The 142,707-nt window shown below is 39.4% G+C and overlaps 10 protein-coding genes across 14 annotated transcripts; 1 reads left to right on the top strand and 9 right to left on the bottom strand.

The window, feature by feature from the left end:
- Positions 1-46,296: 46,296 nt before the first annotated feature.
- LOC113141049 (E3 ubiquitin-protein ligase rnf213-alpha-like) lies at positions 46,297-76,043 on the bottom strand. Of its 2 annotated transcripts, none has more exons than XM_026325239.1 (67): positions 75,943-76,043; positions 74,776-74,894; positions 73,546-73,697; positions 72,725-73,423; positions 72,427-72,599; positions 72,152-72,319; positions 71,430-71,635; positions 71,009-71,298; positions 70,656-70,915; positions 70,270-70,482; positions 69,966-70,158; positions 69,815-69,870; positions 69,394-69,565; positions 69,141-69,302; positions 68,925-69,023; positions 68,707-68,829; positions 68,328-68,511; positions 67,903-68,070; positions 67,603-67,755; positions 66,888-67,507; positions 66,515-66,674; positions 66,118-66,335; positions 65,721-65,858; positions 65,446-65,610; positions 63,703-64,969; positions 63,424-63,605; positions 63,183-63,338; positions 59,471-63,079; positions 59,257-59,381; positions 58,991-59,107; positions 58,787-58,911; positions 58,585-58,707; positions 58,425-58,480; positions 58,113-58,269; positions 57,886-58,024; positions 57,605-57,796; positions 57,378-57,508; positions 57,125-57,282; positions 56,819-57,025; positions 56,456-56,643; positions 56,200-56,320; positions 55,978-56,078; positions 55,693-55,875; positions 55,359-55,525; positions 55,164-55,266; positions 54,964-55,078; positions 54,652-54,859; positions 54,324-54,514; positions 54,082-54,204; positions 53,876-53,986; positions 53,338-53,580; positions 53,176-53,251; positions 53,036-53,070; positions 52,839-52,939; positions 52,578-52,734; positions 52,188-52,362; positions 51,798-51,892; positions 51,411-51,662; positions 50,960-51,092; positions 50,570-50,653; positions 50,309-50,489; positions 49,937-50,138; positions 49,769-49,846; positions 49,456-49,653; positions 48,964-49,053; positions 48,635-48,813; positions 46,297-48,266 (listed from the first exon to the last, which is right to left on the bottom strand). In XM_026325239.1, the coding sequence occupies exons 2-67, from the start codon at positions 74,873-74,875 to the stop codon at positions 48,110-48,112; spliced, it is 15,663 nt and encodes a 5,220-aa protein (XP_026181024.1). In that variant the 5' UTR covers positions 74,876-74,894; positions 75,943-76,043; the 3' UTR covers positions 46,297-48,109. The 2 variants fall into 2 exon arrangements, with proteins under 2 accessions (XP_026181024.1, XP_026181025.1); XM_026325240.1 differs by having other exon boundaries at positions 58,113-58,266.
- A 1,794-nt stretch (positions 76,044-77,837) lies between these two features.
- On the bottom strand, positions 77,838-81,307 carry LOC113141050 (neurotrimin-like). 2 transcript variants are annotated; one of them, XM_026325241.1, is made up of 9 exons: positions 81,129-81,307; positions 80,689-81,045; positions 80,338-80,595; positions 79,979-80,248; positions 79,365-79,446; positions 79,199-79,289; positions 78,746-78,873; positions 78,611-78,658; positions 77,838-78,530 (listed from the first exon to the last, which is right to left on the bottom strand). In XM_026325241.1, exons 1-9 carry the CDS (start codon positions 81,181-81,183, stop codon positions 78,491-78,493), a joined length of 1,329 nt encoding a protein of 442 aa, XP_026181026.1. In that variant the 5' UTR covers positions 81,184-81,307; the 3' UTR covers positions 77,838-78,490. The 2 variants fall into 2 exon arrangements, 1 of the variants encoding a protein (XP_026181026.1); XR_003296714.1 differs by having other exon boundaries at positions 77,838-78,658; positions 78,746-78,868.
- Positions 81,308-82,470: 1,163 nt separating this feature from the next.
- Positions 82,471-85,710, bottom strand: LOC113140604 (B-cell receptor CD22-like). The gene is made up of 4 exons (XM_026324510.1): positions 85,586-85,710; positions 85,235-85,492; positions 84,876-85,145; positions 82,471-82,475 (listed from the first exon to the last, which is right to left on the bottom strand). Exons 1-4 carry the CDS (start codon positions 85,629-85,631, stop codon positions 82,471-82,473), a joined length of 579 nt encoding a protein of 192 aa, XP_026180295.1. The 5' UTR covers positions 85,632-85,710.
- A 5,899-nt stretch (positions 85,711-91,609) lies between these two features.
- Positions 91,610-92,869, top strand: LOC113141335 (neuropeptide B-like). The gene is made up of 2 exons (XM_026325684.1): positions 91,610-91,939; positions 92,679-92,869. Exons 1-2 carry the CDS (start codon positions 91,682-91,684, stop codon positions 92,802-92,804), a joined length of 384 nt encoding a protein of 127 aa, XP_026181469.1. The 5' UTR covers positions 91,610-91,681; the 3' UTR covers positions 92,805-92,869.
- A 604-nt stretch (positions 92,870-93,473) lies between these two features.
- On the bottom strand, positions 93,474-100,124 carry LOC113140976 (guanine nucleotide-binding protein G(o) subunit alpha-like). Its single transcript, XM_026325132.1, has 10 exons — positions 100,086-100,124; positions 99,634-99,769; positions 99,459-99,550; positions 99,262-99,354; positions 98,790-98,950; positions 97,303-97,431; positions 95,772-95,901; positions 95,530-95,601; positions 94,266-94,353; positions 93,474-93,664 (listed from the first exon to the last, which is right to left on the bottom strand). Exons 1-10 carry the CDS (start codon positions 100,122-100,124, stop codon positions 93,474-93,476), a joined length of 1,131 nt encoding a protein of 376 aa, XP_026180917.1.
- Positions 100,125-100,985: 861 nt separating this feature from the next.
- On the bottom strand, positions 100,986-110,340 carry LOC113140975 (ethanolamine-phosphate cytidylyltransferase-like). Of its 2 annotated transcripts, none has more exons than XM_026325130.1 (13): positions 110,106-110,340; positions 104,867-104,955; positions 104,401-104,562; positions 104,194-104,260; positions 103,979-104,063; positions 103,862-103,903; positions 103,160-103,307; positions 102,887-102,969; positions 102,707-102,784; positions 102,559-102,624; positions 102,396-102,461; positions 102,210-102,298; positions 100,986-102,128 (listed from the first exon to the last, which is right to left on the bottom strand). In XM_026325130.1, the coding sequence occupies exons 1-13, from the start codon at positions 110,234-110,236 to the stop codon at positions 102,014-102,016; spliced, it is 1,221 nt and encodes a 406-aa protein (XP_026180915.1). In that variant the 5' UTR covers positions 110,237-110,340; the 3' UTR covers positions 100,986-102,013. The 2 variants fall into 2 exon arrangements, with proteins under 2 accessions (XP_026180915.1, XP_026180916.1); XM_026325131.1 differs by having other exon boundaries at positions 103,160-103,292.
- Positions 110,341-112,800: 2,460 nt separating this feature from the next.
- On the bottom strand, positions 112,801-127,277 carry LOC113141345 (transcription factor MafG). 2 transcript variants are annotated; one of them, XM_026325701.1, is made up of 3 exons: positions 127,135-127,277; positions 117,115-117,187; positions 112,801-117,041 (listed from the first exon to the last, which is right to left on the bottom strand). In XM_026325701.1, exons 2-3 carry the CDS (start codon positions 117,148-117,150, stop codon positions 116,589-116,591), a joined length of 489 nt encoding a protein of 162 aa, XP_026181486.1. In that variant the 5' UTR covers positions 117,151-117,187; positions 127,135-127,277; the 3' UTR covers positions 112,801-116,588. The 2 variants fall into 2 exon arrangements, with proteins under 2 accessions (XP_026181486.1, XP_026181485.1); XM_026325700.1 differs by lacking the exon at positions 127,135-127,277 and adding an exon at positions 126,382-127,123.
- Positions 127,278-128,128: 851 nt separating this feature from the next.
- On the bottom strand, positions 128,129-131,005 carry pycr1a (pyrroline-5-carboxylate reductase 1a). Its single transcript, XM_026325129.1, has 8 exons — positions 130,866-131,005; positions 130,578-130,649; positions 130,387-130,457; positions 130,050-130,229; positions 129,490-129,711; positions 129,282-129,374; positions 128,694-128,857; positions 128,129-128,408 (listed from the first exon to the last, which is right to left on the bottom strand). The coding sequence occupies exons 2-8, from the start codon at positions 130,642-130,644 to the stop codon at positions 128,240-128,242; spliced, it is 966 nt and encodes a 321-aa protein (XP_026180914.1). The 5' UTR covers positions 130,645-130,649; positions 130,866-131,005; the 3' UTR covers positions 128,129-128,239.
- A 406-nt stretch (positions 131,006-131,411) lies between these two features.
- myadml2 (myeloid associated differentiation marker like 2) lies at positions 131,412-133,827 on the bottom strand. The gene has a single exon (XM_026324155.1). It carries the CDS (start codon positions 132,915-132,917, stop codon positions 132,006-132,008), a length of 912 nt encoding a protein of 303 aa, XP_026179940.1. The 5' UTR covers positions 132,918-133,827; the 3' UTR covers positions 131,412-132,005.
- A 2,323-nt stretch (positions 133,828-136,150) lies between these two features.
- On the bottom strand, positions 136,151-142,386 carry notum1a (notum, palmitoleoyl-protein carboxylesterase a). Its single transcript, XM_026325984.1, has 11 exons — positions 141,844-142,386; positions 139,127-139,179; positions 138,922-139,017; positions 138,514-138,574; positions 138,372-138,430; positions 138,176-138,278; positions 137,897-138,088; positions 137,655-137,752; positions 137,302-137,449; positions 137,142-137,189; positions 136,151-137,047 (listed from the first exon to the last, which is right to left on the bottom strand). Exons 1-11 carry the CDS (start codon positions 142,170-142,172, stop codon positions 136,744-136,746), a joined length of 1,491 nt encoding a protein of 496 aa, XP_026181769.1. The 5' UTR covers positions 142,173-142,386; the 3' UTR covers positions 136,151-136,743.
- Positions 142,387-142,707: the final 321 nt, after the last annotated feature.

Genomic DNA, 142,707 nt, shown 5'->3' with positions numbered 1-142,707 from the left:
CATGTACAAGAAAAAAAAAAAAAAAAAAAGATGGTACATGTCAAGGGTATGATTTTTGCGTGAGCTGCTGTAGCACATCATAAGGCAGTTCTGTTGGAAAAGAGAAAAAAAAATCTCAAAGGTTGCAATATGGCTCCCCGGAGCCCTCGTAGTAGATGTTATGTGTGGCAGGTATCCAGGTGATGGACTGCAACATGCTTGACATTATGGCTCTTCAGATAGAAAGATATAGTTTTTCCAAACCCACAGACGCTCCCCACATCTCAATCCCTCCATCATGGATATTTGCATGGAGGGTCTCTGCTTGTATGTATGAGGTAAGTACTGCCATACACAATGGCTCCATTGGAGTGTGGATTATAGTTTCTTTCCCCTCAGAGGTCCTTTAGGAGTAAAGCAGATTGAGTGACAACTAGAGTGTCAATCGCCACAGTCTTCTCAGCCTTTCACCAATTTAAAATCATTGTACAGAATTGCCCATTTTAACAAATATTGTCACATTATCTAAACCCTTTCCAGAATCTTCTGGTCCTACTCATTAACAAATTTTAAAAATGATGAACACATACAGTATGTGGATATTTACCAAGGTCTATGCATACTGCAGCATGACTGAGATATAGCCCCCAGTAACAGCCTGAGGACTCCCTCATTTCCTCCCTTTGGCAAATAATTCAGTCAAGTGCTACCTCAGAAAAGGTGAAGCTCACAATGGATTTCTCAGATATTCAGCACAAAACCACAGCTTTCCTCACCCAGAGCACCACCTATAATCACTGTGTCAGACTCCGGCTCTGCAGCGACCTCAGACAAGTTGTTCTTGGACAGGTACCACTCCAGTGGTTGGAATCTCCTGTGCTAAAACTGGCAGTGTAAATGACTTTTCTCCAGACTGATATATGAAAAAAAGTGACTCCCTGACTATCAATTCTGGCAAGTTGTAATAACTATGTCGGTCATTGACATGTGCCTAATTTGTCAGCTTTCCCCTGTTCAAATGACTGTACAGCATATGACTAGCTAAGTAGATAACTATAGTTTTAAGCACATAAAAAGTGATGATGGCCTGAAATTACTGATTTTATAACTTATTTTAACTGGATGTGGAAATACAGTCATACATACAACATTTAAAGATAACTGAGCTCTGTTTTTAAGTTACCAATTGTTTTGTTTAGTTTAAATGTACCTATCCACTCACATGAATAACTGATCTCTCCTCTCTCTTTCTTACCTTTCGCATTAGGTTATTTTTCTAACCTTGATTCCTAGTAAAAGTATGCCGATAATGACATTACCATTTCTGTGGTATACTTCATGACTGCAATTGTTTGTTTGAACTTATGCTTTAGGGCAGGCATGATGAAGAGGCGAGGTGAAATATTTTATAGTGTTGTCAAAACCTGCTATAAATGAAGGTTGTAGCTATAACAGTATTAGTATTACATTTTATGATCATTTTCCCTTGCTGAAGTTGGAGTCTATCATGTCCCTTTGATATTACCTTTCATTACACTTTTTATCATTTTAAAAGGAAAAATTAAGTCAGTTCTTATCTGATTGGTATTCATTTGCTGTTTGGTACACCAAACACAGCAAGTCTAATAAATGTGTTGAATATGATTCTACTAAGGATTCTACTTTATATTAGATATTTTCATTAGCTACATTTGCTAATTTTTTTTTCAAACCAAACCATTAACCAAAATTTGAATAAAAAACACCCTGGTACCAATAACTATTGTTTATTATGGTTCTTTTCAGATTATGTCTAGTTTATAAAATCATGCATTTATATGTTGCATGACAGAGATGCAATCAAACGTGCTTATGATATGATGATTTCTCCTATATGATTATGTCAAACTTGCTCATTGAACAAGAGGCCTTACCTAAAAAAATGCTATATTCATGTGAGGCATGTGCAATATTTACATTATAATTAGCGTTGCATGCGACATGCGATGCAACCAAGGAAATCACTTTGGCCTCCTTTAATTGGAGTCTAACTGCTCTCCAGACCTCTGGCTGGTTAGGCGTAATTTGGCCACAGCAGTCTGAACAATGTCAGCTCACTGCATCCTAATCACAGCCAGATAAGAATAACACAGGGAGCCTGACACAGAGCTGCCCACATTAGAATAAATCTTTATGTTGTGTACTATATAACATGCTGAACCCACAACTGAATTACTATGGTTTGTTAATATCAACTGGATCAGCATTTGCACTTGATAAGCCAGACCTTTCTATTTAAAGTTTGGAAAGGTTTCAAAAACCCAACCTTGAACTACAACACTGAAACTTGTTTTTTTGAAGTGTTAGCTTAATTCATATGAAGAAAAGTTCATTTTAAATATTGTACAAGGTCATAAGTTGGCTACAGTTTAGTAAAACCAGACTAAAAAACACCTCTTAGTGTTTTCACAGTCTTACACCCTGCCAGTCATACAGTGCCTCTCAGTTTTCATGTCAGACATTGGTGGGACTATGAAGAGATTAGCTTAATGTCTCCTCTCCAAATGATGCGGTTCATTTAAAACATTTAAAGGAAGCATGTAACCATTGCAGGATTTTGCCTTGCCTTGAATAAACAGAAGGATATGGTTTCTGCAGTGACAGTCCTACATTATATAAATTGCAAATGTGTCATCATGCCTTCGCCTGCACCCCAAAGTGATAGTTTACCTCAGCTGATGGAAATTAATTCTGATGTGTCACTGTATCCAAAGGCCTTTCAGTTTAGATATTTTGACTTGTGATTATGGCCTATACAATCAACTTTTTTCTCTCCCAACCCTAGCACACGCTTATGTTGACTTTGTGGTTTTACTAAATTTGACTCTGGCTCCAGGTGGCTGAGTTTCCATAGCAACTTTTAGCCTTATCTGCTGCTGGTGATGCTAAACAATAAGGTCTTTCACTTTCTGAACTCTTTCTTGACTTTTCCACAATTTTTAATGAAAAGGTTATTATATCATACACACACACACATATATATATATAATATATGATATAATAACCTTTACGTGTGTGTATGTTATTTGAATACTGGTGGTTGGCCACAGAAATAATCTTTAATTTTTCTTTAATAGAGAATTTCAAATGTTCACTCAGAGTGCACAAAACTCACACTCATTACACACCAATGGAAGATGAGACATAGGAAATCTACCATAAACTTAGAATTAAGTTTGTAACAATATACTGCTTTTTTCTGTCCAGTGGGTTGATCTTCTTATTTGAGCCTGGTTGAGGACGTTTCCTCCTATGCTCTAATGATTCAGTGACATAATGTATAGCTTCTCTGATGGATGAAGCTGTGGTTTTACATCAGTGAGCTAAGCCAATTCCTAAAACACATAGGGGAGGAGAGGTGGATGTTTTCCTTGGTTTAACTCCTAGATGAGTTGATTTGTCCAGTGCAAAATGTCCTCATTACCCAAACAGGTAAGAAAAAAAAGCTATTCCAGATGATCCCGTATTAGGTCATAAAATCATTCTCCAAAGCATCATTTGTAATACAGCATTTCATACTATATACTGTATCTACCACTTTGACCTTAAATGAACTGCTGTAACTAAGTAGTTTCAGCATAGCTGAAAACCTATAGGGAGTGGCTTACAAAGATAGTGATAACATTTAATTTGTAATCTATAAATATTTTAGAAAGTAATATCAGTTAATATTAATATCACACTTCTGTCTTCACCGTTACTCATTTTGTGGTTGCTATCCAGTCAAACAATTCCCATGCAGGTATCTAAACCTGACAAAACTGAGATTACTTTCAAAGCTAAAATGTGGTATACAAAAGATTTGTGCTGTAAAGATGTTGCTAAATAGGTAAATGTCCGGTGTGTACTAAACTGCTCAAGCCCCTGGCCCTCAATATAGTAATATTTTACAGTGAGCAGGTGAGAAACTTGTCTCTGTAGACTATATTTGTGCGTGAGTGTGTGAATACAGTAAATATGTAAAAATTATTTTTAAATATAATTTTGTAAATTTAGATTTTATTATTTAATTCTTCTTGCCAAGGCAAATAAAACTGTAATTATGGTGCATACTTTACATATTATACATTTTTTTCTTAATTAAAAAGAGAATGTTGTAATTCACACTGTTAAAAATAACATTTCACTTTACTTACTGGTTTAATTTACCAAAGGCACAACCATCAAAACCTACCTACAGCCCAGCAGAGTAAAAGCAAAGCAGTCTCACTGGGTCCTTCAGCATTCACTGCACTGACAGCTATTGACATTCCCATCTCTGCTGCTACCCCTGCCATAATATTCAGTCTGTGTCAACACAGTGATGTACAAACAAATTAGGACTATGATTAATGAACACTTCTAGCAATTCCCAGACTGACCACAGTGATGGGACTCCCAGTAAAGACTGCAATCATGCCCACAGAGCGGATGTTAACTCCTTCAGCATCAACGCTGATGCTCCCTCGACTCTCCTCAAACTGGTGCTGACAACTACGCAACTCATTCTCGCTATCAGCTTTTCATAGGCCTGCCCTGCCATGGTGCCTGTCTGCTGTAAGGCCATACATGTTACTGACTGAAAATAGACATGGTCCAGGATCGATAGTGCTGATTTTTTACATCCTCTTAAAAGGATGTTATTAATATGACCTTCACCTTACAGATTATTTTTGAGTTTGTTGTTAACTGACAAGACATACTTCAACACAGAAACATGCTAAGACATAAATAATCAACATCCACACAGAAATACCCCTGAGCAGGATCCATGTATATCAACGTGTGCCTCGATTTATTTGATTTGTATCCCTGGTGGCGATGATCCTTCAGCACTTTACCTAAATGTAATTAAACTGAGTGTGTGTCAATATTAACTAAAAGGCATCTTTGTTTGCTCTATACTTCCCTGTGTCTTGGTCCTCTCCACTCATACTGTACCATACAAGCTAGTAGTAGGAGAGAACTGGCTGGCAAGGATTGTGTGCTCTGTGCTGACAGCCATATTGGAGTTGATAGACATGACATGTCAACACCCAGAGTGCCCTCAGAGAGCAATGCTGGTGGCCTTTACAAGGATGTCTTTCTGCAAATAACTTACTGGGCAAATACACATAAGCTGCCTATCGCATGGCAAGTAGGTTTTCTATTAGTGCCAGTTTAAGTAATTACTGTGCTTTAAAACTCCATTTGATATCAAATGGTCATTCATTTACTTCAATTTACCTCCAGTGATATTGTGCACCTCCATCCAGGGTTTGGAGTGGAAAGTGAATTCCTATAGTGGTCTGGACAATATTTCAGTAACACACCTGTTGCACATCAAAATGTCACTAAAGGAGAATTAGTGCTGTGAAAAATAAAACATTGACTACAACATCAAAACTCAACCTGAAAAACAAAAGGAAGCAAACAGCAAAAAAAAAAAACTTTTTTTTTTTTTTAACCATTAGTCCTGGAACGGGAAATCCAAATTATAAAACAGTGTGAAGTTTCAGGGGGTAAAGTATATTGCTTACAATACAAGATAATTACCCACATTCATCACTGTGGTTGTTAATGGAAATCTTTTCCCTCCTCAAGGCAAGCTGTAAAATTATATAAACATTTACACATAACCCAACTACTTTATTAGTATAAAACACACTATATTTGCTCAAACTGCAGCTTTTTTCCATGCATGTATTATGCAGTAATCTGACTATTTTACAGTAATAGGGTTTAAATGTAATAAAGAAACACCTAGGGCACGTTTTGCTGCATGGGAAAAGCCATAAATCACAGTGTGTCTGCAGAGTGACAAATTACTGATGTCATCAACACGGCATGCCAAAAGCAAGACCTTAGTGTTGGCTGTTGCACACTGACTTATAGCCTAACACCACCTACAGCATGCTGGCAAAACTAAACTCACATAAAATACATAGATTTTGCTATGGACAACCGATCCAACAGTTGGAAGCATTTACTGTATTACCTTTGTGTTTTAATGGACACATGATCAGCCATCTTCACAGTATGCACCAAGTTTGCAATATGGCCAAGATAGAAAAATCTCTAAAACAACACGAAACATAATACTGTACTGTTAGACACATATACTTTACTCTCACACATGCATATACCTCACAGTGAGTGCTAAGTGGAATGTGAGCATAAGTTTGTTGAAAGTGCAGAATGTCGAGCATACAAACAAAAGAAAGTAATGAACATGGATGGAAAAATGGATTTCTTCTAGAGTAGTATGTCTTAGCTCTTGTGCTGCTTTAATAAAACTGATCACAATTTTGTAACTGACCAGTATCTGACTGATCTGATTAAGAGATTTTCATTACTGAATATCTTCTGATAAGTTGCAAATTTCAGGGTATGGCCTACTCTTTTTCTGCCTGTATCTGAAAAAATAGTCTCTCTAGTGCCACAGTATGCAGATGACACATAATGCTATACAGGGCCCTAAGTGCATAATAGTAACTTGCATGTAGAGTGACGATATAAGAATATCATCTAATATCCTGTTCCTAATCGTCAGTAAAGACTTGCAAAAACACCAGTGGAAGCAGAAATGCCCCTAATTTCTTCAGCAGGCAAGGAAATATTAAAATGAGCAATCCCACCCTGGTAGATGGTTACAAATGATGAAGAACCACTGGAAAGATTTCCACTGACCACTCTACCTGTATAAGTGTGACTACTGTACTCACCCGAAATTATACAGACAAAAGTAAACATTTCTAAGCCATATTTACTTTACAGCACACCTCATTTATGATGAAAAAATGTCAGTGAATAAAGCTAAGACATTATGTAAACTGGACGCAGCAAAAGGACCACAAAGCTGAAAAGAGAGTAGTGACCATAAAATCAATATACAGATCCAAGGAGACATATTGAACATCATATATGCAATGTTGTTTAAAGATGTATTTGAGAAAGTACATGTCCATTAGCAGCTGCATGAATCAAACAGGTGTGAGACTTGCCCACTCACCCTCAATACAATGCTCAGACATGTTTTTTTGGACACATGCCATAAATCCCAAGCTTTCGTGGAGGGATGGTTGCTTTAGAATGCCTGTCCTGCTCCAATGATAATTTGAGGTTTGACGGCCTACAAAGAAGTCTCCGATTGCCACTGGCTGGTTTCTCCTATGGTCCTCCTATGTCCACCACAACACCACTCTTAGCTTGCACAAGGAAGTATTTATCCATTTTTTTTTCCCCTATAGAGGTGTTAGAAAAAAGTTTAAACAAAAAAGAAAAGCCTTCGAAGGATGTGGAAGAAGAGAGTAAATCAAATATGAAACCAAATTAAGTGTATAACACAGTGACATTATACCATCTTTTTGAAAAGTTATGTAAAACCTATTAAAGAAAACATTGCAATTCATGCATACAATTTCTTGATGAATGGATGATAATTTCCATTGGATGGGAAAATTATACTAATATCCCAACTCTTTTTTGGGCCCTGTGCCTCTTAACCTCTGCTCTCTTCCCAGTTAACACACTCTGGACAAAGTCAATTTCCCTCATCCACTTGCAGTGTTTATAAACCTCCCTCTGTAGAAAAAGGCCACTAATTTAGAGCCATGCATGTGTCACCTGGTGAACTTCATGCCCAGGACCTCGATCGGAACTGCTATGGGTCAGAGGTTACTGTCTGGACCCTAGCTTATCAAAGCTGTGTTTATTTAAAGTCTATGTGCCACAATGGACAACAACAAACAGAAGGACCACAGGCAATGGAGCAATTTGGAGGTAAATCCTGCTTAGCAAATAGATTATGCCTGTGAGTGTATAGCTTCTGAAATGTCAGTACTGTCACTCTCAATCCTAGTGACGATGGCTTGCTTTGCTCTGGATTACTGTAAAATGAATGCTGCCTGGGCACTTGTGACATTCACAGAGAACCTGCAGAAAGACTGAACTAGGGTGCATGTTTACAGATTTTTCTTGAGTAAACAATTTGTCTTGATTGGTACTTACTTGAGTACTTTCTAAACATCTGACTTCAATCCAGCATTTAAACCTGGATGGTCAATCTCTGGAAATGCATTTATGGTCAAAATTAACACTCAGGCTGAGAATCTCCAGAGCTGTCCATCCAGATTCTTAACATTTCTCATTGCACTATTTAATAGAACGTGCACTTCTTTACACTTGTTGCACCTATAATCCCACAGCACAACATTATATAAACACTTAACAATATTAAAATTAGCCAAACCATAAATACATCAAACAAACAGCTCCAGTCCCTTGGAGACTGCATGCCCTGCTTTCAGCAATTTATGGAAAGAACAAAAATAGAGTTTTGGTCACGTTTGCACAATTTAGCATGAATGAAACATGAGCCATTACACAGCCTGTGTAGACAGCAGGATTGATGAAAATATAATCTGTTCCGTCAGATACATGAGACACGACTGAAAAATGAGGTTAAAACACCTTCTGTGTCAACACGCTGTTAGGTACAGTACTAATCTTTCTGTAACAATAAAGATTATCTGTGTGCATGCCCATATAAGATAAAACTTGGTATAATACTGCATGATTACAACAACCAAAATATTAAAAAGGTAAGCATACTTAAAGCAACACCATGTTTTTGTTGTTAATGGAAATCACCAAGTAATTGATTTCAAGACAAACAGTGTGTAACTAGTGGAGCGACAATTATCAATAAACATATTTACATCATAAATATTATTATATAATATATAGGATTTAAACATATTTTAGTCAAGGTCAATGACCTTATAGTGAGGTCACAAGATCAAACTTTTGTGGCTGAAACACACACCATTGTAATGAAAAAAAAAAAGATGAGAAGGTAATCATGCTTGACCCAGCTTTGTTTTTCCACCAGTCTGGACTGTACGTAGGCACACATGGTGTTAGGGATGGCTCCCCTGGTTTATTTACTCTCATCGCAGGATCTGGGAGCTGTGTGTGGCCTCCATGCCCCTGTGTTGTAAAGACCCTGCCAGAGGAAATGTAACATTTTACAGTATTCTCCACTGGTGACAGATCCAGCACATATGGCTGATAGAACTCGAATACAATGAGAGAGATGGATTTCATACTTCAAATGTTACTCATGTCTGAGATGACTGTACGTGGGGGATAGCTTTTCTCTTAATCATGCGTTTAATGATGACGAGGCATGGTCTCAAAAACCTCTAAGAACCTCTACTTTGAAAATGACTTATAACTGGTATTCTTTGTATTGTAGATTGCAATGTTATATTCTTCCTTTACAGTACAGTAAATGGCACACAAAAGTACAGTTGTGAAACTATTGCCTGACCAGATGTTTAACTTTGTGAACAGATCCATGTGGAGCTCTTCTGCTCCTTCCCTATGAGAGGTGGAAGAAAGTCACTCTGTGCTAAACTTCACTCTCTTACAGTCGACAGTATCAGATCTCTCATCCTCTGTTGAACCGATATTAGATGATCTCTCCTTCCCGGCCTGCTGTGATTGTTTGGCAGCGGAGGCAGGTTTTTATTATGCACTGGCAGGACCTGACTCCGTCTCATTATGAAGGATGGGGAAAGAAAGTAGGGAGGGAAGAAGGGTGAAGGGGAGAGGGAGGGGGACTCGGATAAGTTCCCCTTTGTGTACACACAAGGAGGTGAAAGGCAGACTGTATGTGGCGGATAGGGGATCACTTGAGTGGCTCCACAGGTCCTGTCGCGTGGCCCTGAGGGTTTCCTTTGGTTAGCACGCTCAACCCTCCCTGTTCACAGCTTCAGCTTCTGGATACTGTATGGCCACCCATTGCACTACCTCTCTTTGACTCACATTGAGCCTCTATAGAGTTGTTAGAAAGACATATCCCACTATTGTTTAAATAATTACAAAAGTAGGCATGTTACCATAGACATTATACTACAGCTACTGAGGTTAACCAGGTTATAGAAAAGGTCATAGTAAGGTCATGATGTATGTGCTTAGTGGTAGTGTATAACTACGGTATATTTGATCAATTTGTATTCGGCTGAACTAAACAATTGGTAAGGTGATACAAAAAAAAACAAAAACATACAATATGGAAGGATACAAACTTTAGGAAAAATAATAATTAGGGACCTGCGTCTGGTTGGTGTTATGTAAATACTGCACTACAGTATTCCTGTCACTTAATATTACTTATACTTCCAGACCTTATAAGAATATCTTAGCTGAAATTAATTAAAATTCCAAAAGTCCTACAGAAACTTTCAAACAATTTACGAAGCAATGATTTGCAGGCACACAGCAGTTGTGTTATAGGCTAATCAGCCATGTAAGAGTTGGTAGTGAATCAGCTTATGAGAGTGAGTCACATTACATCTTTTGCTCTCAATTCCTAACCCAGAGAACCCCGTCTAAGTGTTTTGAAGGGCTATGTTTTATGATCCCTGCTTACTGCCTCTGACATTCACCTCTTCCTATTCAAAGGGGCATGTGTGGCCACATGTGGCATACATTACATTGCGTGGTGCAGAAACACTGGCACAGAGAATCAGTGAGGTATGGAGATTTGTCGTCTACTTTCTGATCCCATTATTCAGTCCAGGAACCTCAGCACTATGCATTTTTTGTGCTATTCTCACACCACGCAACACTTTCTATGATTGGCTGTAAATGTGAAATGAGATGTTAGACATACATACCTACTGCAAATCATTATTAACATGACTTTATCTTCAAATGTCCTGTACTGTAACAGTTCTATAAACTAATCTGACCCTACAGCAGAGCACTGAAGCAATAGAGTGGAGATAACAGGTTTTACCTTTGTCTGTGAGCTTTAGTGTATGACGCCCAGCATGATAGTGGTGCTCCATACAGGCCTTCCACCTTCACCCTGCTTTTCAGCACCTTCTGGCTCACAGAAAGGGCCTCTTTGTTCAGCCTTGTACTCGTGACGTCCACTCAAGACCACGCTTCCATTAGCAACAGCTTGTCAAATAACCAGTGATTGTGATGGAGCCTAACACTCACTGCATATGTAGTATTTACTTAAGGTGGAATAGAAAATTGTCCCTCCCATAGCGTCCAGACACAAGACTGCTTTTGTAACTCACCTTAGTCAAACTCACAGGATTTTACCAGGCTGATTGACTCTATTAGCATAATATCAAAATAAATCAATTAAAATCCTTAGTTCAGCTCTACAAGCTTCCATTTACGCAGACATTTAGTAAAGCCAGTAGACTTTGGATTCCTATTTAGGAATTTATTATGTGTTGGAGAACCCTGAAAGGTGTTTTATTGCACATGAAACATAATGTTGTATAAACATTAAGAAAAGCAAACTTAAATTTCCCAAGTACTAAAGAAGGGACACCCTGGATTTGATTGTATCTGTGGTATTTTTCCACTGGGCAGGCCTGATATTCCATGATCATGTTCAAAAATAAAGTATGCCAGTCTTCCGCTTATTTTAGTTGGATACAGTGACACAGATTCGCTTATCACAACTTTCCTTTTACTCACATTGTACTGGTACAGACTCCTACAGTATGTGAATTGAATCCAGGTTCTTGATTCAAACCCGTCTCAGACACAGACTGACCTGCTGAGCCAACTCTATGAGTATGTGGAAATAAAACAATATTCAAACATCACTATTAAAATAAACATTTGTACTTGGTCGACATAGCTGGCAAATGCTCTCCTGCACTGTCTCTACTTAACGAAATCCAATACATATGTCTCTTCGTATATTTATGGATTATAATGATGGCCATGCAACATCAAATCATCATGTCATATGACCTATGAACTCACCGGTTTGTATTTAGAATCAAAAACAATCTACTCAAGTGTTTTTCTTTTCAGTTCTAACCTTCTGCCCATACTCTGCACGTAGGTTCACTGCACTAACACCTCCAATAAAGGCTGGAGAAAGATGTTGGCCTTTTAGTTTCGGTGTTTACTGGACACAACTGCAAAACTATAACAGCGTGGGACTTAAAATTCAAACAGAAATCAGAAAAAGATTATACATCACACAATAATTCTACCAACAGCACTGTAAAACTGAATTAGCACAATAACAAAGAAATTGAATTCACAAAAGTCTAAACTAGCTGTCAAATTAGTTACATTGTCTATCATGGCAGGAAGAAACAGAGTATTAAATCAACATTAAGTCCCACAGGACAAACACCATAATATTTAATCTAGTAGCTATACACATGGTTTATAAGGGTCAAAGTAAAAACAGTCACTTAGAAAGTTGTATAGGTAACACATCAGACAGCAGTAATAGCTAATTGGACTGGCAGTGAAAACTGAAAAGTTAAGCAGATTTCAAATCAAACATCTATAATAAGTATGTACAAATAATTGTCTACCATGCTACACTGATGTGTTTTAAGTTGTAATTATTTATTTGAATTTTTTACTGTTTTTTTCTGTGCTCACAAAGTAAGTTTTGTTTAACTTTGTTGAAATTACAAAGATTTAAATTTTCTTAGCAACTGTCTGACAGTGGATTTGTCTTACAAAAAGCAAACCTCAGGAAACAGATACACTTTTACCAAATGAGTGACTGCACTGAGTTAGAGATGCTGGTTCAGCAACTAGCCCAGGTGAGACATCTTGTCTGGCTCACTATAGATCAGTAGCAGCAGCTTACTTTAATTGTACAGGAAACATTTCAAGATTTGTTGCTAGCTTTGACAAAGTAATAATTACAGAGCAAAAGTCATGGCATGATTCATTGTACATAATGAGAAAAAAATAATTTGATTTGCAACTGCTGGCAAAGTGTTAGCACTACTGTGGCTTGATCTAGAGTAAGAAGAAGGAAGTCCAATAATAACTGTTAGACACAATGCTCTGCTCATGAATTTCAATCAGCTGCTGACTCCTAACAACCTGGAGAGAAGGAGAAAAACGAGGCTGATCTGTGGACCGTCAGAGTGACTCAGGATGGCATCTTTCCTGCTGTCCCATTTCTTACGCCTTACTCAACCCTGCTACTTTTTACTTTTACTGCCTTTTTGTTTGCTCAAACAACTTAACTTTCATTGAATTTTGAGGGAAAACAAACAAGGCGAAAGAGCCCTATAAAAGGAGCATATTCTTAACATTTCTTTTAATAGAAAAGAAAAAAAAAACTCAATGGTCATTTTTGTGTATTTTTCTCTAAAACGGGAAACCCTGCCCATCTCAGTTTTTACTGGAACTCTGTTCAGTTGGTTCATTGCAAACGTTGACTCATTTGACAATATTACGCTCTTTCTTTCTGAAGGTCTGATGATGTCGACTCTACACGTTTCTGACAAGCATTTCTCTATGTACTGTAACCACACTGACTTGTCTTTTAATTATCTTTACTTCATCACCCATAATTAAATGTAGTAAAAGCAAGCACCAACAGTAATCCTCTGTCTTATTTCTACTTAAAGCTATCCTGGAAACACTTATTGAATAACTTAGGTATACATCTGTAAATATCTGTAAAGTGATGGTACTAGCAGAAGCTCGATGTATCGATATACTGTAGTTCTGTCTACTATGGCACTAAACTAAACCACGTGATATAGCCACCCACTTATTTAAACTTATTCTATGAATATCTACTCTGTTAAGAAATGCCGTACAAATTTAGGCATAGTTTTGGTGAAATGTAGATGGTGGTTAAGCATAAACTGCCTTATTCAAACCTGAGCAGTCACCACAAAGAATATTTTGGTTCATTTTCAAGACCTTTCAAACTGTTAAAGAAAAGGAGTGTGTTTGTTTATTGGTGGTAACTGGCTTAGTAACCAACTGTCAGATGATGAAATTAAATCTGGTTTTACGTGTTTCTTTTTTTTTTTTTTAAAGTCTGACCACTGTGGCGTGTCCAGCATACCTGGCTATAAATCTTGCAGGTAGAGAGATGCCATGCATGTATTAATCTTTCAGGTCTACCACACACACCTTTCCACAGACCTACACCAAAAAAACAAGGAGTGTGGTTAGTTTTTCCAGTCTGGCCAAATTAAAGGAGAGGAATATGAAACATGTGTCCTGTGCTTACAAAAGGGCTGTTGCAGCCATACGCACCAACTAACAACTAACAACCATTTCATTGTTTACAGAGGACCGTTTATTATAACAGAAAACATAGTCTACTTGAGTACAGAATAAATATTCAGCTGGAATAGAATAATAGTGACAAATTGTTGCATACTACAGACAATCTAATAATGTGACTTTTAATGGATAATAAAAAACAAATATAGCATATTTTTATACACGCACTGCACTCACCTGTCTGAAATGGGATGTTTCCTTCCCAGAAATGTAAGTAAAGAAATTTAGTAGTCGAGTCCAATGTCTGTTCAAGAAAAACAAAAAGAGAAAGTAGATTTTTTATAAAAAATACAAATCAGTCAGAGTAATAGGGCAGGTGGTGAGTAAAGTGGGAGCAGACAGGAAAACAGAAGGAAGTGGACCTAAATAAAAGTCCAAACAAAACAGGAAGTTTCCAGGAATCATGACAAATGGATATCTGCAACTTTGTATTGATGAATTTTCATGGGAGGGTTAAGCACTGTTGTGTCTTCAAGTCTGAATACTACTTAAAATTTTATGTGAATACACTTAAGATTACAATGTGCTATCAAGTACTAGCTAACCATAAAGTGCCAGTTATTGATGCCTTATAGGAGTGAGAATCTATAGGAATCCAATTCAATTCCATTTCGAGCATTATGTTTCGTTACATTTACAACCTGTGAAGCTGAAAATAAAAGTTTTTAGAAAGGCCAAGACAGCATAAGACTCCAAAGGGCTAATCCCCAACCCGCCAGTATTCGAGCCTGAAAGTGTATTTCCTGAAAGTATTTCCAAGGATCGCCGGACTAATTTGAAATTTTAGAACAGACACTTATTTCTAACGAGTTAAATACCAACACGGTACTTCTTACCTTTGCTGATGTGTAGCTAGCTAGCATTACAGATCCACACATGTACCGGAACGCCAAGTGCTGTAACGTTAACGTGTAACTATATCAGTTGTTTTCGTAAAAGTTCAGTGAACAAGCCCAAGTTTTTAGTCCGAAAGACTCATTGCCCTTAAGAAAAGGTCATAAACCATCGTCCTTCACTTCATTTTCATTCCGTTTGTATCCGGTTGTTTTCGCCGTTTGTTTACCACAAATAGACAAACAGACAGTAGACTTACATTTGCTACTTTCCTTCTGATTCAATTTTATAAAATCCTAAATCTCTCTAAACTGTAATGTTAGCTTTTAATGGAGCAGTCACCGCTCGTAGTTTTTGTTTGTCCGCCATTTTCTCACGTAGCTCACGAGTGTAAACGTTTTCGTGGCGCATGCGCTTCAAGCACGCATGTGCGTAGGCCGTTTGTAGTCTGACAGTGCTAAAACGTGTCGGACCGCTGGACTTTATTCAACCAAATATTAATTCGATTATTAACTATGTTTATAAAGAGCCGTTTTAAAGTGAACGACGATGCACGGAAAAAAGTGACTATCCCCCCTAATAAGAACTAACCTTTATATTTCATCAAGCTCGTCTCAACTCTGCTTTACCTGGGATACCTTGATATGCACCTATGGACAGTCTCTGATAGTTTAAGTGCATTAAGATTCAGTGACCACTCTGTGCATAATATTTTTGAGCTTAAAATCATTTTAGGAGAGCTGAAGGAGTAAGAGTTTAAAAATGTTCTGTTATTCACAATTCAGAAGACGAAAATCCAGTAAACTTGAGTTCTGATTATGTAAAAACCCAAATGCTTATTTGAAATTTGAATCGTGTTTCCTTAGTAACTCCCCTGGAAAGCAGTTCGAGTAATATTTGAGCCCTGCTGTGAAGTGAACAGTATCCCATGCTCATGATGAATGAGGCTCCTAGCAGGTCAGTGGCAGGGAAGACAGCTCAAATGTTATCACACAGCGCCTAAGCACCACACATCTGAGGGCCGACTCACCTGGGAGGGCCCAGCATATTAGGCCCTTCATCAATCACAGCTAGGTCAGTTTCCACACGCAGGCCTCGGCATTAGTGGACTGCTCCCAAAATATAAGTGGCAACTTCATGTTCTGACCAGGATCTTTTAGGGGTAATCTGGAGTTCAAAATACTGTGGAGCATGTATACACAAAATCTATTTAAAAAAAAACAGACTACAGAAATCTTTGTATTCTGTGCAAAAATAGGGCAACTTTTATCTTCTTTTATAAAATGAAAAAAGTCAGTAACAGGAAATTAACAGCTTCTGGTTATGAGCATATGGAGACAATTGTTATTCAGAGCATTTCTCATAATTCAAAGTAGAGAAATGTGAATTTTATAAAAGACACATTAAACCTTTACGAAGTAACTTGTCTGTGCCATAATTAGTCTTTGGGGACTGCCAGTGACTTTTCATAGAGTCATATTATACTTGCCATTGCCAGACATTTTCAAAGCTCAAGCAATCAATGCAGAGTTAATGAACCCAGTCCTGGGGCTCCTGTAGGCCACTGGAGGCACACGCTGAGAGGCCCCAGTACCTGAGAGATCCATTTAAGGGTGAGATATTCAAAACGGAAAAGCCTATTGGTAGCCAGGCCACAGTTTATAGAGGTCAGAACAATTGGGAAAAAAGCACACCCAATCTTTCAGGGCTCTACATGTGCAGTAACACTGTCAACACACAAGGGAGTGCAGGACCCCTGAGGGTTGGTCATGGGGCAGGGTCTACGCCAGGGCCTCTCACCTTCTCTCATAAATCCTTACAATCTGAACTCCCACTGACTGTTGTGGGAAGGTCAGGTGTTTGGTGCTTTCTCTGGAGAGGCCAGAAGTGTCTGGTGCATGCCCATTACTGAGCAAAGAACTCCTCAAACTCTTGACCTCTTAACTGCATGCTGTCAGTTTCATTTGATACTATGACACTGTTCCAAAATGGCAGTATTAGCGTACACACTTAGGTCCAAAATTATGACTGAATGTCTTCAAACTTCAAATGTTTTGTGGTCCTGTTGACATGCAGTTCTGGAGGCTGTCCTTTGTGTACCATGCCCATCACATGGTGCTTGTTTGCTTGGCATTGTGTTCTGACCCTTATTATTAAACTGTGTTGCTGGCTGAAACACAGTAAAAAACTATTAATGTGTTCACTGTTCGAGAGTAAACGTAAAATGTGATCCCTTAACCTATTGCAAAAGCTGCTACAGCAAGGGTTTATCTTATGGCTTGAATTTCCCAAGGTGAAAACAGAAACAAAGAATGCACTGTATAATTATTATTATGCAGCTACCAACACACTGCGGTACATTGTGATACACTGCTATTTACTGTGAATAAGATGTGCTGTGGTATCTGGCCTTTGGTTTTTCTAAGAGCTAGAGCATGCCTGTCCACTGTCTGCTGGGCTGGCTCTAACGCTGTGGGAGAATAGGAGGGTAAGAGCTATTTGGCTTGGCCCACATGGAATATGTGTACTGCACAAGGACTAGCTGGTTAGGTGGATCCGAGCACTGGTAGCTGGCATGCACATGCATTCATTATGAGTATGCACTTGTGCCCATGTCCACACACTGGCTACACCACACACAGACACTCACACCACCTCTGATGGATTCATTCCCAGAATATTTTGGATGCAAACCAGCTGCATGTACTGCATAGACTGTATGCAGTTTGGCAGTTTGGTTTGGCATTGGCAATAGTCTGGAAACATGTTATGTGACTTCTGGAAAAAGTGGTTCCCACCAGCCTTGTGTCTACATGCCAGACTGAGACATGGGTGGTAATATGCATTCAGTTTGTGTCTATTGCAAGCTCTAAACAAGGTAGGGAATTTTAGTAAACAGTAGCTGAATATGTAAATTCAAAATGTTGGCATAGTATCAGAATATGTTTATTTGCTATGCATTATATATTCCCTGATTCCTTTATGGCTCTGCATTTCCTATGAACTATGAACAGAAAATATTTGTATTAAATGAGAAAACGTTTACCTGAATGAACATAGATTATAACTATTACTGAAAAACACAGTATTAATGGGCCTATGGTGTGACCCAGCAAGGTGGCAGTTCACCTGAGCTGATAAACAGGTCCACAGGAACACCAGGTCTGTTGCCTTTAGAGGGGTTTAAAGTATCAAACCTTCAGGGCTCACAGTGACACTGACAGTTTTATAGAGGCAGGACACTGGCAGGACCAAAACAGTAAAAGCACTATGACAACAAACACCTTTAGAAATAATGATTCCATCGGCAAGTACGTTAAGTTTGTGTGGGTTAGTGTATGGGTATGCACGGGAGACACATCTCCATGCCTACATGCTTGTCTTCATGCAAATGAAAAGCCACTTGACTTAAAGAAAGCAACGTCTCTGTTCCCTCAGTGTCGAGTGAGCAAATAATTATAGGAGGTGGTGTTCTCTGGAGTCTGTTCATAACTCTAGGTAGGGACAGTGTCAGTGGCAGAGAATGTCATGCTTGTTTCATAAATACAAATCCACCTTGCCTTTCTGAAGTGAGCTAATAGCAGGGAAAACCCATAAGTGGTTCCATAGAGCAAATAGAGCCGAAACCAAAACAATCTACATCTAAACCAGTCAACACAAACAAAGATCCATGTACACACAATCATACAAGGAAATATAAACGTGCTGTGAAAAAATGCCTGATGTCAGAGTCACCAGCACATTTGTGCTGACACCTCGTGAGTGACACACTGCTGTTTGCAGGCAGGGCTGCTGTGCTAGAACGCTATGGTACCACATCCACAGAGGACAAAGACAGCCTTCATGTGCTGTTCACTCAGCCCTGGAGACTACTTCTGGTTTTGTGTGTCTGGAAATGAGAATGTGAGGTGGCAGGGAGACGCCGTCAACCCAAAATCAAGCACAGGAGTTATTTACACACTTGACATTTACTGGAGTTCATGTTGTCTTTCTTTCCACCGCTCCTCTAACATACTATGTATGTATACATTTCCTTAGTTCAGGATGAGATAATTGCAAAGGAGCAAAGGTACAGTGTGATTTCTCCTGCTAGCAAATATATATTTCCCTAGGAGGATGTGGTTTCAGTTTTCAGTAAATTCTGTGACAAAGACAAGGCCATCCCCAAGGTAACTCTCAATTTCAACAAGTAACGTTTTCAGTTTCTGCAGTACAAATGCCCTCACCATCTTGAACAGCCCTGAGGAGGAAATATTAGTGCCTTAATTAAACATAATTTAGCCTGGAGGCTCAGCCTGGAGGCCTTTTGAAAACAGATGTTGTCTTGTCATGTTAGCAATACCACACATGATGCTGGGATCTATTTCATTCTGTTTTCACTATGAAAGGATTTCACCTTCTTTGTGAGCAGTCTCTCACTTCAGTTTGTGTTGAAATGGAGCCACATTCCACACACACTGTCTTCTTAATTTGCCAGCCTGATTTGACGCCTGGTCTTGAGATGACAATATTAATTAAGAGCTTTAATTAAAATTATGCAAACAAAAGATCATATTTATATTTTCTCTGCAAATGTAACCGTATTGTACCAGATGAAGGCAAAGTGGTGGTGTAGGGTGAATGTATTTTAATAACATGACACCTCTCAGCCTTAGCTCAAAGTAAGAAACCCTCCACAAGATGAGACACATTCTACCGCATAGGTTTGTGTGTCTTAGAATCAGTCAGCCCTCAGCCATTGTTAAAGCGTGACCAGGCCACCAGAGTAGGAGGGGAATATACAAACATCCAAACCTATGACATGACTGACAAGTAGGATTCTCCTGCACACAGTGTGGCAACTTGTGGAGGGAAAATATGTCATATTTATTTTCATATGTTTATTTTTTATTTTCTAGTTGTCTAAATAAATTGACATGAATTTACATTAATTTAAATATTGGTCACTATGACTGACTATAGTTGTAGACTATATAGTTTTATTTAAAGATAGTGGTCAGATGAATCCATTTATCATCACATTTATAATGTGTGCCATTTTTAATCACATTGATAACTGAAATCTCCCAGATGTCTTTGTTCAATAGTCCCCAATATTAGGTCTCAATACTGTATATTGCATCTTTAGCTTTAATGACAGCTTGCAGTCTTTTGTGATAATTGTGGATCAGGTCCTGTATTTTCTAAAGTGGTCCATTCCTTTAGGCAGAAAGCCTCCAGATCCAATAAATCCTTGGGCTGCATGCTTGAGATCTCCCCAAAATGGCTCAATGATATTGAGGTCAGGAGACTGTGATGGCCACGCCAGAGCCTTAACTTTAGTCTGCTGCTGCCACTTAAGGGTCAACTTGGCTTTGTTTCGGATCATTGCCATGTTGGAAATTCCAAGTGTGTCCAATGTGGAGAGTTCGGGCTGATGAATGCCAATTGTTGTCAGATATTTCTGATAACATGCTGTATTCATATTGCCATTGAATTCAACCAGAAACCTTTATTCCAACAGTAGCTTATGGATTGGCACCAGCCCTTACTCCTAAAGTAGTTAATTACTCAATATGTAAGGGTAAAATCAGATTAGGTCTGTTAATGTTTTTGAAGAAAATCCGAAATGATAGTAAGGTAAATAATTAGAAGATGCTGTTTTTGCTACACTTTGAGGTTGAGAATTACAATTTTACTAAAGAGGTTGCCTTTTGGAGTCTCTCTGCAGGTTTATCTCTGACGTGATTCCACAAGAGTAGGTCAGGACCTATCAAAGCTTTTCCGCTTTTCTTTTTCTTTTCTTTTGATCCCAGTCTGGCTGAGACATCTCTGTTTCTCTCTCCAGAAGTGATAGAGGAAGGAGAGGGTGGAAACTGCATGCCTGATTGCAGCAGAGACAGGCTCCATGGTGTTGAAATGCAGTGAGCTAGTGCAGGACTGTGGAAACACCAGGTGTAGCTAAGTAAAGAGAAGTTGCAGGCTTCTGGCTGTCCGCCCACACACACACTACAAGCTGCACCAGTGTCGTAGGAACAGTTTAGAGTGATAAGACATCCAATATCCCCACAGCCTGACTGTTATCATATCAGTATAAGCAGCTCCAGGGGACAGTTCAGATTGTTGCATTCATTCTGTTTTAGTGAATTCAGTGAGCTCAGACATTTAAAGTATGAATTTTAGCAGTACAGTATATGTTGACTGTCTGGTGTGCATTGGCATGGCCATGTAAAGTGTGTATGTTCAAACCCAGTCTATTGCTGACATGTAAGTCCTGAATGGACACACTAAGCTTCAGCCTGACTTCTTTTCTGTCTATCATCCTCACTGTTTCATCAGGGCCAGTGCTGCACAGTTCATGTTATGCTTAATTAGTATATGACTACAAAATCATAACATAAGCAGTGTTGGGTTCCTGCTGCCCAAAATGCTCGTTTCTAAAACAAACTGTTGGTGGGAAAGTGGGGTTTTTGGACAGCGGTGAATGTAATGGCTGTGATGGTGGTGGTAAGTATGGTGGGCGGTGTTTGGCAGTGGTGCAGCCCTGTGGGTTTGGAGGTCCCCTATGTTTATGTTTTAGTCAGACACTGTCTTGGACCCCAGGCCAGGCCCCTAGAGGACCTTTCCTGGCTTCTGCTCTTGCTCCTGTCTACTGCTGGATCTGTGCTCTGCGTATTTTCACACAACCTACTGTAAATGAGAGAGGAAGCTGTGCCATCCTGGCACTTCACACACTTGCAGCCTACCACATTTACTTCACAAAGCCTACATCATGCTTGCCATATATATGCAGTGGTTTGCAAATCAGTGTTGCTTGTCTGAATAAAGTCACAGCTCATGTGAAAAGCTGACAAGACAAACTGCAAGCAAGAAAAAAGCAGAATATATTCTTCAGTTTTCTAACTATTATCAATAAAATACTAATGAATTATTGGCAACAATGAACCTATCAAAGGTATCTAGCTGGTTGGTACTTTCACACTCAAAAGACATCACAATTTTTATATCACTGTAGGAGCCTCATTCACGGTGCTGAGTCTGGCCTTTTTCTGACAGATATAAACACACATATAAGACCGCTCCTCACAGTCAGGGGTTCATTTTCATGGAAGGTCCACAGTTGACTAAAACCACGAAGCTGTCATAATGCACACAGAGTGTAAAAGCCAGTCAAATGGACCCTAGAAGGCACCTAGGGCACGATTGTCTTTCAGCTGAAGCTTAGAAATCTACTGCAGTAATCAGGCTGACTGTAGGCCAAACCTGTCATGGTTAGATGGATTAGACCCAAGTGCACAATACAAGACAGTTTTTAGATGTTTATAAATGCTGAGTAGCATTAATAAACATTTAATTGCCACAGCAAAGCAGCGCAACAAATGCTGACTGTGGAAATTTAAAAAGACTGTTGCCATTCTTGAAATTCAAAGTGGTATCAGATCTGGGGTAAACAAGCATGGAAATGGGAGAAGCTGTGCACCCTGACAGACCGTCAACTACTCACAATAAGCTTAGTACAATCTCACTTTCACCTATGAAAACACATATTTGAGTTTGCATTGTCCTGAAGTTTTGTTGTCTTATTGTGTTCAAACTGATGGTTATCGTTGTTATGTAATATCTGTTTTATCTTATCACACAGTATCTCCAATAATAGGTATTAAGTTTGCAGTTATAGGAAATAGGCACACATTGCTATTTGCAGTATGAAATCCACAGTCTGAAAAGATTCTGGCATGTTGTGTGAATATGAAATACAAAGCAAACTTTGGACTTGGACTTAAAATGTTGCGCCTTGATACTGCATGAATCAAACGCCTACAGCCACCTCAGTGATCACGTAATAAATCAATTCTGTCTAATCCTTGGCATATCATGTCATATTTTAAATGCTTTCGTGGCAAATGATAGCAACATATTTAGTCTGAACATGACTTCTAACAATAAGCCTGTTTCTCTGTGAGGTTGTTCCTTGACCTACAGTGCAGACACACTCTATCATGCCAGATGTCTTGGAGTTAGCCCACACAGCCTCCACTGGGGCTCAGGGGAGAGGCCAGAGATGGTCCTGTTATGGCCAAATGGAAAAGCTAGTGAGGCTCTAAATCCCTTCTTGGTTTCATGAACATCTTTCTAGTTAGCGTGTGAGCAGAGCGATGATGTTCTTTGATACAAAAAAAAATACATCCTGCATACCAGCTGATATTTTTCAGAATAGTTGGTTGGCTTGCCAAGGTCTATTACAGAAAATAACTTATTAGTGACCTTTGTCACTTTTGTTCATGAAAAAAAAACACTTGTCTTGCATTAGTCCTTTGTGAATCCAAGGTAATTTCTCCCTCCAATTAAGCTTTAGAATGTGGCTATTGCAACACAACATCTGGAGCTTAATCAGCTGGGAAATGTACTGTATGATTGCATGTGTGTTTTACTGCGTGTGTGTGAGTGTGTTTGTGTGCACACTCTTGAGGCCTGTGAGCATGTGTCCACTGGAGGAAGCAGGGCCTCCAGGAATTTGATACACCATCTCACTCAGGAAGAGAGCCAGAGTCACACACCAGATAACACCCCAGCAGAGTCCGGCGCTGGATGTTTGGTTAAATCCACATGCATTATTCATGCCATCTCACTGTAAAAGGACACAAAAACCTCCCATCATCATCACTCCACTTGACAGATCCGCTTCTATAGTACAGGGGTCCCTCAAGGAGACCTGAGCTCAATATTGAAGGGGAAATCTGTGGTGACACTAATGAGGCTGTAGAAAAATGCTCGGAGATCCAGTCAAATTCTCCTTACTCATAATATTCTGATGGGGTTTTATTTAGATGATTTCATCTGTCAAACAATCAATTCAAGTCATTTTCAGGGAACATACTGTATTTGAAATATACTGTATATTGTCAAGAAAAGATCATCTGCTGTATCCTTTTTATTGCGTGCTGGATCTTATCATAAGGCCCAGTGAGACAGATCTCACTGTCTTCCCTCCCATCTGGCTTTTTTCTCCATTTTACATCTGCTCACTTCCCCATGGGGTCACTTGATAAATTCTTTGCTTGTGTCTTGGCTTGTTTTAGTAAACACATCTCTCTTTGTGTCAACTCACCCTCATGAGATTTTATCTGCTTTGGTGTTTTATGATACACAAAAGTTGCCACTGGTCTTCTCTTATGTGGGTTTCAGTGAGAGTCCAGTTCAGCTGTAGTGGGAGATGTGTCTCCTGCAGCAAAAACAGAAAGAAACTGAATATTGACCAAAACAGGTATTCCCTGACAGGGAATCCAGAGCAGTGAAGGAACATTTTATTATGTATTTTGATACAGTGGAGGAACATTTTCAACCTACAGCCTCAAATATTAACTAAAACTAACTTTGCAATTCTGACTGCAAGTGTGATCCCTCAACATACTGAAATAAACTGTCAAAAAAGTATTCCATTCCTACATCTAAATTAACCATTGGGCCTATGAGTATTTACAATATAAATTATCTGTGATTGAATTTGCCCACCCAATACACTGCACAATTTTAAAATACGACTCAGAAATGATCACTAGAGCTACTGTAAAATAAGCCAAATCAGGTGTGTTTCAGTATCAAAAAATGATGGATGAGCTGCAAATCCTTTGAATATTCAGATTTTATATGGTAGCTGTGAAGCCATGTCTTGGTGTGAGGTTGCTTCTATTTTAGTAGCAGTTGGGGAGGCTAAGGGGCTGCAGCAGACAGTGTGGCGCTGCAAATCCTGAGCAATGTTAGCCCAACTGTGCTGGCTGAAGGCTTTCACACCTGAATGTGAGAGGGCCTGGGGACGTCAGAGTCCTGTAAGCCAGTAGACCCCCTACAGCGTCTGTCCCAGCCTCAGCTGTGCCTGCCTGCAGAAAGCCTGTCAAAACAGGGATTTCTTTCGGAGAAGGAGTTTTAAGTGAGTCGTAGCTCTGACAGTGATGAATGGCCTTGTCTATTGAATATGAAATTACAACCACAAAAATTACAAACCAAGATAACTTTATTTCTACAATAGCGCTGACGATAAATACAAATTCTATCAATAAGTGATCTGTACTCTAAGAATATTTGCCTGGTGATTCTGTAGGGAATAAAAAAACAACAGTGTGGTTTTATGGTGTATAAAAGCATGCTTAGTTTAAGTTGCTTCGTGTGTTATTAGCCCTCTCTATGATAACAAAAGCATACCTGTCACATAGAACCAAGTCATGCTACAGTCATGTAACACAATCTGCTAAGCTTATGGGCTGTGAACAGCAGCTTTATTGATTTTCGGGAGGCAATTGATATAGTCACATTTAGCTCAGCTCGTCCATATCTCTTTTCACGGATTTTAGCCATGTGCTCTATATTAAACAAAATGCTGGTGTGGGGTAAGGTGTGGTTTGCAGGTGGTGGGGTCATGTTGTAGTTTGTGACACATACAGATCTTGTCAGGATCAGGAGGACCATGTTGGGTTGACGACAAGGCAGAGGTGGTCAGGAAAACTTGATCCTTTTCCGTAGGGAGAACCAGTGTACCGTGGCTTCTTGTTTAGTGGGACAAAGCCGCGGTGTACTTCAAGACACTGTATCACCTCTACCTTCCCACGTCAAGCCACATCACCTCCCACTCTACCCCGTCCATCCCCACCTCCACTCAAGCTTTGATTTCCAGCCAAAGAAAACAGCAAACTGCTGGCAGCTTCGGTCCCTGTTCCCATGGCGACAGCGCACAAGGACACAGCACTGGCCTTGATAATTTGGATCTTTAGGGACAGACAAAGAGGCCAATTCATAGCCTGCCGAGTGATTTGGATGCAGGCAGAGCGTTATGCTGGACGCTAGGTCTGAATACACAAGAAAAAGGCAGTGTGCAAGACTTATCGCATCCAATCAACCAACTGATATTAACACATCCTGTCACTTGGAGGAGACTTGCAGAACAAAGAGGGCACTTGTCAGAGTTGGATGGGACTATTAATAGGGGTGTAATAGGGAAGGATACAACTTGAGCAAGTGTAATTAACTCTGTGTACTGTTAAGAGAGAGTCATGCTGTGTCTGGTCTAAAAATGCAGTAGGTGTGTCATAGAGGGTGAGCACTTATGTAGTTGGTGAACATGAAATTGTAACCAAATAATCTCCACTCAGAGGTCCACTTCTTTTTTTTTAAGCTTTCATTTGCTTTTCTGTTGTTGTGGATGTATATTATTTTACCCTGCAGTATTACATGAAGTGTTTTGTCTTTAGCATGGTCAAAAGATTGATTTACTACATCTAAAGTAATGAAATAATTGATAGAGTGTCAAGACTTACCTGTCAGCGTCACACCATATATACAAAATACTCCTTATTTTGTTCTTACCTTATTCTTACTGATAGATGCTGTGATGCTTTGGCATTAATGTTCAACAGATTGACAAAATCACAGATTTTACTATCTAAGAGATTTTTCTTAAATAATATTCAATGTTAGGCCTTTTTATGCTGCTTTAGTCATAACAGGGCAATTAACTAAATTACAGCAAGATTAAAAAAAAAAGCAAAAATAATAGCTTTGTAAATGAAACTTTAACTGTATTTCATTTATAGTACAATGTTGGTAATGTGAAACTATCTCAAACATCTGCAAATCCCAATGAAATATCTCTCACAACTAAACGTCTATCCCCAAATTCTTTAATAACTGTTAGGGGAAGTCCAAAGTTAGTCTGAGTCTGGTAAAGTTCTCAAAAGTAATTTATTTCTTAGTGTCATTTTTAAAAAAGTTAGGCAGTCTATAGAATCCTGTATGGATGAAATGCTCCTGTGACATCAACCTTCTTTTGCAATTAAGCTCACACAAGTCAAAGTGCTTTCTATTAATGCCTGGGGAGAAAGCACTGAGCTATGTGATCTTTACCTCGGACAGTTTGTGCCAAATACAACCTGAATAAATCAAAGCCATATTTTAGCGTTGCCTCACTAAGATGTAAATCTGGAGCTCAGAAAGGCTCTGCAGCCCCGCCCTGGGACTGGAGGTAGTGTGTTATTGTTGATTAAAATGGATTAAGGCTGAGATTACACTCTGTCTCCTCCAAAAGTCTGCTCTAAACTGCAACAGCGCCAGCAGTTCAGGTCACTCTGAAAAGAAATAGATTCACTGAGAGTAGTTCTTTCAAACATGCACCCCAGTCTGTCTGACTGAGTGGGGTTCAGTGACATGGTGGCTTTTTCTTTTCTGTTGGCCCTGAGGACGAAGAGGGGTTGACTGAGAGAGGAGCAGAAGGGCCGGTGTGCAGAGAGACTCTGGACTGTGACTGTGCTGACCAGTCTGCACAGGCTTGGAAGCCTGCTAACATGCTCAGATTGACAATGCTTAGATGCTGTTATGTAGCAGGTAGTGTTTACAAATGTCTGTCTGAAAGAAATGGACTGATCCCTAAAATCACACTGACAGCATGGCTAAAACATTTTATGATCTTTGTTCAGGTTGCACAGTGAAGATCCATTAAATGCTACAGTGATGAGTAAATGTGAACGAGTTGTTAGCACAGTACTAATCCCATGCTTAAACTTATGCTTTAGCCTTTAGACATAGTCAGCTTATTGTTTAGTGCTGGTATGTGTAGTGCGGTCAAGTGCCAACAGTCTCACGGTAAGAGAGAGATTTAAGGTTTCGTAAACTGAGCTAAAATGCGGATATAACTCCTTTTGCTATTAGCAATTGAAAATAAGTTTTCTCTGAGCTCTAAAGAATAATCACATACAATTATGGTAAAGATACAGAACAGGCTTAGTGCTGTTACATGCTCCAATTAAACAGTTAAAGAAATTATTATTGACTGCAGCTATTATACACATCTGAAGATGCCATGAAAAACCCATTTTTGCAGTTCACAGTAGAAATGCTACAGTGATAAACAAAATGTGTATAGCCTTATTATCGTACATTGCCAAACATGATGTTTTCTTTTACATAACTTTCCCTTTTTTTCTTTCTTTTTTTTTTTTTTTTTTTTTTTTTTTACATAGCTGTTCTGTGTATCTGGTAGATACTCTGCAATTGATGTGATTAGCCCTGGCTTAGCTAGAAAAATCTTGAGGGGAAGGCTGAAAGTGTATAACAACCAGAGTGGTTTTGTTGTCATAAGGCAGTATTTATTTCTGTTTTTAATTAAGGAAAATGATTCCCATCTGTTAAAAGGTTATTGTTGTGCTTGTTATAAAAGGTTTCAACAGAACAGTTGATTAATTGAGCATGTTTTCAGTGCTGCACTTGAGCTGGAGCTGACCAACCAATTATCATAATCCAAGGCTGTTTATTTTTTCTCTACTGCCAGTCATGACGCCTCGGCTGAGCTGGTGGTTTAACGGCGCAAGTCCTAGTGACAGGAGATGCTCAGTAGCCAGCGAGACGGAGGGAGGAGGCAGGACAAGGTCTGTTCAGTCTGTCAGTCATCTAAAACTCTGTAATGAGTGAAAGTTGATCTGTCTGGGTTGGCTGAGCTAGCTGTACATTACTGACAGGGATGAAAACACGGACACATTCGGATTACCTTATTTCTAGGCTGATTTTACTGTATCAGCAATTATTATGATTTGTGTTTCTTATGTTCAGGTTTATTTTGTGCTCCATCCAGAGGTCACACAATGAGCATCGTAGTTAGACAAGTGCTATTATAACAAGTGCTGTTATAAATGGCTGCGGCAATGATGCATATATTTTATCCTTATTGTAATGAGGAAAAAAAAAATTAGACTTGCATTGACCCTTAGATATAGCTATTGGTTAAAATAGTAACATATAACTTTCACTGGCCTAAAAGCAAAAAGCCAGGTTTCAACAAAATTTAACATGTTGTAAGTGAACATGTTTAGTCGACACATTTATTTCCAAATAAAGTGACCTTAGTCACTTCTTTTAGTGACCAGGGTTGTTGCAGCAGGTCGAAAGATGTCTAGTATAAATCATATATTAAGCACAATTGTTTTATTTTCCAACAAAATGAAGCAGTGTATTTACTGTGCGTCCTCTATTTTAAATGTTGGCAGGAGAGAGTAAATGTCAGCTTTAATAAGAGGTTATCGGAAAGGAAAAAGTAATTAAACTCCCTCCTCACAGAATGAGCCCTTTTACAGTACATGCTGGCGGATATTTCTCCCTTTTCCTCTGTCTAGACATGCAGGGCAGGAGCGCAGTTTACATCTGGGACAAAAAGAGTCATACAGATCTCTGGAGAAATGTGAAGCCCAATTCAACATTTTAAACTTCTCTCACCAGGGTTTTATAAGAAACTGGAGGAGTGGGGACCACCAGGTTTGCTATCTAGTCAATATGGGTGAACAAAGTGGTTGAAAAGGCCTTAACTTGATTTTTGTAAATGGTAACTGCAACAAAGTGCTACAATATGCAGCACTGGAGCTCCAACACTCCAGACCCACCCTGGTAGCCATTTCTGGCTACTGTGTAAGTAGTCAATATGAGTTCAACAGTGGCCAATGAGGAAATTAAATTTCCTTTCCTGCTCTGCATGTTTGATAATGGTCTTTTCCAGAAACCTGCTCCCCCCTGACCTTTGGTTCCACCTGTTTTAGTCATGGTCTGCCTCATGTCACTCACCTCATAACATTGACAACACCACTCAACTGGGCGTTAATTGCCACATTCAGTACTCAGTGTCCTGGCTAATAATCCTGGATTGCTGGCAACATGCATATACCCTTAGCTTTAAACCAGTGGTATAAGTAGTATCTCTGTGCTAAAGTTAACGACAGCAGATGTGATCTTTTTCCCAGCATACACCTATTTACTAAACACCTCTTTTCTACTGAAAAAAAAAACAGATTGCCTGGTTAGTTCAGCAGAATCAATTACCAATGCTTGTAAAGTTTTTCTCAAGAGAAAAACACAATAGATTATTTGTTTCCTTTTGCTTGGGATCAATTTGGTGGGAAACTGTAGTAGAGTATGAATGCAACCACTGTGCCAATAACATAAAAGGATGTAAAGACTCATTGTTACTGCAGCTCATAGAAACTTATGGAAAAAACAATGTCACATCAAGTTGAATACACAAATGGTCAGATTGGGTCATTTTAACAATTGCATGAAAGACATCCATATTGCATTTGGTAAGATAATCATCACAATATTTACTGAACTTCATATCCAACCTGTTCTCTTGTAGACTGGAAGGTTGACGTGTTGTGTAAATCGAAGGTTCACTCAGCCATGGAGGAGGCACTAGGCTGTGACCCCTTATACTCTTTTCCAGCAGAGGAATGTAGGCTCCTAAAAGCATCATTAATTGTCAAATCACAGTGCGACTCTAAACATCAGTGGACTGCATGGACATCTGAAGAGAATCTAGACACATAGATGAAAAAATTGCAGGCAGTTCATGTTAAAGTCAAACACATTTGTTTTCAGGTCCACATCAAGATCCACATCATAGATTCACCTCAAAACCTTTTGTTTCTTTAGGAGATATTCAGTTACTTTAAATAGTTGTAACTGGCACATCAGCCGTTTGGTTTTTACAATTTACAATAAAGACAAGCACTTTCTGAGATATAATGTTGCAAGTTCAAATATCTGTTAAAGTGCCACTTTCAGCAGCTCATAAATTTCCGACACTGTACCCTCTCTGCCAAGATACGCTCACTGTTTTTCTGCAGTATCAGACTGTGAAAGTGGAGTAAAAACATCCTTGAGCGTGCTGTGCCAGAGCAGTCGTAGCGGCTGTTTTCTGTGGAGGAAATTAAAGTGAAATACATCTCCCTGCCTAGCTCTTGCACTTCACACATCCATAAAGCACTTTTCTATGATTGTCATCTTTACAGCCTACACATCATTTAGGAGGATTTTTCATGTTACTGAATAAAATGTAAGCTTAAATCTTAGAGATCTGCCTAGCAACACCAATCGAGTGAAAAAGCAATATTGGAAGTAAAAGAACAGGGCTTGGTGTGTGTTCAGCAATCAGGAATCCACATTTTTTGCCAGAAAAAAGAGAGTTCAGGACTTAAGTTTACTATTTAAAGTGTAATTGTTGTGCAACTGAACCACTGTGTATAAACTAACCAGGGCTAAAATGGTTCTATCATCTGCTTCTAAATTTACATATTACTACACAAGAATCAGTGCAAATAAGAAATTTGTAGTGTTTCAGTCTGAAGCTCAGGTTGGTCGGGACTAGCATGCACTTACACTGAAAGGACCTTTTCATCCATGACAGAATGAATCAGATGCATAATTTGGAGAAAGCTGCTGACAGAAAATCAGTTACAAAAATATTTGGACTTCCATACACTCCCCCAAACACATCACGTTAAAAATACATAAGGTCCTGCACATGCGCGTGAGAGGCAGGGGTGAGGGGGCACGGCCACCATCTATTCTCACTCCATCCGCTCAACGTGGTCTGTAAATATCCCATCATTCCCAGGTGGTGGAGACACGAGTCAATGCCAGGAAACTGCCAGCATGAGGGGCACATGTCTTACACTATAACACCGCTGACCTTTATCCTTTATCTTAAATTTCTTAATGATCAGAACTTACTGTTTGGTATATTAACTATAATTTTATGAGAACAAGTTTCATGATATGCACTAGTGGTATATACTCTGTAACTATACATCATACACACTGAAAGAATCAAATTTAATATCAAAAGTATCAAATGTTAAAATGCTGACTAAAATGAAATCTTTGTATTTAACAATAAGATCCTCAGAATATATGTCCTTCATTTAAGTAGAGTTTCACATATGCTGAGGGAAATACAATAACAGAATTGAGGCCTGAGAATTGTACATTTAGAGGAAAAGTCAGTTTTTTAGTGATGCAGTGGGATTGTATACAGTAAGGCTGCCATGGCCCATAAATGTAAATCAGTATGGCTTTTCTGAGAAAAAAATATATGGTCTGGGTATAGCACAGACCTCTGAGGATTAGTCTTACTCTAGCAGCATCATTCAATAAAATGCAACAAGTCAGTTCTGTTGCTGCTGGTGGTTCACTGATAGGAAGGCTTGATGTCAATTAAGACATTTGGCTTTAAATCATTTTTTCTGTTATTTGGGTGCCTACAGTAAAGAACTTTTAAAGTGCTTTCTTACAGAAGCTCACTAAGACTCACCCCTGAAGCAATGTGTTACAGTCACAGTGTTTTAAAGACTCAGAGGAAAACAAAAGTGTTCACAGTGGTCCTGGGACTGAAATAAATGAACCAGAAACTCTATGTGAATATATGTATGTGTTTGTGTTGTGCATGTGCACATGCACAGTGGCCATGTACTTTTGCCCTCACATATTTATTATATATATATATATATATATATATAATTTCTTCATTGTCACCTTCAAATAACTATTACTAACTATTACTAATTACTATATGTGTCAATTACACAACAGCACCCATATCCTGGCTGAGATCATTCTGTTCTGAATTTAAAGACCTAATGGCCTGAGTTGAAATCACTGAAGTATTTGGAATCTAAGATCTGATAGTTGCAGTAGTTATAGGTGACACAGTCACTGGCGAGGTTTGAGCTCTTGAGTTAAAGAGAATAACGTTTAAAAGTACAACTCTGAATCTCTAACCACTGTAAACTTGTGCAAATGGACTGCGAACATTCAAGATAGACATCATGGAGATACTGAACACATTTTCTGACCTGTGGATAAAATAGCCAGTTCAGCTATTAACAAAACAGGATATATTTATGTGCTATTAGGGCCATTTATTTTCAAAGAGATGGAAACAACAAGCTGATTAGGTTGACATCACACCACCCTCATTTCAGTCTACAGCGAGAGCCTGTTTGCATGTTGGGCCAAACAGAGAGGAAAATATTCTTGTTTTAGATTGGATAATAACATTGCAAATCTGATAAATTAAATCTTACTCATAGCCTATTAGATCTGGTGAATTTAACACTGAATAATGGTCATTTACTTTTGACCAGCAGAGTGGGGTGCATTCAGAGGTTGTACTAAATAATTCAAGGATGAGTAAAAAAATATTTTCCATTACATAGACAGTATATTGCAGACCTGTTGCTATTTAAATAAGAAGAGTACATATGTTAATGTAATTTGAAGCACTTTGAACAAAAAAACAATTTTAGAGCTGAAATTTTATATTGTACTACTTTTTGTCGCAACATGTTAGAAATTCCATGCAAAACAAAACAAACAGAACGGTGTGTGAGTAAAATGTGTCTGTTTCTCTGTGCATATGTGTGTATTTTTATGTGTGTTACTGTGTTCATAAGAATTCCTGAGGGATAATCCCATAATTAGAGCAGATAGCAGAGGAAGTTTATTCAGGTGGGCTTTCTTTTTTAACAGGCCTGTCTATCTACTCTACTGTATATTCTGAGAGACAGCCAAGCACAAAAGGAATGAAATGATAGACTGTTAAGGTGATTTCCACTGAAACAAGACTCTAATATTATTCATTAGAATGATATCAAACTGACTGAAATCTGTCTGTTTAAAAATAAAAGTTGTGTTTTTGCACCAAAATCAGTTGCTGATCTGAAAACTGCTTCTGAAATCTGTTGTTTTCATTTCATTAGAGACACAATCCATTGTCACTCAGATTTGTACATGTATGATATACAAACTTAAATATGCCAAAAACATCTCTGTAACACTAAGATTGCTCTAAGTACATACAGTATATTTAACAGCTCATTTCCTTTACTGGTAAGGAACCATTGCTTTGCTAACTTTATCAGATTTATGCATTGCACACAAGAATTATACTCAAAAATAAATGAATAAAAAAGCATCTGGCCTCTGCTAAATCTACAACTAAATCACAGCAGCTCTTTCGTGCACCCAGAACAAACTCTCTCTGGGTCAAAGACAGGAAGCAGATGGCCTTTTTTCACTCTGCATGTGGGATCATATACTCTCCATAAGGCCGTTAACACCTACGATACAGTAGCCATGCTGCTGCGTTGTGCATTAAACTACAGTTTCATGTCTTCAATTCAGTCATCGTTGTTGTCTTTGTTGCTGAACACAAACAAAGTCACACTGAGGCTGCGTGAAGTCATTAGTTGTAAATTGTCAAGAACAGTGTGAAAACCCAGTTGAAACCATGTGGTTTTAAACTGCCTCCTCCTCGCCATGTTTTTGGAATCACTTCCAGCTGCTGCACAGCCACTAATGGCACCTTGGGCCCACATTGCTGTTTTAACAGTGGCCAGGTCTCAGCCCCCTCCTGCCTACTAGAAGCTAAGGAGGTTTTCAACTACTGTTGAACAAATGATTTTAGCCCATATTACGAGCAATAAAAAAGACAACCCGCTGAGTGTCCTGAATGTTGTGTTCATGCACAGGAGCAGATCCTACAATATGTTACAAGTAGTTTAAATTATTTCTTCAAACTGTTTCACCTTTACAGGTTTAAGAAAATCCATTGAATGCCTTTGATAATACTTTTAAATCTAGTGTAACTATGTAATACCTATATTTACGGCTACAATATGAGCTCTGTCTTATTGTGTTGAATAATAAAGAGCACCAGACATTGGAGAAGTGACTGAGCAGCTAAAGGTCAACCATACTTTGGTAAAACCTCTCTCAGTCTGTCAGAGGTGACCGGGCTTTCCCTGATAACCACTGCCCTCACACTACTGTCAGTGCAGAAACAGCCAGAGTTTGCACCACAGTGTGGGAGTGACCAGTGAAGACACTCGTACGTGCTGTACTCACAAGTGTAAAAAACATACAATGCACAGTGTACTATAATCCACCATTAAACTTTATCCAAAAGGGATTGAGATTAAACACAGATTTATGGTTTATTCTTTTAAGACTGAAATTTGTGTTGTGTCAGATTGCATTATATTAAGATGTGTTTGTTTTTAAATTTTACCTAAACAGTTGTGTGAAATAAGAGAAAAAGCTACAGCTGGAAACATGGTATATTCAATAAGGTCATTTTGTCTTTATTAAGAAAGGTATGATGGGCTCTGGTGGACACTTAAAATTTAAATATGTAAATCCATCCATCTAACGATCCATCCATTATCTTTACCTGCTTATTTCGATGTAGGATCACTGGGATCTGCTGGAGCTTTAAATATGTAAATGATGTTTGCATTTTAATCACTCCATCATATGTGCTGCCAGAGGTGGGCTTATGGAGCACCAACCAGGAGAGTTTCATGGACCAGCTTTTATGTCCTAGGGGTTTAGCCAAAGTCATATCTACTCTGAACTCAGCTGCAATTTTTAAAACTGTTCTCTCAGTTTGACAACTTCAATTTTACAGTAGGAAGTGAATTTTTTGTATGTGCATGCATTGTGTGCAAATAGGAATCCTCCCCTGGATCTGAAATAGAAACAACTGTCAGTGGATGGCTGAATCCCTCAGGTGAGCCTGAATGTGAAACATTACTCCACCTCGTCATTCAGTTGGAGCTGATAATTGTTCATTTAAAGGTTGATGGAGCATTTTGTTGTTTGCCAACAAATTTGGCAGATGATAAACTTAACGATTATTTTCTCCACTTTAATAGCTTTTTGTAATTATGCTGATTTTCTTATTGGTTAACTGTCCCATCAGGCACAAAAAGCTGAAGAAATTCATTCAAGTGAGACAAAACAAAAGAAAGCAAAAACAAACTGAACATTTTAATCTTCCTAAATGTAGAATTTGTGGGAGATCATTCATCTGGCAAGCATGAGGCTACACAAATGCATCTGTGCCTATATGTATATATTCATATGTGCATGTGTTAATGACTGCTTATGAACCGTGGTGGCTGGTCAGAGGGCCAATTAGTGCTTGTACCTCTTTTCCCCATCTATAGAAAAAGGGTAGGGACACATCTGGTGTCAATATATCTTTAAAACTTATTGTAATTCTCCTTTTCCTGGGCAGAACATGCAAAGACAGAGGCCCATTTAAAAACTTGTCAACTAGATCCAGTTTACCAGTTTGAATGGAGCCAGACTGCCATCACTGGGCCAGCGAGGGTAGTGCAGGAGAGATATTTCAACTGTGTGAAAAGGTGCTTCACAGATAATTCAGTTCAGTTAGTTTATACTGTATTTCTTCAGTTGATTTAAAGGTAGTATAAAAGTGAGTGTTGGGCTTCTTTAGTTTTTAGATAAATGTAAGTGCAATTTGTGATGTTATTGTTTAAATCCCAATTTCCTACAGTAGGCCTATATCCTTTTCTCCATCTGGTACATTCATGTAACAAAAGAGTACCATAAAAAAGGTTATATTCCCCCCAGTGATCATATTGGATATGCCCTTTGATTCTCCTACTTGCAGTGATTGTTTTTTTTTTTTTCTATAAAAAAGCTAAGAGAAATAACAATGGCTAAATTAGTAGCTAGGGTTTTCACCACAGGAAATTTTGCTGTCAGTAAAAGCCTTTAGGTTTTCAAGGTCCATGGAAAATTAAGACTAAAACAACAGATAAATTGAGCTTTTCTATGTAAGAAAACTGTTTTATTCAATAGTTAGAAAATGGGTAATGGTGTAGGGAATGGTTTGGAGTGTAGAGTCTTTGGGGAGCTTAGAGGGTAAATCTCTCCACTGTGCAATTTACTGATCAGGCTTGTGGTGGGCCAGTATGTTGTGAAACTAGACAAATGCCTTCTTCTGTCAAACATACTTATTTTAAGGATCCAAAACTATATAATTTATGGTTCTTAACTTGACTGCCTTAGATGTGACAGCGCATAATGTATGAATTTTAACAGTCCTGGCAAAAACCAAATGTGCCATTTATAGTATCAAAGAGAAAACCAGATACTGACGTCAAAGATGCAAAACTTGGCCGATGCCAATGGTGTAACGCCAAGGCAGAAATGGAAGTGGTTTACACTAGAAAAGACAAAAAAGTAGACCTCAGTTATTTCATAACACTGCCTGTTACCACTTCCTGACAAGCCCTATAGGGCAGAGCACAGGGAGGAGTTCCCAAGAGGACAGATTACCTCATAATTCTGTGACAGCAGGCATGACATCATCCCCTGGCATCCCCAGTCTTCCTCAGGATGAGATGATTAGCTGACGTCTCTGGGTTCATACAGGCATCTAGAATCAAACTGGATAACACTGGATAAGCCACGTGCTGTGTCACTATACGTTACCAATGTACAACTATATACTGTACTTTCCATATGGTAATTATGACCATATGTACACTAGCATCAGATCCAGTGACCCAAATCCGTTATCTGACAGCATTATAGTGTTATTTAATAGTGTACTTGGCAAAAATATATTGTAACCTTCACTTTAGTGATCATAGGTAAAATAATGCTCTGTCATTGGATAATATATCATTCATTCAGTATGTATAGGTTGTCTTAAGTTTATCTAACCTTGTTTCTCAAATATTGCTTTATTTTTATTTTTTCAGAGCACTCTGCTCTATATAGCCTGACACAGCACTGCATTGGATGTTAGACTAACAAGCTAAGGGCCACAAACCGCAATCTGCGCAGAAAAGAGCTCAAGTTGCTGTTTCTCTGAGCTCAGCCAGTGCTCTAGATAATATGGCCAGTCACTCCAAAACCACACATTTTAGCCATATTACAAAAATCCACTGAAAACTCAGAGCTTTTCATGGCTGACACAGAGGAAATGTGCTTACATGGCCAGGAACAGAGCTGCTGTCACAACTTACTGACTTTCAGAGGAGGCACTTACCAGGGACATACAGGGTGACACAAGAGTTTGAGACCAATGCTTTAACTTCGTGTCACCTCTGGACCTTCATACCTTTTATACACTCACCTTGAGCAGCAGAATTGAGTTCACATATTACTTCATTATATTGGAGCACAGTGACCCCAAGGAGCTGCGGCGCTGACAGACAGAGGGAGGGATTCAGGGCTTCCTCCCTCAGAGAATAATAATCCCACCACCCGACCATTCGAATACACATGAATACAAACACACACTCCCTGCAGCTGCTGAACATGTGCACTTCCATGCAGCTCAGCTACAGACTTGAAGATGGTGACACATTCACACCTGTTAGCACCAGCAGCAATGGCCAACTCTGACTGATGACTTCCCTCTGGCCATCATCACCTCTCAAACGCAAGAGCACTGTCCAAGCAAACAGTCCATCAGCGGCACATCGGAAGCTTCTGCATTAGTACAACATTTGTATCAACAACCTTTCCACATATCTGCTGATTACTGGGCAAAGAGAAAACAAGAGGAAATGTTTTTTTTGTTTGTTAAAACAAAACTTGCTTACTGAAATACGAGCTTCAGCTTGAAAATAACTATGTGCATGTAGGACACAAAGTATTGCTGTGCTGTTTGTCTGCTTCTTGTGTGTAAGTTAGAATAGTTTTAGGGTAAATGCAGTAAAATTATTGTTATCTGGTTTGTGCAATAAAAGGAGCTTAAGGGGGCTCTGCCCCTGGTAAATGGTAACTGGTAAATGGTCGTATACTTGTATAGCACTTTTCCACACTCAAATGTACTCAAAGTACTTTAACACTATTTGTCCATTCACCCATTCGCTCACACATTCATATACCGGTGGAAGAGCCACTGGGGGCAAAACTTGGGGTTCAGTGTCTTGCCCAAGGACACTTTGGCCTGTGGACCCGGGAAGCCCAGGATCGAACCACCAGTCCTCTGGTTCATGGTCGATCTGCTCTACCTCCTCCCACAGACTCCCATGGCACAGTAATAGCAAAAACAAATTACTTACTTAAAATAAAAAAAATTAACCAAAGTATGTCCTTTGTTTGTTTTTAAAAGGGCTGCTGAAAATTTAACAGAGCTGTGAGGTTAATTTGTGTTTGCAGGAATGAGTTTTGTCAGTGATAAGAAACAGGACACACATTTTCTGTTGTCATAGATCATGGTTATAAGGATTTCCGAGAGGAGCCAGAGGTATGGATGGGTATAATTCTCTGATAATTCCCCTGAACTCAGAGGAGCTTTTAGATGTTAAATGGTCTCAAATGTGAAGATCGTGTTGAAATATTAAGATCTCATGGTTCTTCATTCAAATTACATGTTTGTAAAGTAGAAAAACAGAATATAGTTTTTCAGCACAGGCCATAGTGGACATAAATCCACTAAAGGATGAGAAAAAAGACCCAAGATGAATGCCACTACCCCATCCCTGTTTGTGTGATTAATTGGCAGCTCTTACTCTGCAGTGAGGGAGACAGTATGTTAAAAACCTCTCTGGCATGAACTCTGATCCCTCATTGTCTGCCTATTTGCACTAAAGACCTACAGATGGATAAGTCCAGAGGGGGGATGAAGGCCGTGTGGTAAAATCATCACAGGGTGATGTAAAGCAGGTGTACACTGAGGCTTCACTGCAAGTTCAAAAGAAAATGAAATACTTATTTGATTTCTGTTTCGCTATTTTCCCCCCAAGCAGCCTCTTTCTCTTCCATCCTGCCTGTTACCAGATTTATTAATGTTATTCTTTAGATCGTCTGCATAATGTACAGTATGTCAGAGATTTTCACGGTTGACCAGATTTTGGTCTGGTGTCAAGATCTGACATAGCATGCCTGACTTAGAGAGCTGCAGAGTCCTTAGTTTGACCCAGAGGACTGTAAAGGCTCTACTTATGTGCACGCACAGAGTTTAACACACTGTTCCACACATTCCACATGTTCCTTTGTTGTTGTGACAGTCTGTTTTGATACATTTGGAGAACATCCAACATGATGTCTATTTGTTGTTGTTGTTGTGCATTTGTTTGTTTGTGAATGGGCTTGAATTATTCACCTATCACCATCCAAGACCAGTGTGAATTTGCTCATTCTGCTCAAAATGGCCACACATTGTCTACCACGAGCTGAGCCGACCTTGTTTATCTCACAGTCACTACCGGCTAAGAGACAGCTCGGTGCTATCTGTGTGGGCGGGAGGCCATCCCAGGTTATCGCCTGTTCCTCCTCCGGCACTGCTCATCCTTTTAGCCAGTTTGCACTGAGCTGCTGCCAGGGATCATGTCTGATAAAAAACATTCAATTAGTCAGACACAAAACACAATATGACCTTAAACCTTGACTGCTAAACACTCAATAGGCTGTATTAACTAAAATTGTGAGTGTAGAACTTATGTCTTTTGTTTCATTTGAAAAACCACAATACTATAAACAGTATCACAGTATGCAGCTTTACACTATTATCTTCTCAAACTTTATGTATCTGCTGTTTCTATGAGCTCATCACTCAGCTAAAACTGAGGTCAAGAGTCTAGCATGATCATTCCTCCCCTCCGTGGTTAGAGTGCAATCTGACATCTCAGGGCTGTTCTCATGCTTTATCATGAATGCCTCCGAATGTCTCCAAATTTTCCCTTAACCATAAATTTACACCACAAAGAGTAGCAACACCATTTGATCTATTCACTTCTTCCATCATCATGATTTTAAAAGTTGCATAAAGAAAAAACACATTTACCCACATGTAATTGTGTCTATTGGTAAATGAGCCCAGTTCTTTGTGGCCAGTAATTCAGCCATTAGTCCTTTTTTTTTTGGCTAACAGCCCACACCACCGGCTGTGCTATCCACCAAGCCAACAGTCTGATGGCTGTGGAATACTGATGCTCAGCTGTGAGATCCTGTGATCCTGAACCACTTGGCTCTTTAAAACTTCAAAGCTCTTACTGTGTCAGAGCTTTTGTTTTTTCTTTTTTTTTAAATAATGGAAAACCAAGTGAAGTAAACTGGATGGAGTGAGTTAAGAAAGTGAACTCATTTGCAAACTCTGTTGTTTTAGAGAGAGTCAAAAGTTTGTACTGAAGCGACTAGGAACTGAGCAGTCAGAGGCTTGAAAAGGTGTAAAATTGACATTGAGCACTTCACACAGCACAATGCCTTATCAAATTCTACTTTCTCAACAAACTAAGCTGTTTAACATTAACTGTCCATTCTAACATGTGATTTTGTGTTATACAGACTACAACCTGAGCCTCAGACATTTACACTTCTCTCTCTAACAGTTGAATGTAATCAGACAGTGGAAAGGGGGAGAACACTTACTTTAGATACCGAACATTCAAACAACATTCATTTTAGTCAGTAGGCTCATTAATAATATTGAAGTACATATGACTTTCCTGTTGTCATCAGCTAAATATCATGTAATTCAAGATACCTTGTAATTAGTCTGTATTGTTTGTGCAAGTTTTATGTATACAGTTTGGAAATCCATCCTATGAAGCATTACAAGATAGAGTAAACAGGCGATTTTTCAAAGCCAACAGCACTGCTGCAGCATATTTATAAATGGTCTGATTCAGACATTTCATACATTGCATTATAAACTGGAGTTTTTTAAAACTCCAAACTTTCTTGAACCGCAATCGTGATTTGCCTGGAAATATTGCTGCTGTTGACAAAAGAAAAATATACATGTTTCATTTTAGAAATCAGAGACAGAACATGAGCGGGCTGCCAGTGAGCAGCAGTAATAACCAAATGACTGCCCCTGGCAGGAAATGACACACATGTCGTTCCTGGGCATCTCAGGGTAGCGCTGACTTGCCTAAAATAAACCCTGCCAGTAACAACAGTATTACACACAGATCTCTCTATGTGTGTGCAGGTTAAAAAAGCACGGGCTGGCAGCTGTTCCTTCCCCTCATTATTTCCATCTACTTCCCCTGCTAAAAAATCCTCAATCCTCTGATGCCATCTCTAATAGCCAAGACAACCAACAAATCCCAGGCTGATCCTCCGTAAGAGCTCCGGCTTATACAGGATGCAGACTGACCAGAAATGAGACCGATCATCTCGAGACATATGGAGTGCCACAGCTTGAGGCAATAACGTTCAGAGGTAATGGGATGCTTATGCTCTCCAACTGGCCAGGTCAAATATTGCTCTTTATATACAACAGTAGAAAAAATGCAGAAGGGGTTTGTCATACAGATGAACCCACAAATCATATTCAGATGCAATACAGCTTTCTCAATCTTGTGACTTTTCACTAAATTTTTTGTTTTTAACACAAAAGTACATTTTCACAAAAAAGCGATTTAGTTCTGACCCTTTGAATCCTACAAACAACAAAACAATATAGATTTTCCTGCAGGCTTCTGCTGCAACACTTTAACTTCCCCACCCTTCAGCTGTGGCTTCCCGGTTTACGGCATTTTGTTCAACTGAAGTCATCCATACACTTATCTTTAACATTGCTTCCCTTCTGGGGGGATGAGGCTGCAGCTCACATGAAGCTGGACTGATTTATTTGAACTGTGACCACCCCTCACTTGTGACACTTAATGTGTATTCTAGCTGGTTTTACATTTCACTATAGCAGTACATGCATTCATCACAAGGACAAATATACAGCCAAGTGTTTCTCTGTTGCATTGGAGCTCTTAATGGCTAGATTGCTTATTTTGCCCCGCTGCTGAAAAGATCATGAATTCTCTGGGGTTCTTGTTGGGAACAATCTCAGCAAGGCCTGGTCGGGGACTCAAGGCCACTCTGCTTTGTCTGCTGCCACTGTACTCCACTCAAGAATCCATATCTGTGGAATTATAATTGAGGATAAATATTATCAAGTGCAATTGGAGAGGGTGTTGTGTATTTGTGCTGGGGCCAGGAAGAGAGGTGCTGGGAAACCAAACACCAGCTTGGGTCCTGACCACACGAGAGATTAGTTGGAGGCAGAGGAACCATCTCCCTCTATGTGCTGCCACAGGAAATACACAGGTGAAAGGTCAAGATAGAAAGTGACGTCATGGCCATGATTTAGACCGCATATCGTGACTTTACAACTAACACAACTCTACAGAATGAACAAGCCAGTGCTCATAACACTCACTGAGGCTGGGAATTACTTTCGCTCAGGACACCCCTGTTCCACAACGGCTTGGCATTATGATATTCAAACTTTTTTTCTAGTCTCTCATCACCAGGTGGAGAAAAACAAGCTATAATCCAAGTTCCCTAATCTTGTACAGGATAACTGTCAGCACCTCTATACACAGTGGAAGGCTTCCCCTGCTTGTTACAACACTGGCACCAGAAGCAATCATGCTAATCCTTTGGTATCCATGGTAAACAAGCCCTCTTGCACAGCCATTATCTATTCACAGCCAAAGGCCGTCAGATAACAAAGCACATCAGGGAGAAGCGAATGAATGAAGGGAGATGCATGAAAAAGAAAGAGAGAGGAGTGTCAGAGAAGCAAATGCGGGATAAGACAAGAAGACAAAGAGAAGAGAGAGAACAGCATTTAATTGTATTATATAACACTTTTTACTGTGTTCCAGGCAGAAACACTTTTCTCTCTTTCAAGGCATAGAGTTCTGTTGTAAAAGCCCCCAGCATTTCTCAGCCTTGACGTAAACCGATCCTTTGTTTGTTTGATTTATGCAACAAGATCCAAACCCCTCCAAGAATGAAAAGTCTAAACTGACAAGTTTCTGGAAAGCTTACATAGGAGCAATTTAGTGACATGTATGATGTATAAAGTTGAATTATGAAAATGGCAAGCACTTTAGTCTTTTTAAAGATCGGCCGTCCATCACCAGGCAGAAACAGCAAGACTCATGTTTTTCAGGGACAAGCGTAAATAGAATATCATCAACTATTTTCAAAACAATTATGAAATACACATAAGGACTTTCAACCTCAACAATAGCCACCATATTTTAATATTGCACAGTTAATAGTCCTTGACACATAATAATCATCCAAGATTTTCAGGGAAAGGATTTTGCAGAGCTAGTCACCCTTTGCTACAAACTACCATAACGTGGTCATGCTGGTATTCATAGCTGTATTTAGCTGTGCTCTTAAGTGTGTTATGTTGCACTCACATATATAATCACACAATGATAATGTCAGGGTGTACAGGCCGCAGCCTTAGTGCACATCACTGCAGTAGGGTGAGCTGCTCGGGGCCAGAACATTTTAAGCAGGTGTTAAAACAGAGAGCTCATGGCCACGTGCCACACTGCAGTGTCCTCCACTTGCTTGTGTTTTATAGAATACGGACAAGGTGAGAAATGTGGACAAATGGATAGAGGAGCATTTCTGGACTTTTCTCAGTGCCTTTAACTTCATGCAGCACCAACCTCACACATAACCTTGCCTTTTGCCTCTTATTATTATTTAGGAAATGGTAGACATATTTCTGGGCTACTCAAACACCCTCTCCTCTTACTATAACAACCTGATTCAATATGTGATGTTATTGTTATGGAACACAAAGGCTGAGCTGTCTGCCTATAGGAGAGTTTGGTATTGAAATTCAAGCTGTAGTAATGAACGGGGTAAATTTAACATTTCTCTGCTCACTGTAAGCTTGCAGCAGGCTCCACCTGGACTGAGGACAAAGTATTTTGCAAAAACAGCCATTTCCCACTGAGGATAGTGCTATTTTTGAAAGATTTTAAAATATTTTATATGTATTTCACAACAAGTATAGCTAGCAAAGGCAAGTTCAGAATGAGAAACAAAAGCTCATTAATCAGAGAATATGATCCTTTTTACTGCACTTTTCTGTTTTGTACAGTTTGAAAGTATTTAGGATGCAAGGAACTCTATGTTACGGTAAATGATCTCTGCAATGGGCTACTGCTGTTTATTGTCTGCCCTCTGTTTGCATGCAAGCCTCAAAATGGTTTTGCCAGGAAACCTGTCTATGTTCGTGGCAAAATGTAAACTCACTCTGAAATCTTGAAATGCTGTGCCTTTCATAATCCCATGTGGTATGTTCCCACTTAACTGGTAATTGTATTTTTTCTTCACATATTTAATAGAACAACATGGCAGCAGTGCTCTTAATTTTTTCCTTGTGCTTGGAAGACAACCCAAGTGTTGAGTGCAAGTAAAAGTGTGCACAATTAGCTAATATAATTCACAGATGTGCTCAGCGAGGGTTTATACTCTCTCTCTCTCTCTCTCCTTCTTTCTCATCTCGACACACACCGCAGGCTGGGTGACCTTCAAGTTTGGACATGGTCTCTGCTCTCACCCCAGCTTGACCTACTGGCACATACATTTCAGATGACGTAGTAATTAAAATACACTAATTTGATAATAATGCAATAACAGCAGCACCCCGAAGGGCTAATTTAAAGAAAACATTTTCCCAGACTGCCAGTAAAGTATATGTAATGCCCCATAGAAAATACAGTAGCCAGTTGGTGTGCTTTCTGAGGTCTCAGGGGTATTACAGGGTACTGATTTCATACCACAATCACTAGCCTAAATCTTAGCTCCCCTTTGGCTGAGAGTGCCTGACTGGCGACGGCGCCTGTGCATGATATTGGATCCCGAAGGTGTAAACTTGATGAATATCTGAGGCTGTTTTGCAAAGGGTTAAGTTCGAAGCTCCTACACAGATCAAGGCACGGTGACGATTCAAAACTGAACTTTGTATTATTTTAACTGGATTGTAAAGTTCATAGGGCATCTCTGAAGTGTTAGTAGATACACAGGCGTAACTCAAGACAAGTATAAAGGGAAAAACTGATTGCTGACCTGGATTTAACATTCCTAGTTTTTGAAATATTATTTTGTGACATTGTTTATCTTTCTTTAACAGTTCACAGAGGACAGCAACAGCAACAATGTGAAGCACGAGTGTGGGATTACATGCAATAAGTTTGCTGGCCACATTCAAACCAAGCATCTCTTCAACCACGGGGCCACCAGGAAAGCTGATTTTGCTTTAAATATGGCTCATAATAAAACTAAATACATTTAAATAGGGGAGGATACATTTAATACACATATGTTACAACCGGTTTTGAGTCTAATTGCTCACTGAACCAAAGTTTTCCAAAAAACGAACACCAACTGATGCCCTGCCTACCAGGTCATTAATGAGCAATTAGCATTATTCATTTAGAGACTACATGGCCCATAAATGCCAGTCATCCTTCTTACATAATAGGTTTTAGACTGAGCCTAGATTTTACTTCCTCTGAGAGGGTTTGACACATTCTTATATATCGTTCAACAATGCATTGAAAGTCCTGAAAAGACATAGTCATGTTAAATCCTCCAAAACACTGTAAGCGCAAACTAGAGAAGGCCATTTGCTGTAAATCATTAACCACCTGTGATAATCCTAACATGCAAACCCAATTGTCCATCAGATGTGAATATAATTAGATGTGAAAAGAATTTGGTCTCCGGCATAGTAGCTTTGAAGCCCACAGAAGTGGAAGTGAAAGCGATTGAACTTGCTCACTGAGGCTTCTTCTTCACAATTTGCACAAATCATGCTCATGAGACATTAGCAGTTGTGTTTTTGAACCCTATGTACTGTATGCCCACATTTGATTTGTTAACAAGCAGCAAATTCAAATCTAGCAAACCCAGCCAGGCCTGATGCAATCTACTTTAGTTTTAAGTTAACTTGACATTAAATACATCTATTATCACATCTATCTATTATTACATCAAATATATCTTACTTATACATCAGAATTTATTGATTATGTTTCTTGCTTTATATATGGATCATTACACCACAGAGAAAGGGAAAATATATAGTACTTGAATGAAAAAGGTAAAACCTGCATTCTATGACTGCTCATGGATATCATGTATACTGACCACAGACTCCCAGAGGGTGGTCATTGGCATGGTTTACTTTTACAGGCACACACTTCCATTTGTCATTGTTATGCTAAACACTGCTTTGGTATAGAGGAAATTAAATTAAGGAGCTGTCCAGCAGGAGTCTAGTCTTTATCATTTCCATCAGCCTGATCAGAAACACATTGAGCCCCCCACCAACAAAGGGTCAGAAAGTCATGTAACCTTAGGCAGGCAGCTATTTCCTGGGCACTCCATCATGGTAATCCTCTGTTGGCTTTTGGAAATGATGTAACATATAAATAGTAAGTAATTTACTCATTGACGTACAGTAGGAATGTTGAGAATCTTTGCTACTGTCTATACAGTGCATCATGGAAATGATAAACACAACTTAATTTAGATCTACCAAAAAAAATTTAAATGCAAAATGTCATCTGAAGTGAGTTATTCATGTATCACGGAACATTTCTGCAGATGCTGTTACTTTTTTTTTTTTTTGTTTTGTTTTTTTTTTTTTAAACGTCCGTGCTGTGGGCACCAAAAACAAACAGTGGAAACAGAAAGATCAGAAATGGATATCTCAAAGTACATGTTCTTTTAAATTTGGGTGTTACCATTTAAGCCAATGAAGAAATCACACAAGACACTAAAATGACACATGACCCAGTGGGATCTGCAAATGTCCTGGAAAGGATGAATCTACTGTAAATGCATGACATCCATATTTCACTGCATGTTGCCAAACCACTGCTGGACAAAATATTCTACTGTCACACCCTGATATCACAAGAGGATTTTGGACCAATCAGGGAATAATTTATAGTTGGAGAAAAAAAGTTTGTCTACAGTGGCAGCTGGAAACATTTACAACACATTACAATGTAACTACAGTAATGTGCCATACCACATTGAGCAATAATTAGACAAATCATGGTAATATTACATAGTGCACTGACACCAGCATGAGGTGACTATGATGCCACATGTTATTAAATGTAGGTATCCCAGTAATATTACATAAACCACACAAGAAGACAAAGACATTTTTGCTTTTTTATCTATTACTTATTATTTCGTAAATATGCAGAATATCAATGAGTCTATGAAAATTCAATGCCAAACGGGAATGTAAAGTAAGTTTGTCTTAAGACAGTGAACTTCCAAAAGTAAAAAATAGGCAAGTGCAACATTTATATATGAAAGAGCAAAATGACACAAATCTGAGTGAAAACAAAATGAAAAGATACATTGTTCTTGATAAAGTGATTTAGGTGATTTACTAATTAAGTGATTAAGTCTTCTTTGTTATCCAACGTTTTGTTCCTGAGAAGACTTTTGCCTCTATGTGGCAAATTCACATTATAAGTAAATTTCAAGGAAAACATCAACTCTGTACTTGTGGATGCTTAAATTGGAAAACAATAGAAAATGTGAAAAAAATCATTTAAAAAACCCTGTCAAAGTGCAGGTCCTACTACAGGTGAGGTGTAAATGTGAACTACGTGTTTATCGTGTTTATTGCATGGCACTACACAGCTTAAAGTGCTCTCAAAAATGTCTGTATATACTGTCAATTTGTCATGATTGTAATCTTCACTGAAGGGATTTAACAAAAACAAATAACAAAAAAGCAGAAGGAAAAAAAAAACAAAAAAAAACTACCCTTTCCATCTCTTCTTCATTGTCTCTGACCATGTTCCTGTTTGAAGGCGACAATGAACTTCCAGGCTTCGACGTAATGGGCCAGGCAGAGCTCATCTGGGAAGTGGTCCTCCACTTCAGGGGGAATGTCTAGTTCTTTGCGCTCCATGTAAGACACCAGTGTGATTTTCAAGCTTTCAGAGGCAAATTAAACAAGTTAAATCAGTGATCTGACTTTGCTGATGCTAATCATGATACTTATATAAAAACATACAGAGAACATACATATTATCTTAAAATGTGAATTACCCTCTGGGGATTTAATTTAATATGTAATCTTATGCTCCTTTATGTAATTAGAATTTTTTTAATTACTTCTATCACCTACTGTATATGAACTAGCACTCCAGCCATATGACTAGATAAGATGATAAATACAGCACTGAAGCTGATGATTAGAAGTAAATATGCTTTACAAATAATTTCCCTACTTGTACTGTATCTGTAAATGTGTGCAAGGACTAGCAAATAATCAAAATAATGTAATGAAGTTTTTTTTTACCCCCAGTCAGGTCTGTAGGTATCAGGGTCATTGTGATTCTTAAGGACGAGCACAAGGAACTCGTGCATTTCCAGCAGGAAAGTGTCAGCGCTGTTCTTAGAGAAGAAACCAGTCAACAGCCTGTGCTCGTCCTCACCCAGAGCCTGTTTGTATTTCTCTGAGACTCCCACAAATGGATCCTGAAGATACAGCAATGGTTAATACATTATCTAAACTGGTCAATTTCCAATTAAAGACACAGATTGTTGTTATTTCCACTATTACTAGCACTACTATTAATGAAGATAATAAAGGCATAATTAATACTATTAAAAAATTCTAATTTTTACCCTTTTGAGTCGCAGCATATTTTCAGATTTGAGTGAAGCCAGCAGCTGCCACAGTGCCACACAGTGCTTTAGGCAGCACATGCTCAGGGCCTGTAGGCAAAACAGGACAAATGTTAAGCTTTACCAATTAAGGATGGATTTATTTATACAGCATTTTGCAAAAACGTGGTTCAAAACAGGATGTACAACACAAAGACCTAGAAATAAGCAGTAAACTACACATGTTAAAATGCAACGAAACAAATTTGCCAATAATTAAAGAAAGACCTTTCTAAATGGATGCGTTTTAAAAATTAGAAAGATGTCAAAGTCGTCAGGCATCAGAGCTGAGGGGCCCTGACTGCAAAAGTTTTGAGCTGGGACTTAGCTAAAAACTGTACAGCTCAACCAGAATGATCCTGCACACTGGCTTAAAGGAGAGCAATTAGTGGCTCTGTGGAAGTGACAGAATGTGCAAAAGGATAAAATATCCAATGATTCAGACAGACTGACCTTGAGGATGTGCGGAGCGATTTGGTTTCCCATCTGCAGCACCTCCTCCACGTAGGAGGACAGCTGCATGTGAGGCTCTCCCCCAGCCGTGGCAAGGAAACTAAGGGCCACTTCTAGACTGGACAAGGCCTCACACACCTCACTGTATGACTGTAGCTCACCAGCCACAGCAAACAGGGTGAGAGTCTGAAGGGGCTCCTGTTGGCACACAAAGTTGAAGGGCACTCATGCAAGGATATCTATGGCAACGTGTTTGTTATATGATATATGAATAACAGTTCCAGTGGGATATCTACTGTAAATTACAACTTACTTGCTGGACTTTTGCTTTTACATCCTTTAGGATAATCTCATAATTGCGGTCATGTCTGTTCACTAGTGTTGGAATGCCCTGTAGTAAAAGAAGCGACAGGGAAATGAACAATTTTGCACTAATTTTTAACAAAGTCACTGTGCTCTGCTTCTGCTCTTTTTTGCTCACATTGAGAGTGATGAGAGGTTTGCCCAGCAAGAAGCGTGAGACAATCTGCTGCTGAATCTTGGGCAAATCACACTCATGAAGGGTCTCCTGGCCTCTCTCGATGCTGTACTGGGTGTTGGAAAGGACCAGAGGCATCAGGTCCCTCTCGAGTTCATATCGAATCACATGCAGGTCAGTCAAATCTGCAGGACTCACTTTGTAGCTGGGAGAGGAATAAACAGATCAGTTAGCTAAAGGACAGTGTGTGCCTTTGTAATTAGAACATCATGGCTCTATCCTTTTAACAATCTTTCATTCAACCCAGTACACACACTGAACCTGCTTTGGGAGAAAATTTTCAGACTAAGAAAAATGTGACATGAGTGCCCCCACCTGGTCTCCTCTCCACTGTGTTTATCCACACAATAGACCAGATCATTATGCAGGGCAATGAGGTAGCTCACAAGGGCAGTAGAGCACAGGCCTGGGCCTTGTCGGCGTGGTAACAGCAGCTTGAAGTCACTGTTGAGGTCTAGGTCCTTCTCGCAGAACTGAGCTGGGATCTTAATTTCACCTGAGAAATATTTAATGTACGTCAGAGCACACTGTTGGACAGGGCAGTGTTCATGTTGCATGTACTGTTTTTGGATTTACCATTGGTTGCCAGAGACCCTCTGAGCCGATTCCAGGTTGTCAGGAAGATGTTGATGTATTTCTCATACCAGGCTTTCAATGAAACTGCACACAAAGAAAGCATAGATTTCATTCAAAACATACAGCAGTTCAAGTCAGTGCCTCTCACCAGTGGACGAGGGTTTTCTCTTTTAAAAATAAGAAGACTGAATCATTGTCTCATTCTAGGTTAAACTAGGTCACTGCTTGGCAGGTAGGCCTTTAAACTAGATGTTGCCAGCTATTCTACTATGCAATTTCTGAGAAAAGTAATTAGGAGTTGCACAGAACTTGCATATGTATCTTGAGTGTAAATGAGTCAAATAATTGAGAAAGCTGAGAACCCCTGATGTGGACAGTTAGGTTCAGTACCTGCTTTCTGACTGTGCAGGAATTCAGCAATAGAGCAACAGGTCAGCTCAGGGACATTCTGAAATTTCTTGACCAGGTCCCTCTGGAGCGTGAGGATGTCAGGTAGGTGCTTCACCAGTCGCAGCTCTGCCTCCTGAAAGGAAAAAAAATAGAAGTGGTGTAACTGCTTTGTATGCACTTCATGATCTGGTAAAGTAAAAGCCAGTCAGTCTCGTGTATCAATTTCTGTAAATATGTGTTTTATAGTGATTCCAGGTGGAAATTTATATCCTAATGGTTAGTTATTAAATACAAAGTCACATTAATCTGGGCATTACAAATTTCCTGTATATAGAGTTTCAAAGATATTTTTTCATATTAGTCTTTGTATAAATCAAAACTAGTCACTTATTATGTTTCATTTTAAATCTGCCTAAAGTAGCATGCTCATGCTTGGTCACTGTTTTCTTACCTTATGCAGAAATCTCCAGAGTACAGGCAGAGTGTCTTTGCCATCATTCAGCTCCACAGCATGGGTGAGGCTCAACAGAGACACTTTCTCTCTGCAGCTCCACACGGCAGAGCTATGGATCCGTGAATTTTGGGGAAGTGAGCCCAAGAAGTAATGAGGATTGCCAAACACAAGCTTCGTGATTGGATTGGCAGCGATGCGGGAGTCAGCCCGGATGAATTCGTTCACTTCCTTAAGCTGTCTCTCTAGGTGCTGTGAAGGAGAAGATGGCAGGACAAAACAATATGCTATTTAGAGATGTCCAACAGGCATAACTGGTTCCTGAAATCAGACTAGGTGCTTCATTTGTTACCATTTAGAACAAATATATACCAAAACTATTTCTACCTTCAGCTGAGGTGTGATGATTGCATTGCTCATTTCTTGCTCCCATCCATTCCTAGTCTCTTTGGTGGAAAGCAGATTGTCATAAGGAACAGGCCCTGCAAGAACAGACCAGCAGTGTTAATCAGTGGAAGGTAATCCAGTAAAACTTGTGCTTTGCATATCATGCAAATGACGATCTTGTCTCATGAATTCTTTTAACTTGAATTACATATAATTATACAATAGGATTTAACACTTTCATAAAATACCCAAGTACAAATTGCAAAATGATGGCATTCAAACAATTTAATGTTTTTGTTATTATGTTTATGTCAAATTCACACAGCACATTAGTTTTCTAATAGTTTCTTTGGTATTGCCACTTTTAGCTTGTTCTAAGATATTTCTTACATTTTTGCTGCTGATGGGGCTGCAGGAGGCTGCTGATGAGGAGATGAACAGCACTGACTGTGTCGTCCGTCCCCTTGCCCAGAGATTTGATAAGATGTTTTAAGTCCTTTCGCAGGTGACCAAACAGAAACTTTCCTGCGTCCTGGACCGGAGGCACAATGATGGCAGAGATGTTCTACAAACACAAACAATGTTAGATGACTGACTAGACCCATCCCTCTTTAACACAAACAGGATATCAGCAGTACTATATCACTACAATGATGAGGTTTGCATTGAGGAAACGAGACAGCAATCTTTTTTGCCTTCTAATATTTCATGTTTTTCCAGTATTTTGCAGGGGAGAAATGATCTCCATTAGAACTGTATTCATTATTTTGTCCAGACTACCTGTGGCTGATTACAGGCACCAAACAGCATGGCCATATGAGTGAGCATCCGAACCACAATGAAGGGAACTGGGGAGATGCTCTTGGTGTCCAGCATGTCTGGATTGTCCCTGCGACTAGGGTCACCAAGGATGTGGCCTCTCTGAGTACGGTCGCCCCTGTCAGAGGTCAATGCAAAAACACAATTCATAAAATATGCAATGATGACCTGTTCGCTGTATTATATTTTAATTCCAGAATTGTGAACTTATAAACAACATACTGCAACTGAACAACATGAAATCCCTGCACAGGCAAGTGGTTGTTTCCTCCAATCAAAACACCACAATCCAAACAATGACTTGTTTCCATGGGCTGGCCACACTAGACAAAAGGGATCATGAAGAAAGAAACAATTAAGACAAGAATACTGCAAAAAAAGGTTTAAAAATGGTTTAAGTCAGGCTGAGCATAACGTACCTCTCCAATGGTGCAGGGGTGACCGTTTGGACAATCTATTGCAAGAACAAACAAAAATAATAAAATTGTTTGTTATAGCTATATACATTCTACAACTGACATAATTCATATATGACAGTAAACTTTTGTTTATTACTTACAATACCACTGCAATTGTCCCATAGCTTGTTGAGCCACTGCTAACATGTCCTCTGGCATGGTAGGCAAGAAGGCTGCCTGTATCAACAGACAAAGACATTCGTTTCATGTCAATAAAGAAAGGGCCAGTTCCCATTAGTGAAAGAAGCTGACATTACACATACCTGCATGTTGAGAGGCGCCAATGCCAGTTGTTGCAGGGGAGCCAAGATCCCCTGGTTCCCACAGATCAAGACAGCAGCCAGATGAATAGTTAATTCCACCAACACACAGTGGGCGCCAGAAGCCCCAGGATAAACAGCCAACGGTCCAAGTCGGTTGTTCACCAGAGCTTCGGCAAAGGCCTTAACTTCTGGGCTGCCAAGGAATTTGGAGGCCTGAATGTAGGTTGCAAGGGCTTCCAATTGCTGTTGGTACATATATACACACACTAATTTAATTCATTTCCTGGTGACACCAGTTCATAAAATCACACTACAGTTCTTTGATTAATTTTTGGTGTATAAAACCTAAAGATGACTAATGACTGATTCTCAGGAAAACATGACACTTTTGCTTTTGTTCACACTCAAAAACAAACCAGTCTGCTTTGAAAAAAAGGTAGAAACAGTTTCTTTGAGTTCCTCACACACAAGTTCAAGTGAGTCTACACAAATAAGAAATTATGTAAGAAACGATCATTAGATCTTTATGAAGATCTACCTCAGGCTTGGGATGGAAGCTATTGTTTGCTTCTCTGTAGAGAGTGGTGACTTCTCTGTACAGCGCCAACAGGAGGTAAACTGTTGTCCACTGTGGTAAGCTTTTGCACCCCTATAAAGACAAGGCAAAAGAGCAAGAAAACCATTAACCAGGCACAAAAGCAGAGTCTTGATCTGATGGTGATAAAAATAAAATGATAACACTACCTCACAAGTTGCATCCAGTCCATCCACATTGCCTTCCATAACCCCCTTTGCAACAGCATTTCTGATGTTCTTGTAGTCTTCGCCACACACGAGGTACTGGTCTATTCGGGGGGCTTCTTCACTCTGGGTAAAATTAAAGTTGAACCACAATATTTACAGTAATTACTACTAGCATTTCGTTTAAAAATGACTTTCCTTCATTTGGAACCTAGCACAGAAAAGAATACTGTGGAGAAGTGAACCTTTTGCAGAGCTTCTTCAGGGAAGAGCCAGTGCATCTGATCAACTTTAAGGAGTTTTTGGACAAACTCCATCCCATGTTGGCTGCAGATTTTACGAATGACATACACACGATACCAGTCATTTTCACTGAGCCTACACAAGTTCACCACACTGGTCAGGAAGGTTCCACTTTGACCACCTTCCTGGGACTCTGGTATAAGATTGAAAATAAAAAGACATTTTGGGCAAAGTGAACACATGCTGAAAGACAAATGAAATACAAATGTGCTAAAACATGATTGAGTGTATGCTAGAAAATATTAATATATTTTTATCCCAGTTACACACCCTTGGTTCTCAGTTTTTCCACAATGAGGCTAGCAGCCATATCCAGGTCCATACGCACTCTGGCCACCTGCTGCAGGTACTCGACGGTGATTGTTTCAGCGGGCTGACCTTGTGACTGCAGGTAGTCAGTCAGGAATGTACTTTCATCTTGCAGAAACCCCTGCTGGTCTGCAAAGGACCTGAACTGCAACCGCTCAAACATAGAATCCTAAAGCAAAATAATAGGTAAAAAGTGAAATCATCCACAGATTACAAGCTGTATCACAACGTAACACACTGCCATCCAAGTATAAGTTTTTAATTCATGTGTACCTCCAGGCAATTGATGTACAAGCAGTAGAGTTCAGTTTTGTCTCCATCTTCCAAGATGTTGTTCTGCTCCACCGCAATCAGGTAACGCTGCAGGTAACCTTTAACTTCATCAAAGCTTCAAAAGAGGCACAAAAAGTGAGAAACACTGCTAAAAACATGCAGCATACATAAACATGCAATGTTTAACTGCAACCACTCACCTGTATTTCAACAGAAGTTTGAGCAGCACAGACCGAACCACTGGATTTTTATCCACAGAGTCATCAAATGGTGATAGCACCTTTGTCAGAATTGGTCGTTTATCTAGAAAATAAATAAGATACTGAGAGCTTAGAAACTATGTGAGCAGAGACATGGTTGTGTGTATACGTGTAAAGTTAAGTATAGTGACATACTTCTCAGAATGGAAACAGCGCTGACTTCCACCATGAGAAACGACAGCAAATGAAGAATGACAGCTGAACAGGGAGGGGAGTTGTCCTTGAAGCACACTGTAGACACAAGGTCTATGAAGAAAGCATTGCACTGCTTCCTAAACTGAATGTGTTGGTTGACAAGAATCCTACACAAATCAAGAGACACAGTGTTAATATTTATTACAGATTCCCACAGCAGGGTATTGCCTAGATCCTACTGAGGAAGTAGTAACATGGTGACCAAAGCATATTTTTGTCCTTTATGAGGCACAAGCCAAATGAAAATGATCTTTTTCCACATGCAGTCACTAACCTTATGGCATCTGAAGGAACTATGGGGAAGTCATCAGTAACTGTCTCCATGCAGAGTGGACAGTACATTTGACCAGGCACCAGCCACTGTTTGATACAAGCCACACAGAAAATGTGTTCACATGGTAGGCAGAGTGGACCCTGGGGGTCTCCCATACACACCGGGCACAGTATAACACCAAACCTGGATAAAAGATGAACAGCAGGTAAAAACTCAGGATGGAAGCAGATTTAAAACACTTGAATAAATGTTGAATGAAGGTAAAATGTTGACTTGAGCTTCTACCTGAAGATTCGTTCAACGGCTCCATCTTTGCAGTTTTTGAGCAAACCAATTACTGCCTCAAACGACTGTTGAGTTTTGAGATCTGAATTCTTTTCCAGTATCTTGGTAGGAGAGCAGAGGTTACACATTATATTGTGTGTGAAGGAATTATTGTGAGTGGAGCATTACGATAATTCATTCAGTGCATCTTGTGAAAAATAATACAAATCAATCCACACCAACCTGATTAAGTCGCTTTGTTTGCTCCAAAACGAGAGGTGTCAGTTTCATCTCCACCTCCTCAATGCTCAACAACATGTGCTCCACAAACAGAGAGAGAGAAAATATCCGATTCCATCCAGCTCTAAAAACAAAAAAATATCCAACCAACACGACACAGTTAGTAGCATCTAAAATATTACTGAAAAAAAAAAAATCAGGCTCAGCATATAAAAGCTGCTGAAGCTCTGGAGAAAATCTGGGAAAAAGCCTTACTTACTGAACTCTACCAACAATTGCCTTGCTCCTCTCTCCATATCGTCTTACATTCTCCTCTGAGCAGATCAACTCAATGGGAACCTGGAGTTTTTTGACCTGCCTGAGCCAGGCTTGTCTTTGGGCAACTGTGTCCAAAAGTGTAGGCTCCAGGTACTCCACACATGCAAGAGCAGCATACACATCAAGTATCTTGAAAAGAGAGAGATATGATCACTAAACAGGCCGCACAGGGCAATATAAATAATATTAAATATTAAAAACACAATTTAATCTTACAGTCAGTATCATACATGCACAATTAAAAGAAAGAGGTTAAACTAGAAAAATAATATTTGAACTACTAAAGAAGTTTTTAGAGGCTCACCAGCTCAACCCCCTCTCTGTCTTGAAGTTTTGTCAAAAGGTACTGGGTCACCTGGGGCTCAATGCAGATCATCCTGGAGAGGTTCTGCAACCGATTCTTGAACTCATGATAAGCAGCATGGACCCATGGGAGAGTTGCCACTATTTCTTGTTCATTGAGCTGCAACTGCAGTTCATTGACACAACAATTCAAGGCACCACACAGGAGCTACAAAAAAAAATTACATGTATTAGTATAGACATGCCTACCACAATACCTGGGTGTGGCTTTAAAATTAAAATGGTTTCAAGTATTACAAAAAACAACCTGCAGATCTTCCTGACAAGTAACGTTCATTGTCATTGAGATGAAGTCCTGAACGTAGCGGTGAAAAAACTCTGTCTGCATCTCTAGGTCAACTTTCTCAATGTATCGACCCAGTGGTGTCTTCCAAAACAAATTGGCAAACTCTTGCGGAGTGTGGCCTAAGACAAATACACACTTACTATAAAAAACAACAATCCACAATATAGTGATATGTCACCTCACTATTTAATAATACCCAATACCAGACCATTACCTTCACGTTGATGCACATGAAGCCAGAGGTCCTCCAGGTAGTCCTTGATCCTCCAACTAAAGGGCAGGCTGCAGCTCATGTTCCTGTCTTCAACAATGTAGCTCAGCACAAGTATGGTACTTGTCTCAGAGCTGTGAAAACAGACAATAACTAAAGGTGTAAATATGTACAGTAATTAGTAGGTTAAATCTTCGGTATTCTTTATGCAAAATGTCACCACCACATACCTGCGGTCCATTGTAGGGTGGTGGATTTCCAGAAGCTTATCATTGCCAAAGATATCTAACCACAACGTCTTAATAGATTCACCACAGTTACTATCTAGTAGGATGTCCATGTTCTGGTCACGGTCAATGACTGAAATCAGTTGTGCAAAGAGGGGGACGACCACAGACTGAATACGCTTCCATAAGGCATGCCTGTCATGGCCCAAAAAAAGTTGAAACTGCTGTAATAATATATACAGAAGGCAAACAGAAATGTTGTATTCTGCAGCTAAATCACTCACCTAAATGTGCCTCCTTCCTGCAAGGCATCAATGTTTGAGGCCTCTTTAATGACCCAGTTGCTTTTGATGGAGAAGTTGTAGTCTTCAAGAATCAACAGCAATGAGTGAAGATGCGTCTTCAAAATTTGGAGAAATTTACCTAACAAGCATTAGATAACAAGGTGAGCATTGCTTAAAAAAAAAAAAAAAAAAAAAAAACGTACTAAAGGAAAAGATAGTGTTTGTACTTTTTATTTCATCATTGTCACTGAGGAGTGTCAGCAGGATCTCAACTCTCTGAGTACTGCGAAATCCACTTTCCACCCGGTCCCTCAGCATGCCCACTGCACTCTGCACACAGCTACGCAGCAGAGTTGTAGTATCTACAACGTTATCCCAGCCCTGCTGCAGCAGGACACATTGGTCAAAAACTAATGTTACAGGACACCAAGAGTATCACAACATTCCACTATTGTCAGTCAGCAGGATGGAAAGAGAGAAGAAAAGTTAATGCTTTTCATTTCCCAAAAACACTTAGAACATATATCGTCTGTACTCACACTTTCCTCCAGCTCTACTTCCTCTGCCCCAGTATACATGTCATCCACCTCCATGGCTGTATAAATAAATTTAGCAATTTAAAGCCATAAAAGATTTGAAGGTAAAGAATTTATTTTATAAAAGTTAATCAACATTTGCTATTAATTCTTCATCACTTACATTCAGGTGGATTCATCTTTGGTTCAAACATCTGACTGATTGTCATGTTCTGCAAGGCTTTGATGTCTGAAACTATGTCTTTTGACTGTCTGAGGTCATCTATGTGAACAGATCTCCAGGGGCCTGTAAACAATCATAGGTGTCCGATTATCCCTTTACTCTTCAAACAGTGTGAAAAAAAAGTTAGCAAAGTTAGCTTTACCTCCACGAAAGCCAACATAGGAAGTCCCTCCCTCCATTCTTGGCAGTCTGGTGATGAAGTAGACAAACACCCTGCTTCCCGTGTTCTCGTGAGTTATCTTGTTGATTTCATTTATGGATGAATACCTAAAAATGAATAGCAAAACTAAATATGGCTATACCACAGAGTAATGCATTCCCAATAGAGAGGAAATCTTGGACCTACTTTGCAGATGCAATGAGATTGGCGCTGTGAGAAGCCTCATCAAAATCACACTGAATGATGAGAATCTTGTTGCTGGGTCCGGTGTTTCGGCTTCTGTTTTCAGATGTGAGGAAGTTTCTACGGGAAAGCATGATTTGGACTTTAGGTCTGAGATCATAACTTAAGAATAAAAGCTATATATTCCTGCTAATGATTCATAAATGATTTTGTTTTAGACTGTTTGCCTTTGTTTCTTTGTTTAAAGAAAATTTAAATCAACAACATACCTGATCTTCTTCAGGAAGGACTGCTCTGTGTCAAACTGCTGGAGTGAGAGAAGTTCAACGCTCTGCAACATTTGCTCCAGTGGTTCCAGGTCAGATGCTGTCAAAAGTCTGGAGAATGTTGTCACCTATAGTTTAAAAAGATAATTAATAAGACCTTGAAGGACTATTTAATACTTAGTACTATATCTTAAAGTGGGTTTGATATGAAAATCACCTCTGTGAAGGAGGAGCAACGGGCCTCCTGATTTGTGTGAGCAAGTACGTAGTCAGCAAAACATCTGTTATTCTGTTCTTCAAAGTAGATCTTGGACAAATATTCACTCTCCATTTTGGGGAGGCCCGTGCAGTCCAACCGCACGATTGAGTCTGGAGTAGCACATTTGAGCAGTACGAGTTTAGCTTCATCAAGTACTCTCCTCTCGGGATCTGAGATTTCCAAACTGCCATTCTGCTTCTCTATTACTTGAAGAACCACAGAAGCACACGTGTCTGAGTGATAGCCGATGAAGACGTCTGCTGGTTGGTACTTGTATGTCTGAGCTACTCCTGTGTGTTGACTGCTGACAGACACAAAAAGTCCCACCCATGTCTCCAATTCATTCACCAACCTCTTCTGCTCAGTTTTGAGGACAGTGTGGATGTCCAGGTAATGTTTTTCCAGTCTGTTGATGAGAGGTATTGGGAACTGTTTGTACACCACCTCTCTTTCCTCAATGACAATTAGCCGGAAATCTTTGTGCACCCTGCATTTCACACGATGGGTTCCCAGACCAAGGTCAACATATTTCTGCCCTCCCAGGCAGACATAGTATTGGTTGAGTGCATCGTACAGACTTTCATACAGGTTCTGCAAGTTGAGGAGGACAACTGTTTGACCAGTCTCCATGCAGATTTTCACTCTATTGATGTTTCGGCAGATTTGGGTATACTCTTGGTCTTTGGGAAAGCTGGAGCCAAAGATTATTTCTGGCTGACCACTTTCTGAAAAGAAGGTTTGCTGCAGGATCTGTAGTGCAGCATAGTTTTTTGTTAGTACCAGCAGGTACCGACATTCTTCTTCCTGTCCAACTGCCTGAATGTTTTCTCTCACAAACTCAACAGCACTAATGTTCTCCAAGTCAGGTTTAATTGATAGTTGTTTGGCAAAGATAGTAACTGCATCTACATCATCTTTGCCACTGAAATTTCTCAACACTGCCTTCACAATTTCTTCTGCTGTAGGCCTCCGTTGATTGGCCTTGGCAACTGCAAAAACCATTTTAATCAAGCTGTAATAGTCACGCAAGCCAAAAAAACCCTTGCCTTTTGTGTGGCAAATTTTCAAATATGCTGTTGCAAAGGGTTGGAAAAAATCCTGGACCTTCCCCAAAATCATTGTATCAGATGAGCATATGCCTTTAGCACTGTCAGTGAGTTCCTTCTTATCAGGATCACCACGTGACACAAAAATGCCTCGGTTCATTTTTGCAGGATCTAAAGCCCAGTTGGAGATGCCAATGAATCCAACCTTTTTGTGTGGTAGCGGCTCATCATCAATGCATCCTTCTTCTAGCAGAGGATGAAGCGTTTTCAGTGGCATCTTCGGTGAGTCCTCAGCCAGCCCAATCTCGTCAAGAACTACAACTGATATGTACTCATCCAGGTTCTTTCCTTCTTGGAAGCGTCCACATTGCTTGAATGTGTTGATGATACCTTCTGGTGTTGAGTGAGGGCTACACTGGAAAGACACCAAATGGATCTGTTTCAGCCTTTTGTAGAGGTCAGAATGAGCAGCTTGGCCCTGCATTGCATCTGCCACCAGAGTTTTAGACAGAGATTTTGAACTTCCAGGTTTCCCAACTAAGAAGAGAGGGATTCTTAACTCAATACAGAGAACCATCATGAAGACATTCTCTTTGAGGGCACTGTTTCTTGCAATAGTATCTCCCATTGGCACTCCACTCAAAAGTAAATCCTGCATGAGTGAGATTTCCTGCATTAGCTTTACTGGGCTGTATGGTAGTGGCAGGCATTTGCTGATTTTCTGTCTGTATTTATCCTTATTTTCTAGACAGGCATGGTAACACACTCCTACAGCCATGACTAGAGACCAGAGGACAGGGTCTCTGAGCTCAGACTGCCTCTGATGCCTTTCATTTTTATCAGCATTTTGTTTACTCTCAAATTCTTCCAGCTCTACAAAAAATATGACATGGTTATTATAGAACCAAACAAGAGCCTGCATGCAGCGTTCCACATCTCTCAGGCTGACAAAGCTGCATTCATCCTTTCTTGTCCGCATGTACTTTTGTGAAGCTGAAAGGACATCAGTGATATACTTGATGTAACTTTGATCGATTTCTTTGCTTTCAACCACTCGTTGAACAATCTGCTGGATATATATTTTCTCTGTGTGATCATTTAACTGTCCAAAGTCCCAGACCAGAGGGATCATGCTTGGTGGCAATGCTTGAACTCTATACACTAACTGGCGGAGAGGGATGGACCCAAGCTTTTCATCTGTCTCTTCAGCTCGAACTCTGTAACCAAGGCCAGCAGATTCCAGCCTCTGAATCATATTATCTGTGTGCTTCCTGTAAGGGTTGCATGCTGCAATAATCTGCAATCCACAGTTCATTGTCAAACTTTCTCCTTTGACGGTCTTGTCACAGAGGACCTCCTTAATACTACTGATGGCCTCAGTAGTGTTGGCTTCATCAAAGAAAAGAACAGAGTCAAATCCATAGTCTTGCTTGTTGATAGAAGCAATTTCTTCTGCTTCTCTGACTTTGTTGTAAATCATTTCTGAAGTTGTCCCTCCATGCACCTTGACCAGTTTCATGTTTTCAGTGGCCACTCCGCTCCTTCGTAACTCACAAAGGAATTTGATGAGCCTAGTCTTACCACACCCTGTCTCACCCATGATAATGACAGGGATCCCACACCTGAACCGCATGTGGATTGCTAGCATCTTCAGTATGTTGTCAGTTGTAAGTTCATATGTTTCATCAGGGTCAAGAGGCCATTGGATTCCAAGAACATTACAGATTCTCTCTATTTTCTCTCCTCTTTTAAGGTCATCAAAGTTGATGTTAAAAGGGACTCTCTGTAGCTGTAAGCCTTGATACAATGCCTTTGTCATGGCGTTCTTTTTTATTACTCTTCCAGAGGTGGGTTCAATGGCATCGACAAAGTTCTGTTCATTGGGCTGAAGATGGAAACCAATGAAGGTCATTGATACATGGTCATCATTAAAGAAAATGTATGGATGTGGTTCTGTTTCCCATCTCTTTCTAATCAAAAAAGGAGCCAGGTCTTCATCTCGGACACCAGTCAGGTCAATCTGCTGCCTGCCAGGACTCTGGTCAGAGATGCTGAGTGATGGGGTGGCAAAATCCTTCGCCATCAGAATCATGAAGTCCACCACAAAAGTTTTGAATCCAGCTAGAGTGTCTCCAGTAAAAGTAGCATCGCAAAAAACAGATGTCTCACAGTCTTGCAGCTGAAGATTAAGGAACCATGCAAAATTTCTCAGTTCTGCCCAGGATGGGTCCATAATACCACAGTACATCAGAAGCATCTGAAGACATTCCACATGTGACCCTTCAACACCCTGATATGTGAACACATCAAGATCAACACGGTTATGAAACCGTGTGAGATACTGGTATGGTCGCTGAAACGCTGAACTCCGGAATTCTTCATCATCCATCAGTGGGTCATCGGGACTCAGGACCGCAGTAGGATCTTCTTGCTTGCTCATCTCTAGCATTAGCACCTCTTTGGGTGGTCGGCACAAAATATTTGGGAAGACATCTGTGAATGTGCTGTGCACCGTATGAGCCTATGCAAAAAACAGAGATGAAAACACACCTTAAAAGTCAGCAATGGTTTAAAACCAGATTGCCACTGATAAGTGCTAGTGCCAAAGTTGCAAAAACACGTACCTGTCGTGATGCATTTCTGGTTGACTTGGCAGTTGGCTCTAGAATCTCTATGACATAGAGTTGCTTGTCGCTGCATTTCCACATCTTTCCCTCAGAGTCCATCAAATAGCGCAGAATCAACAATTTGAAAAGAAACTCATGAAGGCCTTTCTGCACCTGTTCAAACACAAACGCTATAACCCATTAGAACTATGCCTACACTGTCAAGTCAAAGAGAGTGTAACATCAGACCCATTCTTACAGATGATGTGATGTCAAAGTGGAACATCATGAGTTCTTTCCTCTGTGGGGTGTCCAGCAAAGACTGAAGGATTACGTTCTCATCAACATTAGGTTCAATCAAGCGAATGCATTTCAACATGGATGGCTTTTTGGTTGAGCGCTTCAGTTTTTCATACAGCCTCTTGATGTAGAGAGATTTACCTGCAATAAAACAAAATACAATGGTATCAACAGTCTTAGAAGTTACATATCCAACATCTGTGAAATATTAATTTGAGCTTGGTAATTATTTACACACCAACACCAGCCCTTTTGGATGAGACAACTCCAACACACAGACGGTCTTTGAATGCAGCAGCAGCACTGCACTGCTCTGCTGGGACAGCATAATGTTTCTGAAGGTAACTCTGTATCCTATACAATTTCTCCTGGGGAACCACATGCAATCTGTACTGGCTGAAGGATGATGGAAGGTAAGCATGTTCTCTTTCTGAGCTGCAGATGATAATAAGTCTATAGTCTTTCCTGCTCTGAATTTTCAATCGCTGAAAAAAGTTCTCAGCTTTAGAGCTGACATCATAAGTGAGCAGATCTCCATACAAAAGAGAATATATCTTCTGTCCCCTGTAGCCTGTGCTGAGACAACGTCTGAGGAAAAGTTCCACCTGTTCATATGGTGTTGAGGAGTTGCACAAGAGGACTTCATCATATGTGGGAAGAGCCTGGTTTTCACTGGTCATGTAAATAGAGATGCAAGATGTCAAGACCTCATCGTATGGGCAAACAATGAGGTTAGGATTTCCAGTGACTAGACCTTTAGGGAGCTGCCTCTTTATGAAATACTGACTGTTATCATCAGTAATGGCTTCTTCACTCTCATCTTCTTTGTTGGCCAGTATTTCCAACAGTCTTCCAAGACTTTTAATATCAAGAATATGTGGGAGAAAATTCTTGGGATCTTTCATAAATGCATTCCATATCAGATCAAATTTTTGCAAACCATTTGCTTGTTCCACAAGACATGGCAGGGGATCCAACTCACTGGTGATGTCCCCCAGCTCATTTCCTGGCACCACAACAAAAGTCTGAAACTCAATGTCCTCATTTTTTTCTTGAGGATTGGTGAGGATTTCATACTGGAGTTCATGCCACACTTGCCTCAAGTCTGAGGATGTGCAGTTTGGCTTGATGAATGACAGCATCATGAGAACTTGGTCCTCCACATTGGTCACATTTTCCAGAGTCAACTTGCTGCACAGGTAGACGATCTGTTCTGCTGTGTAGTAGTTCAAATAGTAATACTGAAATCTCTGTTTGTCTACAAAATCCATCCAAAAGTCCAGGCATTTTTCGATTTTCTTGCAAAGCTCAGGAAGTTGCTCCTCTATGTTGCCCTCTACAATGACAGCACTTAGAACACTGCCCAGGTTGAAGTCCATCACAATACTTGGATCTTTGCTGCTTAAACAGCAGTTGATTTGTGCTTCCCAGTGTCTGAAGAGAGGATTCCCAGCAATGTGGAGGGCAATAAATGCCTCAGCTAGTCTTTGGACACTGGCAAAAACCTGAAAAGTAAATCCAGACATACAGTCAAGTACAACTAGATTTTTTATATATATATATATATATATATATATATATATATATATATATATATATATATATATATATATATATATATATATATATATATATATATATATATATATATACACACATATGCACATTTTTAAATACACTCATTATTGATGGTCATGTCAAAAGGTATTTATTAGGCCTGTCCATTTTCAATTGAATAAAAATGCTCTCTTAATAATGAAACAATTTTTCCATTATTTTAGTATTTCATTTTTTCATTATTAACATTAATATTGACATAGAAAACTATTAAAAATAAAATATTGCTTATAACTTTTCATAATTATTATCAGTAGTACAGTAAAAGTACTAGTAGATGCATTGGTGGAAGTAGTAATAGTTGTAGTAGTAGTAGCAGCACTTCAGCTACGCAAAATCACTCATTTTACTTTATTCAAAATACCTCTGCAAAGTGATCAACTTCATTCTGTCCTTGATCCCCTTTGCCTGACATGAGCATGAGTTTGTTCTGCAGCTCCCGCAGCTCCTCTAGAGAGTAGGAGCGCATCTGCTGACCCTCATCATGCTCCTCTGGAATCTGTAGCTTCAGGGCGCCGTTAAGACTTAACTGGATTAAAAAAGAAACACACCCTCATATATAACTTTGTAGCAACTTGGTTCTCAGAGGCAACCACTATGATGCAGGAATGTAGGGATGGGAATATCTTTGTTATTTACCGTTTTCACATTCTGTGCACTGATCAGGTAGATACCCTTGTTGTTGATGGCTGATGCTAATGAGAGAGATGACAGCTCCACTGACCCATGACTGTCCTTCACAGTCTTCAGCCATTCCAAATGACGTGCACTGTCCCGCTACAAGACAAGACATCGTTCTTAACTGTGTGCATCAGTATTCATTTAATAAATGTTGTGATAAAAGTATAAAACCCAAGACCTCTAAGTTATTTAGTGTCTGTCAAGTGTCTGTGGTGTCATAGTGGCACCAATAATAAGTTGCTCTCATTGGTAGTTAATGATTCAGGGTCACCTTCCTAAAGTGGGGAGGCTAAAGTGTGAACATTTAATGTCAATTTCATTTTTCAGTAGCAATAAGAGCAGGCCATCCTCTTACCAGTTTTTTTGGTAGATTGCCATCATTCTCCAAAGCTCTCCAGAGCTTCTCCAGCACTTCTTTGAAGGTAGGAAAACTGGAGTCTGGTTTGAGTTCATAAAGCAATGATGAGTAGCCGAGGACAGCGTCATGGAAGCAAGCGACACGATCCACGTCCATATCATTCTCTCCCGCAGAGATGGAAGCCAGGTCAACAAACACCTTCAACTCATTGATGTCTAAAAAAATAATTTAAACATATGTAAGTAGCTGGGATAAGCTCGAGCAGATCCCCGTGACCCTGTTTAAGGAATAATTGGGTATAGATAATGGATGGATGGATATTTATGTAAGTAATTTGCCTGAATAAGCATTAAAACTAATTTGTGTGACTAAAAGAGACAATAACTATTCTCACCTTCAAGTGCATCTTTCACCCACTTTACAAAGTGGCCTCTAAGGGCCAGCTCATGTAGGCACAGTCTACGGGGCTCAGTGATGTCCACCAGAACCTTCTTTGCCTGCATCAAGTCATTGTCAATCCGATTAAGCTGCTCTTTCTGAAAGTGTGCATGACTCTGAAAGGAAAACAAAGTCAAAGGTCAACATTACCCAAATATTTCTGAATAACTATCAGACCATCACCTCATCACTAGAAGACAGGTTTATGTACTGTTAATAATTTTCTGTACACGGATATAGTACCATAATACCTATGTAGCAGTAAGATTCTTCCTGTGTGGTAAAGTGTGGGTGTAAAATAAAAAAGTTGACTATTCATAGCAACTTACAACTTCTGTGAGTGTCTCCAGAACCCTGAAGTCCCCCTGAAGACAAAGTGTCTCTTTGACCATCATGATAATTTGAGCTGAAGCCACAGCGAGATGAAGTTCATGATACTGCTCGATCTGTTGAACCCGACTGTGGATCCACTGCTTGTCGGTTGATCTGTCAACTCTGCACATGATGTCTAGTTCCTGTACAAGCCCGTCATATCTGCCCTTGTAATGTCTGAAGAGTTGGTTGACATCCTCAAGTATTATACTGCCATTCTTCAGAGAACTGTAGAGGTCTCTGTAATTTTTAAAGCAAGGTTGAAAAACTTCATCATGTATCATTTGTGGTGTTGCATTAAGGTCCACTACTTCATGTTGATTGGGATCATCCTCTTCCCTTTCTTCATCAGCCAGGAGTTTGGCATGTTTCTCCCAGCACCCTTGAAATAAATAACTGTCTCTGAAGGTGTACAGGACCTCTGCCATGTGTTTGGTTTCTTCATCCAGACAGAAGTAGGTGACAACACCAGCAATGGGCGAAGGTAGCTGATCTAACTGATGAACCTCCATGAAACAGCTCAGGGGCATGATCTCAATGTTGACCTGTTGTCTGTCTTTCATATCAGCAACATCCACTATCATGGAAATTGAATAAGTGTTAAATGTTAAATTTAATGCAACTGAAGGATCGAACCAAACTGACCAAATTCCCTTGATACAACCACCATACCTGTCATATATTCCTCAAGTTTATGGCTCATTGTTAAGAAGACATCCACAAGCTCCTTCTCATGGTGCACAGCTTTGACTTCATCCTGTCTGCACTGTAACAGCCTCTTCATTTTGGCATTGTCTTTGTATTGTTTATTCTCAGAGAGGCAATCTGTTAATATCAAATCACACACATACAAATAATGTCAGGTCAATAGATATTGTGAAGGTGATATGTGCACAGTCTGAGGTGGTTTGTTAGACTTTGAATACATTTTTAAAGAAAGCTTTGATGCTGAACACAGCAGGCTGATATTACCGATCTTCAGCAGTTCTATGAAGTGGTCTCTCCACTCCAAAATGATTTTGAGCAGGCTGATCTTAATGTCTCCATGGACTAGCTGATTGACGACAGCTGTGAAGGATGATATGGCTATAGCAATTCTATCCTTTGCATCTTGTGTAAGCTTCTCAATCAGTTCTGCACCTGCAGTGACAGAAATGACCCATCAGTCAGATTTAATTAAAACAACATCAGTGATTACAATGCTTGACTTCTGCCTAAAACTCATAAACTGAGGCCAAGTTCCTAATGGTGAAGGTTGTTTACTCTAATAAATTATAGACTACGAGAGCATGTCACTCTCTTTCCTGCTACAGTCTTCTACTGGCTTATCATACAGTTTAGTTTTGTGTTAGGGGTGTGTGCATGTTTTCCTGATCAGTATTGCTCTGAGAAGATACCATGCAGTTGAAAAATTTCTTTAGCAGCCGTCCAAGAGAGGAGGTGTTGAAGGACAACTTCGTCAACTTCCTGATAAATTCCTCGGGTGTCCTTTGGCCAGGATTTCTGAATAATGGCTGAGATCAGTTTCCCAAACTTCCAGTTTATCTCCATTCTCTCAAACAGTTTGCCCTCAGACTTGGACTGAGTATGAGGAAAATAATGACCATTATTTTGCAAACATGCAGCTCATGACATTCATTTTATTTCTATTAAAGAAGATTGTATTGTGTGTTTTCAGAAGGTTAACCTTGTAGTTTACTCACTTTTGTCAATGCCTTAAACTTTTGGACAGCATTGTACTTTGTAATTATAAAAGAGAATGAGAAGTCTTCATACCTGACACAAAGGGGTAACAGCCTCCAGAGCACACTTCTCAATAATTGTAGCAACATGTGGATGAGAGTTGCTGAGCTCCTCTATCTTTGAGCAGTAGAATTCAATTTGATCCAGAGCTGACTCCTAAAACCACAGACACATAATAATAAAAATAAAAAATAATATATATTACTTAACAGTTTAACCACAAACCAAAAACACCAACATGTAGCACACACCTTTTTGTATTTGCCCTCAAAATCCATCATAAATGTCTGTCTCCACTGTTTTGTGCAATCTTCATCTTTAAAGTGGATGGAAATTATGTTGTTCCACACCTGTAGAACAACAACCAGCAGAAGAACCCTTTTACAGTACTTGTATTCAGTAGAAATGATGGGTTATGAGTATATTTCTGTATCATTCGTTGTATTTACAAAAATAAAACTTCTCACTTCAATCTCTGTTGTGGCCTCAGCTCGAAAGTACAGGGATGACACACCTCTGCTGAGCAAACCCTGTCTGAAGGACTGACAGATCCATTGCCTCATAGTGCGCATCGCATGAGAGATCACATCTTTTTCATATTGCTGCATTTTGTCCCCTTCCCGAGTCTCCTAAATGAGCATTATTAGCAGAGTACCTGAGGTTAACAAAACTTAATTCTGCCAGACATGATTGTTGAAATGATTCCTGTCACATTCATACCTGTTGTTTTTCACAGTGAAAAATCTCTGAGATTGAGGCAACCAGATTCATGCAAGCTACAGGAATACCAATGCTCTGGTTAGAATATGTTGGTTTGACTCCTTGGCAGATCTTCTGTAACAGTTTCAGTGCTGTTGCCAGACACTCTCTCTTATAATCCTCAGAAAAATATCTATGATAAACAAAAAGATCAGAAGATGCATATGCATGTTACACATGTAGAAAATCCCTTTCATGGCCATGCAGAAAACAAGTTATAAAAGAAAGAAAAGAACAAAATACCTGACTTTAAATGTGAGCTGTTTATAACACCAATAGTTAATTAAAAATTGAACAACTATTAGAAATGATCTAATTTTCTCTACAATAAGACTCTGTGATTCAAATGAAAATTAGCTACATTTAACAGACCAGACCAGACCTGTATTTTTTCTCAATGAGATTCCCTTGGATATGTGAGAGAATGTCAGACACTGTCTGTAAAACAGAAAACCAAGAACATGAATTCACTTACTGCAACATATCACAACTTTAAAATGTATTATTTTTCTACACATTTCCTTTCCCCTCACCTGGAAGTTACTGTAAGAAATATCCTGAGGAGCCTTATTAATGAAAACATGAAGGATGTCCAAAAGCTCAGGTTCAATGCTGTTGAGAAAGTCTGTCAGATCATCGAATGGCATCAGGTATAAGCAGGAACGCACTAAAACTGCATCCACCGACATCAAGTGACTGTGGCGTTTCATCATATTCACAATTGCCCTAAAACAATAAAGTACAAAAAACACTTTAAATACAATGCCTATCTATTTCTAAATAAATTAGAAGAGGTTTGTGAAGGCTATGCTTTGCCAAATGTAGGGAGACCCTCACCTTTTTTCCTGACTGTTCATATGAAATGAGGTATGCCTTTCAAAGCACTGCAGACCTGCCCAGGATGGGCCGTACTTCAAGTTTCCTGAAGCTGGTAATTGAAAGGGCTTTGTGGTGCCTTTGAGGAGGTGGAGGAGTGGTAGCACCAGAATCCATGTGGGCATGTATGCTTTTTTCACGATGTTTATCAAAAATTCCAACATTTCTGGCAAACTACAACAAAAACAACTGGATTGAGATTCTAAATGGGAATTTAATTATCCGAACAGACAACAATATGTTACTACATTAGATCAAATCATAACATTTCATCATCCAATCATGTCATTTTAAGGTGTTGATAATGTATATAGAATTTCAGGTTTAAATTAAAAATAGGCACCTACTTTTTGAGAATGGCAACATCCTGAGAAAAATCTGTCCAGTACTGAAGGAACTCATCTCTGCCTTGTTTGGGTAAACACAGTGCAATGCAGAGTTGGTGGAGCTCAGCATTATCCACTTTGAATTGATACTGTCTCCATACATAGAGCATTATTACAGCAGCTCTAATGGGGTCTTGAATGTAGTGACTCTGCCTCTCTCCCTCCTTCAGTAACTGAGGAATCACATTTGTCAGCATAAACCCTTTCAGCATCTTCTTCACCTAGAAAATCCAACCAGAGACACAGAGTCAGTAAGTTGAGTTGGCCATATCTGGGTGCATATAGACTTTGCACACAAAATATAATGAACTTACATCATCTTCCCCATAGTCTAAGGAGTACCATTTCTTTTCTTTCTCTTCATACACAAAGGGGTCCTTATAAACCTGAAAGAACTGATTCAGTTGATACAGAAAACTTCTCAGATTGGTATCAGTCCAGGTCCTGAGAAGATCAAATATGGTCTCCAACATGATGTTCCCTGCAATTCCTCTGCCTTCAATCAGACTCTTCTTTTGTTTAGGCCAAATTGTTTCTGTAATGCGGTCCAGCACTTTCTTTGATGGCTCAGCACAGATGATGTCATCATATTGATGCCAGTCTCCTTTTACAAAAACGATACAAGAGAAATTTAACTATGCACAATGCAAATACATCAGAGTAATCAACTGCCAACAACATACAAGTAAATATTAAATGTTACTGAGGTTACAAAGAGTTGAAGGTTACATTTACCGTCATTACTGAGGAGGTGAGGTTTTACAAACAAACATCTGTTGGTAATGTTTTTTCCAGAATCCAGTTTATATATGTACTCAAACTCATCGTTTCCCTTTTTATTCCTATAGACAACATATTTGTATGGTATTGACACAGATACAGCTTCACTTTTCAATGTATCCAGGCGGCCTTCAACCAGGAACCCGTGTTCTCCAAGATCTCTGTGAAAAAAGGAAAAGAAATGTAAGTGTTTGTGGATTAAACCGCTTTGGGGATTAATAAAGTTTATCCTATCTTATCTTATGTCTGTGATGCCCAAAGTGAGGGGTGTGGAGCAATTGCAGCAAGTACTGATAGTACTGCTTTAGGGAACATTTTTAGCTCCTACTTCAAAGTAGGCACTTTTCAGAGCAACAGGAACCATGAGTGACTCATCAAACACTAAACCAACTATTTTGATATGGAAAAAAAAAAAAAAAAATCACAAATGGACTCATGTAAAGTCCAGACTGCCTATATATTCTAACCATATAGATGACAATATTTATTTATCTTATCAAGAGAAACCCAGTTTGTAAAAGTTTGCTCTATGAAAAGGGGAAACAGGTTAACCTTGAGTTAACAAGTCAGAACCAGGATTATTATTTGTTTTTTTTGTTTTGGTTTTTGATATAATTTGTTGATATGTACACAGAGTAAGCCCCCACATAACCCTCAGTGACTTCAACAATAAGTACCTGGTTACTGACAGCTCAGCTGCATTATCTTTCCAAGTGCCAATGCGGGACCCAGCCCTGACAAAGATACGATCCTGATTTGCATCAAATTTGAAATCTTTTGACAGAACTGCATGAAAATAGATTGTAATTCTGTCACGTGCAGCAATGTTCTGGCTCCTGGTCACCCTAAAAAACAAGAACAAATAGAAATAAAGAAATAGAAATGTAACACAGTAACACAAGAACATACTGACAATGGTGATCTAAATCAAAAGTATAAAACCCTTCACCACCTTTTGGGTGGCGGGCCAGCTGGGATGCTGGGGTCTGTGTCATCCTTTTTGTTGCCTTTTTTTTCCATGTCACTGTTTGAGGTTTGTGCTGGAGTTGAGTCTTGCTTGCTCCCAGACTGCTGAATCGTCTTGTCCTCTACTTCTGGATCCACACTGGAGCCTGTGCTGTCAGCCTGTATAGTATTAAATATATAAATTAAATATATGCCTAGAACTCATGAGATTACATGTCTACAGTATGAAGTAAATGTGGGACTCTCAATACCAATTTATTTTCTTAAATTTTAGTCATCATTACCTTTGATGGTGGCCTGCCAAAAACCATCTGCGGCTTTTGTTCAGCTGCCTCATTCGGCTTTGGTTTCTGCTCCTGGTGACTCTTCCTTTTCTGTTTGGTTTGTCCTGCTTGTTTCACATTTGGGTCCACATTGGCATTCTGGTCCACTGTAGGCTGTTCAGCAGTGTCCTTCTTCTTGGAGTTTTTTATGTTAGTCTTTTGATCTCTGAGGTTATTGGCCTTCATTCCTTCACCTGACTGAGAAGACGTAATCTGACTGTCCTCTGTGACGTGACGTTGAGACGGAGTGTCAGCTGTTGCTGTTTTGATTGTTTGATCCTGGACTGATTTCAGGTCACTGCTAACTCTTTCATTAACATTACTTGGAGCTTCATGAGATGTGTTTGCTGTACCCTTCTCTATTGTGGCAGCAGTCTTTTCACTCTGACTGACTTCTGTGTTTGCAGATGGTGTCGCAGTGTTGGGAGCAGCTAAGGAATTAGGCTGGCTCTCCAGTGAAGAGAAACCACCCTGGAGTGATTCTGGTGTTTCATCCATTGCATTGTCTGAGCTTTCACTGTCAGAAAAGTCTCCTCCACCCTGCGTCCTCTTGTCCCGGTTGTCTCCCAGAGAGACATGTGACTGGTCGGAGTGGCTTTGGTCTTGGTCCAATGACATGGTGCCATCTTTTTTCTTCTTGTTCCTCTTCCTCTTTTTTTTCTAGGAAGACAGCAAACACTGCTAAGGTGAAACCATGCCACCGTCCTCAGTCAAAACATATAGTTGAAAGATTTTTAGTAAAAGTCACCCAATTGGAAATAAAAGATGACAGTTACACTCACCTTTTTCTTTGGCTGGATAGTCTCATCATTTGCTCGTTTGGAGTGTTTACTGGACTCATTGCTATCCACACGCTGGACATTTTTCTGTGACTCTGATTTCTCAGTCACACCTGCCGGCTCTGCTAACAAGGATTTGGGCTGACTTCCTTCATCTGCGTTAAAGATGTGTGTTAAAAATATTAGACTGACTCCAACCCTATGTGTGAAAACCACTGTGACTATTAGAATAAATGATAAGTACAAACTGCTATATGTTCTGGGTGTCATCAATATTAGTGAATTGTCATACAGTAACATGCATATCAGCTAAATCACATCCCGGTTTGTTTAATAACAATCTGTCCAACTGTCTACAACAGTCTGGACAGATATGCTGACATCTTGTGGCAAAATAATACTACTAACTAACCTAACAACCACTTGATTATTTTTCATTTGAAGTACAGAATAAATGCTTTGGACACTTTACACGCCTTTTTACTTTACCCACAATTTTAGATTTTTCATTTGAGAGTGGCAGTTTATGTCTGGACTGTTTGAGCTCAAAACTAAACTTGTTTTAGTTCATAGAATAATCTCACACATACAACCAGCACATGTATAGTGTATTGTAATCCAAATTACACTCCATTACACAAGACCATATTATTCCTGTATTAGCCTCTCTACACTGACTCCCAGTCCAATTTAGAATTGGTTTTAAGATTTTACTGTTTGTTTTAAGTCATTAACCAGGTTGGTGCCTTCTTACCTCTCTGATCTTTTAACTGTACACACTCCTAGATCACTGAGATCTGCTGACCAACTGCTCCTGGTCGTTCTAGGGTCCAGATTAAAGCACTGAAACTATGGAACAGCCTGCCCCTCCACATCAGGATCTCACATACAACTGACACTTTTAAAACTCTTTTGAAAACCCACTTTTCTCCTTTGGTGTTTAAACCAGACTGAGAGTTGACATTTTGGGGTTTGACTTGGTTTGAGTTTAGATTCTTTAGTTTATTTTCAGTTGTCACAGCTGTTTTATTTATATATTTTTATTTATCCAGTTCTGTACAGCACTTGGTCAACAACTGTTGTTTTGAAATGTGCTTACAAATAAAATTGACTCTACTTGACTTTACTCCAGATGCTGGTAACAAACATGACATGACATACTTAGGATTTTATACATAATTAACCAAATTATGTAAATAAGCAAAGTTTACAAGTAAATTATAATCTACTCACCCTGCGTTTTTGCAGGTTGGACATACAGCCCATGGCCACACTCACTGCAGAACTTGGCTGTTTTCTCCAAAATATCATGACCACATCTTGGACACTTCATCTTCAGTCTTCAGTGATCTCTGCAAAGCAAGAAAGAATTGGAATTGGAAAACATGTCCCACCTTATAGCGATTTTTCTTTCACTTTCAATTTTGCCAGTTCAGGCCTCATGAGAGCTGCGAAACTAAACAGATGTGTGTCTCTTCTCTTTCATCTGGACTTTGAACAGAACAACCCAACCCAACAACACTAATCTCTTCGTTAATTGACCGACGGGGGCATAACAGTTTACACCTTCAGTCCCGCTAACATCCCATATTATAAAACTAACTTCAGCCAAACATCAGCAAAAACAGGAGGTCTCACTGTGTGCGAGATTGAGCCCGTTTCCTCGAATGAACTACAATACACTGACATTTTCAAAACATTAAGATCAAAACTAGCTGGACAAAGACTAATAATTTATAAAAGTTTATTAAGCTTGCCTCTTCGTAAAATAATAATTACTTCCTTGTCTCGACAGACTATACTCAAAAGTCAAATGATAGTCAAATAGTCTGGAGTCGCTAACTACTGTCGTTATTGTGAGAATGAAATTGGAGTGTCGAGTGATTCCTCTTTTAAAGAGAATATCTTTGGCGTCAGGCTCCAGCCAATCACGTATTTAGTTCAAACAAACATGTTAAGTCATTTCCTGGTTCATTCCAGCCTGAAGCCTCTTTGACACAGTGCAAATGTGGAGTAAATAAAGAAACACAGTTCATAAAACAGTCTCCTCAGTCACAGATAACAGCTGCCTCCCGCACCTTTGATACAATTTGCCAACATTTACCTTGTTTACCAACTGCTGAGCTGCGGAGCTAACATTAGCCGTGTAGGAGGCTTTGCTGCAAAAATAACCAGTGACAGTAAAATGCGCGGGTGGGAGTGTAGGTGTCAGCCGGACCGCATCCCATTTAGACCACATCTGAGCCAGACTTACTCAAGACCCGGGGTCAGCGAGGTCTGATAGCTACAGCAGCACCGGCTAATGGGATTAGTTTATTCCTGCTGTGTCGTAACGTCAGTTCTGACGTTATCCTGTTTTGTTTTGCACAGAGCAGTAAACAAACATTGGAGTGATCCTACCTGAGCTGGCTGCGCAGAGAGCGACTCCCCTGTTTTACCAAGAGAGAACATCCACAACTTATCTCCTCTGCAGCTGCTCCCGGATGAACCGGTTGTCGTGCAGCTCTTTCATTTCCTCATGACTTAGAAAGTTTCGTTTTGTTGGAAATGGGCGTCGACTCATTAAATTGATTTTCTGTATGATTCATGTCAGCATTTTTCTGAGCTGGGGGATGTTTAATTAAAATATCACTATGTAATCAGTCTTTTCTACACTTTTAACCCAATAAACAGCAGCAATGTGTTGTGGCACAATCCAGGAGGAAGCTTTGATTTCTTATGATAAATGGCAACACTGAAAGACTCCACTGGACAGTGTTTGGTCCATGTGATGAATTTGATTGGCTACAGACATTTTATTTTTATTTGGAATATTTTTATTTTTCCCCCATGACCCTGTTTAGGAATTTTCCACCCATGCTCTCTAGATTTGCCTATATCTCATAATACTTTCTGTTTCAGAATTTCGTGTTCCCTGTTTGCTGAAGCTGTTTCTTCTCTCTCTCTCTCAGTAATGTAATGTTTGTCATCAATAACTTAAGGACCTGTTGCTCTGTAGATTTGTTAATTGGCTGACAGCAGGCAATAACAGTTGTTATACAACTCTGGAAATTCCCCTATAATTTCTCCATAACTAAGCATTTCCCTGAATCAATAAAATGGGAAACAGTCCACGAAGTAGCAGCCCTGGAAAAGTTCCTGTGTCCCCCCAGCATAGCAAAGGTTTTGTCCTATTGCATGATGCTGTCTTCAGGTAATTCATCACTAATGAGAAAAATAAACAATGAAAAATGTTTAGATACTACGGACCGTTCTGTTCCCTTCAGGGACCCACACCAACCTGCAAATTCTAAGTGAAGGGCAACACACTCAACCTGTAGAGGTTTATTGTTATATTCAGTGTCCTGTGATGCCTATGGGATGACCTTTTATCTCGTTATGAGCTGCACCTCTCTGCAGCTCTCACATGAAACCCACTTATCCATTACTGAAAGTTGTGTTTTCCATGTGTTACAGCAGTGGTGCCTGAACACTACATTTCCTCAGGTTGCTATGTTCTTAACTAGTCAGGAGAGGGCAGAATAACCTCAAATTTGGATCGATTTGGTAGCTGTGCAATGGTATGCAGCAAACCAAAGGACTTTAATGAAAAACGATGTGCTTGAAAAAAAAAATATATAAAAATGTTATCTTGCTAAAACACCCAAGATTGGTGTCTCAGCAGGTCCAGTTTCACATTGGCTTCTCAGTTTCATCAGGTACATCACCATGGTAACTTGGACTGCACTCCCTGGTCAGGGGTGTTTTATGTTCAGACTGTCAGACCCAAAGGTACAGAAACCTGTCTTCACCACACAACCTGCATAAAAACACAAAATTAAAGAGTCCCATGGCTCTAAGAGCAATAAATAAATAAATAATACTAAAATAATGAAAATAAAACTAGACATATAGACACTGTTAAAACAATGGGCTCTTTACTGAGTGTTCAGAGACTCACAGAACAACAGTGTTTTCTATGGTTGTTTATTGTCTCAGATAAAGTACCAGGAAGCAACTGGGCTGAAGAAAAGTACTTCTCTTAAAAACCAGGCAGCTCACACAGTTATTAATGATGACTGTTTGCATGTACAGGCGATTTATTTGACCCACACTGATCACTGGTAGACACAGTAAAATGAAACTCTTGTAGCTTTCAGTGTTACATCAATAAAAAAACACTGAACAGTAACAAGAGCCATGAGTTAAATTCTTTCATATTCGCTCTAAGTGCAGTTTTCCCACTGAAAGACCCCAAGAAGCAATGATCCACTTTTTACTGTTTTACTTTTATTCAATAATTAGCATGTCACATAATCATTTTGTCAACTTTTACAGCCTATTAAACCAGTTTTAATTGTCTGCAGCCTAGGCTGGCTATATTACTCTTAGGTACTAATGGCTGCAGAAAGCAAATTAACTTTCCCAGTGCCAAATTACACAAAACTAGACAATTTGCAAAGCAATGAGCACCAAAGAGAAACGTAACACCCTGTGGGTCCATGCACATTAAGACGATCGACACAGAGGCAAGTATTCTAAGATATTGTTTGATCATTTTCACACTGACTTGGTTGCTTTCAACTCCAATCTACTGTAAAGATGTCAAAAGCAGTACCATGAATGGGAATCATATGTCATTATGGTCTAAGCATAACATCTATTCCCTTCTACTGACTCAGGCGTGAGGGGAAAATAAATGAATTCTCATAGTGCACATGAAATGCTGCATATGAAAACATTTATCCACTGAGCACAATGTTTGGGTCAAATGTGTCAAATACCTCTCCTTTGTCTTTTTTTATTCACTTGCAGCCTAGTGCAACTTAATAATGCCTGTTTTTGTTCTTGTTGAACAAAATGATCAACAAGAATTTGTGTTAATACAAGAAAATGTGTTGTTTGTGTTCTTGTCGATAATTTTTTTCCACTTCCTGATGCTGCAAAACAACACATGCTTGTTGTCAAATTAGGGGCGTTCACTACATAAAGGGTTTAAGTTTTGGTCCCTGAAATAAAAGGAAAAGAAAATGTTTTAACTTGTCATGACAGTTTTTTGTGAAACATGTAGGTGTTTTGCAAGTTCTACCGGCACACTGTGCTGTAAATCACATCCTGGTCACCTATCTGCTTCAGCCTGCAGACGACACAAGCAATGAATATATGTGTTTCTAAAGCAACATAAATTATTTGAAAAATATGGAAATTTGTAAAAACATCTCACATGTTTGGCTTTGTTTTAGAGTTGAAGTCAATAGTTGTGTAGATTAGCTCTGCTGTTGCTTCCTCACGCAAGTTTTCCTCTTGTGATTGTCTGTTCTCAAACCTGGCCCAGTTAACATAGATACTGTCCTAGGCATAATCAAACAGAACACAGGACGTGAGTAATGTAGAAAAATCATTCTTCTTTTATATTAAATTCTGTTTTTATCTTTCAGTTCTGAGCTACTGTGTGATTACCTTTTACACACACCCACACAACAAAAACAACCTCTTGTTCTGTTGTTTGATCCCCAACATGGTGTCAGAGAATTAGGTTGTGGGTTTGACTTGTTTCTACATAACATCCATGCAGACAATACCAGTGCAACTACTCGCTTAACATGTAACATAATGTGTACACTATTAATATCACACGGCTTTAAATCATGGGTAGTGAGAATAATGATAGTGTCACCTGTACGTGATCTGCTGTCTCTGGTGTGAGCTCTGGTGTGAGCTCTGGTGTGGGCTCTGGTGTGGGCTCTGGTGCTCTTGTCCCGTGGAATCTTAAACGCATATAAACACCCACATTATCCCATGATGACTGTACTGTATATAAAATATAATAGTGATTACCCTACCTTCTGATAGAAAAAACAGTGACCACAATCAGAAGCACAGCAATGGGAGCAATGATAAGTCCAGATCTGATAGATGGATATGCTGTGACACAAAAGTGTGTTAGCTTTGTGAGAACACCAGATTCAGGTACTTTTGTATTGACTCCTACGTCATGACATAAATGGTAAATGTAAATAATGTGCATTAGCGTCTGTTAGATATACCTGTGCAATCTTACACAGTGATACTGACACTACTCTTCTAACATTAAGCTTACTTTTATAATGTACCAGTATTTGCTGACACTCTCAAAGATGCAATTTAAATTGTTTATTTTAGTGCTGAGGTCATATTTGGTTTTAAACTGAACTATATTATATTTCAGCATAGTCCAGCACAACATCACCACTAAATATGTCTTCAGTTAATACATATAATTCAATGCGTACATTTGACACAACAATAGAAAGAAAAGTTACGGCAGGGCTGTTGTGTTAAAATGTGATGGACTGAACAGGTGAAACTAACAAAGTGACCACTGAGCAGAAACTATAAAAGAGACATCAAACATCTGTTGATCAGAATTTAACCAGCGAAAGACACTAAACAACTAGTAACATTTTAATAAACTTACCTTTAATCTTTAAAGTGACAAGAGAGGACTTTTGACTTCCATGTTTATTAGAGGCCATGCAGAAGTACTGGCCACCGTCATGATGAAGAATCTTCCTAAAGTGAAGTTCAGCTTCCTTTCCAATATTGATAATATTGTGATCATTCATTTTAAACCAAGTATAAGTCTCTACTGGAGGGTTTGCTTTGCTGGTGCAGATCAGGGTGATGTTGCTGCCTGCATCTACCTCTGCTGATGGTCTGACAGACACTGATGTGTTCTTAGGGCCATCTGAAAGGAGACACCACAGATTTAAGTTGCATTATTGAAATAATACACTTATCATTTATTTCTAAATTCTTCCTGTGTCCAGTACTCACATTCCACATCAATATTTCTGACTCCTGAAGTGGTTCCATTGTGAGTTTTTAAAGAACAAGTGTAGTTTCCAGAGTCTGTGTGGGACATGTTGTTTAAATAAAGCACAGGTCCATCATTTACTGGTTCTTCATTTTTAAACCAGAGGAAAGCAGATGAAAGGCCGTCACCATCACATCTGTTTATGCAGGTTAGATTCACAGAGTCTCCTTCTTTCATCGTATTGTTTCCATTAAGTTTTGTCAGCCGAACCTTCAGAGCTAGAAAAGCAAAGTGCTAGATGAGTTTCAAACTTGGCAGATTCAAGTGCAGAGAAGATGAACAACTTTTTCTATGAAAAAGAGAAAACTCACCAGCAACCGTTAATACTGGGCCAACATTACCGGTAAATGCATCCATCTTGTTTTTATCCCTATATGTAAATCTGAAGGCATATTTTCCCTCATCATCATGCTCCACTTGGTGTATTTTAAATGAACAATTGTGAATATTATCCCCAATGTATTGAAACCTGGATGAGGAAGTGTTTGACTCACTGTCAAAAATGAAAGGACCCGTATAAATACTGGACCTTTCATGACCCCACTTGACACTTTGTACTTTCGCTGTTTCAGGACAGAAAAATGAACAATGAATAACAACAGATGAGCCTTTCACTGCACAGATGTGCTGCTGAGGATATTCCACTTGTTCTTTACTGAAGAGGACACCTGAAAAATAAATCAATGTGTGCTGTTTTCAATCATTTTAGTGTTTAATGTGTAATTTAATAATACTGAATTCTTGTACTTACTGGACAGAAGCAGCAGCATCAGTGTCCACGTTACGTTTCTATGTTCCGTGCACATGCTGAAACTCTTTCAGTTGCAGTGAAGAAATTATGAATCCTAAAGTTTTTGCAAAATCCACTACAGGGTACATCTGAACTCACAGGGTACATCTGAACTCACAATGCAGTTACAGAGTTTTTTGTTCTCCTTCCTCTACTAAGCATAGCTTTCAGTAAAGTGAAGTTTTAGATCGTCTAGAAATGAGGTCAGACACACCACAGACTAAGCACATAGACATAGAATAGGAAACCAGACCCTCGGCAGAGGAAATATGCCATGCACTAATCATGTCTTATGGGCAAACAGGAACTATGACATTGTGATTTATTTTTATACTGTTGGAAAATATTGATCAAGTGTTGCTCAGCTATGTGGAGTAATGACTGTAGTCAATTGTAGTTATGTTTTCATGTTTTATTAATTTCATACTTGGCAAGTTGATGCTTATAGTTGTACATGCACAACCAAACACACTCAGACTCATATTTCTATCTTTGTGAGGACACTCAATGACATACTGTATGCCCTAGACCCTTACTTTAACTTTAACCATCACAACTAAATGCCTAACCTCAACACTTACCCTAACCTAAATCTAACTCTAACCTAACCCTAAAACCAAGTGTTAACCCTCAAACAGGATGTGGAAAAACTGAGGACTGGCCAAATGTCCTAACTTTGCCAATAAAGTCCACATTCGGACAGACCTATGCTCAAAATGGTTCTCACAAAGGTAGAAATTCCAGTACACACACAGATGCAAATCTTTTTCTGTTTAATTAAAGCCTGAGATATGTCTGATGAGTTAACATTAATTATAGTTGCCTGTCTTTACCCCACTGAAATGCTGAGGAAAGCAGGGACAAGAAAGGGCATCATGAAAATGTGTCAATAGAGTCTCACACTCAGCTGTTCCTTTGTAGCAAATCAAGCATGAAAAACAATAAAATGACAAGCTTTAGGCTGAAGACACTTTATGAATTCTCCACAAACACCAAAGTCATAAAAATGAAATTTTTGTTTTCACAACATTTAATCCCTGATAGCCATGTTGTATTTTTTCCACTTCCTGATGATGCTCAGTATATGAAGGTTTCAAGTTAGGTCCCTGGAAAAAAGGAAAAGAAAATATTTTCACTTGTCATGACAGTTCTTATTTGTGAAACGTGTAGGTGCTAAAGTTTTATCGGTACACTGTGCTGTAAGATGCCTTGAGATGATTGCATTGTGATTTAGCGCCATATAAATAAACTGAATTGATTTGATTTGAATTGAATTAGATCACATCTTGGCCACCTATCTGATTCAGCCTGCAGATGACACAGGTGATGAACATATGTGTTTCTAACACAACATAAATGATTTTTTGTGATTGTCTGTTCTCAAACCTGGCCCAGTCAACATAGATAATATCCTAGGTATAATCATAAAGAACACATGACATGAGTAATATAGAAAAAATATTATTTTGTATTAAATTCTGTTTTTATCTTTCAGTTCTGAGCTACTGTGTGATTACCTTTTACACACACCCACACAACAAAAACAACCTCTTGTTCTTTTGTTTGATCCCCAACATGGTGTCAGAGAATTAGGTTGTGGGTTTGACTTGTTTCTACATAACATCCATGCAGACAATACCAGTGCAACTACTCGCTTAACATGTAACATAATGTGTACACTATTAATATCACACAGCTTTAACCCTCCTGTTGTATACGCCCCTTGTCCTCCCAGTCTAAATTGACCCACCCTCACTAAAGAGTTATAATAAAGCAATTTCATTTCATGTTAAATTCCAAATCTATTTTGAATGAAGAAACAACCTGTCATTCATCAGAAACTGTGTGAATATCAGGGTTTTCCCTTTTTACAGTGCAGAAACACTGCATTCATTCAGTGGACACAACTTGTATTTATTACAATACAGCCGTCATATATGTGTTTTCTTTACCAAAGAAGATTTTGATCATTATTATTATTTCTTAAGGTACTGAAAATGTGGGAAGCAATATTTTTTATCAAGAAATAGTAACTGTATAGGCCAAAAAAGTATCACAAATGTGCAGTAGCAGCTTTGAATGCAATTTTCTGAAGGCACTTCCAAAAATAGTCAATTGCGAACAACATAAATGAGCAAGGCAATCTGAGAGAGCAACCACGACCACTACAGTAGAACAAGCGAACACATCCCTTATCAAACACAATCTCAATACCTCACAGGGACAAGTGAACACATATAGGGCAGTAAGCAATTGTGTTTGCATGGACTTTGCGGATATATTTCTCACATTTGCAGCACACAGTACGTGTTTTACTGTCCTTTGGTGGGCAGAACTGACATCTCTTCCTCTTACTTGCCCCAGCTGGGGGTGCAACCCATTCAAGCACAGGGAGAACATGCAAACTCCACACCTGGAATCATCATTATGACATTTTGTGCTACCATCCTGCCCTGGTTGTTATGTAGTGATGAGGACCATGTCATCACGCCATTTTTGACAAAAAGTTATTTGTTTAGCTTGACATAATAGATGAAGGATTCTTCATCTGAAGATGATGCATCATGCTCTGGGTTGTATTCTTCACCATCTTCTTCTACAGATGCCTCCTTATCTTCCAAATGAAATGCACTTTGCTATAGAGATCTGAAAAAAAATCAGCTCTCTAGTCTGTTCACAGTTGAAACGTGCACTCATGGATCCAGCACAGAGAGAACTCAGGGTACTGTCACCTGTGTGTTTGTTTTGTTGTCTCTAACTGGCTCTGTGACAGTGACTTCAACTGCTGGATCAAAAATGACCCGAAGACAATCTTTGTATCCAAGTGATGTACAGCTTCCATGGAAATATGAATAAAGGCAATATTTCCCTTTTTCTAATGTTGGGGTCACTTTAGGAAAGTCAAAATTTCACGGTAAAAAAACAACATTTAAGGGGTTTTCTCTGCTGTTAAACAACAGGAGGGTTAAGTCGTGTAGTGAGAATAATGATAGTGTCACCTGTCTGGTCCTGCCTCTGGTGCTCTTATCATGCTGAATCTTAAATACAAAAAAAAAACACCCACATTACCAAATAATAATTTTACTATACATAGAATATAGGAGTGAGAATCATACCTCAAGACTGCAGCAACAGTGACCACAAGCAGAAGCTCAACGATGGGAGCAATGATACGTAAATATCTGAAAAATGTTGCTGGATATGGTGTGACACAAAAGCAGAGCAGTGTGTTAGCTTTATGAGAGCACCAGAATCAGGTACTTTTGTATTGTCTCAGATTTAAATCCAATCAGGGAGAACACAGAACACAGAGAACACATAAATGCTAAATGTTAATCATTTGCAATGGAATCTACTTTATCAGGTACCTGTGTACAATCTGATACTACTCTTCTAGCATTAAGCTTACTTTTATAATGTACCAGTATTCTCTGACACTCTTAAAGATGCAATTTTAGCATAGTCCAGCACAACATCACTACTAATATGTCTTCAGTTAATAGATATAATTCAATGTGTACATTTGAAACTGTGACAACAAAAATTAAACATTTTCAAATCTTGTCATAGAAGAAGTTACAGCAGGGCTGTTGTGTTAAATTGTGATGGGTTATTTATCAAACTTATCAAAGACTTATCAAACATTTGTTGATCAGAATTTAACCAGCGAAAGACACTAAACAACTAGTAACATTTTAATAAACTTACCTTTAATCTTTAAAGTGACAAGAGAGGACTTTTGACTTCCATGTTTATTAGAGGCCATGCAGAAGTACTGGCCACCGTCATGATGAAGAATCTTCCTAAAGTGAAGTTCAGCTTCCTTTCCAATATTGATAATATTGTGACCATTCATTTTAAACCAAGTATAAGTCTCTACTGGAGGGTTTGCTTTGCTGGTGCAGATCAGGGTGATGTTGCTGCCTGCATCTACCTCTGCTGATGGTCTGACAGACACTGATGTGTTCTTAGGGCCATCTGAAAGGAGACACCACAGATTTAAGTTGCATTATTGAAATAATACACTTATCATTTATTTCTAAATTCTTCCTGTGTCCAGTACTCACATTCCACATCAATATTTCTGACTCCTGAAGTGGTTCCATTGTGAGTTTTTAAAGAACAAGTGTAGTTTCCAGAGTCTGTGTGGGACATGTTGTTTAAATAAAGCACAGGTCCATCATTTACTGGTTCTTCATTTTTAAACCAGAGGAAAGCAGATGAAAGGCCGTCACCATCACATCTGTTTATGCAGGTTAGATTCACAGAGTCTCCTTCTTTCATCGTATTGTTTCCATTAAGTTTTGTCAGCCGAACCTTCAGAGCTAGAAAAGCAAAGTGCTAGATGAGTTTCAAACTTGGCAGATTCAAGTGCAGAGAAGATGAACAACTTTTTCTATGAAAAAGAGAAAACTCACCAGCAACCGTTAATACTGGGCCAACATTACCGGTAAATGCATCCATCTTGTTTTTATTCCTATATGTAAATCTGAAGGCATATTTTCCCTCATCATCATGCTCCACTTGGTGTATTTTAAATGAACAATTGTGAATATTATCCCCAATGTATTGAAACCTGGATGAGGAAGTGTTTGATTCACTGTCAAAAATGAAAGGACCCGTATAAATACTGGACCTTTCATGACCCCACTTGACACTTTGTACTTTCGCTGTTTCAGGACAGAAAAATGAACAATGAATAACAACAGATGAGCCTTTCACTGCACAGATGTGCTGCTGAGGATATTCCACTTGTTCTTTACTGAAGAGGACACCTGAAAAATAAATCAATGTGTGCTGTTTTCAATCATTTTAGTGTTTAATGTGTAATTTAATAATACTGAATTCTTGTACTTACTGGACAGAAGCAGCAGCATCAGTGTCCACGTTACGTTTCTATGTTCTGTGCACATGCTGAAACTCTTTCAGTTGCAGTGAAGAAATTATGAATCCTAAAGTTTTTACAAAATCCACTACAGGGTACATCTGAACTCACAACGCGTTTTCTCCTTCCTCTACTAAGCGCAGCTTTTCATAAAGTTCGTCGAGAAATATGTTGATACACTAAGAACATAGACAAGTAATAGGAAACCAGACCCTCAGCACAGGAAATATATCATGCACTAATTATATCTTATGGGCAAGCAGGAACTATGAGATTGCTCACACACAGAGTTATATTTCCGTCTCTGTGAGGACAGTGATTGACATATTGTAGTCCCTCGACCCTTACTCTAATCTTAACCATCAGAGTTAAGTGACTAACGTTAACCCTTACCCTAACCTAAATTTAATTGTAACCTTACTAAACTTCTCTAAACTTAATCAAACACGAGTCAGAAAAACTGAGGACTGGCCAAATGTCCTAACTTTGCCAAAAAGGTCCTCATTTGGATGGGCCTATGCTCAAAATGGTCCTCACAAAGGTATAGGGATACCAACCCTTTTTTCTCTTTACTTACAACTGGAGGAATGTCTGATGAGTTAACGTTGATTTTAGTTGCCAGTCTTTAACACACTGTAATGCTGAGGAAAGCAGGGACAAGAAAATGTGCCTGTAGAGTCCCAGACTCACCTTTGTAACAAATCAAGCATGAAAACCATAAAATGATATGCTCCACACTGAGACACTTTATGAATTCTCCAAGCATACACAATCACCAGAATTATAAAATTGTTATGAAATGACACATATCAAAACATTTATCTCGATGGGCATATTATGTGTTTTCCATTAGATTCTTTCATACAAGGCCAGGCACCTTTAGAGATAACCAACATAACACAATGTGACAGATTAAGCTAATGCAATACTTCATTTCACATGTTCCAAAAGTCAGTTTTATACCTCTTCACGTCTTTATTTTGCCGAAAGCGTCTCTTGATTTTTTCCTCCAGTCAGCAACCCTTCAATGAGATTCTGTGGAAGTCTCTATTGAATTAAAAGTATTAGTGTTAAGAGACATATGGATTCAAATATATTGTTTTAATATTATTCTCATTTTCCTATCACCTGGTGTTTCTTTCCTGACGTGCATGTACAAAACATATCACAGACAAAAAGAGACAAAAATATTTTGTCTCTACATATTTTACTGCAACACTACGTGTGTGTGTGTGGTTAAGTTAAAGGGTTCAATATATAAAGCATTCAATGGCTGTTGTCTGGCAAAGAAAAAGAAAACAATTTCTTTATATTCTTTATATTTTTTTTTTATATTTTTTCTTAATATTTTCTTCATCAAAAAAAAATACTGATGAATGACTCTCTTTATCGGCACATATATCACATCTTCATCATAATGAGCCTCCATCTGCTGCTCCCTGCAGGTGATACAGTCCATCAATTCATGTGTATTCAATACATCATAAAGTATTGTTTAAAAGTAAATACCAATTGTCAAAATATCTCACATGTTTGGTTCTCTTTTGTTTTTGAAGTAAACATTTGTATAGAAGACTTCGGTGGTTACTCCTTCACACCGATTATCCTCCTGTGATTGGTTATCATCAAAGACAACATAGTCTGTATTCTGGACACACAGACATCATAAAGAAAAGATTAGCTTGTGTAGAATGGTGATTTCTTTTTGATTAAATTCTACTTTTTCATTTTCATTGTGAGCTCCTACATGACCTTTTACCTGCACCTACACAACAGCCTGTATGTTCTCTTATCTGATGCCCATCATGGTAATTTTCATTTAGCAGAGACTTAGGATGTGGGTTCGACTTGCATTTCACCTGCTTCACTTTTCAGTTGCAAACAACCTCAGTGCAACATGAAAACCTTGTAATAGAAACTAGAGCATAGTGTATATAATGCACACAACAGAAATACACAACAATAAAACCTGGAAGCATTCTTTAGCTTGGTAACAACAATAGTCCCGCCTGTGTGTCCTCCTCACAGCCTGCTTTTGGGGTCAACATCTCATGTTTTTGAGTCTGCAACACATAGACAGAACTATCACAACATAGTTGCTATTTGATAGAGAGCAATGTGATATACACTAAGTGATAATAGATAGCAAGGACTGGTAGTCTGTCTTTGATAACAGAAATTGTGTAGTGTCAGTGGGTGGTGTCTCCTACTTACAGTACTGTACATCATTCAAAATTCATGCATTCATGGGCTGTGTACAGATGCATATTCTACGCCTGTACATAAACAATATACTTCCCAACTGTTCAATTACAAAAAAGAAGTCTATTTCACAATATGTGAACGCTTTACCATCTGTGTTATTTTCTGTATTTATGTTGCATTTAAGTGCTCATGCAACCAGATTGCTCCTATTTATCCTGAATGGGCCTGACCTTTTTCTTTGTATATAATATGTATGTAAGGAAAACTTCAGCCTCTATCAATGGAGCATAAATTATAGGTTTTATTGACAGATGCAGTTCCTATAAATTCAGCTTACTATCTGACGACAATCGGTCACAATCGGAAGCACAGCTATAGCAGAAACATTAGCCACAGTAGCAAGAACATCGTGGTAAATGTCACCCAATATGCTGTAAAACAACAGCAGTGTGTTAGCTCTGTGGTGTGCTGCTGCATTTCACTACACCGCACACAAATGAGCAGTTATTTCAGACATTCAGATCGTATGAATCATTTGGATCTAACCCAAATAATAATGAAGAAACATCAACTTCAACTGCAACAAAAGGGTTAAACTTGCATGATACTTGTAAAGAAGGCAAACCTAATATTCATTGTTCAAGCAGTTACTGGTAATACCAACCATGTTAACATACTCACATTTAAATTTTAAAGTCACAAAAGGAGGAGTTTTGACTTCCATGTTTGTTGGTGACATTGCATAAATACTTGCCACTATCTCCAGGAAGGAAAACAGACCAATGCCCGACATCCACAATATCATCAGCATCTGTTTGAAACCAATAGTTTGCGTGGCTACTGCAGATCAGGGTGATGTTGCTGCCAGCATCTACCTCTGTCAATGGTTAGACAGACACTGATGTCATCTTAGGCCCATCTGAAGGAAAATGACTGAAAAGGGGTTAGTAGTGGGTTCCTTTTTTTTAAATTTGTTTCTTTGACATTGAAGTGTAATAACAGGAAAATGTTAAACTGCACAAAACTGAGTAGGGTAGTGACAAGGCCTTTCTTTACTCTTCATCCTTTATTTATTACTATTAGTATTATCCATCCATTCATTACCTGCAGTTACTTATTCCTATTTAGGGTCACAGGGATCTGCTGGAGCCTATCCCAGCTCTCTTTGTACACCCTGCAAGGTCACCAGTTCATCAGAGGGCCACACAAAGACAAGTCACTCCCACTCACTCCTATGGGCAATTTAGAATCACCAATCAACCTGACATACATGTTCTTGGACTGTGGGAGGAAACTGGAGTACCCAGAGAAAAAATGTAATCCCCCATCTTCCTTCTGTAATGTTTCCTCCCATCCAATATTGTCCCTAACCATCACTGGTTAGGTTTCCAGATGTTGCTTGTTGTCCTGTGTCCAGTACTCACATTCCACATCAATATTTATGACTCCTGAATTGGTTCCATCCATCCATCCATCCATCTTCTATACCCGCTTTTCCTGGTTCAGGGTCACGGGGATCTGCTGGAGCCTATGAATTGGTTCCTTTGTGTGTTTTTAAAGAACAAATGTAGTGTCCAGAGTCTGTGAAGAACATGTTGCTTAAATAAAGCACAGGTCTGTACAAAATTGGTTGGTTCTTTACTGGTTCTTCATTTTTAAACCACAAGAAAGCAAACGTCACCATCACAGCTGTTTATGTAGGTTAGATTCACAGAGTCTCCTTCTTTTATTGTATTGTTTCCATTAAGTTTTGGCACCAGAACCTTCAGATCTAGAAACGAAAAGTGTTGGTTGAGTTTCAAACTTTGATGGTTGCAACTTATAGTTGATTTAAATAAAGTACCCCACTCCCCACGTACTCACATTACTCAAGACCCCACATTATTCTCCCCACCCACAGGTTGTCAGGTTGGTAAAATGAACAAATAATGACAACACACAAGCCTTTGACTGTGCAGATATATTTCTGCTGGTATTCCACTTTCCACACATTGCAGACAACACCTGAAAGAGACAGATTTATTCATATCCTGTAAGATTTTATCACCTTAATGCAACATTAAATGAGATGTGTGTGTTATACTTACCAGCCAGAAACAGGAGGATCAGTGACCATGAAGGGTTTTTCTGTTTAACACTTTCCAGGTCATATCAAATGAAATCATAACAGTTGTAATCAATTCTCAAATATTTGAGAGAAGCTCTGTAGGTCATGCTGTTTTAAAAAAAAAATACTGGTGTCTTTTCTTTCTCACCTTCTCAGTCTACATACACATTCTTTCCTGTAATGAAGGTCTTGGGTCACCCCTAACACTGAAGTTCTTGGCCTGTGAAATCAGGTCACGTATACCACACATTCATGGCAGCGCCTCAGCTCTTTCTATTTGAATATGGGATGTATGAAACCAGCCCCTGTGCTGAGAAAACCTATGCAGCCCGGTGCATATGCCTGCCAGTCTGACGTTGCTTTGTTGTGGTCAAAGCACAGTCATAGCTCAGTTGTCACCATCATTTCATGATGAGACAATGGTGTTACTATTACTGGTGAAAGTGTTTGGGCATTTTGTATGTTTATACCTAATTCTTTGCATTTCACTTTTTATACATATATAATTACAGCATTTCAATACAAATATCAAAAAATAGACTAAGACAGGGCCCTTGTCTAAGCACTCTAAGGTCACCTTGCTGGTGATGTTCCTCGATAATACTGCTTGTTCATCTTTTCGAGGTCTCCATGCATAAAGTGTGTTGTTCCCTATAAGACACACAAAACTTTTAATCATGCACGCACATAAATGAGACTTTTCCTCGTACCTTTACATGATCCCTCAAAGAACGAGCTCAGTTTGAAATCATTTTGCAAAGAAAAAATGCACTGCCTTGCAAACAACAAATTAATTAACCCAACAATGACCCTGTTCAAGGTTTTTCATCAGCTCTGTGTCTGACTAGTCTGCAGTTTTAATTCAAAGTGGATTAAAGTCGTGCAAAACACTTTTTAAATGTTTTAAGTGGGAGATTGTGTTTGTGGTCAGGTCATAGGAGCTTTCATAAGTTTTTTTAAAATTCAGCACAGTTACAATACAGGAACTGAGGTGTGTTTTTTTTTTACCCTTTAGTAAAAATAAAAGGAGCAAACATTGCCTTATTCTGCCTTGAATGATTTCAGAACAATAAATCAAACTTTTGCTGGACTTGTTCATGTTTTCACTATAATATGTAATGGCTGAATCAAAAGTGGAAGATTCACTCCAAATAAATCTTTCCGGAGGCGTTCACTGAGGAAGCCTGATGGTGTGTTGACGAAATTGTGAGCATGGTCACGGGGTCTCTGTTAACTACACTCAAACAGGAGCATAAAAGCGGTGACCAGGAGGAAGATCAGATAAGAGTTGCGCACCACCAAGCCCCACTGTTGACCATGGAAATGCGCGCTAAACTCATGTTCCCCATCGTGTTTCTCTGCTTACTGGTCGCTTGCAGTCCGACGGAGGCATGGTACAAGCAGATGACCGGTCCAAGCTACTACTCGGTGGGCAGAGCGTCCGGTTTGCTGTCGGGTATCCGGAGGTCACCGTACGTGAAGAGAGGCGAACTGGACCCGTCAGATAACGAAGAATCTGTGACCAACAGCCTGTTGTCTGATTTAAATGCAAACAATTACATCCTGAAGACGATGGTCAGTGGTTATCGATTTTATTATCAACATAATGGGTTGGATGGGTTTACCATTAGGCATTACGCACAGCGCATGTGAGCTCAGCACACTTTTTATATTAAAAAAAAAAAAATACTTATCTGAAAGTCATGTTAATATTACTGTGTGAGTGAATTGACATTTTTAAAGCTTAAGACATCGCATATTCTCAGGAGACATCTGGACACATCTGTCACTGCAAGCACCTTTTAAATATGTAACATAATTCGTTTTTTTAAACTGCAGTGTAGAAGACAATCCGTTTCTTTGCTAAAGTTTGCTACTCAAATCTACTTAAAAGTTTTGCATTTAAACAGAAAATATGCAACATAATGGCTACAGTGCTTACAGACATGTAAGAGAAGCAAAGGTCAAACTAATTTGTATATTGTTTTGGACAACCTGGTCATAATAATCTTGTCTTGCTTTACAAAGAGGCAAAATTTGCAAAGTTACTATGGAGTACAACTGTCAGATTTAGTTTAAAAAAAAAAAAAAAAAGCAGAACTTTCTGCTGAAATATGCCAGAGCAGAATAAAGTAACTTATTACTTCAGTACTTTCTCCAGCAGAGAAAGAACTATTGGTCCATAAACTCACTATTGGCAGCTATAATCATCTGCAGGATCATCACATTCTCTGATTCAAGTGGTACAAAATCTAAAGGTTAAGTTCTTTAAGCATCCTCTAACAGCATTATGTGTCTCTTTCTCTCCAAACAGCCTGTGTGTATCAAAGACATTACACCAAACCTACAGACCTGTGAACTCATCCAGGAAATCAAGGGTTCTTTCAAGTGCAAAGCAGACATCTTCCTCACTCTGGACTCGTCAGACTGTGAGGGATGAAGTCTTCTCAAAAAAGACGACATTTAAAAACTGTACATTATTTTAATTGCACATTGTTGCACTAGATGGACAGTATACATCATATGGTATTACTTGTCATTTATCATTTCAACTATTTATTTTATGAAAGCCTGTCTTGTAACTATGCTGTAGAATGTATCAATGTACATATTTGATCTGCAGTTTCATTAATAAATCATTATTGCAATCCCCCTTGCTGAAATTGCTGAATCCCAATAAGTGTGGTTTCTTAATATTGACACTGAAGAGAACCATGTTGGCATTCATCATTACTTTGTCATGATGAAAACTGCATTGACAGGAATTGCAATTCAATTAAGAAACATGTTTAAAATATAGCCAGAAAAAACTAAAACTAAGTACTGGTGTATTTTTTCAAAAGTTATGGTTAACATGCAGTAGCTCATGACTCATTGAAATATGTCAAGATATATAATCTTGAGGAAAAGAAATTTTCAAAGGGAAATAAATTAACTACACTAAAATAATCAGGGACATTTATCAATAAATATTTTATTTAAAATGTTTAAAAACCAGGGGGACAACTGCAGCTTAAAGAATCATCTTAACTCCTTTAGCTCAAATTATTTTAAATGGTAAAACATCTTCACAGAAAAATTTCTGTGAAACTAAACCATCAGGAAACTTTTACAACAGCTGGACAGCTGCTACATTCTGCTTGACAATCAGATCTATAACCATTTGGAAGACCACCTGTACATTGGTAGTGTCTGTTGCTGTTGTGAAGTGGTGGTACACAGTCTTGTCAGGATTGTTGTTACATGCTGAGAACATGGCAGTAATGTGGCGGGCTGCAGCATCCACATCCACATCTGCTCCTGGATGGGGACAAAGTGTGAAGAAGGCACATCTAGAGACATGTGACTAACTTCAGTGAAGAGTAACAGTCCAAACTGCAGTCAGACTAATTCATGAAGCACTGATCAAACAATGGACTGGCTTCAGGTATGAAACTGTACTTAAGTCTTCCTCCCCAAACCCAAAATACACACACACTGAAACTTAGCTGCTAGGTTGTTGTGAATAATTGAAATGTGCATGAAGTTGACCTGGTCAGGATGAATAATGCAAGCATAAACAGTAGACTATGAAAATACTGTGGGAACTTCAGTAAGGCTAGAAGAAATTCTGTTCACCCAAAGGACAGGGAGGACGCTGTGAAAATTAAGATAAAAACAAATCCTTGAAGATTCTAAATCAATGCAGTCAAGCTCAGTGTTAACTCGTGAGAATTATTCAGAGGTAGTCAACATATACTCGAAGGATAGTCAATACTGATATCAATACTATTTAAAAAAAAAAAACAACCAAAATACCTTGGTGGGTTACTGGGATCATGAGAATTAAGGTCTGAAAACTGAAACTGTGTAGGAAAAGTAAATATGTACATACATAGAACATATCTCTCCCTCAGCCTACCTTTATAACTAGAAAGGTAAAATCTCAAGTGTCGTCCAGAGCATAGGATCTTCGCCCGGAAAAGGTCAGTTTTGTTCATGAAGAGAATCTGTAGCACCGAAATGTCACCAGAATAGTGACGAGGGGAGAAAAAAGTCAAGTATTGTTCAAGTTGGTGCCTTTCAGTGCCATTTCTCACAACATTAAGTCCAAATCTGCAAACAATAACACAGCTTTGTATCAAGTACATTATCTACACAAGGTCCAACATTATTTTCACCCACATTTGCCCTGAAACAATTACCATGTAATGATGCTGACAGACATTTCAATAAAATTATTCATTTATGGTGCAAAGCAAGGTTTGACCCTAAAATGTTATTTCCATACCAGTTTACAGTAATTTAAATATGAAGCCAGCTCTCTGTTTACAAGGAGCAACAGAGTACAGTAAATATTCTGCTCTGGTTAAGTGCATATCTCCACAACCAGGAACACAATGAACAGCATCTATATCATAACTGCATGGCTCCTTCCATAAAAACAGATTACTGGCACTAAATTTCTGAAAGTATTGAAAACAGAATTCTGAAGTTTCACAATGGCTTCCTATGTCAAAATAAAAGTACTTCCACCAATATATTTTTTGCAGTCTGTCACCTAGTACTGTTTCAGGAAATAGAAACCAGGGGGGAAAAAAAAAGGCTGCTGACCTTTGTAGTTATTGAGTGGCTTCTCTCATTACACTGTTTGAGAGCAACATGTACCAATACTTATGTGGCCTCTTGTGGTCATTGGATCAATTGAAGTTCAGATCCTGATTCACATGATAGGTGGAATGCTAAGGCATCTCCCATCAATAGGTAATATCTGCCATTTCACACTGCCACTACAAAATATAATATAAAAAACAAAACAAAACTGGCTATCCAGCATTTAAAGCATACCAGAAGAAGGATAACACTCACCTCTAAACATCATAGCGTTAATTGATGACAGATACAAAATTTTAGTGACAGACAACAGGCGAGTGATTCATGTCCATAATAGTTTCACAATATTAAGAAAAATCTAATCACTGCATGTTAAACAGTGCCCACCCGTCACCCAGCTGTGCCCTGTGAGTAATTACCAGAAAACCACTCAGCAATACAGCCATCCCCAAACATTTAAACTAGCTTCATATTACATTCCACTCACACAGGTAGGGGCTTCAAAAACACTAAAAGGTGATACATTATCATATTCATTACATTATCTTTTAAAAGAAGTGCTGGTAACTTACCAGTGAGGTGCGCTTAAAGATTGTATTACTGCAGATTGATGTAAAAAGTTCAAGACTTTCCTGTAACCGATTCTGAGACATCACAGAGAAAATTGGGGGGGGGGGGGGGGGGGCAAAGCTGAGATGACATTTGCACCAAATATAACAAAGCTGCCTAATCTGAAGAATAAGAAAATGAATATAACATCACACTTGATTTACCAAATCTGATTATAATCAGTGTTTTTATTTCATTAGCATACCACTGAAGGATCGTCCATTAGTGTCGTATCATAGCTGCTGAGGGCCACAACAAACAACACGGCCTGAATACAGTCAAAGCAGCGGAGCCACTTCCTCCTCTCACTCCGCTGCCCACCAACATCATACAACCTGTTAACATGCAAAACAAAACATTTTGTTTATACCATCAATGAGATACTGACAAAGTACAGACAATAAGCACAAGAGAAAAATATTTGGTTTATCGAGATGATTCATCTCATGTTCCATACTTTAAATTACTGTACACAAGCGTAAAACTCGAGAGATTGAGCAGACATATTTTATATAAAGAACATGAATAATAGATAAAAGTATTCCATGAGAACTAAGTCGAAAATTCATTCATTCAATTTTCAAAACTAAATTTAATACCACCACTAGGTAAATGATACTTTCTCCCTGAAAAATATAAATATACACATTAACTCTTACTCTTTCAAGTATTGGTGCAATCCATTTCAAATTACAATGTGGCACTAAGTGACGCTGGGGGTCTGGGTGACACAGGAAATGAGTTCCCATTTGGACCAGAGAGCCTCCAGGTGCATGATTGTCACATCAGAGGCAATGAAGCATTTATCTCCCAGGTCAAGAGTTGGTTTTAACAAGATGGGGGGCAATAAGCACTAACCATGGTATTTGAGAGCTGCAGTTTGTGTGCTGCAGAAATAAACAAGTAGGATTGTGTTTTTTGCTCACCCACTATGTATCATAGTGTAAGAACAGGATCAGATTCATAAACTTTGCCAGACTTGAGGGAATAATGTATCTGCCTGTTTCTGCAATAATGATGAAGACCTGTTTTTGAATTTGTTATAGTGACATACTATTAAAAGGGAGCATCACAAACGAAATGGTGGTCACACTGAAGGTTATAAGGCAAAGGGAGGTGGGTTTCCGATGTTTCATTGCTTTGCTTCCTCTAGAATTTATTTCTGGAACACCCAGGCAGGGTAGTGAAACGCTCAATATTTAATGTCTGAGTCACTCCCACCCAGCTGACACTCTTAGCTCTAAAGACTTAACTTTACTCACGGACTAAGAGTGCTCCCTTTAATAGTATATGCTGACCAGGAATAGCAACACACAAGCAGCATACAAGTGTTCGACCCATTCAATCCATGTCTGCCAGTGACCCCTGATGAGCTAAAGGACAGCTGAAATGTACTGGATAAACACTGTTTAAGTAGGCTGTTCATGAAGAAACCAGCAATGTTTTATGTATAGATTTATTGATTTTCCACTGCTCTATGCAGAGTGCAGGGAGGAAAAAAAAAGAGCCCACAGTGACACCAGAGATCTAATGAGACATATAATGATTTGTGAGACAAAGAGCTGCCTTTGGGGGTTACAGCTAACTAAATGTTCCAGTGGAAAAACAAACATGGAACTTACAAAATTAAAAAAAAAAAAAAAAAAGACTTATTAAGCCTTAATCTTATCAGCACACCACATCGTTTGCCAGAGTAAGTTATAGTTATCAGTGCACAACATTATACCACGTCTTACCGAAACATCACTCCATCAACTTGGAACTGAGTCTCAATGATTCCACAGGTCCTCACTCTCACTCTCAGAACATCCGTCTCTGTGGGAACGTAGTTGGGAGCAATGATTCGACTCATGTTTTCAAAGAAACTGGAGAGGAAATGGAAAAAGAACAAAAAAAATAAAAGCACTCCAAAACTAAATTAATGTGTCATTAGCAATTGGTTCTTACCAACCTCAGGATAAGACAGATATACAGTATATGGAAGCCATGGCATGTTTTAACGCAGTTAAACCCAGCATCTCTGGAGGGAGAAATCAATGTGGGGGTCTAGCAGAGTGAGAAGACTGAAGACAGCTAGTTGAGTTTCCTATCATCCTCCAGTTCCCAACCTGTCTGAGGTCTGAAAATGAAGCTGTCACATCTTCAGCTTTCTCATTCTGACAGCTGAAGTAAGCCGACCTGATCCCTGCTGCTTCCGACATATTCAAAAACACAAAGATCTTACTTTCACCCTCATCTTGACAGGCCTGTACATGAATGCCAAGAGTGGACCAACACAAAATATATGAAGTGTTGGGGTTTAAGTTCCATAATTTAGATTTGTTATCAAATCACGATTTCTTTCTATCAAACTGACTTTTCTGGAACATTACACTGGCTTCATTCAACAAGTTGTCCACAGATATAAACATTCACCAGAGACCAAAATACAAGAGACGTCACTAGCAGCAATGCTAAGTGTAACCTGTGTTAGGTGGCAGCTGTTTACAAAATAATGCTTCATGCCTGGCATGACGTTGCGAGCCAAAAGAAAAATGCCATTTAACAAAATATAGTCCACTTATTTAAGAGTCTGCTCTTCCACTGATGATGCAAAACACTCAAATAACAATTTAAGCAGACTAGTGAATCTGGATTTCATAACACACTACAGTCTGTATTTTATTAATAAAAGGCCACTGCATGGATGAAGGACAGCAACTAGAAAAACATCTGCCCACATAAATATAAAAATGTCCCAATCGTGAATGTGAGGGTAACACACTGGCTATATTCCAGTTGCATAATTTATGGACATAATTTGCAAGGATGTATTGTGGATAATAGATATACAATTATTATTCTACATATTCAACTAAATCTCTATAATACGTTTCCCCAACCTACAGTTTCACATACATGATGCAGTTTGACTTGCTCATTAAACAAGAAAAACAGACTCTTTAATCATGTTTCTTTCATCTGCTCCACCCTAATTCCCATCCTCCTGGATATCTATAAACAGTGCTTTTTAATTTGGTCCCAATTAAGCCTCCCATTCCACAAATGTCACAGGAATCATTTCCTGAAGATGAGTTATTCTAAGCACTTGCTTTACTCTTGCTAGGTATTGACAAGATGTGACGACATGCTTCTTACTGAGCAATTTCCCATGACATTTCCACGGTCAGTCGTAATTGGACATCATCGTGCAGTGTGGCTCACTTAGGGTCGTTCTACTCACTAGAGTGCAGAGTCATTCAGCTCGAACTCATAACCTCTGGCTGCGGCTGCTCGCACCCCTTGGTCAGCCCAAAGTGAACAGAAAGCATGTGCCACGAAAGGAAGCAGTTCGTGGTCGTCCCCCAGACAATGGCTGCAGGAGAGGATTGAACGGGCATGAATCTAAACAAGACAAAATATAACAGCATATGCAACATATTTGGATTTAAGCAAGGTCAAGTGTGATTTACTAAAAAATAAAAACTACACTCTGCACATTGTACTGCCAGACAATACAAATGGGTCATTTCATCATATCTTGCAGCAACAGAACTTTAAATGACCACCAAGCTGCATCAGCCTTCTCTACAGATAAACACTGACATCTAGTGTGTGGAAGAGGGACTACAATGAAAAGTGGACTAACTCACAGAAAAGCAGATTTAATGAAAATATATATAAAATGATGTTTTCACAAAAACTCATCTCCTCACTTTGTTGTTCTTGTTAGCCAGGTTTATCCTGAGCATCCCCATTCCTCGAAGAACAAACTTCATAGAGTTCAGAAGGTTGTCGAGCACTGCAGGCTGTGGAGAAGACTTTAAATCAATTGGCTTTTGTTGATGTCAAAAGTTGTTTGGGGGTAGAAGACAAAGAGCAATGCTCTACTTGTTTCCCAACTGTCCAATACCTTGAAACTAATGAGCTCCTGTTTGGAGAAGCCATGACTGTGAATGATCTTTATCTGTTTGATCAGGGTACTCTTTCCACTCTCTGCAGTTCCTGATGCACAAACCAGAGAAAAACCTTTACTTACAAGTGTCTATAACCTATTGGCATATGATAATCAAATGTCTTAAACTTACCAAGCATGAGGATTTTCACCACATTCATCTCAGTCCTGGCATGTTCACTAAGGTCTTGTTCTATTTTAGAGCTCTGGAGTTTAGCCTTTTTACCCTCTTCTGTAATATCCTGGTGAGGGCACATTCCCATGCACATCTAAGGGAGATATCACAGTTTTCACGAGTTACATTTAGCTTCATTACTAAGATGTGTTGAAAGAAGGTTTTAAAACAACAAGGTAACTAGAATATCAAACAAAAAAGCAAGTTTTTCTTAGTACAAAGTAATTTGTTGTGAAGGTAATCATTTGACTTTGTGCTGTGACTTTAACAGATGTTCTGGTGATGGAGAAAGACCACGACAGCAAAGGTTTGCACAGTGGAAGCAGAACTAACGTGACGTCCAAATGAACGTTGAGTCATTTTTTCTTTTTTGCCAATTTATAAAACGAATGAAACAGTTTCAATAATACCTGCAGTGGGACAGGCAGTGCTCTAAGACAACAAAACATCATTGCTTTTGTTCAGGTCCGTGGTTTGACTTCAGACCCTAAAAAGAAGCCAAAGTGCTGGTTGTGTCGCTGTTCGCGAGAGACTCAGAGTTAATTAGGTTAATCGGGTTAATTAGGCGCACGTGTGCATGAGCCGGTTACAAACAATGCTGCGTTCAGGTCTGCGTGTTCAGGCCCGGAAAAACAAAACACAGCAGGTATTCTTTCAAAATAAACTTATAGGTTAACGTAAAAAAAAACGTGATTAGACAAACCCGTTCCACCATTGCCTGGCAGACACAATATATGATTTATTTTACTTTTCAATGGATTCTCCAAACGTTTTCAAAAGCACAACATGTGGCTTCCACCTGGTAAAATGGTTTGTATGCACTGTCTGACATTAGGTCACAATGCATAGCCCATTAACCTTTGGTTTACAGCAGGTTTGTGAAAAGCTTACAGAACGACTGCTGCTAAAATAATCTAACTTTAATGCATTGACATTTAATGAACTCTTTGTGAGTCATATGTTGCAAAAATGAAGATCATCTTTTTCTGAGCAAAGGTCATCCCCGTGTCTAAAACATCACCTTACCTTTCGTGACATAATCAGTGTGCTGCCTGCTTATTTACCTAAGTATTAGATAGTAGGAAATAAATAAGACATGACAATCCTGCCACAACAGCACATTTTATGTTTTAATGAAAACAAGACAAACAGCTTTTCAGACTAAAATGTTATTATTATCAGCAACATACTGTAGTCCCATCAGTTTCAACAGTATTTATAGATTATAGCCTATACTGACTTGACATCTAGACATATCATTATGGTTTTTAAACAGTATGAAACCATCTATAACAATCTATAATGGAGAGGAGGTGAGTAAAATATACATCTACCAAAAATATATTATTTAATCCTGTATGATAACAAGAAAGAGGTTAAATTGTTCAAGGCTGAAAAATGACAGTAAGAGGTCCACTTCATGATCAAGTCAACAACACAAAGCATCTGTCATGGTTCTCTGCTTATACTATGAAAACTAAAGAATAAAAGCAGTATTTTACATTCTGCAGTGTTCTCTATGTTAGGAGAAAGGAGTGTTGGTTAAAAAAGGCAATTGCACTCAAAAGGTGAGTCATGCAGGTCTCGATAGTGTGCATTTTTTAGTCAAAAACCTGCTCTACCGATAAAAACAGAACAGTTATGATCATTTCTGAATAGTCAGTGCAGTTTGGAGCAGGATCTGGTATATACATGAGGTCCCAAAAGAGTTTATCAAAAATTTTCTTCCTTCTAAGCAACTCAAGTCAAAACCAGGCAACAGGAAATCTCCCCTAATGCCCTGTTTTCCTCAGCATCCTCCAGAGAGCCTGTAATCACATTATAATACATACAAACATACAGTATATACAAAGATATTTGTGTGGCTGAGCCCATTACTGGGCAAAAAGCAGCGACAGCCCCACAGAATTGACAAATCAAATCACTTCCTTGCTATAGATCAATGCCTGACCAACATTTCAGGTCCCAGTGGAAGTAAAAATATCCAAAGAACTGAAAGAGACAGTTGAAGACATGGTGAAATATTCCTTTTTCCAACTTATTTTCAATTGTTCTGTCTGTAATTCAGTAGTTAGATATCTATGTTTGACTTGATGACTGGCATAAACATTTAGTTGCATATCTAGAATATATTAATAGACAGAGGATCTCTCCCCCCTCACACACATACACATATTGTATACCTGATGCAGACTATGCTGCTTGGCTGCTGGAAAGACTGCCAGGATTGTGTGTGGAGGGTGTCAAAAAATGCTTGGTTTACTGTACATGAGTTTAGATTAATTGAGCTTGTCAGTGTTAGGTTGCCACTAGTTAATTGTGCCTTTTTAAGGCCTTCCTACAACACAGCCTGAGCTCTTTCTTTAGTCTTTTCCTCCTCATGTCGTTTCATGGCCTGGATCACAGCAATCTCTTTGGCCTCTTTCTTCTGGTTCCTCGCTTCAAATAGCAACCTAAATCGCACAAAAGAAATCAGGAAGGTAATGTGGCAAGCCCTAACTTTGAAAATACTGTGTGACTACTAGTTATAGTACCTGTTTTTGATTATCCTCTGCACAATGGCATCTGTTGTGAGGCTGTTCCCACTGTCAACAGTACGCAGGATTCCTTTCCTCCTAGGCTCCTGGGTATCAAGATAAAAACTGTCTAAAACTCCAAATTATTTCTCAAAGGTGTTTTTCAAAAATGTCTGTACAATGTGATAGTGCTTATGGGCTTACAGCATAAGGGTCAGATCCATCCTTGTCAGGGTATATTTCTGTCTTTCCATGACAAACAAGATCCACCTATGGATGCAAAGCTGTGTTAAAGTTTTATTCATTTTAGATTGGGTAGAACTTAAAAGCATAAGTGGTGAGCGTGAAATGGATTGAACACACTTACCTTAAAATGGTCCAGCAAATCTTTTGTGACTGCAAAGGGTGCACCAATCACCACTTCTGAGACATACTGTTAAAAAGCATGCACAAATTAATCATACATAAAGAAGATATACAGGTACATGAGTACTTGACCAAGAAGAAGAACCCACTCGACAAGCCAGGACGCTGAGTGTTCTCTCATGGACATTCATGATGGGGTAGTTTTTCCCTTTATAGCGATTCACCTCCTGAAAAACATGAACAAAGCAGGAATATGTAAATTTAAAGAAAGGCAGCTCTTGAGTGCGGGGGGCTGTAAAGAGTCTTACATAGAGCAGAAAGAGACTAACCTGATCAAAGTGCAACCCCACGATAATGTATGGCTTATCTGCAAGCTTATGCACTGCTTCCAGGAAGTCCACATGGCCAATGTCTGACAGAAGACCAGTCAGGGGTAAAAGCTATTATTTAATAGCAACAGTTCACAGAATTATTATTTATTTTGCCATTAAGAGGTAATGTTGCTTTTATAAACAAAAGTTTAGGAAATTAACAGCAGGGTCATTTTTTAAAGAATTAAGTGTGACGTATAGAAAAATTCAAACTGGACTTCAAAAAGATACGGAAGAGGTCAAAGGCTCCTGCCACATAGATGATAGTGTCTCCGGGTTGAGGCTCCTGGCCTGAAGCAAACTGGATGATCTTCTGTGAAGTCTGTAGGAACTGAGACACCCCCGTCCAGGGACTGTGGCCCTTCTGACCATGCGACCCCCATAACCAAGAAACAGGCACAATGAGTACAAACGTGACTCTGCAGCAATAGCAACATTTCAGCATAGATACCAGATCACCGCTGCAGCGTGTTGAGCTAATGAGAGCAGAATGCTGTATCATCGCCACCCAGTGGTGTAAGAGGTAGTGTCACCTTTGGTCATTGGCTCAAAGCTGTCCCACAAATCCCCAGTTCATTATTCGACTACGGCCAAATTCACAGCACTAATCTTCCAGTCTTAGACTCTCAAATGTAACAGCACCCACAGCTGCTCTCACATTAATTAAACCACAGCATGTTGACTCTGAGCTACTTTCCCCATCCAGGAACAGAAGTTCCATTCACTGTTTACTGGCAAAGCCTAGTATAAGGTTGGTCCACAGAAAAGGCCTTTTTAAAAGAATGGCTGACATTTGGCACATATTAAAACTTTGATGACTTGAATGACAAAACTATAAAGAAAAGGGAAACTAAAGAGCAAGAGTGTGGGTTTAAACAGTCAACAGAGTTTAGACAAAAGCTCAAATAAACTGAAATTATGTGTGGTACCTACCTTTCCAAAGTTGTCTGTGTGCTGCTGATAATCCGAACTATCCTGAAGAGAAGGGAGGGTTGGATTAGGGCTGTACTCTGAACTGAAGTCAGTGAGAAAGAATAAGGTTGTACTCACAATGTTGCTGTGATGTGCTTTGGTCATCAGCAACATCCTGCCAACCAGATCTGTGGTTGAAACTCCCTGGGTTCTCTTACACTCCCTGTAACAACATAAGACACTTATGTGCGTTTTAACTTGTGTTATAAATGTGTTATAACTTAAGTAACAGACACGCAATCCACTCCCACCTATTATTATTACCTTCTGCTTTTTTCAAAAGGAAAGCTCACCTGTACCGTCCCGACTTCTTCACCTCCTCATATGTATCCTTTCCATCCACTGTTAGAGTTATGTCATCTGAAACAACAGCATGCTGTTATATGCACCAATTACATTTCCCAAATGAGTGATCTAGTATTATACTTGGATCTGATGTAAATGTATTTATGAATAATAATCCACAAATAATCAGAATGTACATCAGTGATGGACTGTACCTCCATGCACACAGAAGTCACAGTTGTACTTGTCAAGAGTCTCGAGGGTGGTGACATAAGGAGCTCCTTCCACGACCTCATCCACCCATTTTATGGCACGGACCATCTTATATCTTTCTTCCTGAGTGAAGACTGGTGGACCCTTGTGCTTTGCGATTTCACCTTGAACATAAAAAAATTACAAAGAAATCAAATAATACCACTGATGCACATGGATAATTTAGACTGAGGTTAACAGAGCAAGGAAAAAGTCCATGTGCATGATGTCAAGTTTTGTAGTGACTGAATACAGCATCACTTTGATTGTTGTGCTATCTTATAGAAAATAAAAAGATGCTACAGGCACTGTGAGCTAGAGATCAAACAATTTCTGATAAGGTAGCAAAGAGAGAGCATATCCATTGGAGGTGGAGGTGTGGGAGAGACTATTTTTATGCAATAATGTTCACTGCTCGTGGATGCTTACTGTCTGTGTGAACTCCAACGATGAGGTAATCTCCCATTGCCTTGGCCTGTCGCAGCTGGTTGGAGTGGCCATAATGCACCATATCATAGCTGGGAAGAAAAAATATACATATGAACAAATATGATTATTTCCAAAAGCTATATTTTTAGGGACTGTTCTGTAAACTATCTGGAAAACTAACAAAGAGTAAGTACTGAGTGATAGGATTTGATATTGTTTCAGCAGAATTATGTTTTAGTGGTCTTGAATGTACCAACAAGGCAGATATTTGCAAAAACTGAATATCTTTGATGAAAAAAAGCAATGGCTACATGGAATGGAGATTACTTTTTAGCTAATACTAACACATGCATGTAGTATGATCATTTAATATTTACCTGTTTATCCCACCCTCCCATTTACAACCCACCAATGTAATCACACACACATGAGCTACTACATCTACTACTATCTAACCAAAGTCTAATCAGTCAATAGTGCACTGAGTTCTCTCTCCCTCCACTCATGCTATGAGATCATCCTTAAACAAGCAGATTAGCACAGATAAGGGACTGAGATTGTAACATGGTAATCTATCATAGCAGTATAGACCAGATGGGCATTAGCATTTCATCACAATTACTATTGCCAACAGCTGACATCATTCTGGTCTTTTTTTTTTAAAGAAAGGTAACATTGTGCTCTGACTGATGAAAGTCTCTACAGGTATCAGGTTTAGGCTGGTTTAGGACCTCTTCCCAAAATAATGCCATATATTCATTGAGTGGTTATAGCTAGGTCAATAATTACCTTGGCGACATAACGATGATGACATTGACCGCTAAATGCTGGATGAAAAAAATACATTATTCCTCATGGTTATAAATTAACATTCACAGGAATAAGCTGCACAAACAGCATTTAACAATAGCGTCCTCAAAAATTGGTAAGAAAACAGAAGTGCACTGCTAAGACTACAGTATGTACAGGGCCACACCAGAAACAAAATGCCATGCTGCTTTCAGCCCCAGGCTATGCTAATGAAAGACAGCATCCATGCCTAACTGTGGTGTCACTATACACAGCCCAAGTGAAAACAGCTTGAACTGCACTTGAGGACACTGAAATAAGAGTAAACCAACTGTTACTACAAAGTAAGACTTCTCTGTGTGATTCACATATACTAACTATACTTCATCAAAATGCAAAAAGGTGAATCACTGAGCAAAACGTTTACTGTCAAAGAGGCTCATCGAAACCAAGAGTTTTCTTTTCTATGCATCCTGTGCTGTCAGTCTGTTGAAATGGGATCCACGTGCGCAGGCTCTAAGGGAATAGTGCAGGGCTACAAGAATGTAGTGAGAAGGAGCATCTGGAGATGAGTGAAAATAAGAGAAAGCTGTGAGACCTAAATAGAGTTACATAAGATCAGGAGGCTACTTTTGGGGGGGATTATACTAGAAAGATGACCAAACATGTGACTATTCCTGTTGTATTTTTTAGCAGGGATGGATCATGACAGTATCACCGTTTGATGATAAAATATTAATTCAAGTAGCCTGTTAGCAGACACCTAAATAGCACCCAGGCTTCTCGAGAACCCAGAGAGATATTTGTGGACAGTGACAGTGTATAATGGAAAATGTTTGAAATAAAAGGAAACAGTGATGGCATCAGGGAGCACAAAAAATGTAATCTTTCATTTTTTCACAAGGATTCAAGAGTTATCTAAATTTAAAAAAAACCTGCAGACAGAAAATTATTAAGTGTTTTCTGGAATCCTCATTCAGGCTCGTATAAGCCTTCAATGAATGAACCATTTGAACAACATTGCATCACTGAGGCTTTAAATAACATGTTTATAGTCTTGTATGCACACGCCACCTCAGCAGACACAGAGTGGAAGTGGACTTTAATCGCTTCCCTGATGATTCTTCTAATTGTTAACCCCAGGATGACAAATAGGAACAGAAGGGCCCTTTGTGCAGTAAAGAAGGGGTGGGGTCAATGATGTCTCAACACATGAGGTGATTACGCTCTTTCCTTGGACTGGTCCATTCTGCTGACAATGCTGGATGTCAGTAAGAGTGTGGCAGGGTCCAGCAGGACTTCGGGAAACAATGTGCTTAGTGATGGGCATCACTGCACAAGCTACAGTGGTTGTAGCAGGTGTGGGCTGGAGGGGTTAGAGGGGTTAATGGCATGAGCTCTGTTGACATTGTTTCTCTTTGAGTGCTCACCCCACCGACTAATATTCTGGCATCCCAAGTATTCTACAACATGCCATCAAACCATGGATAGGCAGCCACACCTAAATGACAGGAATTCTACTAAAGAAAGCCACCATAATCCTGGCCTTCATACACAGAAATTCAAAATATTTATTTTGCCACTGCACAATGACCAGACGCTGGCTTGGTGTTTCTCCCATTGGAGGCAGCCAGTTAGTTCTAGGGTTATTCAATAAATAACTGTTGATTATAATTAATGTCATATATAATATAATGAGGACATATTCATATAACTAGCATTATTAAAACAACCATTCAAGACCCAAAATTTTTAATTAGTAAAATCAATGCAGCTCCACTCAGGTCACCAACATTTCTGATATCTACTGCAAAGTTCCAAGTCAATTCAAAAGGGGCGGAAAGAACTTGTGTTCCCCACTGTCAAAATTACCTCTGATAAGCCAAACACCTCACAGCCAAAAGGTTTGACCTTTGGTACTCTGTTACCATGCCAGCCTGATTAAATCACTTTGTAGATACAAGATGTTGCAGAGTAAAACAAAGTCATGTAGAGCATTTTTATTAAATTATGTTGAAAGTGCAGGCTTGAAATGTTATTCTTGTTTTTGTTTGATGTGAGTACCAAGTAAAAATAATAATATATATATAATGTATAATGTATAATGATAATGATAATAAATCATGTGGAGTATATATAGCCTGATGTATACTTTTAAATTTACAACCTGTTTAAACTTTCAACCTATAAAATGTTTTATTAGCCATGTTAGTGTCAAACAAACCTAATTTTTCTAATATGCTTTTTATGTTTTGTGTGTTGTTTGGGTGCAGTATGTTGGTATCAAAGTGAAAATAGTATTGTCAGGTAATATTAGTTATGTGCTGAATAAAAAAGATACCAAACCATACTAAATCCACTGCACCTTATTTATCCTTTAGTTTTTTATCTTCTTGTCTTACTTTTTATTCTTATGGTCGTATTCTTATACCCTTTTTCTTTATACTTTTTTAAGATTGTCAATTCCTCTTTATAATACGGACATTCGTATGATTGTATATGTGACCAGTACAATCAGAATTTAAATTTGAAACACTAGCAATGGTAAACTTTTTTGTAAAGCTGTATTTAAAGATAAAATAAGGTCATGCTAATGAAAACAGATGTTTATCAACAGATGTTTTTCTGGAGAGGCCAGTTGTTGTTGCCTTTTTCAAATGCCATGTATCAGACCATGAACGCCACAAACAAAATCCCGCTGGCATCAATTATTTCAGGTGGTCTAAGCACCAGAAATGACGAAACCACTCCACAGTAAGGCATCAGCATGGGTATATTTATATGTTTGTGTTAATGAATAAAATTTGAGTCATTTATTTGAACATTTTTTCATGTAAACCTGAGATTTAAATTCTAAGCAATCTGATGGTTCATAGAACAACTTCCTATTTCAGGTTTATTGAAAAAATCTGAACTCACCGCTGGACCAGCCAATTAAACCTATTCAGTGTGTCCGGCATCATTAGGCTCACCTGTCACATGAAGAGTGGCTTACAATTAAGTGTTCGTTCACAAGGACAGTGTTTCTCCAATGGGGCATTGGGTAAATGTATTTGTGACATGGTACAGTGGGTTGTGAAAATTAAGGCTCTTACATGACACGACGAGCAAACAAAACTTTCATTTCTCAGATTATTCCCATGATGAACTGCTTGTCTGTTTGTTTGCTGCACTGATGGATATTATTAATTTAGTTTTTAATATGATAGTAGACATTAGGCTGCAGGGTCAGTGCTGATAAAGCTTTTTTGGCCTTGGCAGTGCATGTTTGTCATTGTCCCATTTGATGTGAACCCAAGTGGAGGCTTGTGGCCTTGCCCTTCACAGCTGTGTGTTCACATTAATCCATCACCTGGATTTCATTAAAGGCAGTGCCTGGCTCTGCATGAGCACCTTGCTTCGACAACGCTAATTCATTTATTTGGCTTATTCGATTACATCGCATTGAAAGAAGACACCTTGTTTGTTGAGGTGCCATTATGGCATCATAAAAGTGAATCCCCCCCACACACACACACACTCCCAAAATAAAAAGCAAGGTCACATTTTGCTGGTGCACATTTTTTCTTTTAAGAAAAATTGTATTTGTAGTTGTTTTTTCATGTAATGTCATTAAAATGGTGCATTTTTCACTTTCATTAGTTAAAAAATAATTATCAAGCGATATTGACCAAATGGTTTAGATGATGATTTACTGTAAGACCTGGTGGCTGCATCTGGTAATTGTTGGCAAAAAATATTCAATGTTATACACATTAATTAATCTCTTTACAATATCAATTAGGTTTAGTGAATGTGTAAGCTTTTGTACCAAGTAGCCTTTAAATACCGCGAATATAAAAAGGAATCTCTGAGAAAATTCTCTTTCCTGTAACTAAAGTAAAATCCTGCAAAACTGCAATCAGTCATTACATTAAAACACTTTTCACAGACACTTTTGCCCAAAACACACACACACTGTAATAATCTCAATCATCAGTGAGAGTGTGAGCATCACTACACTACACTGCCTTTGGTATATTAAACCTAGGGCTGGTCATGGCTCTATAGGATCTACATGATGAATGGCTGCAACAAAACTATATAAATAAATATGTCCTGGTGCTGTTATGAAATACTGTGTCTACTGTAAAGGAAAACTGAAACTTGTACCCTCAGTAATATTGTACAGTAAAATGAAGGTGATGCCAATTGCAGTATGTTGGGCCATTACATCTCTCATGGTAAAATACTGAAGCCGTAATATCTAATGTAAAGTTTTGTGTAGTAGTGATGTCTCTGGAGAAATGACAGCCAGTCCCTGTGAGAGCCTGCAACCTGCAGCAGGCCTGCCCCGGCAATAGGTGACAAGCAGACCCATTCATTCAAACATGCTCGATGGAAACGATACATGCAGTGTTGTAGCATCTTCATCACACATACTGTATCAGTCATCCAGTAAGTTACTCACCAGCCGTCGCACCACACCCGGATTCTTCGCCTCCTCTTCTCGGGACTGCAAGCTGCGGCGCCGGGGGTCGTCCCTGCGTCTTTCCCGGCTGCTGTATTCACTTGGCGGTGGTGATGTCCGTTCTTGATCATTTCGTAGCTGGTGCTTATTCTCTAGAGGTAAAAGCTATAGCTAAATGTGATAGTGAACGGTCCGTATTAGTTTCGTGCCCCCTTTCAGTGCAGGACAGTCGATTTATGTGTCAGCAGCAGCAGCAGCAGCAGCAGCGGTACGATGCGTCAACCCCTCCTCTGCCGGCGACGCAAGACGCCCGGTGCGTCAAGTCTCCCGAAGAAAGCAGAGAAGCCGCGGAGGAAAACAGGTCGTCACGAAACCGCCTGCAACACATCTTTGTGTTCGCTGGCTTTATTTTGCACAACCCGGACGTGAAGCTCTGCGTTCACTGAGGCAGACTTGACAGACGGTGAATCGTACGATGAAGTGCCGGTGCGCACAGCCGACATGCTGTTACATAACAGCGGCGTTTTCCACCGTCATGTGACAATATCTGGATTCCCATAGAAATACCAATCAGCTGTGGACAAAAAATAAAATAACATCATATTTAATTTACTGTATTTTACCATAATAAACAATTATTTATAAATTCATCCACTGGGTTGTTCAAAATGCAACAGGAACAACAACAACAACAATTATTATTATTATTATTATTGTCAGTAGTTGCACAGTTTAAAAAATGACAAGTAAAAATAGGTATCACTTGGATAAATAGTCTATATTCCTGTGTAGAGCACATTCTTTCTAAAATTTGTTGAACACAGGACCTACAAACAAACTGTGGGGTCTAAAAAATATATTATAATAATAAAAACAGTGATTATTTGTTGTTTTTACTGATTGTTGTTATTATTGCCCTATGGAGATAAAAAACATTGTTTTTCTTAGTGGGGATGTCAAAGGGATATATTGATTTTTCTGTAGCTATATCACAACCAGAAAAAACAGCTGTGCAATAAAAATGTGTCTTAGTAAATATGGTGCAGTTCTTTTACACTGACACGTTTATCAGGACAAAATTTATACTTGCAGGCAAGTACAAACGCAAAAGGTTAGTTATGAACTTTGCTATAGAGCTTTTCCATTATATTGTTAAAATGATCCTAACAAACTGGTAGGTTAGGTCATGTCTGTATAATAGAGTGAGAATCTAATAATGTGTGACTTCCTGCCAGTCATTAATAAGACAGCAGGACTACAGGACATGTCTGTTTACCTCTTGATGGATATGGGCTTTAGAAGACAGTTCAGGGTGAAATTATTTTTATTTCTCTTTCTTAAAGCTATGCATTGCACGGGAATCCTTCCTTTATGAGAATGTGGCGTCATCTTGTGGAAAAACCCTGTTAAATCACAGTTTAGTGTCTGTATGCTAGAGCGCCAGCAGAGGGAAACCCAGGCCCACATATTGTTTAGCAGGTGCAAGGTGGTCTACCCTTCTGACAAGCAGTAATACTGATTGAACTGCTGTCTAGTTTCTCTGGTAGCCTGGAATTTTTTGGTGAGGGCAGGAATGCACATTGTATTTTTCTCACTGATGTGGTCCCAGTGACTATCTGAAACATGAGCTGGATGTGAAAATAAAAATTGAATTGGCTCACTCTTATTCAGCATCACAAAGGTTTTAAGCGATTCAAGTAATTGCTGATGTGAAGAAGAAGAAATGGGCTACACTTCTCGGCCAGTGTAGTATCTTTGATAAACAGACGTGCCCTCTGCCATGGTGACATTTGCAGAGTGGAGCCCCATGCCAAGTTTTGGCAGGGCAGACGTGGTAAATGAGCAGCTTTGCTGATGGGGATGGCAACATTAATTGTATAGCGTGTGGTTGTGGTCTGAGAACTGGGGCAGGCGCCTGCTGCAGAAGTGGGTGAAGATGAAGAATGCTGTCCTAGATTACCCACCAGCTCACCTTAACCCAACCCACCAAATTAATCAACTCTTCAGAGGCCAACTGGTTGTCTGGGGCAGGCATCCAAGGAGGGAGAGGAACCTGTTTTAAGGCACAGGTCACACAGACCTGTAGGAGCCTCCTCCTCCACTTAAGAAAAGGGAAGAAGAATGCCACGCACCATTGGTGCTAAGACACTGGGGTTTAACTTGCCCTACAGGAGAGTGCAGTTAGATGTAAGCTTGTCTTCAGCCATCTGTCTTGTTGTCTTTGCACGTTGTCTCTTGAGATGTGTTTTGAGTGTGCTGGGGTTGAAATGCTGCTGAGGAGGGTGATGTTTGATGAGGTGCACTGAGACAAGGGGGTTTAGGAGCCCCATAGGGAGCAGAGATGACTAGCTCACTACTTTTTCTAATCTAGGACAAGCACACCTAGACATCCTTCATGACTCTAATGTTTTACTCGTGTTGGGCCAAAAATATGTCCACTGAGGTTAGCCAAAGTGGGTCGCCCATCGGCTTTTTTTGGATCACAGAAAAAGAAATCGTGCCATCTAAATGATCGCTGTCTTCTAAAACCCACCATGGACGGCAAAAAGCCTTCCCCGCCAGTTTATTTTTACAAGTATCAAACTGGGTCAATGACGCCACAGAATATGACAAAACCCAATTTCAAATCCTTTTAAAGCCTCAAAAGACAGGAATAGTACTTAAAATTGTTTTTCAAAACATTTTATTGGTCTTATAGAAAATAAAGTAAGCTGTATCAACAAACATACAATATATACATCAATAACTTAGACACTTCAGAGAATCACGTTTAAATCCACAGTTACTGTATATATGAATACACAGTACTTATCTACAGATTGCAAAAAGTACAATAATTTAATTTATAAATAGTTACAATTAACTATTGTCTGTTTTCATACAAAGTACTGCAATATTTTATTACAACCCATACAGAAAAATAACAAAACAGATTATTAACTTCATATTACTTCCTCTAGTCAGATTTTTATACCTTTGAAACACAGACCCACTCCATGGAGTAAGAGCAAAAAACCTGCACAGTCAACTGTTTACAAAGCATACCTTCATGGAAAAAAAGCCAATATCTTGACAGCTATTAAATCCAACTGCCACACAAGTGCTGTTGTTTATCCTCTCTAACACATTGCTTGTAAAAACAAAATAAAAACAAACAAGGGAGGAAAAAAAAGCCATAGCCAATTAAATATTAAATCAGCAAAACAAATTACAGTGTTTAGATCAATTTCAAATACACACTTAACATATAATGATGACAGAAATGCTGTGGATGATGCTACAGCAAACAACAAGCCTTAATGACTGGTGTAGCAGCAGAGAAACCTCAATCTTACAAACACACACGTACATACAAGGAAAAAAAAAAATGATATTGCATGTGGCCCTTGTGAGAGAATCTATTGCAGAACCCATTTGACACAGTGCACAGAATCTAAGATAGTTTATATTAAATCCAATTCATTTTAGTCAGATACTTAAGCCCAATGAATGGATCTATAAATCAGCTAAGTTAAGACAGACATAATTAGGGAGGCTTGAGTGCAACTGTCCCATGATTCCTTTAATGTTTTGCACATTATTAATTTTTGACATGTTATAAACAAGGGCCAACTGCTCTTCCATTTAGAGATGCAAAATCAGAGGGCAAAACAAAACACATTTTACAAAAAACAAAAAACTACAAAACAGCAAGAATTATTAAATAACAGACCATAGTCACTTCGACAATATTGATTACTCTTATATGTACTCTTTCACACCTTTCCACTGAGTTGCATATTAAGGGTCACTTTTTCACAATGGTCATTATTACCTACTGTAGCTACACACTATACACCTGTATGTGTGAGAGAGTCATCACCTCTGGTGGAGATTGAGAGATTGGTCGATGGTGCCACTCGACCACCTTAAAGACACTTGACACGAAAAAGATTCACTCCACAAGACTGCCACAGCAATAAGGACGCCAACATCAATACTGGGCTATGTCAAGAGCCAGATATATATTTTCCCACAGTTACCAGTCAATGTAGATAGCTAAGCATGTTGACAAAATGAGGATAGGATATTTGTGCACAGACAGTATAACCGGCATCCAGGTCTCTGGCATGGAGTTTTGCTGAGGCGTCGACACTGCGAGACGTTCTGACCAGCAGGACAGTGAGATCTGGATGAAGTGCATTCTGTTAATGTCATTACACAACTACTTTCACCTTGAGGTGTAAAACTGTTTCACTGTTAAATTCCTTTTTAGAGGACCAAGCAAGTGATGCGACACTTGGCACAGAAAGTGCGCTGCTGGCAGCTGCTGTTGATTGTAATTCTACGTGGTCGTGCTGTGCCTCTTTCTGAGTGTGGATTGAAGCCCTTTATGACAAGCTTATTTTGAAAAGCAAAAATAAAATAAAAGAAAAAAGGAATAGAGCTGCCATCCCTCCCCCCTGCTTCTCATGTACAATGGTTTGTTCATTTTTAGAGTGACCTGTTTTGTCCTGAGCAAAACAAGCAGGAGCTTAGTGCATACATACCCTCAGCCAGACCCTACAGTTTTTAATGGGACAATCTGAAGACTGGTGGGTAAATGTACATGTGATACACATGTTTACCCTTTAAATTTACTGATGCTATCATATTTTAGTCTTGACAAACTGTAAAGGTTTGCCAACAATAGCTTGAAAAGTAAAAATCATATCAACAGGTAAAGTGTTACAAATTGCTCTGTTCACTTCTCATTTAGTCTGTAAAAAAAAAAAAAATAGTAATAATAAAAATTTGAGGGGTTACTCTTTTTATTCCTGCTATCTAATTCAGACCAATCAAGTGGCAGACATAATTATGATAATGAAATCTTCCCAATCGCTTTCTTTCAGGTTAGAGGGTGCATTTAGAAGGTCACAGGGTGCAACCATTAGTCAGGTTCAATAATGACAGTGTCACTTTAAGCTTCAGGTAAAAGTCTTTGAATTAATGTCCACTAATGCCATTTCACCCAATTCTGTCTTACATGGCTCAGTGTAGTAAACTCTTAATGACAGTATGGTTTGTAACTAACACCAAAGAAGCAGAGGAAATCACAGATGCCAATACGCACAAAGACAACTGACCTTGTTTACACCACCTAGTTTAGCTCTACAGATTTGTTTTAAATAGCACAGCGTTGACATCTATACAGTGAACGACACTGCCAACTTGTCACTTACACGTCACATCACGCGCTACCCCACAGTACGCGCCTAGTCACTAGAAAAAAGCTATCAGACTTCAATAGTAAGCCACTTTCGGTACAATTGCAAAAAAGATGTCACAGGATTTTTTTTTTTTGTCCTTTTCTTTTTCTGTATTTCTACAAACAATGGAAGGTAATCTACCTAGTAAGAAAAACCAAGAACTCAACATTAGACAAAGTTTTCTACACCTTAACAATTCAAACAGTAAAGCTTATGTAAAGATTTTCTTTTGGAAATATCTGACGGCCCTGTCAACAAGTAATTACAAAAAATGCAATATATATCTATTAAACAAAACAACTTGAACATATTTTCTCTATGAGCAAAAATTATGTTTCAAAATGTTCGTGGATTTCACTGTCCCCACAAAATACGAGGATATTACTGTAATAACATTCACGTCTTCAGATATTGTTGAAGAATCTTGTCATATTGGAATGGCACTCAGCTCTGGAACAAGAATCATTACCGCACTGCTAAAGAACTGCTGATCATTTTTAACATTTCCGCTTAACCATAAATATGCAAGACCTCTTTGTATTTTCAGTGCATACATATATTATTGCATCTACAAGTCATATTGATAATGACAAGTCCATTAAAGCCTGTCACAGATGCATAAACAGAAATCAATGCTAGATTTAAGCATTAGTTCATGCTTATATTCTTGACAGACAACCAACCAAATCACAAGTTGGACTAATTGACTAGTTTTGGGATAGTCAGGATGTTTTGAAGACATCTGTAGCATCCGCACCGAGAGTTTGTAACCATTTGACATTTATCCTAATTTAAGTCAGTGCATAATAACAAGCTATGAGATTGCAAATTCCAATTCGCAGGACAAAAAGTCTTTAGAGCACAGTCTTAAGGAATCAGACATCACATTTTGTACCTTATCAAAAATCAACAAGATATTAACAGTCTGAATTTGACGCCACTTTGAACTTTACAACATAATGCTGCCATCTTGAACATTTGAAATCACTTTTCAGTTTTTAAATCTAGTGTTTCAGTGTTGCCAATACGTTGTTATTGTTGAATAAAAACCTGGCATTCTTAATTATACAATTCCACTGTGTCACCCTAAACCAAACACCTGTTAACAAGCACAGCCTGCTGAATCATACTTTACAAGAAGTATATCGGTAGTGTTAGTGAGAAGGAGTATAACTGAGAACTTACACAGATAATTCTGTACCATGTTACAATGCACTGACTAGTCTTGAACATCTTCCTTCTGCCTTTTCTGCTACTACGACCTAGCCTCTGTTTTGGATTTGACGATGGTGATGACGCTGGTGGCAGCTACTTTACCAGGGATGAGGGGCCCTATGACAGAGGCCATAGGTCCCCTGGCTGAGGTGACAGGGTTGCGGGCCACAGTCCTGGCAAAGCTCTGGAGGGCCTCATACTTTGAACGGAGAGCATCCAGCTCCACCTTCATGCTGGCATTCTCTGTGGCCAACTTGTCCACTTCCTGCTGCAGCTGAGCCTTTTGCTTCTCCAGCTCCTCTTTCTGGGTGACACGCTTCACCCGGCAGCTGGCAGCGTAGCCTCGGTTCTTTAGAGTACGTCGCCGTTGCTTTAGCTGCAGGATTTCTTCCTTTGACAGCCCCCGTAGGTGCTGGTTTAGCTCCCGCACTGACATCGTCACCAGCTCGTCATCTGTCAGGCTGGTGCCATTTTCCCCTGGCTCCCGCTTCACCTGCAAAAGGGGATTAGTTAGTGTTGTTACAATAAGAGACAAAATTATTCCCATTTACACAAACTTTATTTACCTTCAAGGCCTTGTTTCCCTTGTTTGTGGTAGTCATGCCACGAGAGCCGCGTCCACCTGTACTGCTGGTTGGTCTGTGGGTAAGAAAAGTTATGTTCAGCAGAAAACAATACCACCACAAAAAAAAAAAAAAAAAAAAAAAAAAAAAAAAATCTGTCAAATACACAAGAATGTATTTTCTAACAAAAGAGGACTATTAATAAGTCCCTGAATATAAAAAAGGCACAAAGTGGGTCAAGGACCTCAGTCTTCCTTGTAAGTGTTGCCATGTCTGTGCAGTGAGCAGTACCTGGACTATTAGCGCACCTGCCTCTATTAGCAAATTATTGACAGGCATTTCGCTCTCAAACATAGGTCAAGTTGAATATGACAATTCAATGGGAAGTACTTTCGAGATCTCTTAAAGCCTGCACTGCATTCAAACAGCAGCATGGCAAATCACGGGGAAGATGGCATTTAGTTGGCTGGCAGCAATTCACAACAATTTATTTGAAATTAACACTCAAAAGAAGTCACAACCATTAAGCACATCCTCTCCAAGCAGAAGCAGAGGAGGACACGCATGGACTGAAAAAGACCTGAGTCTTTCTGCTGGACACACAGCCTGAGCTGAAATATATTCACACAGGGATACAGGGCACACTTTCATCTACTGTACGAGCTTTCCAGTCTAGACAGTCACACCTGTCTAGATTTGGCCTGTGTGCCACTGTAATCCCATAAATCAATGAAAAAGGGATATGCTGTAACCTCTGCAGAGCCTCAGCTATGATCCAGAAAAACAGGGCTGCACTGCAGTTTATTCTGTCACATCACTATAGAGGGAACACCAAGAGAAGCTGTGCAGGCAAGAAATCTAACCTACTGGTGTTAAGATTGTCACAGAGTTGGGTGCCTTCCACTGTGTGAGCTCTGTCACAGGATAAGTACGCACACACATATAAATACATACACATGCACACTGTTGTGGTCCTGGGTGCTTTACACTACACACAGTAAATGCTGTGTCAGCGACACAGGCACCCTCCACCGTCAGCCCAGCGGCACATTGCCTAGGTAAGCTGATTTACACAGCCCAACAGTGCATGTTTGTACTGAGCACATAAACAAATGCATGTGGATCTTACAACTTTTTAAGCATCAAAACAGAAAACAGAAGAATGTGTGCATGTGTTAATAGTCTAGGCATCCACTAAGCTATGATGTGTGCAGGGAAGCTCAGTAAAGGACAGAAAGAAAACAGATGAGTCGTAGCTCTGAAGTGCACGAAGATGGCCAGGATATTTCCATGGCAACAAAAGGGTGCTACAGGTGGACTGGTCACCTGAGCCAAACAGGGAGAGACAGACGCTTGTTAAAAATGACCTGAATACCACACTATCACACAGGCTGGGGATATAACATGAGGTCAGACTGTGACTTGCATTCTTGATGCTTTCACTTCAAAAAGGCCTCTGGATCCTCATAAAACAGCAATGTTTCTCTGTGATGCAGACGCCCATATAACAAAGCCTTTCATATTCTGCAGAGGACTTTTTAAATGTGATACTTTCATCCCCGTTGGGCTGGCTATGAATAGCTGACTGATAGTAACACCTACCTTCCACCGGCCTTTCTGGTGACTCATTTCCAGTAAGCATTTGGACCACAGATGCAAAACATAATGGGATAATGGTCTGCCTGATGATGCACAGATAATGGACAAATAGACGGGAAAGTACTCCACTAATAGCTATTGGGAAGAGAGTAGAAAAAAGGCTGCATCTTCCAAATTTCATATTAAGCCTATCATTTTCCCCTCATCAGCCTAGACCCAACAGTGCTCAAAAAAAATCAGCTGGAATCTTAAAAATGCAGAGGGATGGCATATTGTCCAGGTAGAGAAGGAATATTCTGCCACACAGCTGTGTAGGGTAAAACAGTAGGCATGGCTTGGCACACTGAAAGCTCACCATATGACACTGTGGAAGGACTGCGCTGAGGCTGCAGCCCTCCAGCATAGGCTGCTGCCAACAGACGGCTACCAATGACAGGGCATGGCAGCACAACACAGACAAGGTCCAATGCACAGCTGCTCCCTTCCACTCCCAAGCATGTCATACCTCACAGAGACAAAGAGGCATGCTCACAAGAGGCACAGAAAGGAAAAACACACCTATAATTTTCCCAAAAAAGTGACAGTGAAATTTCAGACTTGCTGCACTGATTTGATCGCAACTGAATGCCCTTGAATTTGACAAGTTCACCCTCTTAACAGACACAATCGAGGACAGTAGACATCAGTGTCTGGCTTGCACACATGTATTACCTACTAAGAATGATTTCAGGGCTTCTGGGTATACCCAGCAAAAGGAGCAGGAGGTGAAAGCTGCAGCTTGGAGCACAGGGACAGCGGAGGTTGGGAGCAGGAGCAGGGACACAGGCATCTTTTGTAGGTGCTTGCTGAATTTTTATGAATTGCCTGAAAGAACGCTGACAAATCAGAGCTGATTGCTTGTGGAGGAGAGACATCACACCCACAGGAAATAGAAAATGCTGAGTGTGGCCACCCAGAGAAAGGGAAGGAGGGGATGGTGAGAGAGACAGACAGAGAAGGTGTGAGAGGGAATGAGAGGATATGAAGAGAGAGAGAGAACAGCCTTGTTCAAAATGCATGCTCGACACATTTAGAGGAGCTTGAGAAGAGCAGGTTAAGAGTAAAAATTACCAATCTCAGCAAGGACCAAAACCAAGGTGCCAATTAGGAAGTTAAACTAACATGACGAGAACAAGCCAGTCAACCTTCAAAAGCTGTCTGTGTTTATCTAAATCTATAGAGGGCAGCTTGCAAAGGTGGGGTCGGCTTAGCTTGAGACTCAAGGGGGGTGAAAAAAAACTCTGGTGGGATAAATGCTGATTTGACATGATAGGTCCAGCCTTGAGCCTGTGTCATGCCTTAATGATCTCATCCCCTCACAGGATTTCTCCAGGGGGGGTTGCCAAGGATGGACACCATTAGCCAAGGGACCCTTTGTTGAGTAGGAACCGAGGCTACAACAACCATGCACTGCATCCCCCTGATGAATATTTATCACTGTCATTCACTGACACAAGGTGGGGGGTGGGAGACAGGGGCAGGGGTAGGAGGGTGAATAAAGATGCTCAGGAGATGATTCTTCAAGGATACATCCAAGGTTCTTCCATCAATGGCTGTCTCAAAATGGCGGCAAGCTGGCAAGGGTGATGAGGGGGGTGGATTTCTGGTGCTAAAGGTGGCACGCATGGTGGTTCAGGGCTGCAGGGAGAGCCAGCTCCACTTGACAGCAGTGTAACAAGATTATCAGGGCCATAAGAGCAAACAAAAAAACCCAGCAACCTACCTCAGAATTCAGATTACGACAGTGCTTGCTCTCTGAATACTAAACATGGCTGGGGAGGACTAATGGGGTGTGGGCCTTACTAAGACATGACAACGGATTGCATATCACATTAACTAATCACATGAGCATGTATCCACAGAGAGACGGATTAACAAAACCACACAAGCTCCTATAAATTTAACTTGTCATGATCGATTCTTGAAAAGAAGCGTCCGAGCACTTGACACTGGCAGCTTGCTAATGAAGTGAATAAAACTAGACAGTGGAGGTGCATGCTGATGAAAGACTGTTTTCAGCACAGGCAGCATCCAACAGTGGAAATTCAGTTTTGTAAATCTAACAGCTGAATACCATCTCACAACAAACAATAATTTCACTTCCAAAGAAAAAAGAAAAAATGTGGCTCACTTTGTTTATATGCCTGCTTTAAATTTCTTTCTTCTGCTATGACCTCATAAAGAAGGTCTGTACAGCCCCAATAAGAAACACAGGAGCTTTACCTTAGACAATAAAATAGCTTAGCACCTCTTTCAACTCACTGTCTTTGAGAAACCTGCACATCTTAGGCAATTAACACAACACAAAAGGAGAGAGCTGTATGTGAAGGCAGTATGATCACCTATTCAGTTTCCCCAATCAATAATTTATGAGAGCTGAAGCCTCTCTGTCCATTATCATAGACATTGCACAGGAAATAGAATAGTGATAGCCACAAATATACAGAAAAGCACATGATGAAGTAAGTATAAAAAAAAAAAATATGAGAAATGCCAGCAGTTTCTCATTATATTCTTCGGCTCATTAATTTAAACCCTGTGCTTATTTGTTGTGCTGTCCATGTGCTCTTTCAGATTTGAGAAGCTTAATGCAGTCAGCCAACATTTTCACCCTGTATGCCATAAATAGCCGTTCTAAACACTTCGTGCCTGATCAGAGCCACTACTTTTACTCCCTCCCTTCTAATTCGGAGTTTAAAAGATCGCCTAGATATTCAGATCTAATCATTCCTCCCTTCAGCTGGGTGAAGTCAATTATCAAGCAAGCTTCATGTGTCGAGCACCATTTAACTGCAAATTAAAAATCAGACTACCCTGATAGTTCTGGAAGAGTTAGTGTAAGATTGGTGTAAACTTGTGTATGGAGACAACAGTGTGAGAATTTGTCTGTGTGAGAGAAAGGTATGATGGGAAGAGGAATCTATTAACTACTAAGTATTCAGAGCGTGAAATAAGAATGACAAAAAGAGGGAGAGGAGAAATCATTCAGCAGCAAATGTGACACGCTTGTAGTAGAGGGGAAATACTAAGCCAATACTTTGGACCAGAGGTTTACAGCAATATTAAAACAGCATGTGACCAAAATCCTTTCACACCATGTTGGAAGGACTGACCTTAAATACAGTATAAAAGTGTAGTCAAGCTAGATGAACAAATGCTAAATTAGGTGCGTGATAATCAACATAAGCAGAAATCAATCTAGAAAATAATGCTTCAAATTATATTTGGGTTTGATGTTTTATCTAAGGATATAATGACTTACTGCAGAAGTGCCCTTTTCCACATAGTGGAAATAAGAATTTGAAAAAGTGACTGAAGAGCTGAATTGCTACTTGCTGTATAATACAACCAGAGGGGAAAAAAATGCATGGGTGCGTGAGATTAATCTCTCATGTTATTTGTAAACACCTAAACCAAGGCCAGTAACTTTGGTGACCTATATGTTTGGAAATTTAAAAAGCACTGCATTTTAACTAGGACCAGGATAAACATTATACACTATAAAACACATGCCTTAAAAAGTCAACCTAAATTTTACCATTGACCTTTTATATACCAGTATTTACATTGTAGGAATTATTCAGATGCCTCCATTTAAAGAAGGTATTTTTAAAAATCTCCCAGTTGTAAAACAATATTGGATACTAATCTAAAGAAATAAAGATTTTTAGTTCTAAGATGGTGACAAACAGTAGCTGATGAAATATTTTGATATATATGACTGAACACTGATAATTTGTCACAATGTAAAAATAGAAACTAAAATGACGCCCTATGACAGACATTGGCTCAGAAAGTTAGCATGTTATGCTGTGCAGAAAGGCATGTGGCACATTTATGTCTGAAATTTGCATCAACTTCACGTGGTTTAAAGTGAAAACATGAATCACTGCCTTCAGGGGATTCTGTATTTTCTGAAGTCACTGATAATGTGAGGTTTATTTAAAGGGACTTGAGTTAGACTGGTTTGCACTAACATTAGCCAATATTTCCATACATACAGAATCTAGTTCCAAGCTTGGTACCTGCAGTTTACACTCTGGGTTTGATGTTAGTATTAGCAAAAGGACAGGAGAAAAGACTTCATTGGCCTTTCACAGTATCTGTGGAGGAGAATAGCTCTTGATACTTCAGCCTTGCACAGGCAGAGGAAGTAAGGGTTGCAGGCAACCCACACAATGGCAAAATATCCAGGAGCTTTACTACACTGGCTGCATACATATTAAATGCATATGGCATTGACCTAACATCTACAACAAAGCCTTTTCAGCACAAAGGGCTAAACTAGGGTTGATCAAAACATTTAAACGCAATTTAAACGGAAATGATTCACATATTTTATTGGTACCACTGCACAGTTATGATCTGATGTGGAGTCTCTTCAGCTGAAACATCCCTTTGTGATAAGGCCATCAAACAGAGCTAGGCAGTATGAAACAAAAAAAAAGGGAAGAAAAGTTTAATCATCTGATTTTTCCTGAAGAGTGCTTTGATTCAAAAGCAGTCATTAGCAGAGATATTACTTAAAAGTAAATAAAAATGATGCTAACTGTTATTCATAAAACTCACATCACTCAGTTCAAATTATGGCAAGTGATTAATGATGTCTATCTACAGGATATTTGATGGTACCTTACACCAAATATTTGTAATTGTACAAATGTTTCAATTACATCACTACAGAATAGTCTCATAGATAGACTCAATACTCATACATTCGTTAATTTTAGTTCCAGCCTATCATTGATAATCCCAGATATTGGTGGAGTCCCTATGTGTAACCCTCATATCAGTTACTAACATATTTTAACCTGAACTAAAAATCAAAGTACTGACCTCAATACATATCAAACTATCAAAAAGAACTAATGGTTGATATTATCTTTTTGTTTGGTAGTAAGGCTGCAGATTTGATTTTTATAGCAATCGTTGTGTCCATGCACAGTGGAGGTAACATTTCATTCTCGAGGAAGACAATGAACCCCAACATGCTCACTGTGCATAATAGGAGCTACAGCTAAATAATAAATAACTCAATAAACATACTATGAATAATTGCTCAGGGGTGGATTTCTTTTTTGTCACTTCAATTTTGTAAATAAGAAGTTGTTTGTATAAATAAATATCTCATATAACATTACTTTGTCTACTAGTTCCAGTAAAAATATACCTGCTGAATAGACCATCTTATAAAAATATTAGCATAATGCTGGATCCTATTGTATGCATAGCATATATTAACTAGGTGGAGTAAAAATACATTTGAGAAACCGCAGTCATTTACAAATATTTTGTTAATTTGATCAAAACACAGGCAGTACTAATGACAGTCCAATGATCTGCCTGAGATCCTTTCCAATGTGGGTTATACACTGCTTATCTTAGAACAAGGTCTCACTATCTTTAACCTCCTTAGAAAATGCTATACAGATCAAGCTCACAACATATCAGAAGACAGACCAGTCTAATTTTGGCTCCTAAAACTCAAGGAAACTGGTAATTTCTTCACTGCATGTGTCAATAGTTCTTTTTTTTTCAATTTTGACTTGGCTTTTTACACAGATATGGGCATGGTTAAATCACGTTTCAAAGTCAATGTATCACAGATGTGTCCAGTACATAAATCAGCCAAGATAAAAGTGGGTTACATGAAAAACAGCAGTCAGTGACTGGCTCCACGCTTATGCTCACTATATTCTGTCTGATACTGGCAAATCTAAATTATGAACACACCAAGGGCAGTAATGAACATGCCAAGTCTAAGTCGAGCTCCAAACAGAAATTCATAAAAAACACACTGGATGAAAGTATTACTTTGAGAAGTGGAGCGGGCATATCGCAATGCTAAGCAATCATAATCCGCACTACACTTGCAAGAGGTTTCATCACCAACATTCCCTCCCTATTGCAAAAAGGGGAAAAAAAAAAAAAAAAAAACTATATTGATCTTCTTCTCCCATCCTTCCAGGCATTCCCATTTCCCCGTGTGGCTTAAGCAGCACTTTTGTGGACAAATTTGTGTTCCTTTCTGGAGGCTATTAATTGTCCTGAATAGGTGTAACTACTCCCAAGGCCCATCTGTGTTGGCCATAGAGAGGTATTGGTGGCCAGACTGTACTCTATGCTTTGTAAAGTCTTGCCTCGTGTTTCATCAACCTCACATATCCTCTTCCACCCTCCACCGCCTGCCCATTCTAAGCAACGCCACTGGGTATGAGTTGTGCACTCGATGCACCTCTGTGGTATCCAGCCTTATTTTATCTTTGCTACCTCAATGCAAGAAGCAATAAATCTCAAAGCTGATCTCACCACTCCCTGCCTCCATCCACACACCATGCCAGCTCCATCGGGCTCTTATATGCACCCTCATCTGTTCTTGTTACCTGCAGTGAATGGCAGAGATGGGCATTACGCTTTATTGCAAAGCTGAGCTTGTGATGTAGGGCTGGCCTGTCTGCTAAACACACTTCAATGCCATGCTCACATGAACAGAGATGATGAAATAAGTTGAATATCTGAGCAAGAATAGGCAACTTCTATCTGTTTAACCCTGCCTATATATGCTCAACAGTTTCCAAGGTGACTTTTCAAATTGCAGAGAGATTCTCTATGGATAATTCATTACCTGCCCTCTATAAGCGTGCACTCTAATAGGCAGCAAATTTCATCATGTCACACAGGGAAACAAGAGCATCTGCCAATCCAATGTAAGAGAAAAGTGTTACACAGCATTAGATATCATAAAAAGGCTGGCTCTTCACAGTATTCAGCATACTAACCAATAACAAAACATACCAAACAATCACAGCAAGCCAAATATACCAAAACACTTAGCATTGTAGATCAAGTACTACCTAAATTAGGTATTGTTTTCAAGTTCCAATACATCCCATAATTACACGTGACCCAATTTAAACAGCCATGACAGGCCTCCGTTGTAACACAGGCATAATATATTGCTTATCATGCATTTTTAAAAGGGATTTGACATCGCACTTGACACCTAAGCACTTAGTCTAAATGTACTCACACCCTGTTTGTTGATATACACCAAGACGCCACTGCAATAAAATGCACATTCTCAGCTGAATGTAGATGAGGGTATTGATAAATGCCTCTAGATGTCATCTCTAGATGCTCATGGCTTCATGACTGACTTGCACAGCAGATCAGCACCATTTCGACCCATTTCCTTAATAACGGCGGCTTGGTGATAAACATCGACCCTTGTCCACCGTGCAGACCTTTGTCCGGTGGTGCCATATTTCGGGGTGGATTCTGAGAACGACTAAATACATCATTGTGATGATTCAGCATGATAAAAATACCGCTGCTTGTTTGTTGGCTCTGATAATGAAACAATACTAAGGTTCACTGTCTGGCTGTGACATTAAGGCTGAGCACGGTAGGCTTTGGTTTTTAGCAGTGCCATTGGTATAATTTAACCAGCGGTGGCATGAATTGTCACTTCAGGTGAATCAGTTCAATACGAAACGATGATTTGGAAGCGGTGCCTAAAAGATGAAATCCACGTTTGCATTCACAGCTGCAGGAAAAAAACACAACACAATCGCTCAGACTAATCACATTCATCTCTGACACAAGATGTCATGATAAAATATTGCAACCAACCTGATCTCGCTAAACCGCTGCCTCGGCTTGCTCTTGCTCCTTTTTCACAACGAGGTGATGAAGCAGCAGGTTTGAACAGCCAAGAAGCGCATGAGTTGACAGACCACCAAGAAGCGCTGTGCTACGGTGGACACCGGCCGCCTCGGCGAAGTATTTATCGCCAAACCAACCAAGTCACACAGCTCTCACATTCCACGACTCTATCTCCAACCTCTCACCGCCTGCTTGTGAAAGTGGCAAACAACTCCCCGCCTACAAAACAAGCAAGCGAGGAAATCCCCGTGCTCAGCCTTCTACTACAACTGCAGCAGCACAGCGGCACAGGCGACTCCTCCGCTGCGTAATCACAATTTAAGCGCGAAACTGCAGGTTGGCGTGCTGACATCAACGCCAAAACGTGAATGACATGTTTTATTCGCAGCTTGTTCATGTGTACAAAAGATCAGCTGCCATCTCAGCATAGTAGGAGCCCGGCCATTGTCACTTCACACCCACTGCACAGGCATTTCCGGTACGAACTTTCAAAATAAACCTCTCACTTGCGTCAACATAGGTGTAAACCGCTTGAGTAATGCGCGCACCTTTAGCTTGAAAATCCCTTGTGGTGTAAATCGGAGGAGCTTTGACTAGGATAGATGTAAAAAGCTAGGTATGCTAACCCGCGAAGCTAACAGCGACCAGCTTGTCAGCGGTGAGGCGAAGGCATGCACACTCAGCATAACAACACCGACTCCGTTTGGTTTACAGACGCACCTGACTCAAAAATGACGCTCTCTGGAGTTGCGGTCGTCAAGGTCCTTTTCTTATACCGACATGTGGACGACCAAACATCAGAGACACCGCTTAATTTCGGTTTCACTGACAGGAGCGTTCCCAGACGCCAGCTCGTGCTCTCCTTGTTGATTCCTTTCTCTTGTATCGAAGCCAGACGTCATCGTGTTTGGTCACGTGCCTTCATTCATGAAGGCTCTTCTTTCTTCAGAAAAAAATAATAACCAAAAATACAGCACCTATTGTTCCACTCTTAGCGCTGCTCGTATCTGTTAAGGCTTTGGAAAAGAGCACTGCTGGCATTTACTGTCTACCCCTAACTGGCGCCAATAAGTCACACTCCTGAAATGTGTGGTGTTCATGTTTAATAGGAAAAGGCTAAAGAAAACACCCACAGTTATTAATTGCATCTTTAAAATGTAGCATTTAGCACGTTTTGTGTGTTTTTAAATAGTAAAATGTTTCAACAAGATCTACAACTTATAAAGCCTTAGACTCACCATGATCTATCGAAGTAAAAAATACATACAAATAAAAATTATCAATTGGGTCATCTACTCCATAGAGTAGGTTGTCATGGGTCACAAGTCAGAGTCAAGCATGATGACATAATGTCCTAATGTGCCATGTATCATGGTGGCAAGGCTTAGTGCCTCACTGCTGATCACTTATTGCATGGTTAACTAGTAAATCAAACGTTGCCAACTACCACCAAAAAGGACCCCATAAAATAAGACGTAAAACGCCATACCAAACATCACATCATGTTTGAATTGTTATACCATCCATCAACTGATGAGAGAACTAATACAACTAGCACATTAATTTTCAAAGGGAATGCAACCAATTAGAAACAGGAAACTTTACAAAGGAAAGGCAATTCATTACGAATATAAAATATTCCTCTTACAGATTTTGCCTCATCATCCTGAAGTAAATTGATTATTTTTCTAGAAAGTAATCCTCCACGAGGTTACATGTTTCAGCAGTCGTCTGCTAACAGTGGTTTATTGACAGCATATATGACATTGTCAGTGTTGTGACAGGTCACAAAGTATGTGGTTTCTCTGCCTTACAAAAAACACGATTAGTTCTTTTTGGTCCTGGGGTTACTATTGTTGAAGAAACTGATCCCACGAGGCCTGATTCCAACTGTATCTGCAGTCACTCCTGGCTGCTGCAGCACTTTGTCCAGGGTTGTTTTCTTTATGGCAGCTGGTGAGATTTTCTCTTGGTCAGCCAAATACTGAAGTTCCCTTTTTAGAGAAGGGAAGGAACACAGAGACATTCAAAACATGCAGCACCTGTATTTCCCACAGAAAAATAAAGCAGCTTTATAATCATCTTAACACTATAACCAGAGGACATTTTGAAATTATTTGCGCATAGCCCCACCTACTGCTTGAAATCCAAACTTCAAAAGCTCACCTTGAGGCCACTGAGGTAAGGCAATTAACTTAAAAGCATTTCCTGTGCATGCCTATGGCAGAAAATATGATTTGTTGGTTTATCTGTCATCAGATTTGATCTAAGCAGCCTACCTAGTCCTAACACAGGAGGCCTCTACAGCATTAATCAAGAGGCTGCGGAAACCACCACTCTCCATAACATGTAAGGCGTGGATGGTGGCGCCCCCTGGTGAACACACGTTATCCTTGAGTTGACCAGGGTGCTGCTCTGAGTCCAACAGCATTCGAGAAGCCCCCTTTGAAGAAGCACAAAGAGAGTTGCATTAGACTGTTATAGCACTGAATATGTCATACACAGTATGGAGATACTGTATCTTTATTCAGACACTAAATGTCTTAATTGTGTTTCTGAAACTAAGCAAGATAGGCTACAGTAAATCTGGCAGAACAGTTTTAAGTTTTATTTATTTTCCAGCAACTGAGCACAATAATCAGTATTAGAATGCCAAGATGACTCAAGAGTAATTATTTTTTGCCTTAATTTTCTTGCCAGAATATTTAAAATTTCCCAAGGTGAAACAAATTTTTAAAAATGTAACTGAGCAAAGGACATTTAAACTACCTACACCAATAAAAAAAATAAAACGCGGGGAAATGAACAGAACATTGCTAGACAAAACACTCCTATAATCTGTATATTTTGTATGTATAAGGCCATACCAGCAGAGCTTGGGCTCCAAGTCGCACGGCCAGTCTCCTGGGAAGGCCCATTTTCACTCCACCATCAGCAAGAGCATCTACAGCTGTAAAAGCCTGCAAGGACACAGTCATCAAAATGAATCACACCAATCCAAAAGACCTTTTGCCTACAGTTGCTACAGGTGAGGCTGCATAGTAAAACACAGTGGATACTATGTAAGTCACTCACGTAAGCAGGACCACTGCCACTCAGGCCGGTAACGGCATCAATCAGGTCTTCTTCCACCTCAGTGCAATATCCTACACTGGCCATCAGCTGCTCCAGAAGCTTTCCATCCTCCACATCTGCATAGGTGCCTGTGGCATACACAGTGGCTCCTTCACGCACCACCACTGGAGTGTTGGTCATGCAGCGCATTACCTTTGGAGAAGAGCGATACTGCTGCAGCTTCTGCAAGTGGAGATATTTCAAGTGCAATATTTCATGAACTGCCTCAACATTAAAACAAAACTGAGGTAAAATTATCTCTTGTATATGTATCTTTTTATCTTTATAACTTGAACAAACAATGGCTACATGTACCTGCTCAGCATCACACCCACACTACTCACCTTTACATAACTCTGGATTAAATATAGTACATGCATTAATTCTCTTACCCACAGTATTTTATACTAACTAAGTACTGAGTGACAAAAAGATAATTGGTTTTGTCAATATTGTCCATTGTAGCTATTAAAAATCTCGGTTCAGTTAGTTACAGGGGAAGACAGAGGGCTACGACTTGCCTTCTCTATTGAGTTAATAGTGACACCTGCTGCACAGGAGACAATAAGGTGACGATCTTCGATGTCAGGTCCAATCTCATCCAGTACAAAAGGAATGATGTGGGGCTTCACAGCCAGGAAGAGAACATCACTTTTGCTCACTGTTTCTTTGTTGCTTGTGGTGAAACTCACACCCAATTTCTGTACAAAGGACAGGGATTTCATTAGTTTACTGGACAGAAGTATACTTATACTGGCTACTTCCCACTTGAAAGCATGAATAAAAACATATTCTGGATTAAATAGAATTACTGGCAGAAAAGACATTATTAATACTCATCCTTTACTGTCTACCCACCCGTAGTCCCTGTACTGTGGGGAGGTCTGTGTCTGGGGAACTGGCTGTGATTCTGTGGGTGGCAATCACGCCTTGATGGAGGAAAATGTCCAAAAATCAAATTTCAGTGTCTGATTGCAATCAACATACATTAACCCCACAATGCATCTGTGAATAATACATGCATGGTACAGTATGATTCAAAAACCCACCTGCAGCTGTGAAGCCTCTCACCAGAGCGTGGGCCAGCTGGCCCGCTCCTATGAAACCCACACTCATTCTACCTGCACAGAGTTAGAAACAGTAGCTTTAGCAAGGTTTAATCTATTTCATCTCAACACTGCTGATCATTTCTTAAACAGCGGCCAAGCAGCTTGTAGTTGGATGTTATAGTAAACAAACTGTTACTTCCTTAACGCCAAACGAGCTTTCTGAACACACAAACACGCCGTATTACTTGTAGTAAATGTTTTATGCTACTACAGAAAAAAAAGACTTACTAATCCAATCGAGGTGCTCCTAAATAGACCGACTGGCCAACCAGTAGATCATCGGATTTACATGAAATTACAACAATATCAACGTGGCTCCGCTGCCGCTCACTGCACTGTACACGCGAAGAGAAGTTTGACTGTCAAACGAGCGAGCCAATGAGCGTGCGCCTTTTCAATACGTAACATACTCGACCCAATCAGCGTGGTTTGGGGTCAGCTCTGTGAAACCGGAAAGGCTGTTGCATCAGGTTTTACCTCACGGGGTTGACCAGGACGGCAGCACTATACCGCCATCTACTGGCTGAAAGCATGTAATGCATGGCTGAGGGAATTTCAGGGACATAACTCTTTTTCTTTATCGACAGTCATTTTTCACTGTTAAATAAGAGTCTTGTGTTATGAAAGGTGGAAGTAAAGGTTCGTAGATGAATTAAGATCTCATGCACAAAGACCAACAAAACACTATTTGATATTTTATTAAACATGGAACATATTAGAAACACAGTAAGAGTAAATATTACACAGTGTGCTTTTTCCAAACAATCAGTTCATTTTATACCATTCAAAATTCTTCCTTAAATATATTTAACACTCAAACAACAAAAGCCTAATAAACTTATACTTCTGGCATTACAAACATGAGGGATACACTTTAGAAGAAATTACAGCCAAATGGCTAGAAAACCAAAACCCAAAGCATTATTCAGTGCATAATTTAGACTTAAAATTTGCTATGCATATTATGATAGATATGTTCATTAAATAAATTGCTTATTCTATGTAAGATTAAATGAGTCCATGTGACGTAACACTGATCTGAAGCTATAAACATTATCAACCACTCCATTAGGGTGGTCTTGTTTAAGAACACTGAAGCGTCATGGAGGGGACAGAAACACTGGAGAAAAGCTTCTAAGTGTATAATGTGCTAATGTTTGTATCATGGGTAGTGGGTAAATGTAATTAGGCTCAATATTAGATAATTACTGAGATTAAAAAATGTCACACATACATAAAACCATGAATCAATGGATCCAAGGGAATGAGTTCTTCACAGAGACCAGACTGTGGAGGGCATGTTAGGTGCGCCCTCAGACGTTTTTTTCTGTCTCAGAGGCTAAATAGTCTTAAGAGAAGAGGTTTTTCTCAGACAGCAGAGCTGGAGACAAAGCGAATCCTCTGGGAGTAAACCAAATCAACAAAATACAGGATCAGGTTAACATTGGTGAACACCGCCACCACCAGCTTGCTATCCCAGGGACATTCCCCACGATGGCAGTCCTCAGGACGAGTAGTGTTGCCATACTTCTTGTCAAAGCTGAAGATGGGCCAAATCAGTGAGGTACTGAGGTAAAGGATCACAGCAAAGAAGGTATAGATAACCACAAAACGGTCAAAGGGGAACCGCAGGGCAGATGTCCTCCCGGAAACTGTCAATATAACCACTATGACAGTGACAGAGAAGCACAGGCTGTACACCACCACACAGTACTGGGTAGCAATGTACTCATTGTACTCACTGTCATTAGCAAGGGCTCCAAAAATGATACAGGCCACAAAGCTCTGGACCACCTTGAGTAGACCAGACACAGTTGCCATATAACCAACCACAGCCCCCGGTTTAGCTCGAGTTAAGAATACCTCAGTTCCATAGGGGAAGCAGCAGACACTGGAGCAGACAGTGACGGCAATACGGTAGATTTGCACTTCACAGCCCTCATCAGGGCACTCTGTTTGGAGGAAGTAAACAGGGTAAACCACAGAGGCAGTGATGTACATGAGTGTTGCCAGCATGGCAAAGGCCACAGTGAAGTTATCCCAGGAAATGGGCATGCATGTGTGGAGCCGTGTGATGTCCAAGGTGAACACGACCAGTGTGACAGCAAAGCAGAAGCACCACACAAACATGCAGAAGTTTCCATAGGTGGCACTGTAGCCTGCACCATGGGACACAAGGGCCATTATGGTGCAGCCAAGTAGCAATTGGCATATCCGAGCTGCACCTAACGGTGACAACACAGCATCTTTGTTGAGGTAGTGTCCTCCATGAGAATCCATGGTGTGTGTTGTCTCCCAAAAGCAGTTGTTTTTCTTGGTGCAATTGTTGATGTCCTGTTCTCTGTCTTGAGCGGTCTTGTGGCCTACGTCACAAACCTCACCCTTTTCTTGGTTGCTTTTTATAGATGGCTCTTATTTTGAAATGTCTGTAATTTTTTCAATTACAGTGGTGCACTTCAGATACACTGTAATGTCGAAGTTTATACTGCAGTTTATCACGGTGAAGAACATTTATTTAGACCCTAGAAATCAACTTTTTAAAAACCTTTTGATCAGAAGTTGTTTTGCTTTAAACAAATGTCTCAGCTAAACTGCAAACATTTAAAAGCTACACAAAAAAAAGAATCTTTTCCCTAGAAGTACCATAATGCTGGTATCTATGATTTTCTAATGCTTTTGAAGTGTTTTTTGAGAATGAAAATATGATCTTGGTCTTACAAAAAGCAGTAGTGTATGTCTTCAGAAATCCTGGTTTTCCCTTGCTTGCTTTCTTCGATCACCAAATTGTCCAGTGTGTCAAAACCTCAAAATGAAGTAAGGTCTTGTCCAATAAATTTTCTTCTGTAAGCCATATTCAGAGATCAATCTTCCAACAATAGCTGTCAGTGCCGAACAGGTGGACTAGTTTCTTTCCTGTCAGTCAAATTCCATTACTCAGTCACTCTGTCCTTGTAATTTCTTCACTGTATGCCCTTAACTGTCCATCAAAATCACGCAGGCTATTGGCTCTGTCTCTTGTGCCTTGTCTCACTCTTTCTGTCTTCTTTTGCCTCTCCGATTTGGTCTCCTACTCTTTCTTACACCAACACACACCCTCTCTCTCCAGTGTGTGCTGTGTGTGTGTCTGTGTATACTCAGCGGATTGCTAGGGATGGCTGTTTAAATGAAAGTTTGTGCCGTGCCCAGGGTTACAGGCCCTGCCAGTCCTATAAATAGGGGGTCTATATTCCACAGAGGGGTGGGAGGCTACATGTGGCAGGCAGTATGGGAGTCGTATTTCTAGGGAACACCCAGAGTGGCTGAGTCAGAACTCCTTCAGTAAGAAACTGGCATTTATGCACAGTAATGACAGGGAGAGAGGTTAAGACTCCCATTAGAGACAGAAATTACATACAGGTCCAGAGGGATGATTATACACAAGTGATGACAGGGTTGAGTTATGTATGTGAGAGGGAAGTGGAAATGAATTAGCAGTTACTTAAAATACTGTGATATCAGTTTGCTATGATTTTTGACTTCCAGTATTCATGATTACCACTGATTATTCTATTATATAGTTATTATATGACTCTGATTGGGCTGCGTGTTTGTCCCAAAAAAAAAAGCTTACAATCAGACACTCATATTTGGGGAGCAGTGATTTTAAAATGTTTTCTATGGCTTATAAAAAAAAGTTGTATATAGTGGTGGTGGAGCAGTTTACCTACCTCAAATTAGTAACAATAGGGTCCGAAAAAGGTTTTCTGGGTTTAAGGCGGTGGTCTGTAATGAAAGAGGGAAGAATGTCCTCTCTTAAAAAAAAAAGCCAAATTACTATTTTTGAGAATTTTATGAATGACAGAATTTTATTTTTTATCTAAATAATCTTTTTAGCACTGTGCCCAATACACTGTATTTACACATTGCAGAGAAGACTACAATGCGTAGATGACAGGTATCTGTATTGCGGTAAATATAAGACATTTTTTGGTGGCTCAGAATGGGAAAATGTAAATTATTGAAAACATTTCTTAATTCACTTTATCCACTCTAGTCTATATATTGTCCTAGTGACCACATTTATTTATTGAAAAGTTTTTAAATGTCAGTCTCATAACTATTAACAGATATTTCAAAATAGTGACAAACTGTGTGGGAAGCCAAGGGGAACTGCTGACTTCACCTCCTGCTAAACTACTGTGGCTGTAAAATGGATATGAGACTTGTGTAAGTAACATTATTTTAGTACTGCTGCTACTATTACTTCTATATAGTGGCCTAATGGATAGGGAGTCAGACTTGTAAACTGAAAATTGTGGGTTTGAGTCTCAGGTCTGGCAGGAATTGTTGGTGGGATGGAGTGAATAGCCAGTGCCCCTGTCCACCTTCAATACCACGACTGAGGTGAGACCCTTGAGCAAAGCACTGGACCCCCAACTGCTCCCCAGGCACCGCAGCACTGGCTGCTCTGGGTGTGTGTTCACTTTGGGTGGTAATGGAATTTCCCCATTTGTGTGACTAATAAGGGTAACTTAATCTTAATTAATAACTACTAGTAATTATAGTAGCAAAAAGCATCAACATAATAACAAGACTGCACAAGAATTTTTACCTTGTAGTATATGTAATGTGTCTTTTCTTTCTGGTTTGATACAAAGACATGCAATCAACACGAAAAGAAAAAAATAGCAATCTATTTACAATTTACAAAGAATCACTTCTCTGTGAAAATAGCACTTATAAATATGATTTACATAACAAAATAAATATGTAAATTACCAATGTAGCTTGAGTTTTTTCTGTTTAAAAAATATGTTACAGAATAAAATTACATTTAGTAATACCTTTTCTTTTCTGGTGTGATGCGCAATAGAGGTCCTTTAAAAAAAAACATCATTTATAAAGACTTCATTACATACAACATTGTCATTATATTAAAAAGTGATCTCTATTATGAAATATAAGGGAGTTACAATAGTAAACACTTGAAAGAACCTATACAAATACTCAAAAAATATATATAATACACAGTAATTGTCTCCCTTTAAATGTCCATTGCATTGATCTGAAGATCGCTGAACTACAGAGGTGATCTAATGTGTGTACCCTTTGATCGGGTTTCAACAGTCCTCTTGTGATAATATGGCCTATGACAGAGGTATAGGCTAGATCTAATGGCACTGTGGTGTGTGTAGGTACTGATAGACCTTTAAAGTGTTCCCAGGCCCACTTAAGCACCACAATCAGTTTCAGTACACAACTGAACCAGATATCATGGCACATTTCCAGCTGTCAAAGAAGGAACCTTTTCTTACATCCCACAATAGCCACAAGAGTGATAAAAAAAAGTGTAAAGCATTGTCTGTCTTTCGTTCTTTTTGAATTATTTTTTGGACAATTTAATTATAATTGCTTTCATTAGTAACAAGTTGATCTTTGTCTATTTATGGTTTTAGTTTCAGTAGCGTAACTATGTGAAGAGTATCCTAATCCAACCTCATTTTATACAGTGACTTGATTAGAGAAGTATTGGTGTCAGCTGCTTCTCTCTATCGTTCCTGACGTTGTTTTAGACTAAAATATAAAATTTATTTTATGATCCAGTGCTTTTCTGACCTTGTTTCTGACATGATGTAGGCGAGTGTGTGAGGAGATATTTTCTGTTGTGTAATTTGCTATGGTGACTACTTAACACAGACAGCTTCCTTACGTCATTGTGGTGTTTTTTTTTAAGTAACAATGACTAAATGCAATCTATATGAAAGGATGAAAAAAATATTTAAAAAAACTACACAATGAGCATCCTTAAAACTGGATTACATTCGTAATATTTTTTCTTTTACAAAGCAAAAGATAAGTTAAATGGAAATTAGCAGAGAGTTGTGCCTCTATATGGTGTTGTACTGCCCCTACTTATCAGCACCAAATTGTGAGGAAAGGGACTGTGGGACAAATCTAACACCATTTTTGTGACTGAGGTTTGAACTAAACGTTATGGGTTATGAAGACTGATGAGTAGTTGGAGGTATCAGGCATGGGAGACAGGTCAGGGAGACCAGTCTGCCTTGCTTGGATTAAGCTTGGAGATACTGTGAATGTATGTATGTGTGTGTCTGTCTGTGTCCCTCTAGCTGCCGCTGCTGAGCATGCCCAGTAGCTTGCTGGGGTCCATTCCCTGCTGTTGAGCCATCTTTTGCACATCAAAGCCCATGTGCATGAGGAACTGAATGACGTTCATCTCTTGTCCTGTGAACTGGTCTCGGATGGTTGGGCATGTGGGGTTGCAGTGTGGCCACGGGCAGCTGTCAATCAGATGCACGGGGCAACCTTTGGGTGGAGCCTTGTTGTTCCTGTTGTCGTGGAGGCTCCGGTCCCAGCAGTGCAGTGCTCGAGGTAAGGAGGTGCCTTTAACCTGCACGTCAATCCAGTAACTAAAACATAACACAAGAGGGCGCTGTCAGCTCACAGGTAGAATGTCCCCAGCCCAAAGTTTCTTGTCGTCTGTGAAAATTAAGTCATACTCACCTCCTGGTAATAACTTCATGAGAGAGGCAGGCAGGAGCAAACATAGCTCTGAAAATAGAAAAAAATACATAAATAAATAAAATAAAAATACAAGTCAGTCTGAATCCATGAACTAAAACCTACTTAAATCCTCTTTATAAAAACAGAGACATAAACCTACGGGACATCTTTGAGTGTGTTCCTCAGCTCTATGCCCAGGTTTTGGATGTAGCGCCACTGGCCTTCTTGTACAGGCTGGCCTGTTAGCTGGATGTTGTCCACTGTCAGCTGGGCCTCATCAAAAAGCCACTGCACCACAAACACAGGGCCTGCCCAGGGAGAATGGAAGATTAATATAAGGTTATAGTGTGTGTGTGTATATATATATATAGATATATATATATATATAGTATGCAGTATATACTTAGACGTGTACTGCAGAGATGAAGTGGACTTATATAGATGTGTTACTGAAGCACAGTCATGCACAGTCATGTGTATTTTACAAAACACCAAATGAGACCACTGGCTCACTTTTTATTGATGGGAAGACCCTGTATCCAAAAAAACAGTTCCACTCCTCTCCTTCATGGGTCTGCCGGCACCTCTCTGGTACCACCCCTCCCCAGTACCTGACAGGACAGATTAAAAGCATAGATATGACATATGACCTTAATATAAACAACATATTGATCTCATCACTAAAATGCTATTCATCCTTTTCTGAAAATCTGGACTTTTAACATTTTAGGATAATCTTTTGTTGACTCCCTTACTTGATGCCTCTCTTGATGGTCTCAGTGGGGGCACAGCTCACAGTGTCCACACAGTCGGTACAGTGGTACTGCTTGTTGTCCAGGAACCAGCCAGAATCAGACAGACCTCGGACTTGTATCCCAGTGTGCCCTAGTCCCTCCAGTAGCTCTGCTACACGGTCCACGTTCAGCAAGACCCCAGTACCACCCGCACTGCAAGCAAAAATAATTTCATATTATGAATAAAATGTAGATTTTGAATTTTAAATCATTAAACTAATGTTACACATATGAACATACCTGCTTCCAGCAAGTAGGAGGACCTTGGCATTGTCCAGACCTTTATTTAACAGGTCCTTCACAACCTCCTGAATGATTAGTGAGCCCATGAAAGCATAGCCACCTACACAGAATGCAAACACAGAGGAGCTGTCAAATGACACATCTTGTAAGAAAAGATACATGTTATGATTTTGCTCAGCCCTTCATTTCTTACTTTGCTCTGTTTTGGCTGTAGCACCGCTCCACACATCACTGGAGCAGTACGGGATGAACCTGCACAAAGAAACATGAGGCTAAGTTGTCGGCTAGGATTAAAACATAAACATCAATAAGTACATGGACATGAGTCAACTTACACCATGTTTGCATTCCACCAGTGAGGGTTTTCTTCAGGCAGTGGAGACAGGATCCCCGTGCCTGCAGCGACAGATCAACATGTATCATTAGCCATCCTGGCACTCCCAGACACATCCTCTTCTTCCTCATCATCATTACCACATGGATTACAGTTATTACACTGCACTGAGGCAGGGAGGCGTCTCTTTCTACAGAAGCGGGCGCCAGGTAGCCCTATACCACAGCTATATGACCGGGTGTCAGTCTCAATAACACCACAGATGAATGCAGTTACATACGAACCTTTTAATTACTTAGACATTACAGTAGGATCTGTTCTAGAGGTCAGGATCTGGTACAGACCAGAAGTGGAGTAACAGTCATGGCGATGGAAATGTAATGAACTATACAGACTGACTGAGACTGACCTGTTTTAGTTTGTGGCCACTTGGATGAGCTCATCAGTCTCCTCATGGTCTCGTATCGGCTTTCACAGTTCTCCTTGTTGAAGCAGTACCAACCGCCTAAACATGGATATATAAAATGTACAACATGGATAAATTCACACACACATTCCCTATAACTATTCATCATTTTAACTAATGCATGACGTTAAAATAGCCCTTAACTTACCCTCTAGGAATATTAACCACCGTCTACTGCCTCGAGATTCTTTCAGGTAGTACCTGCAACAGAGCAAAGAAAATGAATTCAACTCACCACAGCAGGTGTGTCACTTATGTTTAACTTTATTTTATACTGCCTGATTGACAATATTTATACAGCAGAGAGATATAGCCACATTCCCCAATTTTGACATGGTGTACTTTCTTATTCAGAGGGGACGATGAGGTAAATGCTGAAAAGTAATACCCTCACTGTTTCTGCTATCAGCGATGGTATCCAAGCATGTAATATGACATCATTTTTTTTTGTCTAAACAATGACGTCCTTTTAGTTTGTTGACTCCTATCTCTAAAAGGTGACAAAACAGCGAAACAGAAATTCCACAAACATAAAGTCAGTAAGTACACAGACGAGGACACAGAGGTTGTGTGTATATTGTGCATGTGGAAAACTGATCTAGTGATCAAACAGGAGATAAACCTCATCCTGACCCCTATCCTGTTTGTACTGTAGATGCCAGTAGATGGTATTCCTCTTGTTTAATGTAGCAAGAATAGGAAATGTACCATCATAGTCTCTTCTTATCATAGTTCATCATTCAGCTGTGTCCTCATGCTAAAAATCAAGCCTGCTGCCCATAGCTGTAGTGTATATAGAGCCCACACATGCCCATAATATAGCTACCTAATGCACCAATGTGACTTTTATTGCCCCAGCTGAGCTAAAGGTATGATAATGTGTCTACAATATAGGTTCTGTGATGTATGTTGTCAGGCCAGAAGAGGGCAATACTGTTGTGGTTCTCCCATCATGCAGGATGTGCATCACCGTCCTCAGCAGGATTTTTATTCTGTCAATACCAGAAATATAACAGTTGAAGCTAATTAAGCACAGTGAGTAAAGTAGCAGAATGGGCCTATGTGATCCTCAGAGGTGTGTCTTTTGTCATTGGGTTTTTACTCAACTTTACCAGCGCCTAAACTCGAGAGACTGCCAAAAACATCTCAGTGACTTTAGAGAAATCAGACTTGGCTGACGCTCTGAGCTGTCCACTCAGACACTGAATCACACTTTGGCTGCAGTTAATGTCTTGTATTATTATTAGTATGAGCCATAGTCAGTGATGCAACCTGAGGACAGTGCTCTCTACTTGCTACATCCAAACAACAAAGTGAAGTGGGGCTTGGCAAGCTGAACAAACCATGAGGGAAAATCACTACTTCAACCCACTTACTCTAGCAAGTGCAACACACAAAGTTCCACCTTCACATCCAGTGATTTTGTTTTTGTTTGTTTTGCACCCTTCTGTAACTGACAACACCTCTCTGGAAAATACAGCTACCAGCTGATGGATTAGCATCTCAGCTGACAATAGCCACCGTAGTCAATGAAATGACCATCTGCCAGTAACTGTCCTCTGCACTCATCCTCATGCTGCACCTCTAAAGAGCTCAGAGCTTTACTGCACTAAGGGACCACTCTCTCCACCACACACTGGGATTTAACATAAATTAGACAAGATACTAAATCCATAAAGTCAAGTCTGCCCATCACTGAACTGGTCCCAGATACATTCTTCAGGCCAGTGATAGTTGTCAGATATGATATGACACAGATAACATTAACAGTAAAGCTTTTATATAGTGAAATAAAATCTTATTCTTGGCTGGGACACAAGAAAAATCCGCTGTTCTTGCAAACACATGAATGACTATAAAAACATACACCTTTTAAAAGTGCCTGTTTTATTAATCCCAACCTGCCGTAACATAAGTTGATCCATCAGTATGATTTGTATAGGAAATAAATTAACCCACAACTTGACTCCCTACAGTCAGATGAATAATAAAGGAGTCTATATAGGTCTGGCTGAACATTGTTTATGTAGACTGTTATACACTGAGATAATGTGTCTGATGTTAATGTGCTTTAGTTCTAGTTTCCCTGCAGGCTTCCTTACTGCCATACATTTCTGCTGAGCTCATCTCATGTTTACCACACAAAACATAAAATCTTTGATTTGGCACAAACTGTCAACCAACAGGAGCCACTGACAGAAAACTGTGCAAGTTTTAGTAACCTACAGTAGCCAAGTAGAGAAAGCATAGCATTACACCGCTCTAAAATCACAAGTCAAAGTTTGTGCACTTGGCACAGTCCTCAGGGAGACAGAGAGAGGTGGGCGTGCAGATGAAAACTTAAATCTAAACTTTCTGCAGCTCAAATCCTGCATTCTAATTTGAAGCAAAGGAAATGAAGCGTAATCCATGTGGCTATCCGCAAATTTCACGCTTTGCAGACGCAAAGCAGCTGTCTGTCCTAACCCGACTGAATCTTATTTTGTCTTGGAACACTGCATTGTTTATTTTATTATATTTTATTGTATCTAACATATTTTTTATTTTTTCATAACTTCAATGTTTTAGGCAAAAACCATTTGGATAGCTTAAAACAAATGAGAATAAATACAGTTTGTGTTTTGTGTACTCGCCAAACTGGGGTATTATTGAGACAAGCGCTGTTGCCCACACGCCAGATACATGTGGGTTATTCCGGGTAGCAGCACGGCCAACATACGTGGTGCGCACAGCTGAAGTACTATTAAAGCAAAACAACAGCTCCTGCACTGTTGCTCTGCTGACTCTGCTTTGACGTGTCGATGATCCAAACACATGGAAATAAAGATTTATTTCACTGTAATGTTATTCTCAGATGGTACATACCCCGCGGGACTTCCGTCATTGCAGGTGACTGACGTATTCTCCAAAAAGTTCAGCTTCATGTCGTAGTCGAGCTTCTGCGCTGAGCACGGATACAGGGACTGCGCAAGGTTCTTGACTTGTGTCATGAAGTTATCCATGTTCTCCTCCACGGCGGTGAAATCCAGAGGGAAGCTCTCTGTGGTGTCACCCCGGTCTGCCCGGTACGTCGGAGGAGGTGGTACGCGTCGTGGTTGTGGGTTGCGGCCACCCCGGAACCTCCGTGCGCAGAGAGCTCCGGACTGCATCAGCACCAGCAGCAGCATGGACGAAAACATTCTGATCGCTGTCATCTTATCCACTGTTAGATTCCTCCAAGTGCAGTTACTGATGCAGCTGAGAAACAAACGACTGATATGGACGATTTAAAAGACGCCTGTCCGTCCCCAGAAACGCATGAATGTCAACTAAAATCAAAGGTCTTCTCAGATCAGTTACACAGAACTACTCGCACCTACAGCTGTTTGACCATCTATCTAGTACAACTCAAGCGCTGCTGGACCAAGCGCAAAAGCTTGAACGACAACACTCGTGCCATGCTCTTGTATTTTATTCAAACTTTCCCCCCTTGTGTGTCCGTCCAGCCAATCGTAGGCGCGGGGCAGGACTCGGGGTATGATCAAGCGTGGCAGACTACCCCTTTTTTAATTTGTAGAGGGAAAAAAAATGTCCAGGCGTTGGTTCTTTTGATCCGCGATGTTTTATTTCATGTGGTGGCTTTTATTGGCCTTGAAATGCCCATTTCCCATTCCACCGCAAATTTATGAAGTGAGAATACGCGTCTTGTTGCACACTTGCCTGAAAATCAAGTGGGGAAGAAAACCAAAA

This window comes from Mastacembelus armatus, chromosome 8 (assembly GCF_900324485.2).
Source record: "Mastacembelus armatus chromosome 8, fMasArm1.2, whole genome shotgun sequence".
Classification (NCBI taxonomy): domain Eukaryota; kingdom Metazoa; phylum Chordata; class Actinopteri; order Synbranchiformes; family Mastacembelidae; genus Mastacembelus; species Mastacembelus armatus.
This window is presented reverse-complemented; position numbering and strand designations above follow the sequence as displayed.

Excerpts from the sequence above, each read along its gene's own strand:
- LOC113141049 (XM_026325239.1), bottom strand. The coding sequence starts at position 74,875 with ATGAAGTGTCCAAGATGTGGTCATGATATTTTGGAGAAAACAGCCAAG. Across the intron at positions 72,600-72,724 it reads TTGGCAGGCCACCATCAAAG|GCTGACAGCACAGGCTCCAG; the intron begins GTAATGATGACT and ends AATACTATACAG. Across the intron at positions 49,654-49,768 it reads TAAAAGCAAAAGTCCAGCAA|GAGCCCCTTCAGACTCTCAC; the intron begins GTAAGTTGTAAT and ends GTGTGCCAACAG.
- LOC113141050 (XM_026325241.1), bottom strand. The coding sequence starts at position 81,183 with ATGTGCACGGAACATAGAAACGTAACGTGGACACTGATGCTGCTGCTT. Across the intron at positions 79,447-79,978 it reads TGTCACTTTAAAGATTAAAG|CATATCCATCTATCAGATCT; the intron begins GTAAGTTTATTA and ends TTTGTGTCACAG. Across the intron at positions 78,531-78,610 it reads ATTTACAGCACAGTGTGCCG|GGACCAAAACTTAAACCCTT; the intron begins GTAGAACTTGCA and ends CTTTTATTTCAG.
- LOC113140604 (XM_026324510.1), bottom strand. The coding sequence starts at position 85,631 with ATGGATGCATTTACCGGTAATGTTGGCCCAGTATTAACGGTTGCTG. Across the intron at positions 85,493-85,585 it reads CCCAGTATTAACGGTTGCTG|CTCTGAAGGTTCGGCTGACA; the intron begins GTGAGTTTTCTC and ends TTGCTTTTCTAG. Across the intron at positions 85,146-85,234 it reads CAGAAATATTGATGTGGAAT|ATGGCCCTAAGAACACATCA; the intron begins GTGAGTACTGGA and ends GTCTCCTTTCAG.
- LOC113141335 (XM_026325684.1), top strand. The coding sequence starts at position 91,682 with ATGGAAATGCGCGCTAAACTCATGTTCCCCATCGTGTTTCTCTGCTTA. Across the intron at positions 91,940-92,678 it reads ATTACATCCTGAAGACGATG|CCTGTGTGTATCAAAGACAT; the intron begins GTCAGTGGTTAT and ends CTCTCCAAACAG.
- LOC113140976 (XM_026325132.1), bottom strand. The coding sequence starts at position 100,124 with ATGTTTTGTTGTCTTAGAGCACTGCCTGTCCCACTGCAG. Across the intron at positions 98,951-99,261 it reads TGGCTAACAAGAACAACAAA|ATTCATGCCCGTTCAATCCT; the intron begins GTGAGGAGATGA and ends TGTCTTGTTTAG. Across the intron at positions 94,354-95,529 it reads TCTTTAAGCGCACCTCACTG|ATTCTCTTCATGAACAAAAC; the intron begins GTAAGTTACCAG and ends TCGGTGCTACAG.
- LOC113140975 (XM_026325130.1), bottom strand. The coding sequence starts at position 110,236 with ATGATCAAGAACGGACATCACCACCGCCAAGTGAATACAGCAGCCGGG. Across the intron at positions 103,308-103,861 it reads ACACAGACAACTTTGGAAAG|GGGTCGCATGGTCAGAAGGG; the intron begins GTAGGTACCACA and ends TCTTGGTTATGG. Across the intron at positions 102,785-102,886 it reads TGGGGTTGCACTTTGATCAG|GAGGTGAATCGCTATAAAGG; the intron begins GTTAGTCTCTTT and ends CATGTTTTTCAG.
- LOC113141345 (XM_026325701.1), bottom strand. The coding sequence starts at position 117,150 with ATGACTACCACAAACAAGGGAAACAAGGCCTTGAAG. Across the intron at positions 117,042-117,114 it reads AGGGAAACAAGGCCTTGAAG|GTGAAGCGGGAGCCAGGGGA; the intron begins GTAAATAAAGTT and ends CCCCTTTTGCAG.
- pycr1a (XM_026325129.1), bottom strand. The coding sequence starts at position 130,644 with ATGAGTGTGGGTTTCATAGGAGCGGGCCAGCTGGCCCACGCTCTGGTG. Across the intron at positions 130,230-130,386 it reads CCACAGTACAGGGACTACGG|AAATTGGGTGTGAGTTTCAC; the intron begins GTGGGTAGACAG and ends TCCTTTGTACAG. Across the intron at positions 128,858-129,281 it reads TTGGAGCCCAAGCTCTGCTG|GGGGCTTCTCGAATGCTGTT; the intron begins GTATGGCCTTAT and ends GCTTCTTCAAAG.
- myadml2 (XM_026324155.1), bottom strand. The coding sequence starts at position 132,917 with ATGGATTCTCATGGAGGACACTACCTCAACAAAGATGCTGTGTTGTCA.
- notum1a (XM_026325984.1), bottom strand. The coding sequence starts at position 142,172 with ATGACAGCGATCAGAATGTTTTCGTCCATGCTGCTGCTGGTGCTGATG. Across the intron at positions 139,018-139,126 it reads GTGGTTAATATTCCTAGAGG|GCGGTTGGTACTGCTTCAAC; the intron begins GTAAGTTAAGGG and ends ATCCATGTTTAG. Across the intron at positions 138,279-138,371 it reads TACAGCCAAAACAGAGCAAA|GTGGCTATGCTTTCATGGGC; the intron begins GTAAGAAATGAA and ends CATTCTGTGTAG.